The sequence below is a fragment of the Globicephala melas genome, chromosome 8 (assembly GCF_963455315.2).
Source record: "Globicephala melas chromosome 8, mGloMel1.2, whole genome shotgun sequence".
Classification (NCBI taxonomy): domain Eukaryota; kingdom Metazoa; phylum Chordata; class Mammalia; order Artiodactyla; family Delphinidae; genus Globicephala; species Globicephala melas.
The window spans coordinates 89,588,898-89,710,793 of NC_083321.1; the positions used below are offsets into that span (position 1 = coordinate 89,588,898).

Consider the following 121,896-nt stretch of genomic DNA (forward strand, 5'->3'; position numbering starts at 1 on the left):
AGATGCCCCACTTCTCTCTTCATTTGGGCCACATTGTCACACATTGTGTGGGGCTGAATTCAAACCAATCCATAATTATTGATTAAGTTTACTCTGTCCAAGAAAAGCATTCGACACCATTCCTACCCTCAAAAAGTTGCAATTTAGTTAGAGAACCACGTACATAATTAAACTCTAAATTGAGTGCACTGAGCTTGAAGCGCTAGACACTAGAGTTAACATGTTAACACAGATCATTCCTCTGTGCCAGGCCCTATGCTATGTGTTTTACATAAATTATGTCACAGAACTAAGTAAATGTGGACTTGGATATGAATCCCAGGTCTGTGTGACTCCACAGCCCACGCTGGCTCTTCACCCCCCAACCCTGCCTCCTCTGCCCTTCCTCTTATCCAAGTCTCGGTCGACCAGCTGGCTGCCACAAAGATCCTCCAAACAATCAGAGCTCTTCCTTCCCTTCCCTTTTCATCCCCACATACTCACCCATAGCTCCTACTACTCTTTTCCCAGAAAAGCAAAACAAAAAAGCAGAGAACCAAGATTAGGGGCTTCTCAGGAGCCCCTTTCTTATACTCTGAAGCAAACTCCAAGGGGAAATACACTTCAGTGCAAATCAAAAAAGGTTTTTACTGTTTTTGCTTCATGGAAGAATAACATTACTTTCTTAATGAGACCGTGACTTTATAAAAAATTAGTTGTCATATAGGTCTGCTTCTCCTCTAAATGAGCTACCCTTTGCTTCTTACTGATTTGCGGGCAGAAATTAACAAAAAACAAAACCAGAAAGATTTCATTGAGTTCTCAGGGAATCCCAAGTTCAATTCTCATAGGTTAATAAAGTGAATGCTAAACAACCAGGCACTTGGAGTAAAGAGAAACAGAAAATTAGAAATAATACTCCACGTGCACGCACCATGGCACCACCCAGCCAGATGGAAGAGGTGGCTGATAATTTTTTTTAATGAATAAGATGACACAGGGATATAGGGGATTTCAGCTTTCCATAAGTCTACTAGAGGTCCCACTCTGCTAAAAACCAGAATGTCCCATGAGTTTTTTAATTGCCTTGCTAATAATCGCTTTTCAGAAAGCCAAAGAAGCAAAGAGGGGAACTTTTTATCCAAAACATCAGTTAGAGAATGACTGCAAATTTCACAACAGGCGAGGAAGAAATGATTTGGCCTAGGCACAGGCCCTGGCTTTAGGAAAGCATATTTCAAAGAGCACCAAAAAATGCCAGAAATAATCTCACGGCCACAGACTCTAAAAGAAAGACATCATCTAGCACTTATATGTGGAATCTAAAAATATAATAAAATCAACTTATTTACAAAACAGAAACAAACTCACAGACATAGAAAACAAACATACGGTTACCAAAGAGGAAAAGGGAAGGGGAGGGATTAAATTAGGAGTATGGGATTAATAGATACACACCACTATATGTAAAACAGATAAACAACAGGGATTTACTGTATAGCACAGGGAACTAAATTAAATATCTTATAATAACCCATAATGGAAAAGAATCTGAAGCTGTACACCTGAAACAAACACAATATTGTATATCAACTAGAGCTTAATAAATAAAATAAAAATAAAAAGACATCATACTATACGGGCTTCCCTGGTGGCGTAGTGGTTGACAGTTCGCCTGCTGATGCAGGGGACACGGGTTCGTGCCCCGGTCCGGGAAGATCCCACATGCCGCAGAGCGGCTGGACCCGTGAGCCATGGCTGCTGAGCCTGCGCGTCCGGAGCCTGTGCTCCGCAACGGGAGAGGCCACAACAGTGAGAGGCCCGCGTACCGCAAAAAAAAAAAAAGACATCATACTATAAATGAAAGAGGAGGGGTGTATTTAAAAACTGAAAATCTGACTATATAATAAATATGACAACACAATTAAAAAAACAGGAGTGTGGCTGCAAATGAAAACAAGTGATGGGTTCAACAAAAACAGGCCCTTCATAAGCAAAAATATAAGAATGGCCTGGACATGAAAAAATAGTGTCAGAAAGATCAAAGCCCAGAATATGATGAAGTTTATGAAAAACATGATCTCAAGGAATTTAGGGGCACAGGGAAAGAGGATGGTCAGTGAAAGAAAAGGAACAAAAAGGATTTGGCTATACTCGAAGTTGACAATGTGATGTTAAAAAAAATGACACAAAGAGAACTGAACAACTCAAACACTATTTTGCTTCCCTGTTCCTATCAAGGAGAATTATCTTCCACCCGGAAAGGCTGGAACAAACATTTGAGAGGAAAATGAAAGCTAAGATAGGTGAAAAGATAGAAAAAGAAAACCTGGATTTTAAATGAGTTCACAGTTCTACACTCAGGGGAATTATATCTCATGGGACTTAGAAACTTCAGATGTAATCACAAATCCAAGTTACATAGTCCTTGAGATGAGCAAGTGTCCCAGTTTTCAAAAAGGGGGCAAAAGACCTACTGCTACTTCAGACCAATGTGATTAAAGTTAATATTACAAAAGAAAAGATTACTAAATAGATAGAGGGTGAACAAGAAGTCCTAATTTTTTAGTTTTGAATAATAATAATGTAGATATGGATATGGCAAACAAACTAGAGTATGCATTTAGGGACAGAACTTAGTACGGAAAGTAAGTGAAATTTATAACAAAGTTAACCTGACATACTTAATGCTATGCATAATTTTTATCATGCTGCATGGTAATCAAGCATAAATGGAGCCCTTCATGCACATGAAAATAATTAATATTCTTTTGAGGCAGCATTTCTAAAGTCAGAGAGTGGGGTTGGGAAACAGAAGCCAGCCAGCAGCTGCTCCACTCCCGACACCACTCCACCCAGACACCCCTTAGGGAAGGCGGTTGCTCTGCCTTAAACCAAGGCAGTCCCGGACTCCAGCCAACACCCAATAGCTGGCGCTGGGTCGCCATGTCTACTGGGATTCTCTGTGAGAGGAACCCAGGAGAATCTGATTCTAAGGGGGCAGGAGATATCCTTTCTGATGAAACAATCAGTAAGAGGAATCCTTTCCTGGGCAACTTTTTTTTTTTAAAGAAGATGTTGGGGGTAGTAGTTTAGTAATTTATTTATTTTTGCTGTGTTGGGTCTTCGTTTCTGTGTGAGGGCTTTCTCTAGTTGCAGCGAGCGGGGGCCACTCTTCATCGCGGTGCGCGGGCCTCTGACTATCGCAGCCTCTCTTGTTGCGGAGCACAGGCTCCAGACGCACAGGCTCAGTAGTTGTGGCTCACGGACCTAGTTGCTCTGCGGCATGTGGGATCCCCCCAGACCAGGGCTCGAACCCGTGTCCCCTGCATTGGCAGGCAGATTCTCAACCACTGCGCCACCAGGGAAGCCCCCTGGGCAACTGATGAACACCCAGAAACCATGGGATTGGGTTAGCTGGAGCAAGTGGCTGAGCAGAGGGAAGGAGGATGCAAAGGGGAAGTGGTAGTGAGTCAGTTGTCAACTGCATTTAAGATGTTTGTTATTTGATACCCAGTGTTCAGGGGATGGGAGTGGAGTGGATACAGGCTGAGCCTGAGTGGGGAACTGAGGTTGGGGAAAAAGGGAGGGAGGCGGGCAGCTAGAGGACAACTCCTGCCGGCAGAGGAGAGGGGGGATGATAGGAGCTGAAAGAGAGATGGAAAAAGAGAAAGCTTCGCAAGAAACAACATTCACACTTTTCACAGGAATGAGCCCTGGGTTTAAAATGATATGCTGTCTGGCATTTGCTTCAACAATTCAGTGTGTGTTTGCAGGAGCAATGGGGTGGGGGTGACCGGGGGGCACAGATGAAACAAGATTGGCTGTATGACCACAATTGCTGAAGATGGGTGGTGGGTACCTAGGGGTTCACCACGCTATTTTCTCTTCTTTTATACATTTCCTTTTTTTTTTTTTCTAAGCTACTAGTTTCCCATCTGACTCAGAGTAAAAAAGAAACCAAAATCCTTCTAATGGCCTACACAATCTTGCCCCCTCCTCTCCTGTTATATCTCTCACCACCTTTCCTCCTCCTCTCTCCCTCATTCTCTGCTATTCCTTCACCAGACACACTCCTCCCACCTTAGCGCTTTGCAAGGGCTGGTCTCTCTGCTCAGAGTTGTCTGCACCCAGACATCCACATGGCTTACCCACTGTCTCGAGGAGGTGTCCTCTGACCATCCCATTCAGAATGTCAGCTCACTCCCCTTTCCTCCAGCCCTGGAATTCCAGAGGAGTTCAGATTTATCACCCTATGTTTATTTTTTCCATACACGTAAAATCTTCAGACATACTATCTAATTTACTTACTTCATGTTTATTATCTGTCTTTAGCACCAGAATTTAAATCACCAGAGAAAAATAATTTTTGTGGGTTTTTTTTTTGGGGGGGGTGTTGAGTGACTGGAACAATGCCTGGCACCCAGTAAATGTAAGTAGAATAAACGTAGGAAGTTTTAGAACCACTTACAAAGCTGAGACAAGGGAGGGAGAAGGTGTCTTCGGCCCTGGTACTAGTGCCTACTTCAACAGCAGGAGTAGCTAAGACCCATCCACTCCCGCCTCGCTCTCTCGCACTACGCAAGAAATCTGGGGCACCCGATTGCTGAGGAGTGCAGAACTTATACATAGCTCCTCAGAATCATTGCCCTCCTCCCCAGACTTGAGGCAGGGATTTCATAACATGGTTTTGAGACATCTAAGCCTAGCTCCAGTTATGTCACGTGACATCCCAAACTTCTCAACCAAACTCCTCATGACAAGGAGAGGAATTTCTGTCTAAACCGTATAATTGAAAAACTTCTCAAAATTGGGGCTTTGTAACTTTCAGGAAACTTTAGGCTTTAGCTAAATGCCTATTTTTAGGAGGAAGTTATCACAAAACCAATGTTCAAAATCAGTTCCATGATTAGGAAGAACGTGGGCATCAAAACCCAATTTAAAAAGGCTACTTTGTGCCAAGACTTTTTATATGGGAGGCAATTTCCAAAAGCCTTATTCCTTCCTGAATTTACAGCTACCTCCTTCACTAAGAAGTCACTCCTATACATGCCTTCATTTCTCCGTGGCACAAACTAGCTGTGGAGCTTGGGCAAACTACTCCTTTGGGCCAGTTTTCTGATAACAAAAACACCCCCAGAGGATGTGTGTGTACCTCTCAGAACTTTCAGAAGATAGACACAATCTTCGGAAATCAAATAAACAACAGAATGAAACCCCACAAAAGGCTGGGAGTCGTTGCCTTAAGTGATAGCATGAGTATTTGCAGGCATGGGAAGAGGATTATCCGTATCCTTTTTCACAATGTTATTAATCAAAGAAAATACTGTTTGATCTATTCACAAGTGATTGTTCAGTGATATGTCACCGTTTATAATATAGATGCATGCAGAGCCTGGATGACCCTCCTGGGCTGATCAAGGCCAGAATGTAAGCCCAGGGTAAAATGGACAGGCTCCCTGCTTCCATTTCCACAGACTAGGCCTAGATGCCTTGTGCTGCTCCCAGGCCTGAGGAAAGATGCCATCTGGAGGATCCCCATTTCAGAGAGAAATCCAGTGCAAAACTGACCATGAATGGGTCTCCAACAATTCAGGATCCACAATGTAACAGCAGCCACTATTAAGTCACCTAAGGGATTTAGGTTCTTTTTAACAAAAACTTTCCTTTTTACTAATATCTTGGGGACCCTTTCTGGAATTTCATTTCCCAGTCATTTGTATAGTTCTGGGTGTTATTTGGGAAGAGGTTTCTTTCCGTTGGCCTACAGATCCACTGAATGAGTCAAGCCTCGTAAGTTTCCCTTACTCACATAATCCGCACGCTCTTTCTAGAGGAAGCAGGCTCCCCTCCCGGTCCATCTCAGGTTCCCTATCTGAATAGGTACCTTCAAGGTCCCTGTAAGAGCTGCCAGACCCAACTCCCATGTTGCTAAGCCAGATGGCTCGTCCCTAACCAGAACGAATATCCACTTAACCACCAGCTGTCAATTGCCTTGGCCAGGGAAGAGGATGGAGTCTGCCCACTCTGTGTGCCATGACATACAAACTATTCATCAGAGGAAGGAGTCCCGAGGGATGGAGTCTACAGGGCCTCAGAAGAACTATGATGCAGTTTTCTGTGCTAATGGGGGATGGAAGGGAAGGAGAGAGGAGTGCGCTTTCCAGTTACAAGAGATCCCACCCCCCAATTGCTCTACCTGTCAAGCAACAGGAATAGCTTCTATGAACAAAAGAAATACGCTATGTGTGCAACAGTCCTGCAAGGCATTTAGTTCAGTTCTGTTCTTAGTTCCCCATCCCCTCAATTGCTGAAAAAAGAATGCTAGCTGAAATGGTGTGGACTTTCCAAAACAGGTATTTTCTTCACCTGTGCAAATAGTCCCTTCCCCCTCTCAAGAAAGACAACTACTTTGTTCTCAAAAAACTAAAGTTGGTTCAGGCAAGTCTTTTTTCTGTGCGTTCTCATAGTAGGATATGCTGAGTATAGACAGATAGGTTGTCACTAACCACAGCTGAGTTCTCTTATAAAAAGAAACCAATCTTCTTTCTAATTCTTTCTTCTATGACCCCTAAATTGGTAAAAGAAAAACTAAGCAACCAGAATGTAGGGGCTGAGCTCAAACTAAGAACAAGAAGGTGAAGGCAGAATGTGTGCCAGGGATCAGGGGTTGAAGCCTAAGGAAGCAGGCCCACTGTACTGAAAACATCCTCCAGACAGCATCTCCTCCAAGGCACACAAAGATCGATCGCACTCTTTACCTCTTTTCACAAGCGGAATTCCACATTTCAGGGTGAAGAGAGACAATCCAGAGTCCTACTGAGAATAATTTTAATAGAATATAAACCTCCAATGGCTGCAAAGAGTTAAAAACACAGAAAGTTGAGCTGAAGGATTACCCACATCCACCAAATAAAAGATTAGGCTACCAAACCCAGAGTTAGCATCTCATGGCACATACATACCAAAGGAACACTGAAATTTTAAAGCTTTGCCATTTGATAAGGTACAGAAACAGTGGAATTTGAGAAGACAAAAAAAAAAAAAATCCAACCAATAAAATAGAATTTAGTCCGGGAATTCCCTGGCAGTCCAGTGGTTAGGACTCCTTGCTTTCACTGCTGAGGGCCCGGGTTCAATCCCTGGTAGGAGAACTAAGATCCTGCAAGCCACGTGGCTCAGCCAGAAAAAATATATAATTTAGTAGAAATAGCAAAAAGTGCCAAAACTTTATACTGAAAGAAATGTTAAATTATCAGATAGTGTCATGAAGAAAGACGGTAAGTCATTGAGTCCTCTGTGAGGATCATAAATGTTGATAAAAAGAATGGCATGAAAGATAGGAAAACTTGATGGTCTCTTTTGTCGAAGTTCCCATGTTATTAAAGACACTCACCCTTAACTCTGAAAAGCATTATTTATTGGAAAGAAATATTGAAGGAAGTCTTCTTAATTCCTGCAAGACCAATTTATGGTTCCCTTGCCCTCCAAAATATATCTCCCATCTCTCACAAATTCTTTATCCTGACTCTTGGAATGACCTGGATTCCTTGATCCAAGGCCAGGGCTTATATTTTCAATGGACACAGTTCCCAGAGGGCCCTGGAAGCAACATGAAACAATGTCACCCTACAGTTTCTTATTAAGGGAGGGTGGCTAAAAAGTCAACAAATTGAGGTGCTTCATTTGACATCTGATCCTAACAACCAGTTCTTCAACAAAGCCTCATACAGGCCAGGAGGTAAGGCGTTCTTAGGTGAAATCAAACTTCCATGATATATCAGTTCACCAAAACCAACGGGTGATTCCAAGAAGTCTTTAAAGACTAATTACGCCAAGAAAGGAATCCACCTGCTCAAGAAATGGCTTTCTCAGGAAGATGGAGCTATTTAATCTTGGCAAGGGCAGCTGCTCTTCTTTCTGTGTTCTGGAACAAGGCACGAATTAAAGCTTTTACTTCACTGGAAGAGAACGCAGCTGCCAAGGGCCCTTTTCCATCTGCCCACCTGCAAAATGAAAAACACAATTTCTATTTCCTATTAAGTATAAGCCAGATTTTTAAATTGCGTATTTGATCCCAAGAGTGTATTTGTTTAAAATGGAAATAAAACAAATTCTGGCATTCTTCCCCTTCTTTACGAATCTACCAGTCAGTATCTTTGACATCTTCTCCTTCTTGGCTGCATTTTGGTAACAGCATAGACAAAGAGACCAAGTTAGGAAGATAAAACTGTTCTCCCTCATTCTGTACTCACTAAGCCCGTTTGAACTTGACAATTATGACCACATCCTCACATGGTTATACAGAGTAATGGGATCTGTAACTACTTTAAAAAGTGAACCACAGGCAACACATTTTAACTGACAAAGGATAAGTACAAAAAATACATATGAAATCACAAACAACCCCGCAGAATAAAGGGTAAAAAATATGAATAGCTCAGAGCTACAGAGAACAAACCAGTGGTTACCAGTGGGGAGACGGAAGCGGGGAGGGGGAATTTAGAGGTAGGGAACTAAGAGGTACAAACTATTGTGTATAAAGTAAGCCTCAAGGCTATATTGTACAACAGGAAATATAGCCAACAATAACTATAAAGAGAGTATAACCTTTAAAAATTGTGAATCACTATATTGTATACCTGTAACTTAATAATACTGTGCATCAACTATACTTCAAAAAGAAAAACACACAGAGTCCCAATATAAAAAAATATAAACAGGCATTTTACAATAGAAGAAAAATGATCACTAAAAAGATGCTCAATGTCATTAGAATTTAGGGAAATACAAATTAAAATGACAACGAGCTACCATTTCATAGCAACTAGACTAGCAAAAATTTTAAAGTCTGATAATACCAAATACTGGTGAAAATGTGAAGCAACAGGATAAACCATGAAATATGCATCTATAAAATAAATAAGTCACAGGCAGGGATGTAACATACACATGAGGAATACAGTCAATAATACTGTAACAACTTTGGTGATGGATGGTAACTGATCTTACTGCTGTGATCTTTTCATAATGTATAAAAATATCAAATCACTATGTTGTACACCTGAAACTAATATAATATTGTATGTTAATTATAACTCAGTTTTTTAAAAAAACTATGAAATATTTATATAATGGAATATGATACAGCAGTGAAAATGAACTGCAGCTACAGATACCTTCACGAAAGAATTTTCTGAACAAAAGAAGCAAGTTATAGAAGACTCCATTTAGGGATATGTGCAAATGTGGTAAAACTATAAAGAAAAGCAAGGAGATAAATAACACAAAATTCAAGATAGTGGTTACCCCTCTGGCGAGGACGATTTGGAAAAGGGTACATAAGGGTCTTCAAAGGTAGTGCTAATATTTTTAAGCTGAGCAATAGGTACATGAACATTTATTTCACTCTTTCTTTAAACTGTGAATATATGTTATATATACTGTACTCTTTCACATGTATATTTTATAATTTTTAAATGTTTAAACTACAAAACTGGAGATAGCGTCCTTGGTAAAAAAATTTTTCTCAATTAGTTATTATCCTTATATTTACTGAAATCTCTAGGAGGAAAAAAATCTTCCTAGGCAGAAGAAAAGAAGCTGAGATATATCAGTATTGTACTTTTTCTCATAACGAAGAATTAACGATCATTCTTGGGTTGCAAGAGGGCCCTTTAACAGCCGAAAGAAAAATTCTTATCTGCTGCCCTCTGGAGTCTTACCTGAAGACATAACTCACTAAGGACTTGTAAATAACAAATGAATAAATCAAATTTTATACTAAATGTAGTTAGAGGTATTTTGATGTGATTTTTTTTTCAAGCAAAATATCTCATTTACCTTGTTTTAGAATGGATAGTATTTGCTGGGAACAACCCAGACACATCTAGGACAACTAGTCTAATGTAATTGGGCATCTATAATAAACCAAGCCAAAGTAGACAGACAAGTAGCTATAGGGATAGATATGGACCTTAATGCCTATTCAGTGAGTTCCCTATGCAAGGTATGCATGCTTGTTAAAAATATACCAAGACAATAATAAAAGCGTCCAAGGATGTATAACTAGCCCACATCTATCCAGTTTTTGCATAGTATTAATGACCTTCACACACTCAGTATGATACGACATAGCATACAATTACAGAGCACAGCAACATTAACTGATGGTATTGAGAGAAAACATCATCTACTATATTTAAGAAAAGATGAATCCTTTCTACGTGTGTGGTGCTGAATCTCTAAAACTACTTTACTCCCTGTAGAAAAACTGCTGGTCAATCAAACAATGGTTTGATGCTGAATATTCTTACAGATAAAAGTCACTTCTCTGTTAACATATCAAAGCCAATCTTCAAATGCATCCACTGTTGATTAAAATGGGCAAGAATTTCCATCCAGGTGCCAGATGGTTGTACTCCTTGTAAGTGCAAGAAGTACAAGATCATACGTACAGCATGACAAAACAACATGCTCAAGACCAAAATAATAGAAACAAGAAGTCTTTACGCTATCAAATATGAGAAAATGGTCATGAGATCCACACTATGATAGACCATGCAAAGGCCCCACCTACTGCTACTCAATATGAAACCTTCCTGAGTAATATTAAGAAACAGAGAGAAGCACTGCCCTCAATGGCACTAATACTCTTTTATAGCTGTGAAGAGATATATAAATCCTATAGAAGGATTTTACCCACCGATCCCCAATTTCTTGCAGGCTGGCTTGTAACATTATCATCAATTCTTTGAATGGCATCCATTTTGGCACGTAGACCGGAACCTCTTCTTGATATTTCTTGTTCTTGTTTTCTTCAGACAGAGGTGCAAATACTTGAGGTCCTTCATCCATCACTGTTTTGCATAAGGAATACAATCTATCACCATCTTCAGTAGAGATGTCCTGATTTTGCACAAAGGGAACACAACAGAACAGAATTGGGCCAGCTTAGCAGTAAGTAAAAAGCAGACCTTTGGTGTATACTATTCAGGGGGTCAGCCACAGCAAGATGTTTTCCAACCAATTTAGCACACCTTACTAGACACTAGATTTCATCAGTTCTGACAATACTCCTAAAGCTAGAATGACACAAAATATGTTTCAACAGATTGTCGGTAATTTAGTTTGCCTGCATGAAAAAATCCATTTCTCCAATAGAATGTGGTGCAGTTTGCTGCAAAGCAGGGAGCGTTATCACAGGGTTTAGCCAATCTATACTTTAGAGGTATCAGTTGGCAGAGTCCAGGCAACTTTCCTGTAGGATCACACATGTGTGTTGGTAAAGTGGTACCTGCACAAGGCTGCATTTCACTTTACTAAATTATTTAGTTCACGTACATGTTAAGTATATATGACTTCACACTTTACATTTTGGGAGCACTGCCCCATTTCCAACTTCCTCATTCATAATTTACACAGATGCTAGATGGAGAAGCAGCATAACCCTGCTTTCTTATACAGGTATGAAAGATAGAGATTAGCAAGTCTCCAGCAAAACAGAATTAAGAGAAAAGTGAAAAAAATAACAGTATAATGAGTTAGACATGACACATGAACAATTTCTTCTACCATCTGTGTTGACTAAAGATGAGACTTCAACATCACTCCCTTAGGAAAGTGACAATCTGGAACAAGAACTGCATCTCAAGTCTGGTGAGGCATCTAATGGCCCTTACCTCTAGCGCAGTGATTCTGCCAATGATCTCAGAAATTGTTGTACTGAGTAAAGTCCCCATAGCCTTGCAATATATGTTCACTGGCAGGACATCCTGCCACACAATTCCAAGTCTCTTTAGTTGGTGCAGTACCTGTCAGAAGAATACAGATATTTACATGGAAGAGAGATTGTTACAACTCACATTTTTCTAGATTTACATTTATTGTGTTTGTGTGTGTGTGTGAGAAGAAGTGTTATATGACGGTGAGGTAAAGTAATCAAGAACATGTGCTTCTTGAATATTTCACCCTAGTGATATCTCTGCTAGATGAAAAACTGACTTATTCTGAGGATGGGAAAACTAGTAAAAAGATAAGTCACTTAGGAGAGGGAGGCATTTTTCTAAGACGAAAGCTAGTATTTCAAATTTCCCAAACCTAAGTTCATGGGTTAAATACTTGCTATGACAGACTTATTATTCCCATCACTAGTGGCTTGATGGGAAGATAGCTTCCTGTTGACTTGGTGGGGTAGGGGAAGGGAAAGATCGTATACAAGACTGTAAAAGGTAGCCACATTTTCCAATGGGAGTTCTGGGGAATGAACTGAGCTACCTGTTACATACTCTTTGCTGCTTAAAAAACAAGGTGGGGGAGCATCTAAAGGAAGAGTACAAATTCCAGAGGGAACAACAGCCTCCCACCTGTCGGACTGCTTTACTTGCTGCAGAGTAATTGTCCTCATCGTCCATGTTTGAAAAGTTTCTAGCACTTGATAATCTTTCCAGAAGTTCTCCTTTCTGTGCCCGCATTTGGGCCAAAAAACACTCTGTCCCTATAATAAGAAAAGAGAATAAAGAATTCTAAAAGTTGTTCAATTACACAATGCAAAACCAGGGTGGAAGAGGAGAGACAAGCATGAACCAAATATCTGATTCTGCCTATTTGAAAACAACTGCTTGTTAGATAACATCATAAGGTTGCCCTAAGGTTACTAGAAACATCACTGCTAATACATTAGCCGGTCCCTCCAAGCCCACCCTCAGGATAGTAAGTCTTTTCCAACAGTTTGTCCAGAGTCAGATAAGAAAAACTGCTTGTACAGTAGAAGTAACTGCTTATTTTTCTGATATATCTACACCACCTAAGGGAAAAGTCAGGAATTGAAAAGCTAAGTAAATCATATAGATTCTCTGCTTTTCTTAGGCTATCACTATTGACTTACCCTATATTTCTTTTGATTTTTAATAATCAGAAGTAAAGCTAAAGGAGGTAGAAGAGAAGGGAGCTAGTTTGAGGTTTTGCAAAAGAATAAGCACTGTCATTAGTGAGCTCTTACCAACAATGCTAACAGAATGGTCACACTACATCTTAGTATGTGTCACTCTACTGACATAACTCTGATTTGGTGAATTCACTGCACACCAGAAATGCAGTCTGGAACACTAATGTACCATGAAATCACGTCATGAAAAAGTAATGCTTTCAAAAGACTGCATTCACTTTATAAAACTAAGTAACTGGGAACACCTGCAAATTAAACGCCCTCCCACTTTCCAATACAGCTCAGGACCACCACCTAATTTCTAACTGCTGCATTCATAAATTACAAAGATACTAGTCTGATAAGCTGCATTATCAATATGCTTCCTAAATTTAAAGTATCAGTTACCAAGTCTCCTGAAGCCAGGTACAAGATCCACAAAAGTAGTAGTGCCATCACACAGAATGGGGGCAAGACGCAATCTGAACTGATGCCCGAGGGTCAGCAAGTGGTGCGCAATATACATACAGTTGTTGAGGTGAATGGCAGCCAACTGGGGCAGTTTTTGAAGGTTCTCCCTGGGTCAGGAGGAAGCGTAGGAAAAGAAAGAAATCTCCTGTTATTGAAGTTGAGGTTGATGAAAAGTTACTCTTTTAATGTATTTCTAGGTGTTAACCATTGTCTACTGTATAAATGCTGTACATAACGAGGCATAACCTCAGCACGCCCACTCAGTCCCTGAGGTTGTTCTGCCTGCATGGGACCTTATCCTTTAAAACTATCCTAGTGATTAACAAAAAACAACAAGGGAATCAAGATGTTTACCTGTGTCAAGTCTTTATACTAGAAACCTGGCATAGCTGTACATAATAATTCCCTTGAAATCTAACACTGATAACTCTGTGGAAATACATGTTTGCTTCCCCTTTCACCAAATCCCCATTTCATTTGTACAATGAAGCACTCAACTATTTTCTAATTCACTAGTTTTCAAAGCTGGCTACAGATTAGGGTCACCTGAGAAATTTTAACATAGAGACGCTTAGACTTCACCCCAAACAAATTAAATCACAACCTCTGAGTGAAGCCAGGGCGTTTATATGTTTTAAAATCTTCCCATGTGATTTTAAATTTTCATAAAAGATTGAAAATCACTGCTCTAATTCTTCTGCACATATTAGTCTACCTACCCAGCTTGGGAAGAGATCTTGTCTTATACCTCTGCTACATATCCACTAGCAGTCATTCAATTAATACTTCCTAATTTGCTGATTCAATGTCAGGCTAGAATATATAAAATTGGAAACTAACAATCTTAAGACAGTTGTCCTCACTTTGGGCTACACATCAGAATCACTGTAGGGCTTTAAAAAACAGAGATATGTTTAATCTTAAACCATACCTATAAATCAAAATCTCTAGGGGTAGGGCCTAAGCATATATATTCTTCAAGGTCCATAAAAGAGTCTAAACTACTGCCAAAGCTGTGAACGCTAATCTAGAACGGTGGTTCTCAAAGTGTGGTCCCCTGACAAGCAACATCCGCATCACCTGGAAATCTGTTAAAAATTCTAGGCTTTACCCCAGCCCTACTGATCAGACACCTCAGGCATGGGACCCAGCAATCTGTAGTTTAACAAGGTATCCTGGTGATTCTGATACACACTGAAGTTTATAAACCACTGGTCTAGCATAAAGTTCCCAGATCACACAATGCGGAAAAAGAGGCAAATCTAACTCCACACCAGTGTGAAAAATGTTTCTAAGCATGAAAACCCCTAAGCCAACTGTCTCTGAATCCCCAAGGACGTGGCTATTAACTGACCCGAAGATGTTTTTTTTCCTTTACCTAAGTAGAAAGTGAAATAAAAGTTTTAAGCCACAGCAAAGAGAATACAAATAAAAATAATGTTTACAATAAATAAGCTGTCTTTTAGAATAAAAACAATAACTGGCCCTACTTAAAAACATCTCAATTGTTCAAAAATCTGAACTAAAAAATACTACAAACAACAAACTGATTTTTTTCTTTGAAACCAGAGTCCTTGACTAAGGAATAGCTTTGTTGACATATTTATTTAAAACATTTGTAAAAGGTATCCAAAACACTTAATTTGGATAACAGAGAGAACTCCTGGAGACTTAAAGTTATGAGTAACTTCTGAGATTAATATTAAGAGAAACCTTAAAGAACCAAGACATTAGGTAAATACAGCTTAAGATTGCTAAGAGCGGCTGATCGACAGTTAAATAGCAATCTCTTGTGGTATTCAGTCTGCAAAGCTATGAATGCCAAGGGAAAATGTGGGATGTTTACTGGATAGCAATATGGAGTGACGGATGACCTTTTGTTTTGTAACCAAATAAAGTGAGGCAGTTCTGCAAGCACCTACCATCAGTAACAGGGTAAAGTCCTTTTGAGTCTTTAAATCTGTGTCACCTACTATACTGCAAGATTATAGTACCCTTATTAATTTATTAATAAATGACCAATGTCCTTTAAACATGTAATGTAAATGTTTACTGCATTTTACTGTGAATTTTAGTAACCAATTATCTTTGGTGGGAATACAAAATTACTGGTTTTAACCGGACTCACAAACATTTTAGACCTACAATATTACACAGAAGTCAGACACAGTGGCACATACTTGTGATATGTTGGTACAACATCATGGAACAAATGGAAGATATTCCTCACTGAGTAGAAAAGTTGAACAGCACTAAAAGGAAAACACAGTTTCAACAGAAATGCAGAAGGATATATTGGCAATGAGAAAAAAAATTCAAACTCAGTGCACCTGAAGGGAGAGTCAGCAGCAAAAACTACAGCTGGAGAGAACAGATGCCTTGGTCACTGCTGAGAACACCATTCCTCTAGATGGCATAGATTCTCAGCAGTTATTCACTAACTAGACTACAGGTCTAAAAACCTGGACCCATTAATAATATTAAGAATAGCAGCATTCAACCCAAAGCCTCTTTTCCATTTGTCAGTTTGTGTTCTGCCAGTACCCAGAGTACCCCTTCAGTGACAAATGGAGCTAAGCCTCGAGCAAATGTCACCTCCTCACTGACACACTGTGCAAAGGGCAAGGTATCAATAAAGGCACTCACTGGTGCTGTCGGAACCAGCCTGCCTTTCAGCCTCCACCTTCCCTCCTTCTCACCCCAATGCAAGGAGATGAATCAACATTTCTAGGACAGAATCCAACCTCAAGTTTTCTTGCCCTTTAAATCTGGTCTTAGAACACCAAAGATCATTATTAAAAAGCACTTAGGAAGAGCAAATATAAGGTTTGTGTAGCTTACTTCTACATAAGAATATTTTAAATTATGTACCTTGAATACATCACAGGAATTCCACAAATAACTTTTAAAAATTAGTCATGAGCACTATACCCCGAAACACTGTTACAACTTGATTACTATGATACCTGACTAGATTATTTCATGTGTTGCTGTTTGAAGTTTGATAATAGGAAAAGTGAGTTGTTGTAATGTAGTTGTGTTTTTGTTTATCCTGTTGAAACTATTTTTTTGGTGGGAAGAATGTCCATAGACATTCAGTATACAAAAATATTGTTTGGTATTCTCTTAGGAAAAATTGCCTTGCATCCCTAACTTCTGGTCTGGTACGTTTCAGGTGAATGCCATGTAATGAAACAGTCACTCCTATATTATTCTGCCAAAGGAGTGCATAATTCCTTTTACATGTATTTTTCTTCCTACTTAGATTTAAAACTGGATGGACTTGTGAATATAATGATTCATTCAAGTCAAGGAAGTATCTTAGTGAACATGTTCTTTCTAGAGCAGAATGAAATAAAGGGGTTAGTTTGTACATGGAGATAAAAACTGAAACTCCAGAAGCCCATCGGAAGACACAATTTAAGTCAAGCCCTAACTGAAACTGTTTTCTATATGAGGATGAAAAGTAAAAATACTACTACACACAGACTCAAATTAAAGAGGCTTTTTAAAATCTGCTCTATAATCAATTTGAGCTACTGGCTACCATTTCCTCCTCAATTTATAAAGTTTAGGAGTATGGGAAGAGCCTACTAAACAAAAAGAGATTCAGTACAAATGTGCAAGTATATGGATTGAGTTTGGGTACCTTGAATACAATATTGATTAGGAGAAAGCTTCTTGAAAGGGAGAAATCAGAACTTTGGTGCATTCCATTCTTTTCCTTCTACCTTTGGCTACCCAATAAACTATTATTGCTTTAAAATTAACATTTAAAATGTAAATTAATTAGGGCCTAGATTTCAAAAGGTAAAATGGACGTTAAGCTAAAGGGCCAGAGCATGCTGAAACAGATGGTACAACTATCACTAAGACCACCACCACCAATACTGATAAACAGCTGAGCATCAATTCTTTCCCAGGCAGCATTCTAAGTTCTTCACAAGCACTTTCTCATGTAATATCACTGAAGTCAAATAAAGTTAAAAGTAAACAAAAATTAAAGGGCTTTTTGTTAAAAAGTGACTAACAATTTTTAATGTCAAACCCATTTGTCTATCCATACAATGCTTTTATTGCTCATACCTTGTTGTAAGATTGTATGTTATTGTAAATAAAAGTTAATTGTTAATACATACGTGTGTACTATACTTTTCTCAAGGGAAAAAAATATTAACTAATAAGATAAGAAAACCCAAAGAATTCCAGTTAATTTTCTTAATAAATATCTAGTTTAGATATACATTTAACCAAGTCATTGCCATTTCCAGAGGACTCAGAACTCGTACCATTGATCACTGCTAGTTGTTGCCTCCAGTAAAGTCTGATAGGCGAGTTCCATTAATTTCTTCACAGATTCACTGATGCGGCATGTGGGCAAAGAAAAGGAATGTTGGTCCAACGTATTTTCAGGCTCTAAATTCATCACTTCGTTGTACTGAGTTGTGGACACTTTCCGTACTTGTAGTTTGTCACCCTCAGCAGGACTAGGTAAATCTGGCACACTTATCTTAGAAGCAGGAGTAATCTAAGGGTCAAATACAGAAACAAAGAAAATGCACTGTCCTCAGAATAATCCAAATGCAAGCATACAGTGAGGAATAAGATACCAGTTGCTTCCATGATGATTAAGCTGTGGATCTACAGAATAATTAAAAGATTTGAGTAAACATGGCAGTACTTTAATGACTACTCAATCTTGGGTGAAAGCACGTCATAAGAAATAAGCAATCTCTTTACTGTGCCATTCTTCTAGTTCTTCTGTGCACTCTCACTCTTGGTGGAAACAGCAAAGCTGTGAAACTGGCCTAAGATTTTAGGTAAATGAAAGGACCTTCAAAAATCCTCTTTCTCAGATGAGACTATTAGATTAACACACACCAGTATGACTTGTGTTCCACTGTCATTAAACAAATTATTTCCCACCAGAAACACGTGTTGGCTTACTCAAAGAAACAACACATTCAGGCTAGCTTATACTGCTCTTAAAAACAAAATTCCAAACAAAAACCAAAAAAGCTTCCCTAACATTTATACAGAATGAAAATTCCCAGACTTGGTCAAGACTAAAGGAAAGAACACTAGGCTTCTAGTTTGGAAACATCAGTGATATTTTCTACCCTAACTTTTAACAAAGTCATTTAACCTCTCTTGAACTCAATTTTCTCATTGTAATATGAAGAAACTGCACTACAATAATGGTTTTCAAACCTTGCTTCTCGAAGATGCCTCAGGGACCAATAAAAGGAGAGATTAAGCAGGTGGAAGCAGCAGGTTCCTACTGCAAGAAGAGCAGCTCTGCTCTGCACATACTGGACCTCTATGGAAAATTTCTGACAGAAGAAGCTCCAATTCTAATAAAAATGTTTAAGTCATGAGACTTGCCATCTGTAAAATGGTATAATAATGTCTACTTCATAGGGCTGTTAATGACATTTAAATGAGAATACAAACATCACAACTGGGAGAGGTGCTACTGGCATCTAGTGGGTAGAGATTAGGGATGCTACTAAACATCCTACAGGACAGGCCCCCAGAGCAAAGAATTATCTGGCCGCAAATGTCAACAGTGGCACTGCTGAGAAACTCTGATCTAGAGGAAGCTACATCATTAGGATTTGGGTACTTGGGGGGAAAATACAGTCTTATAAAATGTCAGAACTAGTTGAATAGGGAGTTCAGAGATTATCTAGTTCAATTCTGTCATATTACAGAAGAGGAAAATGAGGTCCAACAAGGTTAAAAGATTTAGCCCAGAGCCACAAAGTGATCCAGTAACAATCCTATTTATAACAAGGAGTTATAACAGAGTTAATGGGATATATATTAATTCATTTACCAAATATTTACTAAGTACATAGTAGTATGCACCAGGTATTTTCTTGATGCTACAGATACAACAGTAAACCAAACAGTAAAGAACAAAACAAACAGGAAAAAGAAAAACCAACCCTGCCCTCATAGAGCTTATTTTCTAGAGGGGAAAAACAATAAATAATTCATATAGACTATTTAATGATAATAAGTGGTATGAAGAAAAATAAAGCAAGGAAAGAGTACAGGAGATAGCGGGAAGTCACAATCTTAAAAGAGTAGTCAGGAAAGGGAGCACATCGGTGGTAATATCCCAAGCAGAGGGAAAAAGAGGTTCAAAAGTCCTGCAGCCGAGTCGGCCTGGCAAATGAGCAGAGTGACTGAAGAGGAATGCAACAGGAGATGGAGTCAGAGGCAACAAGGGGACAGTTCACAGGAGGCCGTGCAGGCCACTGCAAGGCTACTGGGTCTTTCTCTGAATGAGACGGGAAGCCACTGGATTCTGTGCACAAGAGTGACATAAGTGATATTCATGTGAAAAACACCTGCAGCCCAGTTCCCGGTACTGAGTGCATTTCGGCTCCCTTAATCACCCAAGATTACATCAAAATGTGCTAAGATCTGTGCACCTCAAATGGCTAATTTAATATTTTACTGAAGTGGACACTATAACAGGGTATCTAGCCCCAGGAAAACGGGGGATGACAGAAAGGACAGAGGGAGGAAGAGCGCAGTCCTCTCAGCGATAACAGATAAATGGCTGAGGAATTTTCTATTAAGGGATTACTTTAGTGTATGTCTTCTTTTAATCTAAGTAACACCTTACATTTGTCAAATATTATTTTATATATGTAAGATGTTAAAAAAAATACACAGAATTATTTAAGGTCAAAGGAGTAAATTACCCTCAATGCAAATTAATTTGTCCACGGATTTTACAGGTAATTGTTTATACTATACAAAGATCACATCTTTTTGTTTGTTTTTATTAACTTCAAAACTAGCACCTCTATTAGCGTAAGCAATAAAGTCAACATTTCACAACAGGATATAATCTCTGGATATAACAATACCTGTCACGAAACTGTGTACTAAAAATTCAAGTGATAAAGTTGAGAAAACTCTATAGGTTGATATACTCTCTGATTTCAACAACAGTAATCTATTACATTCACGTAGACTTTTTAAATTTATACAATGCTTTTATGTGCATTATCTCATCTGGACCCCACAATACCCTGTAAAAGACGTAGGAATTAGGACCCCTTTAAAGATGAGAAAACTAATGTTTAAGAAGATTAATAACTCGCCTCAATGAGCTCAGCAACTGTCAGTGCTCTTCCACTCTATCATAATCATCTCAAAAATGAGCTGCTTCCTAATACAAGGTAACACCCTGTAACCCCCAATACCTTCACAGTGTTGTGAATTTCAGAGGTCATTAGGTTTCTAGCTGCCACAATCACATCCTGACACTTCTTGTTAGCAAAATGAGAATTGATGTTACGGGCATATTTCAGCAAGTCTGTAGTATTTCCTTTTAGAAACCTCATCTCCTTTAAGGCATTTTCAAATTCTTCAGTGGACTGTATGATCTGAGAAAGAAACGCAAGAGAAAAAAAAGTAAAAGAATCAAATACATATGTTCCTTTCCAATATTAAAATTTCAAATCCAATGTATAGGAAAGAACAAGGACCAGCTGGTCATTTAAGTTTTAGAAAAGACCATCAGTTACTAGGTATGAAAATATTATTCATTTTTTCTAGCCTTAAATTCATTAGGAAGAGCATCTTCATTAGAAGTTTTTGACTCTGCTTAGTAAAGGTGCAAACATTTTTAAATAAATAGACAGTAGGTCCCCCCTTATCCTCGGCTTCAGTTACCCACAGTCAACCATGGTCTGAAAATATTAAATGGAAAATTCTAGAAACAAACAATTCCTAAGTTTTAAACTGTGTGCTGTTCTGAGTAGCATGATGAAATATTGCGCCGTCCTGCTCTGTCTTGCCCAGGATAGGAATCATCCTTTTGTCCAGCATATCCATGCTATATACACTACCTGCCCATTAGTATAGGAAAAAACATAGGACATCTGTGGTTCAGTACTATCCACAGGTTCAGGCCTTCGCTGGGGGAACTGGAACGTAGCCCCAGAGATAAAGGGGGACTCCTGTGCTTACTGTAGTGTTTGAGGAAACACTAAAAAGAAGCCAAAAAGTAAAGCGTCACATAGTAGCTACTATAGCTGACACCAATAGAAAAACAATTGTTCTTCAAAAGTATCTTACTAAAGAAAACATACTTAATAACGAAACATACTTCCCCACCCAATCAAAAGGTAGGAAGCCTGAAGAGACATGAAGTCAGAGGGAATCTGCCTCCACACTTTATGAATAATTTTCTTAAAGATGTCACTAAAGAACAAAAGATCTCCAAGGTAAACAAGTGACGCCAACAGGAACCTACGGTCTCTTCAAACCCTCTGTGACACCTCTGCTCTTACCTCCTCATACTGCTGTAACTTGCTGCTATTTGTTGGGATAGAATAAACCAAACAATTTTTAATGAGGCACTCGGACAAGTCCTCCCAGATCATGTCACCAAGCATCTCAGCCAATACGATCTTGCATGTTTTCTCATTTTCTACATCAGCAACAAGAGGCAAATCTGAATTCAAAAGAAAAAGTTTTAAACAAGAAACTCTTCACAGTCTGGACATATTCTCAAATTCCCTAGTTTTCTAGAATTCTTTAATTTTAAGATGACAGGGAAGAAAACAGCACGAATAATTCTATAGCTATCTCAACAGACTACATGGGAAAAGCATGACACAATTATTATTTTATTTTCACTGCTCAAATGAATCATCTGCACTGTATGACTGCCTGTTCTCTGTAACAATAAGGTATTAAGCCACCTACATTATAATCATCTACAGATCTGATTATATGAAGCACTCAGAAGTTCTGCATACCACGTTGAAACTAGTTTAGAATAAAGTCCAAGTTCTCCAATACTAAATATATTTCTTTCATCTCTGCAAAGGATCTGAGTGTTTATCCTAAGTAAAATATCAATAAACACCTTACATTATAGCATAATATCTAGCCTACCAAACAGAATACTTCAGTGTCTCTTCCATGGTATATTTTAGGGTGGCTTTTTCTAACACATTTTGAGGGAGTTATATTTAGAACATACCATTAATTAACTAAACAATATATAAGAACCTTAAAAGAAAGTGACCATATTACCTCGGAGCCTTGAGATATCTTACAATATCTGAAGTCTAGGCCTACACTGTCCGATATGATAGGAACCAGCCACATTTTGCTACTGAGCACTTGAAATGGGGCTGGTGTGACTGACGAACTCAATTTTTTTTTAATTTTAAGCAATTTCAAATTAAGTTTAAAAATGGAAGCAAGGGTGTGTGGTTATAATGGGTGGCACAAGGGAGCCTTGTGGTGATAGAACAGTTCTGTATCTTGATTGTGGTGGTAGTTACATGAATCTACACATGTAACAAAATTGCACAGAACTATTCACACATACAAATGAGTGCAAGTAAAACTGGAGAAATCTGAATAAGCTCTGTGAATCATAACAAAGTCCATTTCCTGGTTCTGATACTATACTATGGTTACACAAGATGCTAACATTGGGGAAAACTGGGTGAAGAGTACATGGGACCTCTGTACGTTTTTTGAATTAAAATTTTAAACTAAAAAAAAAAAAGAGGAAGTAGCGTAAAATACTTTTCTGTTAAACACAGTTTTGTTGCTTTGAAAAGACTATGCCTCACTTTAACCATCACATCATATAAGCTATTATGTGTACTATAGTGCTCACATCAGGCATGTGTATCACTTCTAGTATTTCTTATAAACACACCTTCGATGTAGTCAGTGTAAACAGATTCATTCCACTGGAATGACTTTGTTTTCCTATGCACCAGTGTAACATTGTAATGCATTTATTTGGATATTTTTCACATACAGCACAGGTTACAGTGATACCTATAATAAACTGAAAACGGTAGTAAAATTGAAATGCTTATTATTTTCACTATGATATATTTTTCTAGCTTAAAAAAATGATTATAAACAAACTTTTAAATTTAAAACTAAGGCACACTATTGATGCAGAATCAAGTGAAGGTGCAGAAGCTAGAAGAACTGGCAGAACAGTAAAGGAAAATACAGACTGGAAGAAAATATGCCACAAATTTTACAATAAATGGCAGCTGCAGCTTGCTAAAACAGAGCAAAACAAAACTTTTCTTGCTGTGCAAAAAAATTTTTAAGATGATAAAGCAGACAATATTAAGAGAAATTTCAACAAATACATTAGGAATTTGTCAAGTTTCCTCTCAAAGAAGAATTGACAAAATTAGTCACCTGAAATCACAATTAAAAGTCCAACCCAAAATGTGATTTTAAGGGGATCTGAGCTTGTAAATTTAGCTAGCGATAAAATGACTTGATAAAATCATTCCATACATTTTGGTAGCAAATTTATGCTGGTTTTTAAAAAATTAATTAGGGCACTTATCCATCTTTTTCTATTGACCAAAAGAGCTTGATTATCAAAGGGATTATCTGTAATTTGAAGAGTACCTAGAATGTAGCCACAAACCGTACGTGCCTGATGGTGGCCTTTTTAGCGGAAAATCTTTAACCACCTTCCAAATTTCTTCTACAACTACTTGTATGTTCAGAGTCTCTATTTCTTGGTAAATTTTAGTAGTGTATACTTTCTAGAAAATCATTCATGGCAAAAGCAAAATATGCTTCTTGTGACAAAGCCAACACCACGGAAGTTTACAAAGAGAAAGCCTAATTTTCCCTCTCCATACCCACAAGCTTCTCTCTCTCTCTGTGTCCAAGTAACCAGAGTTAAGAGTTTGGTTTGTATTCTTCCTCCCTTACATTAATAATATACACACGCACACATGCATGCACGCACGCAGACACATGATATAGACTAAACTGTGTCCCCCACAATTCATATGTTGAAGCCCTAGTCTCCAGTGTGACTGTACTCGGAGACAGGGCTCGCCTTTAAATAGGTCATAACGGTGGAGCCCTAATCCACTATGACTAGTGTCCTTTTAAGAAAAGGAGAGACACCAGGGATAAGCAAGCAGAGAAGAAAGGCCATGTGAGGACAGTAAGAAGGCTGTCTGCAAGGCAAGGAGACAGGGCTCAGGAGAAACCAAACCTACTAACACCTTGATCTTGGACTTCCAGCCTCCAAAACTGTGAGAGAATAAATTTCTATTGTTTAAGCCACAGAGCCTGTGGAATTTTGTTATGGAAGCCCTAGCAAACTAATATAACATTCATATAAGGGGCTACTTCCTTTTTTATAAAATGGGTTTATGCTATAGATTTTACATGTAACTTTTTTATCCCTTAAAAATAGATTGTGGCCATCTCTGAGGTCACTATATCTAGCTCCAGTTCATTTCTTTTCAATAGCTGCACCATTCTTCAAATGATGCACATTCCAGTATGCAAGTATATACAGTACTCATACATGCAAACATACACACTGTTGATATCACATAGTAAGGAATTAAAAAGTGGGACACCTGGGTCAAAGCGATGTATATTTTAGCCTAACTATAGAGCTGCAGATTACTTTCTAAAAAACTCACTAAAGCGATGAAGGAGACTACCTTTGCATTTTCTTACCGAAAGTGTCTTACACAAATCTTTGAATTCTGTCAACCCTAGGGGTGAAAAGTTCTACTTTGATGGTGTGATTTCCATTCCACTATTAGGGAGATTAAGCAATACATATTTTTATGTTTATTAACAACTTGCACCTTTTCTTCCATAAACTGCCTATTCATATTTTTTACTCTTTTTCTGTTATTATGTTCTTTTTTTCTTTGTAAAAAAAATCTTTGTATTAGCTCCTTGTCTGCCAATGTACTGCAAATATTTTCTGCCAGTATAATATTATCTTTTGACTTTGTTTATGGCATTGTTTACCATACAGAATTTAACATTTATATGTAGTAAAATTTATCAATCATTTCCTTTATGCATTATGAGCTTCCTGAGAATATTTAAGTCTTCTTGTAAATTTTCTTCTAACATTTTTATTGTTTTACCTTTTGCATATAGGGATTTAATTTATCTGGAATGTATCTCTGTATGAAGTATGAAGCAGGAATCTAACTTTGTCTTATTCCATATAGCCAATTTTGCTAGCACCATTTTTTAATAAACTATCTGTCTCACTAAACTGAAATACAACTTTGATCAAATGGTAAATTCTCATTTATTCTTGGCTCTACTTCTGGACGCTTTTTCATTCCACTGATCTTCTTATGTCAAGAACATAGTTTTAATTATAAAATTCTCCAACTAGTGTTTTGCAAATCTTTATTAGCAAGTCTCATATTTTTTGATGTAAGCTCTAGAGTAATTAATTTGTCAAGTAGGAAAAATGTATAACAAGAATCTGATTGGGAATGTTTTAAATTTATGCATTATTTTGGAATGAGCTGACAATTTTTTGAGACTGTCTTCTAATCCACGATAGCCTCCCCTTACTTTACGCCCTCAATAAGTTTTATGCTTTCCCTTACATGTATTCTTCCCATTCTTATTAAATTTATCTTTTAAGAATTTCATAGATTTTATTGCCATTATAAATAAGATATCTTTATATTTTAATTTATAACTGACTGTTACTAGCTTGGAGAGAAACTGATTTCTATAGATTTATACTGTACCTAGACAACTTAGTAAATGTCTTACTAATTATTAAAGTTTTAGGAGCCTTTTGTTTTTTTAGGTATACAATTATATCATTTACAAGTAAAGATAAATACTTCTCCTTATTTTAATATTCATACTTATTTTCTCTTCTTTGCATCAGCCATAACCCCTAAAACAATGTTAACGAATATTAATAATAATGTGCATTCCTGACTTAAAACTGATTTTAATGGAAATAAAGTTTTTAATCCTTTAATAGATGCTTGTTGCTGGCTTTTTAGAAGCAATTAGCTTCAAAATTAATTACTTTAAAAAAAATCAATAAAGTATAACATAATTATGCAAAGTGGTCTATTATACAGCTGTATACTTTACTTCATCATTTCCCTATTCTTCAAGATTTCATGACTTTCCAGTATTTCAGTATTATAAGTAACATTATGATGAACATCCTTATACATAAATGGTTTTATATATTTAAGATTATTTCTTCAAGGAAGACTCCTAGAACTTGAAACCTTGGTTTAAAGGATATAAACATTTTAAGGCTTTTTATATATTTTGCCAAAGTATTTCCAAAAGAATTTTTTTTCTCCTCTTTTAAAAGCTCCTTTGCTGTTGGTACAATGATGCTTAGTAATACAGAAAACTTGGGAGAAAAAAATACATATTTAAAAGATGAAAAGAGCATAAAACCAAAGACAAACATAAGACGAAAGGTATAAATCTTTATGAAGTTTCAGAATAACTAAAATCCAAAGAAAGTAGAGGATTCCAAAAAGAACTAAGGCCACAAAATATGATCCTCAGGTTTTATTTAGGGCAAGAAGATGAAGGAAGGGAATACTGACTGAAAGATAGTAAAGAGATTAGAAGAGCACCTAGCAACAGTGAGTTGTCTTCTGCTCTGAATATCCTAGGTACTAAGAAAACTTACAAATAAATCACTAGGTTGAATACTTAAATGGACCAACGTCAAACTGGAAAGAGGTTTCTACTGGAATTCCCCAGAGCACCCTCTGATCTAGCCCTATCCTAGGTAATAGTACCATCACTGACTCAGATTAAACTGTAAGAAAACATGATTATCAATTATGCATTCGATATGAAGTAGAAAGGATATTGTAAAATTTTATCAAGTAAAATTTAACAAAGATTAATGTTAACGCCAAAAAATCAAGTACAAGATGGGAAAGCAGCAGTTTGCACTGAGTATGACATAGGATTTTCACTGACATCAAGCTCAATAAGTTAACTGTGTAAAAATAGCTATACTATATAGCTATACTAACAGAAGCATGAAACTGAGAATGAGGGTGTGAACAATCCCCCCATACTATTCTGAATTGGTTCGGACTATACTTAGAATACTTGGTTCTGTTTTGAACACCCTACTTTAATAAAAGGACTATGGAAGAAATGGAATATATTCACAGAAGATCAGCGAAGATAAGAGGAACTTAAAAAACTATTTCATTAAAAAATAAAACTAAAGATGTTTTATATTGGTGATAAGATGTAGGCAACATAGTAACAGCTACTATAAAGAATCTGAAAGTCCATCATGTGTAATAAGAATTAGATTTCTATATAGCTCCACATACTAGAAACAGCATCAGTAAAGCAGATATTACAGGGCATATATTTTGAACATAGTTTTTAAACAACTACCCTAAAGATTTAAGTTCCAAAATGGTCATTTGGGCAATAGCATTTAAGAAAGAAGATACAATTTTTTTTAAAAACCAACAAACAAAAACTTCATAGTACTCAGAGTTGTCCAGAGGTGGGATGGAATGCCTCAAGAGGAAGTGAGTTCCCTCTCACTAAAAGTGCTCAAGTTTGTTATATGACTAATTGATGGGAGTGTTACAGAGGAGAGTCGAGCATCAGAGATATCTGTATTGCATCACCTTTCTAGTTCCTTCCAATCCTTGGATACTCTGCTTACAACTCTTTTTTTATATCTAATAAAAATAAGGGTGTATTATCTCCCTAAGTAAAGGAATAAGAAGAAAACTACCTTGGATTTTTGTAATTTATGCAAGTCTTAGAATTTTTTATTCTCTGTTGTCAAAACTAGAAAGAATTCCTTGCTCTACATATAAATTATTTATATATAAATAAAGAATGCCTGTATGTGTATAACTGAGTCACTTTGCTATACAGCAGAGATTGGCAAAACATTGTAAATCAACTGTACTTCGATTTAAAAAAAATAAATTTATATATAAATAAATTATGTTGACTGCCAGGAAGGCATACAAACAATAGCAGCATCTCTTTTTCATTTTCTCCACAGCAAGAATGCTTAATTTGACTATTCAATAAGACAACTGAGAAAAGCAATAAGAAGGTAAGTCAAATAGACTAAAACCAACAGTATTATAACAAAACACCAGAAGAAATTTTACTTTTAGTAGTGTGACAGCCAAAAAATGATTCAAGCAACATAGAAACTATTTCAAGGGTGAATATATAAAGATCTAACCAGTAGGCTGAGATGGAATGAAATTCATTGCCTATGTTAAACCTATTTTGTTTATATCAACTAGGTTGAAGGGGATTTTCCCATCAAAAGATATAAAACAGCACTTAGTTCATTTCTGCTTCTCCTATAACTAAAGCAAGAGTCCCAAAATGTGATGTTCCTAGAAGTCCCATGAGGGAAATGCATCCCAAAATTCAACTAAATATTACAAACACAGACTCTAGGGCACCACTAAAGACCCTATTTGTCAACACAGGGCAGAGAAGGAATGCAAAATAGAGCAAGAAATAAAAAGGTAGCTATTTGGTTCCCATGACATAATTTACTCACGTCTGATCCGCCATTCACTCAGATTGCTGACATTTTTATCCACTTTAAAATAAATATCGACTTCTCTAAAATATAAAAGCGCTGCCTTGGGGATACATACCTAGAAGTTGTTTCTGGACCACTTCCAGTACCAGTCTGATCTTGGCAAAAACTTCAGATGGTGATGGATGTTCCAAGTCAGTCATCACAGATTCAAAACGAATGATAATGATGTTAGGTTGGCTTTCTATCACAGCAAAAAGGGATGGGCAAGATGCCAGAGGCCTAAGGATATACTTCAGCAGCATCTGACCTGAAAGTTTTATGAACACTCATAAAAAATAAATCACGTCAAAAAAAAAAAGATCTTCGAGCCTGACAACAAAAATACATATACCATGACGTTACACAACACCCATTACGCACTGCAGGTTTTCCCACTGAAGTTTCCCAGATTGTCTACAGATTTTTATTTAAATTATTCAAAAAATCAAATAAAATAAATACCTGCAGCTACTTTAAAAAAGAAAAAAGGAAAGGATCTAAGCCCTTAATGAAAAGTGTAATATTTATACAATTCCACTTGATAAATCATGAGGCCAAACCCTATGATCCATCATCAATATTATTCAGAGAATACTGATCATTTTTCTGTCATTCCTTTAACAATGGACCTTCTGAAATTTCATGTAAATGAAACAAAGTATTATGCCTTACCAAATGACTTAAGCTTGGTATGTAGCTCCCCAAGAAGAGAAAATGCCAAGAGGACACAACTGATGGGTGGCACGGGGGTCTTCTCTTCTTTCTGAGATGGTTCAGCGCATAAATGAAGTTCTGTTTGTAGGCAAGATTCCAAGTTGCTGGTATCTAAGAAAAAGGGGAAAAATATCAGCTGTCTCAGCAATACAAGATGTTCCCATTTCTATCCCTGAGAGCCCACCGTCTACTAAGAGTCCTAAGTATGCGGTTTTACTACAATACACTTCTAATGCAATCAAATATGAATTACTACATACACGTCCTTGGCATCGCTTTAAAACAGGAAATTACTTCCTTTGGTATGTTCAAAGAATCAAACTGAGTGCCAAAGTAAGATGATGTGCATACAATAACTGCTTACTAAATATGTGTTGAGAATGGATAAACAACAAGGTCCTACTGTATAGCATAGGGAACTATATTCAATATCCTGTGATAAACCATAATGGAAAAGGATATGAAAAAGAATGTATATATGTGTATAACTGAGTCACTTTGTTGTACAGCAGTAACTAACACAACGTTGTAAATCAACCATACTTCAATTTAAAAAAAGAATGTGCTGAATGACAGAATGAAGGCAAAGAATAAAAAGTGAGATCCTAGTTTCAATTAAGGCCTCCTATTCTATGTTCCCTCTTATGAAGTAAAGAGAACAGCCTGCCAAACAAGTTTAACAGGGTGTGTTACAACAAAGAATTAACACACCTGCCACCTCCTCTTAATTTTACAGTCTGCTTGGAAATAGAATCTAAAATTTTCTAGATGACTTCCTTGAAAATACCTAATACATACAGGGTGGGGTATGTGTGTGTGAGTGTGTGTATGTGTGTGTGCGCACGCATGCGTGTGTGTACACACATACATATACAATGTATTTGAAGGCCATAGTGGATATGGGAAAGGGAGCAAGGGGAGACTGTGAGGTTTCCCCTGAAACAGACTAAATTTCAAGATTAAATGCTGGAAAATATACCAGGTTTAATGGCATGTCCTTCCCATATACCCTCAGAGGTTTTACTTTGTGTAAACAAGATATCAAAGAGGGCTCACACCCAGAGGTGGGCAGAGGGGCTGAGAGCCAAGTAGTATAAATAAAAGCCAGGGCCAGAGTTATCCTATTTCTTCATCTTGCAAAGCATCCCCCATCTCATGATTTTGTCACCATTTTTCTCCAACGACTGAAAAAAACTGGGCCAAACTCCTATCCCTTTCCTTAGCAAGAGAGAAAGAATGGTTGAACAGCTTCTTTAAGCTTTCTAGAAAAGATAAACTGTTGGGATTAGAGCTTTGGGAACGGGCACATCTTACGATGCAGTGGAAACTGTGTGGTCTTAATGTGCTACCACCTCCTCTACCACAGCCGCGCCACCTGGACCCCTCCCAATCATCTTCTCTCTTCTCTGCTCCTTCCCAGTGAAAGGGACAGAAAGAGAAATGCACGGGAAGTAACAAGCATTTTGGTCCTAACAAGCATTCTGCTTAACATGAGAACTCAATATAGAATTGGGAGATTAATAAATGAAACCTTCCTCTCTCCCAACATAAAATATTTGGAATATATTCAGAGGCCAAACTGGTTCAGGCAGATTAAGCAAAGCAGTCCACCTGAGGTCAGCAGCACCTTTTGATGGTGGGAACTTCCATACAATCAGCTTCTGCCACTCTTCTCCAAGGTGATAAAGTATGTTCTGTTTCTGTATTGTAAGCTCCATGCTGAGAGATTTCAGTATTTTTAAATCAAAGCATTTTCTGGATTTTAATAACTTCAAGCATATCTGTGCCTGGTAGTGAAATGGAATCATTGTTAACATTTCATCTGGACTCTAGGCAATTAGAATATATTTGTATAATGATAAGGAATACATGCAACACAAAATTTACTTAAAACAAGAATAGTACTGGACTTCTCTGGTGGTACAGTGGTTAAGAATCCGCCTGCCAATGCAGGGTACATGGGTTCGAGCCCTGGTCCGGGAAGATGCCACATGCAGTGGAGCAACTAAGCCCGTGCGCTACAACTACTGAGCCTGTGCTCTAGAGCCCGCGTGCCACAACTACTGAAACCTGCGCACCTAGAGCCCGTGCTCCGCAGCGAGGGAAGCCACTGCAATGAAAAGTAGGCCCCGCTCGCCACAACTAGAGAAAGCCTGCGCGCAGCAACAAAGACCCAATACAGCCAATAAATAAATTAATTAATTTTTTAAAAAAAGTATAGTACTAATTGCTCATGCTTTAGAGAAAGTGTTTAATACCTCTTCTAGACGCTGAGCAGCAGTAACATACTTCTTCTCTGCCAATGCACAATTATATTCCTCAATAGCAGTAGAAAACTGAAAAGATAAGTATAGTTATCAGGTATTTTATTTTATACATCCTACTATTTCAAGTCTGTCTGCTTGTTTATTTTTAAACTATGAAAAAATACCACATAGGGGATACCCATTGAATGATAAGACAATTGGAAAAAAAAAATAACTTTCTCACCACCAAAACACTAAAGTTTGATTTGAGTACACTGACCTCGTGTAGCTGTCTAAGTAAACTTAGGACTACCGAGTCTCTTTCCAACTGTTGCTTCAAGTCTGTAAATTCAGCAGTTGATACGTGAAGATCCCGGCGGACCTAAGTCACACACCAAAGACAAGTACTTTTAAGCTATACTATACTTGAGAAATGAAACTTTTACTGTAATCAATAAGCTTTATTAGGTGAATATAATTCATGATGAAATTTAAATGCTGGTTAAGACTGGAATAAAAATCACAGAATGTAGTAGGAAGAGACTTTAAGTGATCCACTTAGCCCAAACGCTTATCCTATGCAGGAATACCCGTTCCCATCAACATAATATCCTCGTGTCACCATGTATTCTTAGTTTAAGCAGTTATCTTTCATCAAAGAACTCATCCACCTGGATTACTGGTATCCCCACTGCCAAGTGATAATTCATTCTTCAGCTGAATAGTTCTAACTAATAGAAAGATTTCTCTACATTGAGTGAGAATCCGCCTCCCATTCTGTCCCACCTTTTCAGGGACTTTGCACTATCAATTATTTCCTCTCTTCTCTATCTTTTACTTCTCCCTAAGTCATGCTCCATTCCAATTATGTGAATACCTATTAGAGCGTGGCTCCTCCCATCAGATTTAAATATGATTTAAAATCTCCCCCACTCTATGAAGAAGTATCCTCCACCTTAGCAACCACCCTATTTCTCGGTAGCTACTTGATTTCTCTCCTCCCTCTCACAAACAAGCTTCTTCACTCTTCACTCTTCTTGCAAGAGTGATCCATACTCGCTGTCTTTACTTTCTCACCTCTCATTCACTCTATAACTCACGTGATCTGGCTTCTACCCCCGCCATTCCACCAAAGCTGTTCCAAAGCAGTTGGTGCCAAAATACCAAGCAAATCCTTGCTGCTAAATCCAAAGCCTATGTCACCAGTATTACCTTGCATCAGTACACTGCTACTCACCTTCCCTTAGTTCTATGACACCCATATCTACTCATTTTCCTCCTGCTTCTTTGGCCATTCCTTTTCATCTTCTTTTGGGAGAGAAATTTCCCCTCTGATCACTTCACACACGCTGATATTCCTTTCTCCCTGGCCCTCTCATTACTCTGAACCAACAGTTCTCAAAAAATAAACGTTTTTTTTACCCCACCCTGATCCAGGGTCGTTTGGCAATGTCTAGAGACATCTGGCGTGCCACGATCGAGGGCGCTCTACTAGCACCTAGTGAGTAGAGGCCAGGGTTAGTACTGAACACCTTCCAGGGTACCGGATAGGCCCCCACAGCAAAGAACATCCGGCCCCAAATACCAGCTGTGCCTGTACTGAAAAGCCCTCCTCTCCACGCTCTCTCTGGGCAATCTCATTCATTCCCATAGCTTCAACTTCTAAGTGCAGCTACCTCATGACCACACCATTTTCCTAACATCCAAATATGTATATGGATGGCGTGACATGCAAACTATCCTCTAAAATCCATTCTCCCACTCTCCCACAGTAACAGCGCAAGGCTACGCAGCTAGACTATAGGTACTAGTGCCCTGCACAGTCAGGTGTGACCACGTGTCTAAGATCCCACCAATGCAATATAAGCAGAAGTGATGTGTACCATTTCCAAGTCTTAAGAAAACAGATGTGTCTCCTCTATTCCCTCTATTTGACCTTAACCTGCAGCTATAACTGGACATGGGGAGAGACCAACATCAACCATGCAAACAACAAAATCCTAGAGCAGTGTTTCTCAAACTATAACATACATACATACATATTGCTTGGTGAATCTTATTAAAGTGCAGATTCTGATTCAGTAGGTCTGGGATGGGGCCTGAGATCCTCCACATCTAACAAGCCACCAGGTGTTGCCAATTCCGCTGCCTACAGACCGTTGGAAGACAATTCTTTAGGAGTCTCTCACATTTCTGCACTATCTTGCAAGTGAAGCAATTGACTGTCTTTTGTTCTGGACTATCTTTTCAAAAATGTTTGTGTAGTAAACAGCTTGAAAAATAGAGATGGCGTTTTCCTCCGTAGCAAAAAGCCAGCATGCTCACTACCCGTTAGAAAAGGTTCAGGTTCCCTAAGCACAGAAATTCTCTTCCATCCATACAGTCCACTGCACACCGCCCTGTAGAAACTGGGGCTTGCAGCACTGTGCAAAAACGTTCATCCTCTGGCTACCGCTGTGAGTAATAAACTGTCCTTCACAGTTCTTGACACAGACTACACTACAGTAGCCAGGCCCTGGGTTGTAGAATCAGCCTGCTAGCCTAGACACTACGATTGAAAAATATGTATCTTGTTTAAGCCACTGCATTTCAAGTTCCCGCCCGGCCCCCATCTTTCTTTACAACAGTCTAGCCTCCATCTTCATACAATCCAACTGTGCAGCTCCATTTGTATACCCCACAGGCACCCCATATTTAAACTCAACAAAAACCTACTCCTCCTCTAGATTGTTTCAGTGAATGACACATCAATGACCTAGTTCCCCAGTTATCTTTGACTCCGTAGTCTTTCACCCCCCATATCAACAACTCCCAGAGATCCTATAGCTTTTCAAAGTCCCTAGGATTCGTCCACTTTTCTCCACCCCCACTGCCATTGACGATGGAGCACGTTGCATCCTGTCTTGCCCGATTACTTTAATTGCCTCCTAATGCTTTAAGTGCCTTCTCATTTCCCAGTCTCTTTTCCCTCAAGTCCTTTCTTCAGACTGCAAGCAGAATGGGATTCCTAAAACTCAAATCTGACATCACTCTCCTGCTTAAACTCTTCCATGGCTTCCACAGGGCAATCAAGATAACGTCCTTACTACTTAAACTGATACACACAGTCCTTGCTTACCTTTTTAATCTCATCTCATGTCTCCTCCCGCCATACTCTCTAAATATCTGTCATATGGAATACTTGCAGCTCTCCAAAAGTGACACCTCTCCACTACCTCCATGCCTCTACCATGCTGTCCCCTATGCCTGCCTAAACATTCCTCCTTCATCTTTTGCTTAATTACCTGCCACTTCAGATTCTGGTTTGGACACTACTTCCTACAGAAAGCCATCCTTAGCTATACCTGCTCTCTTTAACTGGATTATTCCAATTTTAGTGTATATCACACTATTTTATTCATCTATAACAGGCATAAGATTCACATTTTGAAATAAAACACTGTCTAGTTCACCAACTACCACAGTATCTGGCACCTTGCAGATGCTCAATAAATATATCAAATATATATATAAACAAATATATATATAAACTCAATAAACACCTTTATAATGTCCACCTATTGAATCTAATTCCCCTTCTCTAGCCATAAATTTGAATCTTTCTCCCATATGAAAATACTGGGCTGCAAATATTGGAAGTGTTTTTCATTGAAGCTAAACACCCTGAGTTTCGTCATTGTTCTTCAGATGGTACAGTGTTCAGGCCTGGACCCTCTCATCGAGACCAGTCACTTTCAAAACGTAACAACCAGAACTGAATAAATTTCACCAGCCATAATCTGGCCAGCAAAACGTACAAAGAGCCCATTACTCTCTGGTTCCAGACACTTCATTTCTAACAGCACAGTCTAAGATTGCACTGTTGACTCATTTGTCTGACAATACACTTCGAAAATACTATTTGAACTGCGCCAGAGTTGTAGAGTAATGGAATTATTTTTATTCAAACCTCTAACCAGAATGACTGGTAAACTCACTGTTAAATAGATTTTCTAGGTAGCTAGTGGTTTCCCCACTTGTGATAAGTTTTTATAGAGAATTTTTAAAAATACATCTGTTCTCTTTCCTTCTTTGGTAACTATCACATAGAGAAGAGACTTGGTGTCTTTCCTTTAGGACCTTGAGAATATCTCAACATCCTGATTTTGGATATCAATGCACCCTGACTGATAATTTAGAAATTGAAGTACAAGACACCTACTTTATTTAAATCTCTAATATCAGCTTGATTTTTTTCAACTGCTTTTTTTTTCCTAAAAGGAAACAGCAAGGGAAAAATCCTGGTGAGATAATATATGTGAAAAATATTTTTTAAATTATAAAATGGATATTCCTGTTTCCAGACAGGCTTACTTCTTTGCGATGACAGCGCTCTGGCAAACGTGATGAACATTCTTAAAACCTGCCAGACTTTCCATATGAAGTATAGCAAGCACTAGCCCCACAAAGTGACACAGTACAAGACGGGCAGGGATTTTCTGCATGTCCAGGGAAAGTGGCTTTTTGACAGGAAGTAGAGTGGTTTTGATTGGCGATCTGAGCCAATTTTCCAGAAGAAGGCCGGAAGAAAAGATTGTGCTGAAGCTTTAATATGCTGAGGCCAGCTGCAGATATAAGAGAATGCTGGCCATTAAGAGAGATAAGCATTTTAAAGTAGGAGATAAGGGAAAAGGCCAAATTATACACTTCTATGCTTCATCTGTTTTTGTTTTATTATGAAGACAATAAAATCCTGAGATTATTTTTTAATTTATAAAGTGCTATTAAAATGCAAGACATTATTATTATAGCTTAAAATGTTTTTTTACCATAAAAAAGAAATTGTTTAAAGTATAGTTTTGGAAAATATTTGTATTTTAAAACCGGACGTTACCCTAAAATCATCTAATTCAACTTCCATTTACCAATAAGGAAAGCGAGGTCTTTAAAAGTTGTATAAAACTGAATTGTCTTAGAAATCAGGAAGTTGAACTGCCTCCCTACAAACCTACACTATATAACAAACTATTCTTACCTCACTCTCTATCCTGGATTTCAGCAGGTCAATGTCATCAGATAGCTTATCCACTTGGGTAACCAGGTCCTGTGCACTTTGCATGCTAGGCAGGAATTCACTGTACTTCTTGCTGATCATACTGCATACCTCGCCCTATTATATAGGATGGAAAAATTACAATGAGATGAGTAGGGAACTCTGTTAAAATACATAGCTCATCTTCTATTAGGTATCTTCCAAGTTAGGGCCTTCTTGCCAGTTACCCACACCCATTCACTTTCCCTCCAAGCCAACGGGTTTCCTCAAAAAACACATTTCTCCCACCATTAAGAGTCCCATACACGACTAGGGTGCAAGAAGGCAATGATCACCAAATGCCAACAGTGCCCAAGAGTTGTACAAACACTGAAAAAGATAAACGAAGAGACAAAAATTCTCATTTTGAACTATTATCAGCTCAGACTATAGCCACTAATTTTAATCACACCTAATAGAAAAAAAAGTAAATGGATAAATTAAACCCATAATCTGTATACCTCAAGGGATTTATGAATTTCTATTCTCTTGCTTATAAAATTGTAAGGCCTAATCTTAAAACCCTAAATTTTCTTTTAAGATTTTTTTTTGATATGGACCATTTTAAAGTCTTTATTGAATTTGTTACAATACTCCTTCTGTTTTATATTTTGGTTTTTTGGCTGCGAGGCATGTGGGATCTTGGCTCCCCAACCAGGGATTGAACCTGCACCCTCTGCATTGGAAGGCGAAGTCTCAACCACTGGACCGCCAGGGAAGTCCCTTAAAACCCTAAACTGATTTGAGTTCCATTATCTCCTTTAATGCAAACAAATTATTGAATACTTTGCACTGAATTAGTCAATGCTTTGAAAGACACAGGAATAAATTATGCTTGCACACAAATAAATTCCTTTTAGGTAGGAAAGACAGTATGCACTTAAGTATTCAGAATACAGAATAGAGAAATGTAATATAGCAACAGAGTTAATGTCCTCCAGGAGCACAACTGGGAAACAGAGCACCTCTGCCTGAGGGAAAATGGGGATATTTTTCATGCAGAGAACTATATTTGAGATGGAACTTGAAAAATGAGTAGAAATACTAATAGGTTAAAGATGGAGAAACGGCAACATAAGTAAAATCTGGGAACTAGGAAAAAAGTGGGCCTGTTTGGAGTATAAAAAGTAATTCTCAACTGTCTGAAGATTCAAGTCAGGGAAAATAAACTAGTGAAAGGAAAGTTAGGTCCAGAACAGGGAGGAGCCTTGAGTGCCATGTTAAAGTAGCTTAATAGCCTGCCCTCTTTCCATCATATAAAAAGTGATGGGGCTTCCCTGGTGGCGCAGTGGTTGAGAGTCCGCCTGCCGATGCAGGGGACACGGGTTCGTGTCCCGGTCCGGGAAGATCCAACATGCCGCGGAGTGGCTGGGCCCGTGAGCCATGGCCGCTGGGCCTGCGCGTTCCGAGCCTGTGCTCCGCAACGGGAGAGGCCACAACAGTGAGAGGCCCGCGTACCGAAAAAATAAAAATAAAAAAGTGATGAAAAATTCTGAAGCCATATTACAGAAGAGATGCCAGTGACATGAATACTTAACATTTAGGAAATCATTTTGGTAAAATGAAAATATTTTTGTGCCTTTATGGTACAGTGCCAAAATGGCTTCCTTAAATCCAGACCTACACGGTACATATCTTTTTATTTTTATTTTATTTTTTTAACATCTTTATTGTAGTATAATTGCTTTACAATAACAAAGTGACTCAGTTATATATATACATATGTCCCCATATCTCTTCCCTCTTGTCTCTCCCTCCCTCCCACCCTCCCTATCCCACCCCTCTAGGTGGTCACAAAGCACTGAGCTGATCTCCCTGTGCTATTCGGCTGCTTCCCACTAGCTATCGATTTTACGTTTGGTAGTGTATATATGTCCATGCCACTCTCACTTTGTCCCAGCTAACCCTTCCCCCTCCCCGCGTCCTCAAGTCCATTCTCTACATCTGTGTCTATTCCTGTCCTGCCCCTAAGTTTGTGAGACCCATTTTTTTTTTTTAGACTCCATATATATGTGCACATCTTTTTAAATGAAAGTAACAAAGATGTGGGCAAATACAAATGTAGGGTAAAGATAGCAGTACAAAGTGGAACTGCGTGTGGTTTGTGCCTTTTGTTTTTGTATCAATCTCAAGACAGCAGGGTCCAAAGAAGTGCTATTCACGTGTTTTATAACATCGTAGTCTCAAGGGCCTGGAGGTGGAGAAGAGAGTTTAATAAAATATCGATAGGTTTTAATAACAAAAATTTCAGGGATGGAGGAGAACGGCACAATCCTCCCAAAGCCATTATATTCATCCACAAATCGGACAGAGGAGGAAATCACACACCGATGAGGGGTGGGCGGGACTGCCCTCATTTTTATCCCGCTCCTATTCTCCCTCCCTAGAAACCTCGTGCTTCCAGTCCCACTTCCCCTGCTCTGCTTGTCTCCTCGGCCTTCGCCCTCGACCCCCCAATCCCTCCCCAGCCTAACCCCACTCCCAACGCTGCCCCAGTCACCGCCTCTTCCTCTCCACTGTCCCGCCTCCTTTCCTCCGCAGTCCCCAACCCCGGTCTGGGCTTCCCTCTAAGCCCCCTCCTCGGCCCACACACCTCCCAGCCCTCCCACTCCTCATTCCTCCCACTCGGCTTCCACGCCTGACCGCTGGCATCCACTCTGGCTGCCATGGCTCTACTCCTCCCTCCGTCCCTTTATAGCCAGCCGCCAGCTGCCCCGGCTTCACCTTAATCTCCTCCACCCGCTGGGTCAGGCGGCTGATCCGAGTGCACAGATCCTCCTTTTCCAGCCTCCCCGAGTGTGCCAGGACTTCCGTCACGAACGAGGCCATCGCTACCACAAGAAGCAACCCGGGCAGAGTCACTCTCTTGTAGCCAGCGCGGCAGCTCCAGTCCCGCCGGAGGCCTTGGCGCGCGGCCTGCCGGGAAACGGAGTCTCGCGGGGCCCAGACCTCCGCACGAAAAGCGAGGCCCGTACTACAACTCCCAGTAGGCACCGCGGCTATCCTAGCGTGGACTTTTCACGGTGTCCCGTAGTTGGCAAACTGTGCGGAGACGCGTTTTCTCCTTGCTCATTTTCAAATAGCTTGCCTTTCCCCGCCGGGTTTTCACTAGAAGAAAAATGTTTTTATTTAATAACCAGTCACAACTGAATTTTTCTCAGCTTCTAAACGTTTACCTGTGAAATTTATCTACCCTGAAGACCTAACGAGCCCATCTTGATCTTTTTTCGTTAAATATTCATTCTCATGGGCCTCAGTGGCCGTCAGAGTTTATGTGAATGGTGCCCTCTGCAGTTGTGCAAGGAAGTGGAATCACCTCATTATAAATAAAAGTATGCTCATAATTGCACTCCTTTTATATATAGTATATATATATACATATATAACATCTATTAAATATATTATAAGTTTATATTATTTATATTACCTAGGTATAAATAACATTAGTACTGTATGGACTGGAACATGATACTTAGCACTTTCTATCAGCGATTACAAATCAATTTTATCAAAACTTTAAAAAAATTGTTTCATTATTTAAATGTGTTACATACATACTATAAGATATATGTATGTATGTATACATATATGCATATAAATGCGTTACATACTAAAAGATTTTCACAATATACTATGTACAGTATTAAAAAATAGATAGATATAGATACATATATAGAGGTAAAGGTAAAGGAAGTACACCAATTTAACTCTCTTAGTGGTGAATTTATGGTATTTATTCTCTTCTTTTCCCTGTTTTTTTCTATTTTTCTACAATAAACATGTACTGCCTTGATTAAAATGCTTTTTAAAATTTTTTTAAAGGTACCTTGTGACGGTGGACCCCCAAGTAGATGCTGACACTAAGGTTCCTGTCAATTTTAAGTGCCTGTGGAACAATCTGCTTATCCTAGTGACGCAGGGGCAGCTTCCTGTGACATGAGCAAAGGGGGTTGAGACGGGAAGCCATAACATCTTGGGAATCGCCTCTCCCTAGAAAACCAACCAAACTTCTGTTTGGTAGACCTGTCAGCCTCTCTTTGAATTCTAAATGCTACTAATAATAAATGCCCAGTGAGAAAGAAGGACATGCAAATGAAATTCCTGAAAATTTGTATCACATATTTATTGAGCAACTATTATATGATGGACACTGTGCTAGGCTGGGAATCCAAAATATGTGAATAAATAATCTCAGGAAAATATGATCATTACTATCTTTGAGGTAGATGAGGGATTGATCCAGATGTGGTAGGGCCTAAATTTTATACACTTGCCAGGAGGCGGAGGACTCTTTAAGGAGAAGAATATAAAATAACAAATACAAAATTAAGTGCAGGCCTTGGAAGGAGTCTGTGCAAGTAACAGGCCTGGAAGCTTAATCCACCTCTAAGGAGGTACAAAGGGCAGAGGAAATATTGGGGGAGGAGCACCCAGTCACTGATTGAATCAGGGAGGTTCCACAGTAATAAGTAATCTGAACTAAGAATGGAAGGAGGTGTCAGGTTGAGGTTCTGGAATCTTCCTCCAGGAAATTAAGCCATGAATACCCACAAACACAACTGCAGAAGCTCCACCTCTCCCTGAGCACTGGATAAGCTAAGGACTATCCCTCAAGTTTCCAGGAAGAGACAGGGGAGAGCCAGACTTAGGAAGGAGAAAAAAGAGCATAGGGAATGGAGTAGGATTGCTACACACAGACAGACAATGCATGCAGGCATGAATGAACACTTGAGTAAATAAAAAGAAATTAAAAGCTCTTGGATTAGAAGAATTAATATTGTTAAAATGGCCATACTATCCAAAGCAATCTACAGATTTAATGAGATCACTATCCAATTACCCACAAAATTTTTCACAGAACTAGAACAAATAATGCTAAAGTTTATATGGAACCACAAAAGGCCCAGAATTGCCAAAGCAATCCTGAGGAAAAAGAACAAAGCTGGAGGCCCAACCCTCCCAGACTTCAGACAATACTACAAAGCTACAGTAATCAAAACAGCATGGTACTGGCACAGAAAGAGACATATGGATCAATGGAACAGAATAGAGAGCCTAGAAATAAACCCACTCACCTATACGGTCAACTAATCTTTTACAAAGAAGGCAGGAATATACAATGGAGAAAAAAAGTCTCTTCAGCGAGTGGTATTGGGAAAGCTGGACAGCCACATGTAAATCAATGCAGTGAGAACACTCCCTCATACCATACAAAAAATAAACTCAAAATGGCTTAAAGACTTAAATATGAGACATGATGCTATAAAACTCACAGAAGGGAACATAGGCAAAACATTCTCTGACATAAATCATAGCAATATTTTCTTAGGTCAGTCTCCCAAGGCAGCAGAAATAAAAGCAAAAAGAAACAAATGGGACCTAATCAAACTTACAAGTTTTTGCACAGCAAAGTAAACCGTAAACAAAATGAAAAGACAACCTACAGACTCAGAGAAAGTATTTGCAAACAATGCAACCAACAAGGGCTTAATTTCCAAAGTACACAAAGAGCTCATACAACTCAACAACAAAAACAAAAAAACCCAATCAAAAAATGGGCAGAAGACCTAAATAGACATTTCTCCAAAGAAGACATACAGATGGCCAAAAAGCACATCAAAAGATGTTCAGCAGTGGGATTGCTGGGTCATATGGTAGTTCTATTTGTAGTTTTTTAAGGAACCTCCATACTGTTCTCCATAGTGGCTGAACCAATTCACATTCCCACCAGCAGTGGAAGAGTGTTCCCTTTTCTCCACACCCTCTCCAGCATTTATTGTTTCTAGATTTTTTGATGATGGCCATTCTGACTGGTGTGAGATGATATCTCATTGTAGTTTTGATTTGCATTTCTCTAATGATTAATGATGTTGAGCATTCTTTCATGTGTTTGTTGGCAGTCTGTATATCTTCTTTGGAGAAATGTCTATTTAGGTCTTCTGCCCATTTTTGGATTGGGTTGTTTGTTTTCTTGTTATTGAGCTGCATGAGCTGCTTGTAAATTTTGGAGATTAATCCTTTGTCGGTTGCTTCATTTGCAAATATTTTCTCCCATTCTGAGGGTTGTCTTTTGGTCTTGTTTACGGTTTCCTTTGCTGTGCAAAAGCTTTGAAGGCATATACCCTGAGAAAACCAAAATTCAAAAAGAGTCATGTACCAAAATGTTCATTGCAGCTCTATTTACAATAGCCCAGAGATGGAAACAACCTAAGTGCCCGTCATCGGATGAATGGATAAAGAAGATGTGGCACATATATACAATGGAATATTACTCAGCCATAAAAAGAAACGAAATTGAGCTATTTGTAATGAGGTGGATAGACCTAGAGTCTGTCATACAGAGTGAAGTAAGTCAGAAAGAAAAAGACAAATACCGTATGCTAACACATATATATGGAATTTAAGAAAAAAATGTCATGAAGAACCTAGGGGTAAAGCAGGAATAAAGACGCAGACCTCTTAGAGAACGGACTTGAGGTTATGGGGAGGGGGAAGGGTGAGCTGTGACAGGGCGAGAGAGAGTCATGGGCATATACACACTAACAAACGCAGTAAGGTAGATAGCTAGTGGGAAGCAGCCGCATGGCACAGGGATATTGGCTCGGTGCTTTGTGACAGCCTGGAGGGGTGGGATGGGGAGGGTGGGAGGGAGGGAGACGCAACAGGGAAGACATATGGGAACATATGTTTATGTATGACTGATTCACTTTGTTATAAAGCAGAAACTAACACACCATTGTAAAGCAATTATACCCCAATAAAGATGTAAAAAAAAAAAAAAAAAGATTTTCAGCAACGCTAATTATTAGAGAAATGCAAATCAAAACTACAATGAGGTGTCACCTCACACTGGTCAGAATGACCATCAACAAAAAGTCTACAAATAACAAATGTTGGAGAGGATGTGGAGAAAAGGGAACCCTCCTTTACATTGGTGGGAATGTAAATTGGTGCAGCCACTATGGAGAACAGTATGGAGGTTCCTTAAAAAACTAAAACTAGAGTTACCATATGATCCAGCAATCCCACTCCTAGGCATATATCTGGAGAAAACACTAATATACGAAAAGATATATGCACTCCAATGTTCGCAGCAGCACTATTTACAATAGTCAAGACATAGAAGCAACCTAAATGCCCACTGACAGATGAACGGATAAAGAAGATGTGATATATATATATATATATATATATATATATATATATATATATATATATATACATACACACACACACCCAGTGGGATAAAAAGCCATAAAAAGGAATGAAATAATGCCTTTTGCAGCAACATGGATGGACCTAGAGATTATCATACTGAGTGAAGTAAGTCAGACAAAGACAAATATCATATGATATCAATTATATGTGGAATCTAAAAAAATGTTACAAATGAACTTATTTACAAGAGAGAAACAAACTCACAGAGATAGAAAACAAACTTATGGTTACCAAAGGGGAAAGCTATGGAGGGAAAAATTAGGAGTTTGGGTTTAGCAGATACAAACTGTGTATAAAACTGATAAACAACAAGCACCTACTGTATAGCACAGGGAACTATATTCAATATCTTGTAATAAACTATAATGGAAAAGAATTTATATATATATATAGGTAGATATAAACCTGAATCACTTTGCTGTACACCAGAAACTAACACAACATTGTAAATCAAGTATACTTCAATAAAAAATAAATTAAAATTTAAAAAAGAAATTAACAAATGAATGGGTTCTGTTTTCCCTCACTAATCTGACCTCCTTCATATTCCACGCTTATTGTGGTTTGTATCTCTCCTGACTCACAGATTTTCATAAATTACCAAGAAAGGGCTCTGAAGAAAAGCCGAAGAAATAAGGAACAATGTCTGAAAGGATTCCTCCTGACCAATCATGTCTCACACACATGTGGCATGCCTGGATTCAGGAAGCTAAGTAACAGACACAAATCTGGATGGATATAGTACAAGCAGACACTTTCCAGAGATGCATAATATTTTGCCATCGTTTTGATTAGAACATGCGCTTGTTATAAAAGCAGCAGAAGGAGCCTACAATTTAAAAGAGCATCCCATTTGCTTCAAGATAGGATTAAGGGAGGGAGGGGGAGTGGTGGATGCAGGTATGGGTGAAAACAGATTGGTATGAGTGGATAATTTCTGAAGCTGGGTGATAGTACATCAGATTTCTTTATACCATTTGCTCTACTTTCGTATGTGTTTGAAATTTTCTATAATAAAACATGAAAGAAAAAAGGCATTCCAGAAGTTTCTGCTCACCTCCTTCCACCCCTACAAGACTGATAAGCTAATCAGGCCGCTTAGTTGTTGAGACGTCATTTGGGTAAAGTCAAGATACTGCTTTTTCAGACGCTTCCTCCTTGCTGACTATCCCATGTCCCTTTTTCACATCGTAGTGTACCACAGGGCAATCAGTAGGTTAAAATATGTACAGGAGAATACATCGGTCAACATCAATGTCTTCAATATAATAAATCCCAATTTTCTTCCATATTTTGCCATAAAGAGGAGCCCATGCCTGCATGCTGTGTCACCAGTGGGCAGGCGCAGCGCAGGAGGCATCTCTGTTCTGGTGCTGGAGACAAGAATAGGAAACGTCACAGTCCGAGCCTCCTGGCTCAGGAGTTGGATCTGTTGCTTGCCAGCTGGTGCACCTTGGCAAGTTACCTGACATGTATCTCACAGCGGTGGTGTGAAAATTAAATAAGGATAAAGAATCTAGCCAATTTACATTCCCACCAACAGTGCAAGAGTGTTCCCTTTTCTCCACACCCTCTCCAGCATTTATTGTTTCTATATTTTTTGATGATGGCCATTCTGACCGGTGTGAGATGATATCTCATTGTAGTTTTGATTTGCATTTCTCTAATGATTAATGATGTTGAGCATTCTTTCATGTGTTTGTTGGAAGTCTGTATATCTTCTTTGGAGAAATGTCTGTTTAGGTCTTCTGCCCATTTTTGGATTGGGTTGTTTGTTTTTTTGCTATTGAGCTGCATGAGCTGCTTATAAATGGAGAACAGTATGGAGGTTCCTTAAAAAACTGAAAATAGAATTACCATACAACCCAGCAATCCCACTACTGGGCATATACCCTGAGAAAACCATAATTCAAAAAGAGTCATTACAACAATGTTCACTGCAGCTCTATTTACAATAGCCAGGACATGGAAGCAACCTAAGTGTCCATCAACAGGTGAATGGATAAAGAAGATGTGGCACGTATATACAATGGAATATTACTCAACCATAAAAAGAAACGAAATTGAGTTATTTGTAGTGAGGTGGACGGACCTAGAGTCTGTCATACAGAGTGAAGTAAGTCAGAAAGAGAAAAACAAATACAGTATGCTAACACATATATATGGAATCTAAGAAAAAAAAAAAGGTCATGAAGAACCTAGGGGTAAGATGGAAATAAAGACATAGACCTACTAGAGAATGGACTTGAGGATATGGGGAGGGGGAAGGATAAGCTGTGACAAAGTGAGAGAGTGGCATGGACATATGTACACTACCAAACGTAAAATAGATAGCTAGTGGGAAGCAGCCGCATAGCACAGGGAGAGCAGCTCGGTGCTTTGTGACCACCTAGAGGGGTGGGATAGGGAGGGTGGGAGGGAGGGAGACGCAAGAGGGAAGAGATATGGGAACATATGTATATGTATAACTGATTCACTTTGTTATAAAGCAGAAACTAACACACCATTGTAAGGCAATTATACTCCAATAAAGATGTTAAAAAAAAAAAAAGAATCTGGCCAAAAGTCTGGTATTTAGCCTCACTCAGTAAATGCAAATTATTGCCTTTCCTGTCGGAACCTGCCTCTTGGCAGCAGCAACAAATAGGAATGGAAGCTGGTGTGACTACCATCTATTTATAGCTGTTGTCCCAGCAGCAGCAGGGGACTGGGGAGGAAGGGCTTTTCCTCCTGGTATATTCTGGGTATGGATAGGTTCCTTGGATTTGGGAATTTTTTTCTTCTGTTTACAAAAATACTAAATGATAAATTTGTAAAAATGTATAAAATACATAGACAAGCACAAGACAAAAACAAAAGAAAATAAGAACTATCCATAATCCTTCCAGTAAAATAACCATGGTTAACATTTTGTGGTATATACACATATAGATACACACACATAGATACAGATATATGCGCTTTTTTGTGAAAGTGAAACTGCATTCTATATACTCTATATACTGTTTGGTCACTGCTTTTCTCACTTAACAACGTATCAAAAGCATTTTTTTTTTTTTTTGCCATACGTGGGCCTCTCACTGCCGTGGCCTCTCCTGTTGCAGAGCACAGGCTCTGGACGCGCAGGCTCAGCGGCCATGGCTCACGGGCCCAGCCGCTCTGTGGCATGTGGGATCTTCCCGGACCGGGGCACGAACCCGTTTCCCCTGCATCGGCAGGCGGACTCTCAACCACTGCGCCACCAGGGAAGCCTCAAAAGCATTTTTCATGTCATTAAAATTTCTTCTACATCAATTTAAAACAGCTGCCTAAATTGTACATAATAATATATAATTATTAACACTAGTTCAGTGGATATTTTCATAAATATTGGTATATATTCACAGTAAATTAAGGTAAGTTCTTGGACGTAGGGTGCTGGGTCAAAGTATGCAGATATTTAAAAGTGTAAAACATGAAGCCACGTTACCCTCCAGAAAGATTACATCAATGTATATTCCCAGAACACCATTCTCGTCTTCTCGGAACTGGGGAGTGATTTAAGCGTATGAATTCACTCATCAAATATGTATTGATGGCTTACTGTCTGGCTTTTTTGCCTCTCATGGGACCCTCCCCCAGAATCCACACCCACATCCAATCTTGGGTACACCCTCTAAACCCAAAGTTTGCCAAGTTCCTGGCACCTGCCTCAGTTGCTGAGTGGACTCCACTCAGCTCCCCAGAAGTCCTGCCTGCTGACCAGTCACCAAGCCGCCTGTCCTCCTTTCCTTTCTGCCTTTCCTTTGTGGTGGGAGCAACCATGGCCTGGAGTTTCCGTGGGAAAGCCCAGCTTGGGGGACTGCTCCTCTCTCTGCTTGGCTGGGTCTGTTCATGTGTCACCACCGTCCTGCCCCAATGGAAAACTCTCAGTCTGGAGCTGAACGAAATGGAGACCTGGATCATAGGACTTTGGGAGGTCTGCGTAGATCAAGAGGAAGTTACCACTGTGTGTAAGGCCTTTGAGTCCTTCTCGTCTCTGCCCCTGGAGCTCCAGGCATCCCGCATCCTCATGGTAGCCTCCCATGGGCTGGGACTACTGGGGCTTCTGCTCTCTGGTTTTGGGGCCCAATGCTTCCGGTTTCAAGGATCAGATGGGTATTCCAGAGGTGGCTTTGCCTCCTGGGAGGGACTTTGGAGGCATCAGCTTTGGCCACTCCCCTCTTTCCAGTCTCCTGGGTGGCCTGCGCCACAATCCAAGACTTCTGGGATGACAGCATCCCTGAGATTGTGCCTTGGTGGGAGTTTGGAGATGCCCTCTAGCTGGGCTGGGCTGCTGGTGTTTTCCTGGCCCTTGGTGGGTTACTCCTTATCTCCTCGGCCTGCCTGGGAAAAGAAGATGTGCCCTCTGTCCAGATGGCTGTCCCTACAGCAGCCCCACCATCCTGTGCTCCAGCGGAGAAGTTCGATCGCTTGTTCCACCTAATGCCAAGACCTAGGATGCTGTTCATCTAGGACAAGCTTTGCCAAGAAATCTATGGAACAGAGGAATGTCAGGAGAATCCTCTCTCTTCCTTATCCTCCATCACTCTATATTTGCTTGCCTCATTTTAGAGGTGGTAGACACTGTCTCATTTGTTCAAGAATTTGACTATCTTGGTGATATGGCGATCCTAATTTCAGAATGAAAAATCAAGGCACAGTTTCTAAAGACATGTTTATCTGATTTAGATTTTATTTACATAAAATACTTTTAAACTCATAACATTAATTATATACTTGATTCTTTTATTACTAGGGAAAACATATTACAAAATAGCGTTCAACCTAGAAAACCTAGTCTACTGGATATGAAGACAGAAAAGCTAAAGATATGCCTTTGCAAATGAAAATGAATTATTGGTGATATTATATCACCTCAGGACAGGGACCCTCCTTGGGTTCATTTTCAGTCTCGGGTGCATGATTTGAAAGGGAGCTTCACAATATATCAGTCCTTGTGGCTGTACCCAAGGACTGCCCAATGTGGGCGTACATGTGGAGAGAATTATCAGCTACTCGGAAATGTCTTTTACCATATGCAAAATCACATTATAAATCCCTTAAATTTTAACCTAAATGTCAGCAGAACTACCTAGGCTGTGGCAACCAGTAAAGTCCCTTTCACAACAATGACCCAAGTTCCTTTGCTTCCTGACCGCCTGGGCCAGGTCTTCCTCAGGCATTTCTGCAAGTCCTCAAGGAGGAGCCTCCCGCTTGCTCAAAAACCTGCTCATCAGCTGAAACTACCCTGCGTGTCCACCCTGATCCTCTGGCTACCATCTGCCTCCCACTGCCTTAATCAGTTGAGAGTCACCACTGACCCCGCTGACAATTCCCACAGGAGAACAACTAAGGGTGATGGTTCCCAGTGTCCCCAGATATGTCCCTTTTCCAAGTTCAGAGGCACCTTTTGCTCACAGGACTGAGGAGCTCCCTCCCTCCACACGCTGGTACTGTGCTTTGCCTTGAGGCTGTACTGCTTGTGCTCAGATGCCTCTCCTTCTCAATTAAACAACATTGGCATAGCCCTGGCATCTTGAGGTAGCCACCACAGAATGTGCACGCACCAACACAAGAATAAACAAGTTTGCCGGCACAGCCCAGACCAGTTCCCTTCTTTTTTTTTCCTGAGGAAATGAGTCTCCACAGGTGCAACTTCGTCTTCAGCACCTGACTCAGTTACCTTCTCACCCAGAATAGCATCCTCTAGGAGTCACAGTTTCTCCAGAAAGCTCCTTTCCCAGTATGTCCTTTTGTATATGTCCACTTGACATACACAAATCCAAATGACTCTTAGGTAAATAAATTTTTGAGTATAAAAGAGCAGTTTGCATCAAATTTGTATTCCAGCCTTCTCTGGTTCCAACGCCCATTTTATCAACTACCCCTTCTTGATTATGTTTCAAGGATCTTTAGGCCAAGTTTCATTCAGGGGTGAAGCTCAAATATCCAAGAGTGATCCTTGGATCCCATAGGATCTACAAGAAGGACTCATTTTGTTATTCATCCATCTGGCCGTTTATTCACTCTTTGAACAAATATTTATTGAGCACCTACCATGTGCTAGGCATTGTGCTAGCAACCAGGAATAAAACGGTAGGACAAAATGTATCCCTGTCCCTCATATAGGCAATTAGGGGAGACAAATATTAATGGGAAATCACATCAATGCTAATTGTAGTTGTAACAAACTTTACAAATCCTGAAAGGTACATGGTTCTATAAGATCATGCAATAGGAACAATTTAACCTAGTCAGGTTAAATGAGCGGGTACCCTAAGGGAATGATAACTGCCTACAAGCTAAATGATGGATAGCAATTCTAGACAGAGAGAGAAAAAAGTAAAAGACAAGGCTGGTGAAGTAGGAAGGAGCATGTTGTCTCTGTTCTCAGAACCAAGGGAAGCCAAGCATGAGGCCAGGAACAGGAGGTCAGCTGACCGAAACAGTAGCCTGCTCCACCTTTCCTAACACCTTGTCCCTGGGCCATATCCCTACCACACAGTTGTGTAGGGTTTAAGAGATGACAACGCACTTTCACCTATCTTGTGTTTTATTTACTGTTATATTGAGGGTTTTTTTTTTTGAGATTGGGAGAACAGATGTTATTTGTTTTGCTAATGAGAAAATGAAGAATTTAGGCAACATGCCCACGGTGAGTAATTAGCTGGATGAGACTTGAATCCAAGGCTTGGATGCCATGGCAGGCTTTTGTCACCCACCCCATCCTGTTGCTTCATGGGGATGGGTGACTGAGACAATCTACCAGACCAAAGGAAAAACTAGCACCCAAGCAGAAGAAAAAACCAAAGACCTAAAAGAAAAATCTTGTGCTCCGTGCGTTTGTTGAGGTCTAAACAGGATCTTTGTTGCCAGGTGGCTCACCTGGTCCTGCTGGTGACCTGCAGCCCTCATCCTAATCCCATGTGTGCAGGTGCTGATGGCATTTTTCATCAGCATGTGATTATGGCTTCCTCTGCAAGGAAACTGGACACAAACTAAAGGTTTATTAAGAAAAAAAATAGCCTGTTTTCCTAACTCTCCTTTATAACGGACACAAAGGCATTGAAAAAAATTTTTTAAAGGTCTGCATTTTTTTTTTTTTTTTTTTGCATTACGCGGGCCTCTCACTGCTGTGGCTTCTCCCGTTGTGGAGCACAGGCTCCGAACGCGCAGGCTCACCGGCCATGGCTCACGGGCCCAGCCGCTCCGTGGCATGTGGGATCTTCCCGGACTGGGGCACGAACCCGTGTCCCCTGCATCGGCAGGCGGACTCTCAACCATTGCGCCACCAGGGAAGCCCCCCAAGGTCTGCATTTTTTTAATATTTACTTATTATTTTGGCTGTGGCAGGTCTTACTTGTGGCACGCAGGATCTTTTAGTTGCAGCATGTGGACTACTTAGTTTCAGCATGCATGTGGGATCTAGTTCCTGGACCAGGGATCGAACCCGGGCCCCCTGCATTGGGAGCTCGGAGTCTTACCCACAGGACCGCCAAGGAAGTCCCCAAAGGCATTTTTTAAAACGATAGGAGTGGGGCAGGGACTGTTGATTGATTCCCAAGCAGTCAATAGCATGTCATCCCCTGAAGGAAAGGTGATCTGCATTCTGGCCAGAAGCTACTTTTATAGAAAGAGTCTGAGGAATAAGATGCTTTTCACCAAAAACTGCCACTGTTTTTATCTACCTGCGTTGTAGGGAAAATAATGAGAAATAAAAATAGAACTAATTAAATCTTAGCTTCAGTTCAGCCTTTTCTCATGCATTTGTGGCAAATTAACATCAAAAACATTTCTTTATTGTGGTTACACATGGAGAGGTGTGTTGTCATATGTATTAGGAACAGAAAGGGACATCAATCAATCGATGTTTCAAGGCAAAAGCTTTTATTATGTGCAAAGCATTGGAAGAAAATAACCCGGGGTCTCGCCAAATGTGATGCAGTTAGAATTTGATATGTTCGGTGCTGTCTTCTCCACCGGCCTTCCTTTGGGTCTGAACATTTCATCATTAGCAGAGAAGGCATTCCAGAAGGTCCGTATCAAAACATTCATCTGTTACCCTTCTGAGCCTCTGAGACTAGCTCTAAGGGAAAAGTCCCAAGGGTTAGACACATTTTGGGATGGGAGGAAAGTAAGAAATAGTTTTATGGGCTTCTGGACAGGAGACGTGTGTCTTAGCAGCCAGCGAGGGTTAGGATAATACAAAACTCAGAGTTAGGGAAATGTTTGCAGCCACTGGCCTCTGATATGGAACTGAAAGAAGCTGGGATCACATTCTACTCTACTAACTGATGGATTTATTTTTTTAAGCCAGTTGTTCTTGCTACCTTGCCACATTTATAGTAATGTGTACAGACTGTTTTGTTGTTGCCCAGAATTTTGAATAGTGCCTCAAAGCCAAATCCCATGGGTGATACATGCCCTGGATTCTAAAGACAGGGGCTCACCCCACTGCTGCTAAGAAGTAACCAAACTGGTGGTCAGCCTTCACACCCAACACCTACATGAGAGAAACACCCAGACTCATTAGGGAGGCTTCCCGGAAGGGAGTTCGTAACAGTTGGGAGGACTTTGGTGTCTCTACCCTTCCCTGTGAGGAGTGGGGTGGAGATGGACCTCAGAAGAACCACTCACAGATAGAGCAGTTCCCAGCAGGGAAGATGGGTATCTGAAACACACCCATCACACCTGTGCTGAGCTGCAGAAACTCCTGGGCTATGGAGGCACAGAGGAGGGTGCCTGACCACCACCGGAGCAGCCTGCAGCAGGGGGCTGGCTCGAGTGGGGCAGAGTGGCAGCACCGCCCTTCTGCCTTTTACTGGGGCAAGGATGGTAAGCTTTCTGTAGCCCAGATGGCTGCTGGGGCAGGCAGTCTGGGTGACACTGTCCTAGAGCGCTGCTGGACGGTGTGAATGACTAGAGCAGGAGCTGAGAGGGACTGGAAGAGGCCAGCCAGGAAGTCCAAAAGCCATATCAGGGAATGATCTGGAAGTTTTCTACAGAGCTCTCTGAAGAACCCATAAAATACCCCACCCAAGAGCTAGTAACTGGATTCTTGCCATAACAAAGAACAAGAGTGTATTAGAAACAAAGCTATTTCTTTAAAAAGTAAACACTGGGGCTTCCCTGGTGGCGCAGTGGTTGAGAGTCCACCTGCCGATGCAGGGGGACACGGGTTCGTGCCCGGGTCCGGGAAGATCCCACATGCCACGGAGCGGCTGGGCCCATGAGCCATGGCCGTTGAGCCTGCGTGTCCGGAGCATGTGCTCCGCAACGGGAGAGGCCACAGCAGTGAGAAGCCCGCGTACCGCAAAAAAAAAACAACAACAAAAAAACCCAACCAACCAACCAAACAAAAAAGTAAACACTGTCCTTTGCCTTCTTCTGCTATAAACTCTCCTCCCCCAGGCTCTAGGGCTGCCAGAGCTGGGGGTTAGGAGGGGAACGGAGCAGGGGAGTAGAAAAACATCCCACGGCTCCTTCCTTACTGCTAAACCCCGAACTTCAGGCTGAGGCCTGGACTAAGATGAGGGGAGAAGCACTGAAGCAAATGGATGAGAGTGAACTTTTGATCTAGACTGGTCCAGACGCTGTAATACATGAAAATTATTCTTTTCATACTCAAACGGGACAATAAAGTTCTCAGGGAAAGGACAGCCAAAGGATCATACTGGAAGGTAGCCATGGAAACAAAAAGAAAGCTATTGACTCACTGTTCCCTATCAAGTTTAGGCCATTCAATAAAATGATTAAAGAAAAAATATACCCAAAGCAAGAAAAGAACCCGACAGGAGATACTGTAATTTTTCTATCCAGCATAGGCCCGGATCCCTTCAGCATCTCTCTTCCAGTCAGACTGGCTAAAATATGATCACATCCGCTTGCCAGAGACCTACAGCACCCTGGATGTCTACATTACGTCCCAGTTATTTAGCATCCACCTGTGAGCCCTACATAGGCCAAGGAGAAGCCTTAAAGACCTTGCCCCACAAGACATTTCCACACGAGACCTGCAGCTAACAATACTTTACACCAAGTCATTGCTGCATCTATTGTTTCTTTTAACCCTTAGAACATAACAGCAAGGTTAAGGATTTTTTGGTTTTATAGACCAGGAAAGTAGGTTGAGCCAGTATTGGAACTCAGTTGTTAGCTAACGATGCCAATATTCTTTCCATGAACTACATCTTCATGAGACACACTGATTCAGCAGTGGTTTATAAATCAGGAAAGCTGTAAAACTGCTCACCTCATGAGTGAGGTCTGGTTATTCCCTAAGTAGAGACAGTCAAGATGACTTAGTGAATGATGGTGCTACTCCTGGGTCATCGTTGGGGGTTCCATCCTTACTGTTAAAATCTAAATGCTCATTTGGGAAGACCATCTTTGGCATGAGGGATACCTCTAGCCCACGGTTAGGGCTCTAGATAGAAAACTGGTCATACCTCCATGAACATGATTAATACAAGGACCAGCACACACTCTTGGCAATCCCTCAGTACTTAGGTAACAGCTTATCAATTCCAAGTGACCTAAATTCTTTTTTTTTGTTTTGTCTTTGTCTGCACTGGGTCTTCGCTGCTGTGTGCGGGCTTTCTCTAGTTGTGTCGAGTGGGGGCTGCTCTTCGTCGCCCAAGTCACCTAAATTCTTTAGGTTTCTGTCCCCTTCTCCTACTCAAAGTTAATATTCCTGCTTCATTGCTTAATATCACAATTTCTTGTCTTCCTCATAGCAGGAACAATCCAGGCTTATCTTATCTGAGAAGGGAGGAGACCAGGTCTCTACCTTATAAGACCCATTCACTTGTCTGTAAATGGCCAATCAGTTACACACAACAGGGAGGTTGTGGAATCAGGTAACTAGCCAGCAGCCTACTGGGCAATGCAGCAAACAAGAGGGCTGAAAGGAGGAGGACATGAAAGTGCCCTGAAAATCTCTTAAGGCAGTTCCACTCTGATTTGTAGTAGATTACTATGTCAATTTAGTGTTTAATAGCCTAAGAGAATGTGGATAATTGTTTTAAAGGTTCAGGGAAAAGCAGTGTAATGACTGAATAGCTGAGAAGCTGAGCCTGTGAGCGAACTTTAAGGAACTGATGTGTTTATGGTAATTAAAAGAAAGGTTAATTACACAGAAAAAAATATATTTTTCTATATCTCCATCAGAGTTGAGCTTCACAACATGAGGAATACACCAAAGTTATAATACATTAATTCAGAAAGCATAAAAGCCGGTAAACTATCATTGCAGAAGATTCTACAGACTTTATGAAACCACAGAACTCAGTGTGTTGAGGACAATGTAAAAGCCACCTTACTAATAGGCATGGAAGTTCTATGAAGAAGTAGTTCTAAGCTGTGACTGTATGTTTATCAGAATCACCTGTGATGCTTTCCAAGCATAAAAGCATCTGGGGTCCAGGAAAGTCTAATTAGTCCTTATCTGCAGGGTTGAGGCCTTGGCAACCGGGATTTTTAAAGTGACAGCTGATTCTGGATTGGTGACCAGGGTTAGGCATCACTGCTGAAGAGCTCTGAATTAAAAAGGTAGGAAAGGGAATTCCCTGGAGGTCCAGTGGTTACACTCTGTGCTTCCACTACAGGGGGCACGGGTTCGATCCCTGGTCGGGGAACTAAGATCCCACAAGCCTCATGGCATGGCCAAAAATAAATAAATAAAAAGGCAGGAAAAAACTTACACAAGAGAAAAATAAATGAAAACAAAATAAAGTTGTTTGAAAAGACCAATAAACCTCTGGAAATACTAACCAAAAAGAAAAGAAGATACGTGTCACCCAGTATCAGTAATGAAAAGGGAGACATTACTAAGATCCTGGAGCCATTAACACACACACACACACACACACACACACACACACACACACACGGCATTATTATAAACGTTTTGCCAAGTATATTTTAAATTTTAGACAAAATGGACATATTTCTCTTCTTTTGGACGAATTTCTAATAATTTTCCAAAACTGACACAAGGAGTAACCAAAAGTCTGAAAACCCTAAATGTATAAAAGAAGCTGAATCTATAATTAAAAGCATCTTTTCAAAACACACAAAAAAACAACGCTGGGATCAGATGGCTTCAACAATGAATTCTGCCAGAAATTAAGGAAGAAATAATCCTATCTTATACAAACTCTTTCAGAGCATAGAAAATGAGAGAACATCCCAACTCATGCAATAAAGCCAGAATAATCTACACCAAAACTTTGATAAGAACATTACAAGAAAAGAAAATTAAAGGCCAATCTCTCTCATGAATATACATGCAAAAGTCCTAAACAGAATATGAAAAAATTCCATATGCATATAAAAAATATATCACGATCAAATTCAGTTTCTTCTGGCAACATGGTTGGTTTAAAATTACTAAATTAATTCACACATGAACAGAGTAAAGGAAAAGACCCATGTAATCATTTCAATAGATAAAGAAAAAGCATTTGATAAATTTCAACACCCATTCATAATTTTAAAAAAACTCAAACTCGGAATAAAAGGAATCTTTCTTTATCTAATAAACGGAATTTATAAAAAGCCTACAGTATGGTGAAATACTGAAAACATTCTCCCTGATATGGGGGGGGGATAATGACACCCACTATCACCACTTCTATTCAGCATTATACCAGAGGTCCTAGTGTGACCAGTCAAGAAAAAGAAACGTTGTAAGGACTTGAAATAAAAGTCACCATTCACAGATAACATAGTGTATACAGAAGATCTAAAAAAAACCTGATAAACTATTGGAATTAATAAGTAATTCTTACAGGTTTGATATAAAAACATCCATTTGTTTCCAGATGTCAGCAACAAACAATTAAAAATGGAATTTAAAAAAATCACAGCATCTACAATAGGTTGAAAAACATCAAAGATCCAGGAATAAATCTTATGAAAGAGGTGGAAGACCTTTATACAGAAACTGAGGAAAATCTAAATAAAAAGTATACACAATGTTCATAGATCAGATGTCAGTTCTCTTCAAATTATCTATAGTCACTATAAACCACATCAAAATCCCTGGAGATTTGTGTATGCATGTGTGAAATTGACAAACTGATTCTAAAGTTTATATGGAAATATAAAAAAATCAAGAATAGCCAAGATGATATTGAAGATGTCCCAAACTGGACAATTTATTGTACCAGATATCAAGACTTATAAAGCTACACTAATTAGGACAATGTGATATTGGTACAAGCAGACCAACAAGCCGATAGAAGAGACAAAAGAGCCCAGAAGCAGAACCCTACATAGACACCTCATGACAAAGGCATAGCACTGGGAAACACAAAATGTTTTCAATAAATGGTGAGGGTCAGTCCACTAAATGTGAAGGGTAAAACAGTGAAACTTCTGGAAGATAACACAGAATATCTTTATGACCTTGGAAATAATTTCCTTAATAGGGCACAGTAGCACTAACCATGAAGGAAAAGACTGATAAACTAGACAACCTTAACATTAAAAACTTGTTTTCACCCAAAGACATCAAATGAAAGGCCAGAGTGGGAGAAGATATAGGCAATGCATATAACCAAAAAAGCTTCCATAACTGGACTATATTTTCAAAAAACTCCTATAAATCACTAAGGAAAAGAAAAAAAAAAAGTGGGCAAAAGACTTAAATACGTATTTCAAAAACCAGAATAGCCAAAGGCCAATAAGTATATTAAGAGATGCTGGACATCCTTAGGACACAGATGTGGACAAAGGAATGTTGCCTGCCATCCCAGGAAAAAAAGGAATGTTGCCTACCATCAAGCCATCAGCCACTGCAGCCAGCCCTGATGGTGCACCCTGAGGGGAATTCAGGACAGAGAAAAACAGGATACTGGCCCTAGATAGTTAAGGTACATATCTAAGGAATCATTTCAATGAGGCTCGCATCTTCTCATAGGTAGAAAAGCACTAAAATCATTAAGTTGAAATGTCTGGTGTTTTTGAGATTAGTAGCAGTCTTTTAACGTTCAACTACATGTTTTTCCCTCCCTTACCTCTTTGGAACAGCTCCTCAGAGCTATCTGAGAGGATGCCTCCAGGGCCACAGTCCTCAGTAAGGTCCCTAAATAAAACATAACTTGCAACTTGTAGGTTGTGCATTTTTCTTCAGCTGACACAGGGAAGTGCAAATCAAAATGATATCATCACATGTCTACCAGAATGGCTATATTAAAAATACTGACAAAATCAAATCTTGACAAGGATATGGGGCAACTGGAACTCTTATAAACTGCTGGCAGGAGTTTAAATTGGTATAACTGCTTCGGAAAACTGTTTGGTAGAACCTAATAAAGATACATCTACCTATTCCTATGACCCATATATTCTAATGATCCAGTACTTCCACTCAGAATTACATACCAACAGAAACGCATTCTTGGGCGCATCAAAAGACATGTACATGAACGTTCCTGGTAGCATTATGCGTAGCAACCAAAAACTGGAAACACTCAAATGACAATTAGCATAATAAACTGTAAGGCATATTCATTCAATGAAATATAATAAACCGAGCAAGGAAAATGAGTAAACTACAGCTGCAGTTAATTCTCCCTTCTATCCTATCCCTGCTACATCCCAGCCCTTCAGCCTCTTCTTCATTCATTATTTAAATTGTTCTATGTATCCACTTCATACCTCTTTCTTGAAGTGGGTAGGATAACAATGAGTTTATATGCTCCATACTTCTTGAAAGAGCTAATTAACAAATCCAAATGGAAAAGGATTGCAATTCCAGTAAACCAGGGAAAGGCTAAACCCAGTCTCCAGGGAATTTATGCTGAGGTCAAGTACCCTGCCCAAACTCTTGAAATCATTTCTGGTTAAGGGTCACACTGGTTCTTTCTCCCACCCCACCCCCAACATCCCTTCCCCTCATCCTTCTTTTTCACAACCCTTTAAATAAGTAAAGCCACTCTTAGCTTGAGACAGTTCGCTGACCCTGAAAGAAACTAAGCTGTACCTAAGGCAGCACCAGTACCCGCCATGGTGGTCTGAGTGGATCCAACACTACAGATGTACAGCTGTTCCTTTCTTCACCAACTGCAGGTTTTCAAAAGCTCATCAGGAAATAACTAATGTGGAAAGGTACAAAGCAAAAGATTTTACAAGACTTCCAAGGGCAGTCAAGCAGTTGTTAATACAGCACAGGCTATGAAGTGAGACACACCAAGGGTTAGTGTCCTGGCTCCACTACTTAGGACACCTATGACCTTGGGCAAACCATAGTCCCCATTTTCATCCCAGGGTTGTTATATAACTGTGCACAGTAATCAGTAATGACAGGTATTTAAAAGCAGAAGGCAAATGGTGCTACTGCCTAGAATTTTAAATAGTAAAAGGTAATCAATGGGTAAGAAAAGTGATTAATTTCCCATGAAACAGATCTTTGCAGTGAGCTTTAAAACACAAAAGCACCTCTGAATATCTGTAAAAGACGGCCTAACCATTAATTTAACCAAAATATAAGAATTTGGTTTCAAGAAAATAATTTTTTTGCCTTCTAAATCAGAAAAATTACAAAGTGGATACACTTACATGCAATGCAACTAGCAAATGAGATGAAAAGAGATCAGTCACCACTAGGTGCTGCTCAAGAAGTGACCACTGCCTTTCATTCCCATCAAGCTTCTCAACGCTCTAATCTGCCTTTCTCTTTTCAAGAAGAAAAACTGAAACGTGAGAAACGCTTATTGAGTCCATCCATTTCCAAAACAGAAAATATATATTTAAATAAAGGCCATACTGCATACCAAAGGTAAAACAAATACTTTTATTGCACATTTATAAAATCTGCATTGTTGTAGTGAGTGTTTTTCCCTCCCACGATTCCCTCATTAATCTTAAAATTTGGATACCCAATTTGGAGCCTTTTAAAAATTATCAAGACGGGATATTTCTCTCTCTACATATACATATATATATAGATTTTTTTTTTCTTTTTACAAACCCACATCCCTTATTTTTTAGAAGCAAAAAAGGGGAGGGGCATCAAAATGTTCTTCTGGGCCAGCAGCAGCCTTAGACATGGGTTTTGACAATTTTCAGACACTAGAAATTTTTACCTAAATGGTTAACTATGAAAACGTGATCTTTAGTCAAGTTTCACAATGTTGTTACTCCGTCTGAAGTCCTTAATGCCTTCCTTCCTTTCACTCAGGACTGAGTATGAGGTTTTCTGGTTTATTTAAAAATATAAAGTAAAAGAGAGAGAAGAAAGAAAGGAGAGGCAGCTTTCTTTTGACTTCTGAACATCTTACCGCCACATGCATGACCTTATGTTCTACCCACGTGTGAAAGGGTAGTGGTTCATCAACAACCTATCTTGTCATCTCCTGTCAAGAGCCAGGCAAGGTGTATGCTTCTCCTCTCTTGCAGTTAAGAATTTTTTAATGTCATCTGTATTTGATAAAATAACTAGTAGCTGTTCATATGGTTCAGGTTCTGATGAATCACCCTTCTACTCTGCTGTCAAAAACACTTATGCCTGAAGGATAATTTTAAAAGTGTCAAGAGGCTTAGAAAAGCCCAAGCACGCCTGTAGGTACAAGAGGCATTTCAGGTCTTCTGCCATAAATCAATACCTTAATACACTGGTTCCTGCCTTTTTTAGTGAAATCGCTTTTATGATTCTGTACCTAAAAAGTGCAATTTTATTTTCAATCCTTCTTTACATACACAGTATGGTTGGGGTCTGGATCTGAATCTTACTTTTCCACCTAATCCCCTTCCCAAGGTAAACACTGTGACAACAGACTTCTGTGCAACAGGCAGTCAACCAAAGACCAGGATGGGACTTGAACACGTGGGGGCTTATTTCACTGTCACAGTTGACACCCCTTGAATTGACTCCATGACAGCTGCAAACCTGCTACAAAGGTCATAGGGCGAATTGGGTCGAATAGTCGGAGGCTCCTTTAAGACAATGATTTCTGCAGAAGGATCTAGAAGTCTGGGTAGAAACTCCCCTAAGCACAGCTGCAGATTTTCTGTGGAGGAAAAATGGATGGTTACTATACAGCTAAATAAATCTCTGAGTAAAAACTAAGTCTGCAATGATAGGAGAAGGTCTTTCATATAGCCATCACCCAACCTGAAAGGTTAAAGCGTTGTTCTGGTCAGCTAATGACAAATGATGATTCCTTCAGGCCAAACCAGTAGCAAAGACCTATTTGCCAAATATACCAAAGTTTTAGGTCACTGTTTTAAGCCATGTGACGTGTGGCAGAATAACACTATATATTCACTTCATTACGGACACGTCTTCCAATCAATCATCCTTTAAAATTTGAGAAAGTACCATAAATATAATGTACCGTAAATATACTATTGCCATAAATAAAATGCTGCTCTTTTCCTTCAAGTAATTAAAATATACCAGTGTGTACACGGCATTATGTAAAGCCATATATCACACATGGTCTAAATAAAAACTGAAGACACTAAAACAAAATTCATAGCTACTAATTATTATAGAATTTTTCAATAAATATTATAAACTTGAACACTTTAACAAGTCAATGGAATATCTCTACATCAGTGAGACGCTAACAAAGAGGATTCGTATTAGGATACGTAGCAACTTTCTAAATCTATCAAACTCACCTAAAAATACCTAGCTTTAGGCTCCCTCTCCAAAATGCTTTGGACATGCACAGACGTTCCATTTACTAATTTGTTAACCTTGAAGGCATCATAGTTAATAATATGTTTATGTCTTGCAACTTAAGTCACAGGAAAATTTGATTACGGCACCAACAGGTAATCAAGCTGCATAAATAGATTTTTATTTTTAAACTATAAAATTAAAGTTCAGATTTCGGCAGATGAAAAAGTAAGAGCAGTCTGACATTCCTGGAGAGCAGTGATTTACTTCAAAAAGAGCTGGCTGGCTGGCTGTGGAGGTGATTCAGCAGCCACAGAGGAGGTAAGGGGAGGCTAAGAAGGACAGGGGTGCAGGCTCCCATTCCTTGTTTCAATAGAGTAGATGTACTTTTGACTCTTGTATATTCTAGGGGATTCCAGTGCCTTAAAATGGTTTGACAACCGGTACTACAAACTGAGTCCACTGCAACTTCTAGAATTCTCAAGGGCCTTAGAAATTACTGGAAGTGGCAACAACAGCACACCTGCAATATCTTGCCCGAGGTAAGAGCACCAGTGGTTTCTCATGATCTCAATGGCATCCAAGTCATCCTTGGAGATGTCGTTATTAATGATAAGGTGAATGCAGGGAATGATCAACTCATTCATCACATTAATACCCTCTGTTACAGAGTGCTCATCATTTGTTTCAAAGAGAGAAGCCGCCTTGGCATTCAGCTCCTATAGATAAAAAACAGAGTAAACAAAAATAAAAGTCTGAAAGAGAAGATAAATACCTATTTTAGAAGAGCCTAAGCAAGTACTTCCCAAACTTCACTGTACACTGGAAATGCCTGGGGATCTTTAAAAACCACCGATGCCCCAACCCAAGCAAGCTGACTGACTGGTATTTGGGTGACCTGGGCGCTGGGATTTTTTTTTTTTAATGCTCCCAAGGTGATCCGAATGCAGCAAAGTCTCTGACCCAGTGGCCTAAACTTACAAGTCAAGGTCATATTTAACACCCGCTTCTATCAAAAGGCCTATTCAATGGTTCTCAGTCTTCACTGAACATCAGAATCACCTGCAGAAGGCAAGCTGGTGCCCAGGCGCCTCCCTAGGAGACTGGTTTAACTGTCTGGGGAGACGCCTGGGTCCCAACCTTCTGAAAGCTCCTTAGGCGATTCTGACGCACACTGGAGGTTGAGAGCCAGAGGTGGAAAGACTCTAAATCCCTAGTACTGTCTCCCTGGGGCAGCTGAGTGGGATGTTCAAAATGTAATCTGTATTTGGTGATTTAAAAAATAAAATCATGTCTTTACTAAAATTTAGGTCCATCAAATCTACAAGGCCCTTTTTTCAGCTTCAAAGTGCCCTGCCATACCTATAACTGATGCAGGAACCCAAGTCTAATCAGAAAATGAAGCTTCTGAGATAAATACATGTCATGACTTAATCTCCTCCACTTGGTATTAACAGAAGCAGTGGGAGAAATGCTGGCCTGACTCCTCCCGTGAAGGGTGATCCTGCCGGGTGTCAGAGAGGCTAAAGGCAAGCACGTGGGTCTGGGAAAGCCGCCTCTGTAGTTTCTGAAGGACAAGCACCTGCAGGAACCCCTGGGGAGGCAGAGGGGACATGGGTCTCCTTCCCACGTGGCGGCCAAATGCAAAATAGGTCAGGAGAGATCTCCAGTGGTGTATGACGAGGATATTAACAGAATGGCAGGACCGATCCTGATGGTTCATACCTTTTAAAAAAAACTGGAATCTCTTTAGAAGTCACGAAAATGCTCATCTACTAGCTTAGCAGGGAACACAGGAAAAACACACATTTCTTACATGTTTACTCTGGGCCAGACACCAAGAAAACAGCTGAATAAGAAGAGGATCTGTGCTCAGGAACTCACAATCTAGTAGACAGGCCATGTGATAAAAGCTATAATGCAGTACATAGAAAGGGCACCGAAATGGGGATAAGTGATTCTCACCTAACTTCTATCAGGGGTGGAAGAAGAACGACATTCACTGAAGTAACTTAAAATAATTTGTTTCCATGTAAAACTACTCTTCAGAGTTTGGAAAAATCTAAAACCTGTTGGAGATTTTTTTTAAGTTGTATTTCTTCATGGCTTCAAGGAGCAGAGGTAAACACAATAGATAATTAAAAAGTTGTAAGGCTTTACAATCAGTACAAACCAGAAGGCATTTTCTTCGGTATAAAGCGATCACCGACTCTTTCACGCCCCGCCGGGGCCCCTTCATCAGCAGAGCGGCATTGCTCTGGTAGGCGTACACCAGGTAGGACAGCGCCTCTTGGTACCTTAGAAAGTGGTAGATGAAAAACAGCTCAGTGCTCCTTCCCCGAATCCAGGGCTTAGTCCCCACTGTTCCCTAATACAAGAATGCAACTGGCTGAAATGATGGAAAAGTCTTAATGATGGAGGCAGCATGGAGCACTGGGAAAAGCCTGAGGGCCAAAGACCACAGCCAGTCTCAGCTCCTCTGCAAACTGGCCGAGAAACCCAAGGCAAATCATGGAACTTCCCCGGGCTTCTGTTTCTCCCAACTCTAAAACAAAGAAGTGGACGAGAGGCTCACTAAGGTCCACACCTACTCTTAAAATTCACTTTCTGAGTTCATTTTCATTTATCACAAAGAAAACCTGGCCATTATATCTCTCAACGAAGAAATCTATCATTATGTAAAGGATGAAAAAACATGTGTGATGTTCAGAGCAAAAGTGAAGTGAAACACTGGAAAAAGGTAGAGGCACAGGGTACATGTGAGAAGGGGGGTGAAGGTGCTGTGATCTTCTGAATTCCTGGTAGGCATCAATAAATAAGTGTCCTGACCAGTAATCTCAGTGACATAAGAGGCCAACTTACTTTCCTTTCTGATAGAGTTCCAGGCCTGTCAGGAGATACACAGACACCTTTCGAAACAAACTGTAATCTTCATGCCACTTCTGAAAAGGAATGACAGCCATTCATGATTATGACCACCACTACTTCTACCCTTTCCGCCACAGTAAACTTCAAACTCAGTACAAATACTCATTGAGCACATGTGGCCAGGCACAAAAACAGGAGACACAAAGGCTTTCAGATAATAAAGTATTCGACATTTAGAATTAACGTCTACCGCCGACCTTAATTTTCCATGTCTTGCTCCTCCCACCAAGGAACAGAAATACTCATTTCATATGAGCTTTAGAATTTAGGATCTTAATTTCCAACACCCACGTCAAAGTCATTCAGTTCTGGTATAAATGAATGGCCTCCCGAGTCCTGACAAAACCATCCAGATGACAGAAGACGGAGGGACACGGCCATTCCAACCTCACAGAACAACACTAAGCTCAGTGGGGGTGGTGACATACTTTAGGTGGCACAGGACAGTGTCTTTCCTACAACACGATGCCTTTTTTGAAAATCTGTAGTCATGCATGCATTTTAATGTGTAAAAATCTAATTTCAGATATAGAAATGTTAGAGAACTAAATTATTTAAAGCAAACCAAAGCCATGAATTCAAGAATTTTATTGCCCAGAACAGGGCTAAAGTGGGTATTTAAGAGAAATGAAGTGCTGATTCAGTCTAACAGAACAATGGAATAAAGAAACTGGCCATTCTAAGGGTAAGAAAAGATCATTCATTCATTCTCACCCAGCTTTCTTTGGGGGGTGGGCGGCGGGTGGTCAGTCTGTGATAATATAAAATTGTTGGTTTGGCCTTAATGTGTTTGCTTTGTAGACGTAAAGAGAAGATCTCACCTTGTACTCCTCCATATTCATGTCATCTGGACCAATCTCCTTCAATTTCGCTTGAGCCACCTTCATAATACTGATTGACCTGTGGACGAAGTTCAGAAAGCAATGAAAGCTCCCCCTTCAGAGGAGTTAGTCAAGCCAGACCCAGAAGGAAGGGTGGTTCACCGAAGTAGCCCCTCCTCACCTTTCATCATAGCTAAGATTTTTGTCTGCAAATTGTTCCAGAAGGGTCCGCTCTACTACCCTTTTCGGCGCTTCATTCTGGAAGAAGTAGACAAGCACATGCTGAAGTCGAGGATCACTGTGAGAGGTGGGGGTCTCTTTGGCGAGCTGATAGAGCCTGGAGTACTCTTCATGGAATGCCTGTTGAAGACAGAACTGGTGGTTAGAAAAGTGCACACTGTGACCTTCTACACACAGAAACTGACGCCTAAGCGCGACAGAGGTTTTCATCACTCTAAGAAGACTTTTGAGAAGTCCTTACTGAGACATGACAGAGGCAACTATGGAATCTGAAAGTTTCTTTCATTTCATAAGGATAAAACTCCTCTGGCACCACAGACATACTCACAAGAAACTCATCTTCCTCATCAAGTTCTCAGAAAAACAAATATTTAGTTATAATTGTTTCAGGCATATCCTTGAGTACCAAGGACCTGAAATTTAAAAACCGACATGAATGCAATTTCTTCAAGTACCTTAAATTTTATTCAAGTACCTTAAAAAGCATGGCCTTCATTCTTATATTATGGCCCCCAAATTACAAAGGCAAGGTCCCATTCACAGCTTTATGAACAGATGGCTCCTAAGAACAACAAGAAGCCCTCCAGGCCAGGTGTAACACAGAACACCAAAGCCGCGTCAGTGCCAAGAGAGGAGAAGCCATCAGTGCTGTGAGATGGCTGGGTCGTTAGCTGGGCAGGAAAGGAAGTTCTATGTTTTACTTCGATGAAAACCTTTTAATCCCATTTTTTAGCATCTAAGGAAATTACTGCCCCGTGTTATGATACCTGTGGCATAAGGATGAGAATTCAAAAAACAGAGATACCTTAATAAGCCCTGCTTCAGACCCATCTCGGTCAAAGGTCTGACGGGCTTTAGCTATGGCCAGGATGACCCCTTGCATGGCAGGGCTCAGCATCACCTACCACAAGAGGGCACAAAACAGAGAGAAAAAGGAGAGAAGAAAGGTTCAAAAGAAGACTGTATGAAGGAAAGGTGAACAGACAGCTGCAGGGAAGCATGGCAGCGTGCTCCGTGGCTGGAACCCACTGCGAGGCAAGGCTCACACACCGGGTCCTACACACATTCACAGCCCTGGCCCTCTGCACAATGTCAAGACTTTGCCCAAGACAAGCTATTCCTACATATTCTAATTTAGCCAATGGATAAAGATGTATGTCTAAAAATACCTGCGCTGTGGCGCTGCTACAGAATCGAGTTAAATTACAACTCTCCGAGGGGAAGCGTCTGAGGCGAGAGTTCCAACTGAGTTCTAGAGTTTGGGTGTATATCCTAAATACACCAGTATTTTGGAGTTTTACTAGGATGAAGAGCACATTTTAAACAGTCTGGAAACTAGGGGATACACAAATAACACTTTACACAGTGAAACTCTTACAATGATTAAAAAAATGCCCCACAGGAAAAAACAGAAACCTGAGGACAGGACTCCCATCAGTTAGTGTGTGGTGACAACTGTACAGGCGGCAGACAATGAACAACCTGGGATTCTACAGCTTCTCCCTAAAGCTTCAGAATTAAAAACACCTTCAAGCCACATCTGTTTTTTTGCTCACTGGACAACTGAAAACTTTATATTTGGAGGAGACACAATGGACTAACACGACCAAAGACAAAGACTCCTAAAGGCAATTTCTTTGCTCATAATACCAAACAAAAAACTAAATTCTGCCTTTCTGAGCCATCTGGACTCTGCAGCGGCCCTCATAAGGACAGGTCTGGGTAGATATATACTGGCAGCAGTGTACAGTGGTAACTGAGATAGGCCCTCTCGCCCATTATTTGCGTCAATGAGAAAACAGTAACTATTGCCAAACACCTCACACAACTATATTCAGTCACATGAGAAGGAAATACAAGACTGACGACAGACAGCTAAACCCTGACTCATCTCTGTACCTCCTCATCATATCCATCTGCATCAGATCTAACCAGAATCCTTCCCACACTGGGAATCTCGACTTCAGAGACCTCAGCATTAGGCTGGGCAGCAGACTCTGCGTCATGAGCCTGTGCGGGCTGCTCGGGCTGCTCTGCAAGGTCTGTTTCCGGGGACATGGGCTTCTGGGGTTCAGCTTCCTTAAGCTGTGGCAGCAGAATGGAGAGAAAGAGTAAGAAAAAAACAGAAGAAATAAAGAGGGATTGGTTAAATGCAGCAGGCACAGGATAACAGAAATGCGAGAAACTGTGGTTGTTATTGCCAAGAGCCCACCCCTCTTGCACTTGGGCTTCTAAGCCATTCTCACCTCACTCAACGCTGCTTCCACACCACTCTTCTCGTAGGCGCGTGCCGTGTTTGCAATAGCCTGGGCGGTCTGCTCCTTCACGATCACGGCATGCTCGGAGGACAAGCAGCGAGCCCCGTGGGAAGAGGAGACTGAAGACTCTGATAAAGAACCACACAAAGGAATTAGCATCTGATGAGAAGTAACCTCTAGAACACTCTGTAAACGGCAAGCAGGATTGATACAAAGTTTCATGTGCAAACCTTCTAACAAACCTTTTTTAAAAAACCTATGCAAATTTCCCCTAGAAACTAGTGACTAAAAGAAATGGCTATTTTAGCAAGAAGCCACTGATGATGCTGTAAAGTTTAATGTGCTCCTGATGCTGTCATATTTCTTTATGCCAAGAAGCCTTCCTACAAACAACCATCTGTTAGGAAGATCACCTGTGGAGAATAGTTTTCATAAAATCTACCTATTAATCCTACGTAGTTTCTCCTGCAACCTGGGAAATAAGCAAAAAACTAAACAGAGTGAAAGTACAGGCAGCTAGTCTTTCTGCTCTTACTTCTGCTCAGCAGAAATGACAGTCTAGAGCCACAGGCTAGGCCGTCAGGTTGTGCAACACCAACTCTATCTGAACTCCAGTGGGCAGACCGTGGCACGGCTCACTCAGATGAAGTGCACGGGACTGGCTACTGGAGTGCAGCATGAATCTCACCAGATCACCGGCAAAGATGCCCTTCTCAGGTACCTTGCGATGAAGAGAAATCCTGTGATGCTGAGCTGGTGGAAGACTCCATTTGAGGGATTTTGCAAGACTGCTCTTCTTCCCACTCCTCTACTTCCTGCTCAAACCTCCAGTTATCTTCCTGAATGTAATGCTTCAGTTCAACAGAGAGGGCTTCCACTTCTCCTGACATCTGATCTAATTCATTCGGGGCCGCCTCTGAGGAAGAACAAAGACGGAGTTTAAACGAAGTTCCACCAAGCAAAAGGTCTCAAGGAATCCAAAGGTCCTTTCTAGAAAGAAAGAAAATAAGACACTTTGTCTTTTTTTCTTACTCCTAATGAAAAATACATACACACGTACATAATCCATCTGAAGTACTGACAATATCAGGCCAACAGTCACAGCACCCCAGTAACAGTGCCTGGCATATTAGTAGGCAGGCACACTGAATATTTGTTAAACGAATCAATCGACGATCATGACTAAGGATTTGGAATAGAGGCCAATCAGTGACAAAGTAGCAAGAACAAACCAAACATTTCTTGGAAATTGAGAAAATCATTAGATCCAATGGATATTTCAAGGTAGATAGTGTTATCAGTGTAACCAATGCTCCTATTACTGATAAGAATATCCATCTCAAGACGGTTAGAGATGAATTCCAAGACATTTATACCTCCTTAAGTTTCACACAATCAAGTGCTGTAAGAAAGCAAACTGATACAAAGGTTAGATGGTCAGTAATACCTGGTTCACTAAAGGCTATGGTGAAAAATGGCAAGGATAGCAAGGACATATTAAATCTCATCTCTAACCCTGTGACCAAAACAAAACATAAAAACCTACAGCAGAATAGCACATCCATGTACTGGTTGCTATTAACTAGTCTTTTCACTAAGCAAATGACAGTTTCCACTTTTTGTCTGTTTCTGTAATATAAAAATGAGCCATACGTGTAACAACAAGGCTCCTAGATACCACCAACAGCCAGCACAATTATTTGTACAGTAACTCCCACGAGCAGCTGTTCCTGCTTTCACACTGCAAACATGCAATTACGAAGATCAGTTACCATTAAGTGATCATTCTCTCCATCGCTTTTCCCTCAAGCACACGCTAACAAATCAGAAAGATCATTTGCTGCCCGGACAAAATGCCTTATGTGTTTTCTTACTTATGCAACACAGTGAAGTTTGAACACTAAAAGAAGATGCCTTCCATGATCTCAGATGTGAAAGGAAGAAAGAAAGAGAGAGTAATATAAATGGAAAACAGCACAGAACCTGGAATCAGAATATTTCCTGGCTATAAGACTCCAGACAAGTGCAGAACCTCAGCTGGAAAATGTGGGTGATAAGAATTCCTGCCCTGCCTACCTCCCTTTTAGAGTTATAAGTTATTAGAGAAATAAAGTTTGAAAGTGTGCAATAAGGAGTAAAGTACCAACATAAATGATAATTATGATTGCTCTTAGCATTAACAGTAGTATTATGAGAAGTATGAAACTGTTCAGGCAAATCCACCTGTAACATCTAGCTATTCTCCAAAGGGTGTAAAAATATGTGTGCAAGAATGTCACTAAAAGAAAAAAAAACTAGAGGCAACTTAAAAGTCTGTCAATGGGAGGCTGGTCTAACAGATTATATACATATTCCATGCAATGGAATTATTATGCAGTTGTTAAAAAGAATAAGTTGGTTCTATTTATAAAAATATACAGATCACTAAGAAAAACAATTAATGAAAAAGAGGCAGAACAGAATGGAAAAATATCCCCTTTGGGGGGAAAAATTGGGTGTGGGAGAGATACCGATAAATAAAATCTAGCCTCTGCATAGAACACTTCTTGAAGACTACACATGAAACCTAAGAATGGATACTCGTTGGGCTCGAGGACGGAAGTAGGAGAGCAAATATATTTTTCCTTTTTAGTCTCCTTTATACTATTTGTATTTTTTAAATACATTATTACTTTATAATAAATCTGAGTTAAAATTTTTATTTTAAACGACAAGATTGTTCCCTTCCCTGAGCAGTACAGATTTTCCCCACCCCTGGCTTCTGTTAAGGTGTTTTTACCTGCACTGAAGTGGGGTAGCTTGTCATTAATGTACATCAGGCAGTAAGCACTAACATTTCTCAGGCCCCCATAGGAATCTCTTTCAAGTTCTTCCCAGGAAGACTCGGTAACAGAGATGTCGTTGTACTTGAGCCAGACTTGTCGGGGCTGATTATAGATATAGGCCCAGTAGTGTCCTGCATTTGCTTGTCCTTCATGAACAAGAACTGCATGCAAACGATAAGGCACCTGCAAATCACAAAGCATCAGGTTAAGCAAAATAATCTGACAAGACTTAGATGACTAAAATTCAAAAGTATACGCAACCATCAGACATCAGAAAACTGCCTGTTTATACATGTGTTTGATGTTAGGTTCACATCAAAACATCTTGCTGATTCAAGATGAACTAACAAAAACACAGCCTTGGAATCTCCTAATTACGTCTTGGTTCCTGAACCTTTAAAATCAGACAATTGAACCAGATGACCTCGTTGAGGCCTCTTTCAACTCTAAACTCCTATGATTATACATCTAAAACGAAAGATAACTGAGACCTATTTATCCCCTGAGTTCCAAACTCAGTTTATCTAAAAACAGAATCACCGTGACTACTCATGTTGAGAAGATGTTTACCACACTTGGTACCTACAACAAGTTTAGCAGCTATCTTGTTCTATGCCTATTTTATTTGTTAACAAAATCTAAGTTAGCATATTTCATTATTAGTCGGTCTCGTGGTCTCTATATTTCTTCTTGCAAGTTATCATCCACTTATCTGGGGGTGAAGACCCTTTTAATGACATACTTGTTTGTTTCAACATGTGAAAAGCCTTTTTTTCCCCCAATATGGGGAAAATAGAGCAATGCTTAAGTGCCAAGTAAGTACTGGTGAAAGAAAGTCAGCCATCGAACCAAAGTGAACTTACATTTAATCAGTACCTTGACATGTTTTTACTGGTGGTGAAATTTTTTAAATAATAGAAGAGAGAAAATGGGGATCAGCCAAGATTTACATGATGCATTCCTGCTGTGCAACACAACTGTGCCTCCACGCGACCCTAGAAACAGAGCTCTCCTCCCGCGGCCTATCGTTCACACAGAAGCCAGTGGAGGGCGTGCCCCTAACTGGGGCCTCTTTCCCCTCTCTGCCCAGAATGTTACTCTAAACAAAAACATATGTGGAAACTAAAATTTCTGCCCTGCCTACCTCCCTTTTGGAACTACTAGAGATATAAAGCTTGAAAGCACGCTGCTAAACAAAGGATCACTAAGGACCATGGTACTTTGGAAAGGATGGGGAACCAGTCCCTGGTCAGGTTTCCCCCACTGCACTACTTAAATTAACCATTTTATGAGAAGTTTTTATTAATATTTAATGACAAACTTTTCAAATACATGAAAAAAATACCATGTGGCAGAATCAAAACAAATACATTTTAGGTTCTGTTGGTGACAGAAGATACATTGCTTTTTTTTAGCCTAAAATATAGAATAATAGCTATTTCTTTCCTAAAGTTATTTTTATATCTCAGGGAAGTTTCCATTCAGTTTCAAAGAAAACCATCAACTTTTCTTTTTGTATCTACCATTAGCACCATTAGAACATGCCTTGACTACCTTCCCATCAATTTTCATTCTACCTGACGGAGGAGAGGATCACAGTACATCTGCTCAATAGTCTGGGTAGTGCTTGCAATACAGTTCTTTAAATCTGTTAAGAAAAAGAATACTTAGTTAAAATGGTTTCATTACACGTCACCCAGGCAGCTTTAGCTCTGCAAAGAGTACTGCTGCTCTGCACCTGGGGTTCTGACCAGTTCAACTTCACTCTATGAACCACGAAGAAGGACGCAGTTTTAAAGTAGGTGGAGCTTTAGGTTACAAAGGCTTTTAGTTTAATATAACTACATTAAGATTTTTAAAAATCACCTCTTATAATTCATACCAGAATTTCTTAGAGAGAAAACAGTTTCTAGAAAAAGAGCTTAATGGGGCACTTGGGTGTAAAATATATGTCCCAGGGACAGGACGTGAAAGGAGAAGGCACAACAAAAGGCAGGGCCAGGTTTCTATGAATAAGAACCTGGGAGGAATCTAGATTTGTATTATTTATTTACTGCTCCCTAGATAACAGGAGAAAGAAGGGGAGGAGGGGAAGTCTGAGCAACAAGACAGCGAGGCCACAGGATTTTCGGAACAGAATCTGAGCAATACGATTTTACACTGCGTGCATTACTCACGTATTCTTTGCTTCATTAACCTTCAATAAAGCATACTTCATGTGGAAAAGACTTTAAAAGTGGTAATTCAGGAAAACAAAATTCTAAGTTTGGGTCAACTGAAGCCAGAGTTCAGATAAACTATGGGAAAAGAGAATCAGCAGACGCAGAAAATTCTCAGCTAAAGCTAAGTGTCATGAGTGTCCAGGCTACCCAGGACTCCCCAGAAATTCTGAGGAGGGAATCCAGGGGGGGAATCTTTCCATGGTTGTAAAACAGACGTGTGTGACCCAATCTCACAGGGAAGAAAAAGTACCAAAGAGGTCACAATCCCCAAAATTCAACAGTATACATGGCAATGGCAGGACATGTACCCAAGGTACCTAACTTCCACATATTCAAACAAACAGAAAAGGCAAAGAGTAACTGGGAAGTATTGAAAGAGCCAACCTTGTATATCTTGTTCAATCTCGCTCCTCCACCTCTGAAGGCAGGTCTTAACAAAGTTTATCTCCTCATCTGTGACCGTTCGAGGAGCTGGGTGTGAGGGCATTTCCATGGAAGATCGGGAAGGTGTAAGTGGCTGATTCGCCACCTTAGACTTGTGTAGAGAACCTTCAGAAGAAAAGGTACTTTCATCATCTTGAGACGTGCTCTCTTTACTTGTACTGAAGGAAGATAAAAAACATGCTCAGATGATGATTTCCAAAATACGCCTTGGCCTAAATTAATGCACTTTCTAAAGCAAGCTGCTACGTGGAGAAGTACACCTATAACTTAGTGAGTGTTTACTCTGCAGTTACTGAGCCAAACCTTTCCTTTACATGCATCATCTCATTTAACACAACTTGCTCATGAGGCAGGTACTATGACCATCCCTATTTTACCAACTACAAACCTAAGATTTAGAGAAATAAAGCAACGTATCCAAGTTCACCCAGCTAGTAAATGACAGAGAGGGATTTACACCCAGATCCGCCTGGGTTTAAGAGTCTATGCCTCCTGCTCTCTAACCACTTGCCTTTTCATGAAGAAAGGATGAGAAGGAACATGGAGAAGAGAAGATTGGGACTGGAATAATCAAGGAATCAACTATAGTGTTTCCAAGATGCAACTGACTAAAGTGAGATGGATAGACAGATGCAGGAACAAAATACACAGAAGAAAAATAGTATCAGCTCAACATCCAACTCACAGGAATGCAAATAGGTGGCCCCCTGGGAGAGCACAGGGTACAGGACTCAAAGGCAGACAATCTCAGCTCTACCGCGCCTTAGCCAAATACCCAAGGCAAAGTTAGTAGCCTCAGGCAAGTGATCTAATACCTCAGCTATGAAATGTGGGATGTTAACTTCTTTACATCGTTGTTGTAAACCAAGAATAAAGTATGTAAAGTAAATGTTAATTTATCTACTAATTAACTAATGCCAAACAAACTGCACATAGACAAACCAGCAGGAATATAAACTAAGCCTGTGACTGTACTTAGGTTTCTGTTTCACACCAAAACTGAAGAATATAAACTTCCTACCTCTGACTTAAAAGCAACCCTCTCTCCCTTTCCCACCTGCCTTTCTCCCATACACAGAGTAATGGAGAAAACCTCTTTTCCCTAAGGACCCATACAGATGGAAAAATAAGCCCAACATAAGCAAACGAGCAGACATCTCAATCTCAGAAAAGATCACACACACACAGAGCACTTTAAAATCTAATATAGGCAGTCCTATTTTATGTTATTAAACAGATTAAACCACTTTTAAAAAATTAAAACCGTTTATATTTTACAAAGGACATAAAAACATTCTACAAAAGCCCAAAGAAATACGCATAGGTAGAGAATAAAAGTAAAAGAACCCCCCACCCCTTGCCTCATGCCGTCCCCTGGAGATAATCACTCCTACCATTTGGTATGTTCTATCCACATAGGCACTTCTGCACACACATCAATGAATGAATATTAATACGTGTGTGTGCGGCGGGGGGAGCTGGAAGAATGATTATTTTGTTTTGTTTTTTTAACATCAGAGTCTAACCTTTTCTATAGGTTCTAGTGTTTTTGTTATCCAGGACCCACACATCAAATTTGATCCGCGCTGGCCCCAGTGGCTCCTCCAGGCCACAGAGGGTGCTGTACACGGCTGAGCCGCAAGAGAATCAAGGGCTCACGTGACGCGGCCTCCCTGTCTCTTTACTGGATAAACCCCTCTAGGCTGTCCTCTTCGATTTCCAGCCAGTTCTTGTCCATATCTTAATTTTCTATTTGTGAGTAAGTTCCCCTTCCCTTGATGTTTACTTAGTCATGCACACTTCTTCAGCAAACGAGAAAATGAGATGTTTTAGAAGTTCAGGGGCTGAGGTTTCCTCTGAGGAAGGCCTTTTGTGGCACCTAGCTTATAGCAAGCTCAAAGCAAGCTGGGCCTGCTGGAGAATGAACACTATTCCAAACAGCTCAAAACGCCTCTGAAATAATCCCAACTATCGTGTGGGCAAGACGAAGGCACCGGTGGGAATTATGAAAAATTCACCCAAGTGACAGTTGGCAAAATCCTTCCCTTTAAGACAAAGCGCTCACGGCCTTTGAGCTCTTACGGGGTGAGTGTTAATCAGGTGGAAAGATGGTGCACAGTTCAAATTAAACCAAAAAACCCATTACATACTATTTTTAAAACTTGTTTGCATTACCTTTCCTTGGATATCAGGTCAGAAGCCGGGCAGTGCTCAGAAGAAAGTGGTAACGTCATGCGTGCATCACTTTGAGATGCGGAGTTTTCTGAGGCAGGTTTTGTACTAGCAAATTCAATAACATATTTCAACATGTCCGGGAGTGGGAACCGAGCCGGGCCCGAGCCGTACTTCACATACCTAGGAGGCAGAGACAATGGTACTCTACTGCCAAGGCTGCCTTGTATTTCCAGGCTCGCTGACAAAAGATCTGTTATTTTCTGAAGAGTCAATGGAAAGGCTTATTCCTAAATGCCATACAATATTTAATACGTTAATCTATAGAGCAAAAAGTTCTCTAACTACAACAGTGAAAACTGACAATAACCTAAATTTTTACACCTGGCAAAAAGCATTTAAAATGGGCTCTAGTCAAAGCCACCCCAGTGACGCTTCCTCTTGATTCATATCACATTTAGGCTCTTGTCATAAAAGTAAATTGTTTCTTAAAGCAAAAGGGATACGTTATCATTACTCAAATCTGAAAATAATGCTGGTGAACTAGTATCCAACGGTTTCTTCTCTGCTGCCCTTTAGATCAAGTACTCTGCAATTAGGAAAAATGAGAGAGAGAAATCTGGAAATGGGAAGCAGGTATTGACAAAGGTCAGAGATAAGAAAACGCAAATCTTTCTTCTGCCTGAGTCCTACGTACCCTATTATTCACATACTCATTCAACAGGCCAGGCCAGGAATAAATTATTGAAGATTTCTTTGGGATTAGTAAATAATAAATGCCTTCAATATGTAACCAAAACAACTAATTAATTATTTTAATAATACCCAATGTTCTGCCATTACTAGCACATGCTACACTCAGTAAAGAGATTTACTTCAGTGAATTCTACAGCTCACTGCAGAAGACAGTCTAAATGGTACATAATTAAGCTGACTCATTGGTACAGATAAACTATAATCCTGGGATTCCATTTATAAAAGGATAGAGTCACTTCACATTTCTCTAAAGAAAGTGAAAAAAGAAACAGGCATAAAACTAGGAAGAAGGAAAATTGTCTGTTTCTATATCAAAAAGGACATTATGAAATAAAAAAAAATATAATGCGACTCAAAATCAACCACGTTAGAGGGTATGCAGCAAAGACACTTCAGCTACTCTAATTGAAAGGAGAATTAGAATGATTTCTCCTGTGGACCTGCCTGCCACAGAGAGTTACAGCTTTCACTGAAAAGGATATTAAATATGTAAAACTAGAAGAACTTTGAAGAACTGTTCCATTCCTTACATTCCTATTTCCTTGGCTTAATTGCAGCTATCAGTTTACCTAAACTCAGCTGGTCTTTCAAGATATACTTTCTCCATGAAGTCTCCCCTCCATATGCCATGCCCCCAAATGCCAAAGGAAGATCTCCCCTCTCTGAACTCCTACAGTACGTGAACTAAACCTCTTGTCTATCCCATAGACATGGTTAACATGTCTTCTTAAGCTTTCAGTGTTTGTTGAAAGAAGTTATTAATACAGCACTGGCTTGGACCAAAAGAAACATCTTCTTACTGGCACTGCAGCATTGATAATCTCATAAGATTTTAAGTCATTCTTTTACATCTGTAACTCTTCTCAGGTTTGCTGCATTTCAACGTGATACTTCTACAAAATTTCAGGAAAAAATTTTCTCTAAGAAACTTATCTTCAATTTTATGACAATCATTTTTCTGTTCTTCTTCTGAATTCCTTTAGACCAACTACTTCATAAAAGGCAGCACTTGTATTAATTTAGTAGAATCAGAGCAAAAGTAGTTTCAAAGAAGATGTCTACACTGTACACAAGAAATCTCATTTTTAATATTAGAGTACCTTATAGAAGAAATGGTGAACATTTTTATTTTTTTAAATAGTAAAAGTCATGCATGCACCTGGTAAGAAAACAATTACAAAAATGTGTAAAACAAACCACAAAAGCCATCCACCCCCATCTCACTTCTACCACCTAATGGTATCCATTAATAGTGTCTTGTATAGATTCCCAGGATTATGTCACACACAGACAAGCAATTTTTTAAAAAATTACCCAAGTAAAATTATCTGAGATTTTAAAAGTCACTTTATTTTAAAAAGAAAGTAGTATCATACTATAGAAAATGCTCCTGTACACTATTTTAAAATCTAAATAAGCCAGAATGCCTTGCTGGTTACTGGAAAATTGAGCATTGTCGAGCTATAATGCATCACGTATCTCTGGTTGTATAAACACAGAACTTTCCAATCTTACAAAGTATCACTAAAATCTTAAAAGTAAAATATTGCCACAGGTATAAAGTCCCATAAGTCACTTCCAGGAGTATGTGAGGAATCAATCCCCAGCTTAAGTCTGTATTTAGACAACTAGATGATGGATCATAATACCTCTTGGATAAGTTCTTCCTACGTGAGAGAGAGGGAGCTGGAGAGGGGCACCTATAGGTACAGGGTCTTTCTCGGGCTGGTATGGAAGGTTCTGCCCGTCAGGGAAATTACTGAGCTAGCAATGAAGTGGGTAGAGGTGGGGTGGTAGCAGCAAAAATGCTAAGTAGATAAAGGGGGAAAAGCCACTGACAGTGTACTTATGATTTCCTTCCTGCACATTAAATCAATGGGCTCTCTTCTAGAGAGAAATGACAATGACTCCTCCTTAGGAAGTCACGTGGCGAGTCCACAGAAACAGTCCTTGCAGAACAGAAGAACAAAAAGGGAAAGATCCCTCCACAGGAGAAAGGACTTGGTATGTGTCACAAATACAAGCCTTCAGTTTGAGTCAGCACCACTCTAGAGAGAACACCATTGTTTTACCTTCCCCAGGCACCTCAAAACTGCTTTCCCAAGACAAAGCGATTAGAGTTTTGTGGCAGTCACCTCTCCTGTGTTTGTGAAAAAGATGGCAAGGAGAGCAGAAAAAGTAAAGAGCTGTGAAATCAGAATTGGGTGCCCTTCAGTACGCTGCCAATTGTGTGACTTGGGACACTAATGTTCCCTGGGACTACTACTGCACATCTTAAAGACAGTTTCACACGTAGAAACACATTTTTCTTATCTATTTTATAAAATAACACTAGTTAATACTTAAAACTCTGAATTTTTAGATAAAAGCAAATTATCCGATTTGAATATCCTACTCTATCTTTCACATTTCTAAGTACAAAGCTGTCTATGACTTACCTTTCCAGTTTTTGCTGCAGAACTTTTATTTCCTCTTTCAACTTTCGAATACACTCTCTTTTACTTCGAACAAGCTCTTTGCTCCTGTACATGTACCTAAGCAAATAATAATCCCACAAACACAATTTACATTTAAAAACATTAATGACACAAAGTTTCAGCAAACTTGGGATACAAGGAAACTGTCTTAATCAGACAAAGGATATCTATGAAAACACAGAGCTAACATCATATTTAATGGTGAAAGACTGAAAGCTTTCCCCTAGTATCAGGAACAATCCAAGAATGCCCACTCTTGCCTCTTCTATTCAATGTTTTACTGGAGGCATAGCCAGTGCAGTAAGGTAAAAAAAAGAAGTAAAAGTCATACAGATAGAAAAGGAAGAAGTAAAGCTGCCTTTAGTTGCAGATAACATGATCATCTACATAGGAAAAGTCAAGGAATCTACGAAAATGCATCAGAACTAATAAGTGAATTTCTTAGTAAGGTCAAAAGATGCAAAGTCAATTTAAAAAGAAAGGGGAAAAAAATCTATTGCATTTCTGTATACTTGTAAAGAGCAAACAAAAAGTAAAGTTTTTTAAAAAGTCTTATAATAACATCAAAAGCAATAATTATTTAGGGATAAACAATCGGATATGTTCAAGAACTGTACACAAAAAATTATAAATCACTGTTGAGAGAAATTAGCAAAGACTCAAGTAAATGGAGCTATACCATATTCATAGATTGAAGGACTAAAAATTGTTAAGATGTCAATTTCCCCAAATTGATCTATAGGTTCAACACAGTCCCAATCAAAATCCTAATAGCTATTAGGGGTTTTGACAAGCTGCTTCTAATATTTAGATAGAAATGGATCAGAATAGCCCAAACAATTTTTTAAAAAGAATAGCAAAGTGGGAGGTTTACACCCACCCAATCTCTGATGTCAAGATTTACAATAAAATCACAGTAGTCAGGTGGTTTGTGACCACCTAGAAGGGTGGGATAGGGAGGGTGGGAGAGAGGGAGACGCAAGAGGGAAGAGATATGGGAACATATGTATATGTATAACTGATTCACTTTGTTATAAAGCAGAAACTAACACACCATTGTAAAGCAATTATATTCCAATAAAGATGTTAAAAAAAATCACAGTAGTCAAGACAATGTAGCACTGGCATAAGATTATACAATAGACAGAATAAAACCTCCAGAAAAAGGCCTACAAATACAAGTTCAACTAATTTTTGAAAAAAGTACCAAGGTAATTCAATGGGGGAAAAGAGTCTTTTCAGCAAATGATGCTGGAATAATTGGACATCCGCATGCCGCCTTACGCACCCTGCAAAAAAAATCCCCTTACCTCATACCATATATGAAAATGAACTCTAAATGGGTCATAGACATAAACATAAGAGTTAAAATTACAAAATTTCTGGAAAAATATCGAAGAAAACCTTTGTGACCTTGGGTTGGCAGATTTCTTAATTAGAACACAAAACCCCACAAACTATAAAAGGGCACTTGATACATTAGACTTCATCAAAACCAAAAACCCCTACTCTTCTAAAAATACCAGTAAAGAAATGGAAGAGACAAGTAGAGTTAGAAAATATTTGGATTTGTATCTAAAATATATAAAGAACTCTTACAACTCAGTATGAACACAACCAACCAAATTAAAAAGTGGACAAAAGATATGAACAGACACTTCACCTAAGAAAAATACACAAATGACCATTAATTAAGCACATGAAAATATGGTCAACATTGTTAGTTATCAGGGAACTATAAATCAAAAGAAAAATAAAATCCTACAAACCCAAGAGAATGGCTAAAACTTAAAAGACCGATAATTCCAAGTATTGTTGAGGATTTGGAGCAAATGTTAACTCTCATACACTGCTGATAGGAACGCAAAACTGTACAGCCACTTTAGAAAAGTTTGGTAATTTCTTATAAAGTTAAAAATATACTTTTCATACAACAGCAATCTCACTCCCAGGTATTTTACCCAGAAGCACTAAAAACCACACCAAGACTTCTATGTGAAAGTTCACAGCAGCTTTATTCATAATAGCCTAAAACTGGATACATCTGAAATGTCCATCAACTAGTTGATGGAAAAAATATTGTGGTACCTCCATACAATGTAATACTACTCAATAACATTAAGAAAGAAATCACTGATATATGCAACAACATGGATGAATTCCAAATACATTATTCTAAGTGAAAGATGACGGCCACAAGAGGGCTCATACTGAATATTAATGTCCCTAATTATGACATTCTAAAAATGACAAAAGTACAGGGCCAGAAAACAAGTGGTTGCCTGAAGGTGGAGGGAAGGGACTGACTGCAAAGGGGCACGAGGGAACCTCCTGGGCGATGGAAATGTTCTATATCTATATCACCTTCCGGGTGATGGTGGTATTACTTGGCTGTATACATTCGTTGAAATTCATCAGCTGTACACCTAAGAATGGTAACATTTCTTTGTATGTGAACTATATGTCAATAAAACAGACTTTAAGAAGATTAAAATTCTATAATGTAAGTCTGTCTAGGATTTTTTTCTTTTTTCAGGAATACAAACAGTATTAAATGAGAAAGAAATACACAGCAGCTACTCCAGATACTGTCCACCAGACAGCAGGGCTTTCACCTGAAGCCTAGCCACTCAAATTGTGGTCCAGAGATCAGAAGCATCAAACAGCATTGCCCTGAGAGCTTCTTAGAAATGCAAACTCTTAGGTCGCAACCTAGATCCACTGAATCCAAATATGTATATTATCAAGAGCTGCAGGTGAGTCCTATGTACAATACACTTAGTATATGCTCACTGCTACTGCTACAACACATTAAGAAGACAATCAACCACAGAACTCACCTGTCCATATAAATGATCTGAGGAAATTCCAGTTTGTTGTGAATTTTCTCTGGCTGACCAAGGGACTGATTGAACTCAAATCTTGAGAGTTCAAAGGTCAACACTGGAGGTAGTTTTGTAAACCAACGCTATGTCAGGCGTAGAAATGCGGGAGAGAAAAGTTAATTTTAGGAAATAGCAACAGCCAGATTTAAACTATCCCTCACCAGACTTTCTTCCTTTGGTAATCAAACTCATACTAGAGTTCTTTTTTTTTTACTCCAAACAGTAAAATGACCACTTAGAATCATGCCTTCTTAGAGAATATGGTTAAACACTTCTCAAGACTCCAAATTTACAAGCCAGTGAACAACATTTCAACTCAACTATCATCCTCAGATATGACAACCCTTAAATATGTGAACTTCACCAAGAATCTACACATCATTCACTGCACCATCAGTATTCAAGAGGTTTAAAACCTGGAGAAAATGGCTAGCCTAACCAAAGAATTAGAAATTGTCCAGAAAGATTAATATGTGTACATATATTATATACTATTTATTTACAGTCTATTAACCATAATTTGAATCCCCTTTATTTCTAAAAAGGAAACTTGAAATAGCTTCATGATTATGAGTTCTGAAGTTTCTGAGAAAATCTCTGGATTCCAAGAATTTACAGATCTCACAAAGGACTTAGTCAAATCAACCTATAATGTTGCCTTGAGTTTCAAGAACAGAAAGCACTAAAATATAAAGAAGATCTCAACTGTCACTGATAATAGATGAGGAAGAAGCTAAACCCGGAAAGGCATTTCTGTTCAATTCACCTGTATGCCAGAGGTCTGTATGAACAGCTTTAAAATGTTCCCTTTACCAAAGATGCAAATAGCTATATTCCCTCCACATACCCTTGTCAGCATGAGGAGAATCCAGACAGCCTGTCTGGCCACCTCAGAGCTATACCTAAATATGCACCATTTTCTTTTTTTTTTTTTTAATAGAGAGGTCCCATTCTTGAATAGAGGTCTCCAGAGGTCTAAGTCGCTAATGAACACTCCTTGCCTTTTGTAAGAGCAAGCATCAGCTCTGCACAGATGGCACAGATGATATGCCTCCCAATCAGGAATTAATACTTTCCTTGGAAAGCTAGGGAGGCAGTAGCTCTCTCCCAGTTCCAACACTGCTCTACAGCTAATACACTTTTAACAAGGCTCAAGTCAGGCTCCCTATTTAATTCAAGAAAGATTTTCTTTCTCTTATAAGTAATTACTGAGTTGGACTCATATAAGGCACAATTCTGTTCAAAATGTATGATGAAACGAGAATAATGCAAGCTGTGTGGTGTTGGCAATTATGCTACAATGTAACTAATTCTTAACGGGAACTTTGAGATATTAATTACCCTTGCTTGTAATTCCCCCTTTCTTTCCAACCCACAAAAATAAATAAATGAATCTTACATTTAAAAAATTTTAAAGCAAAGGCAGAATTTACAACTGAGAAAAGTAAACACTATAATAGGGAAAATATTCTAAATGGCATACCATAGGAGTTAATCACTGTACTTTTACCCTCCGAAAATATGGAGGCAGTGGTTCTCCCTACTCAGGTACAGGTAGGCTTCAACAGAAAGAGAGAAACTTGATCATACTTAAAACGTCAGAAGCAGCATACAACCTTTATACGATTAACTCAAATTCATACAAGAATTTATTCATCAAACACTAAGACTCACTAACTCTTATCAACTCATGAGAGACTTCAGACTAGTTCAAGTCCTGTTAGTGTAAAGTTATTTAATATGTGATGTGAAAACAGTTTGCCCAAAAGCTCAGTCCTATTTAACTGGCTTTGTCTTGGCAAAGCAAATAAAAATATCCAACTCACCTCTTGTCCATATTTCACTGAATGATCGGAAGGAAGCAGCTCAATGTCACCCTCCACCATGGCCCCTTCCAAACATTCGTCTAAGTTGCGATAACCATTTACCTGAAGGGGATACTGGCCGAAGGTCTCATTGTTACAAAAGGGCTTCCCTAGGCAAAGAAACAGATTGCTTTTTAAAAGACATCACTACTGCTATCGAAAGCTTTTTTCCTGGCACCACACAGACAGTATCTTCTTAATTCAGCAACTTGCTGAGAACTGGTTACAAGTATACTTAGCCGGGATGGCTACCTCTAATGAACCAGCGGATCCAGGCATAGATCATTAACAACTGCTAACATCACAAAAAGAAAGACAACCAACTATGCCTCCTAGTCAAAGACTGTCCCACCACCTGTGAGTTAGTCTTGACTAATTAAAAAGCCTTACCTGAATCTGGTCAAACTCTAGATCCAACTATCAAGTTACAAAAAGAGGAGCAAAGAGGAACATGTTAAACTATATCACAGATACGCAAGCAGCAAAATTTTAGACTGTAGAGAATATAAGAGAACAAACAACCTAATTTCTTACAAAATGTATTTCAAGGAAGAAAGAATGGACGGAAGGGACAGTCTGCAGATTTTGAAAAGAACTTAAAAGACCAATCATAAATGAACCACATTTGCATCCTGATTAAAACAAACTGTAAAAAAGTATACATATGGGGAAGTGTATTTATTTTTACATATGTAAAATTATATATTTATATACACATGAAATTGTAAAACGAATTGGGCGTTTGAACACTTGACTAGTTATATGATATCAAGAAATGCTGTTTTTTGGGAGTGACGGTGGATTGGATTTTTTTTTTTTTGGCCACACGGCATGGCATGCAGAATCTTAGTTCCCTGACCAGGGATTGAACCGATGCCCCCTGCAGTGGAAGCACAGAGTCTTAACCTCTGGACCACCAGGGAAGTCCCTGGATTAGACTGTTTTACAAAGCCTATCAGAGGGGTAAAAGAAGACAGGTGTTAGATGGAGAATGACTGGCCATGTGTCCAACATGCAGCTTAGATAAGCCCCTAGAGTAGACACACTTCTGGCAGCCTGACTCAATGAAACCTTGAGATTAGATAAAACAACAGAGAAAACTGATTAACATCAGTGTGTGTCTGACATTAATACCAGATTTAGGCTGTGCAAATATTACACAATTCAATATAGCAACTCTGAGACGAACACTGTGCCCGCTTTACAGATGAAGAGACTGAGGATCCAGGATCTCATGTAATTTGTCCACGATCACACACATACTAAGAGGCAGAACCAGTATTCAGACCTGCATTTGTCTGACTCTCAAGCCATTTCACAGTAATACAGATGTGGTCACAAGTCTAGAATTAACATTTAGAGCAGAGAATTTACCTTCATGAATCCCTTCAGTGAGGAAAGTACCGTAGAATAGCTGCACCATTGGATTTTCAGATTTGTTCCTGGGATTGCTGCTTTTAAAACAAGGAAACAATTCTGTATCATTTGGATCAGATAAGCAATACATTAAGCCAAACCAGCATTCAAAAGCAAAAATAATACATTTTCATCAACCCTCAAAGATCTAAGTATGCTCTAAAATAAGTAACGGATTAGTTCAGTTCAAGAACTCATTGAATAGCCAGGGCATGGAAGCAACCTAAGTTTCCATCGACAGATGAATGGATAAAGAAGATGTGACACATATATAGAATGGAATATTACTCACCCATAAAAAGAAATGAAATTGAGTTATTTGTAGTGAGGTGGATGGACCTAGAGTCTGTCATACAGTGAAGCAAGTCAGAAAGAGAAAAACAAATACCATATGGTAACACATTATATATGGAATCTAAAGAAAAAAATAAAATGGTTCTGAAGAACCGAGGGGCAGGACAGGAATAAAGATGCAGATGTAGGGAATGGACTTGAGGACACGGGGAGGGGGAAGGGTAAGATGGGACGAAGTGACAGAGTGGCATGGACTTATATATACTACCAAAATAGATAGCTAGTGGGAAGCAGCCGCATAGCACAGGGAGATCAGCTCGGTGCTTTGCGACCACCTAGAGGGGTGGGATAGGGAAGGTGGGAGGGAGACGCAAGAGGGAGGCGATATGGGGATATATGTATATGTATAGCTGATTCACTTTGTTATAAAGCAGAAACTAACACACCATTGTAAAGCCATTATACTCCAATAAAGATGTTAAAGAAAATTAAAAAACAAAAAAACCCCTCATTAAACAAGTATATACCCAGCACTGTACCAAATTCTGGAGACACAAAGGCAATACAGGCATGATCCCTGGCCTTACAGAACTGCAAGTCTAACAGGGGAGTCATACATGCAAATACATGTGTGTGTGTACATTCAATATATACATCTATATCCAGTGACAGAAATATATAAGGTATAGAAGTCATATAAAGGTAAGAATGAACCCTCTTGTTCAGTTTTCCAAATGAATATGAAAATGTTTTCCTGGTGGCACAATAGAGATGGAATGAAAACAGCCTATTTCTATAAGCCTATCTTAAATTAACTATGTAAGATGCTATTTGGAAAGCTGTTTTATGAGTTTAAAAAAAAAACTTAGGAAGCAAGTATCTCTGCATCTGTATTTGGCAAGGGCTATTTATATTCTTTGCTTTGAATTTTACTTCTGTCAGTGACTGAAATAATTAAATTCAATGTATTCATATTATACCTCCATTCTCACATCAAGGATTGATTTCTATCTTTCAATACTTTTACAGCACAGGTGATGACTTTTAAAAAGTTAACAGTTATGACCCTTTTAGAAAAAAAGTTACAGATTAATATGATTATCTATAGGGGGAAAACCAAGGGCAAGGGGGATAAACAATGACAAATATGAGTGGTTACCCCACAGGGTTTGGTAAAAATCAGCAATTTCTACTTGAGAAGAATAATTTCCCCCCAAATCATAATTCTCACTGGCCCGCTGTGAGTAGGAAGGATGTACAAACAAATCCTCAACACTCACTTAACATTAACAGCTAGCTGGAATGCGTCCTCTAGCCAATCCAGGAGCTTGTGTGTGAATTCACTCACATCTTGCTGTAACAGACACACAAATTGCATGAGTTAGACCCAACAGTATACTTAGGGAAATGAAAATATGCCCTTATCCCACCAATGATTAAGATTCTATTACTACAAAGGACTTCTTTTTCAGGTCCAAATATCGTGAAGATACAAGGAACATTGGAACCCAGCTGCTGCAGACAACACACAAGACCCATTGGGCGATTTCTGATTAGAAGGAAATGGGAACACTACCCCTTCCAGCCACATCTATTTGTAACAAACTAACAAAATCTTCCAGTTAGGCCTTGAAAAAAAGGTCCAAAGAACAGACTGAAGTTCTCTAGAACAATATGAGATCTGAATGGAGAAAGGAAACCTTTATGAAATGTTTTGAGAATTTTGTAGAACTGCAGGACCTTTAGACAAATAGATAAAAAATGTAATTTTATGAAGAAGAAGCTGCTCTAATAGTGATAGCTTTGATCTGAATAAGAGGTAGGGAAAGGAACGTACTAGAGTCTAGAAGAGAAAGACTGCTCAGAAAAGCTACTGAACTCAGGTTTAGATCGTTTTAAAAATAGGATTTCTATTTGGGCCATCCCAAGACAAAGGTGCAGACAAAGGACAGACTTTCCTTTTCTCGGTGACCCTCTGCCATGATTTACTGAGATATTTTCCAATCTCCTCCTTTCTACTTCAACAGCCCCTGGAAAATTCTATTCTCTCTACTATTTTTTCTTCTTTCCTTTAAAACAGCCAGCCTCCCCCACACAACACGTACATGCACACACTTTTTTTTACTTGTTCCTTAGGCATTACAAAGGGCAAAAGCAGGCACCCGGAGTCCTGCATAGTCACGTTCGTAGCTTATTACACAGCTGAAACAAGGCAACATCACAGTAGTAGTAACAAGGCATCATTGCAAACTCCAGAGTCGAGGGAAAGAACGAGGACTATGGGCTTCCTGTACCTGCTGCTCCTCAGGCGATCGGAATGCTCCCTTTAAGAGGTCCAGGGCTGCTGAAGGGTCTACAAACTTGCGATTTGATCCCATCATCAGAGCAAACAAATACTGAAGCTCCTGCATAAACACGATATTTCTCTTTTCCTGCAGGAAAGATAGCGATGTGTACTCTTATAACCTCATATTTGGAAAATTTGAACACATAAAGAAAAAAGTGGTCAACAATCTCTAATTTATATTTACAAAGTTCTAGATTGGAATCAGGTCTCAAACTGTTATAGGTACTCTGATAAAGTCTGTGTAGGGGACTGCCCTAAACTCGAGAATATCTATGTAGAAGCCAGAGAGAGAATAATGTCAGAAAGCAAAAGTGTTTATTTTCTAAAACCGCTGCCATCCCTCCTTTTGGGAAAGGCATCACCAAGGGAAATCCTGGGAAGGGTTAGATCTCAGCAGGAGGCTATATCCTTTGGCAAGAATGGACTAAAGACTTCTAAGAAGGCCCAGGCCTCCCGGCATGATGTCATCCACTCTGCATCCCTCAGCGCAAGCGACTAAGGGAGCCTGAAGAAGGCGCAGACAGACAGGGATTTCTAAATCTCCCACCCAGAGGCAGAAAAGCTGAGGCCATCAGGGTGACCTGCCCCTTTCTTAGAACTGTTTTCCTAATTTTATTCCTGCTTAACTTTACATTATTTCTTGTCACAAAGAAAGAAAAAGAGCCATTTGGAAATGAAAACAAATGTTGCACAAGCCAAAGAGCATCACAGGAACCAGCTTTAACCAAAATTAAAAGGCCTTTGGGAAGAATGGGACTAAACAACAGTGAAGATTCCTTGACACCAATTTACCGTGTGACTTGGACAATTTTCAAGTACGTTCTGCGGTAGGCTATAGCTGAGGACAAGTCTTCGGAATTCAGGCAATTGAAACAGAGACTGAAATAAAGAAATGGATTAATAGCCTTTCTTTCAAAATAACTGCAGCAAAAAAATATTTTTTACCTTAAAAGTATGTATAACTGTCAACCTAGTAATTCTACTATGTCTAAGGAAATAATAATGGCTACACATAAAAATTTCGCCAAAAGAATGTTAATCCTTTTTAGGAAAAAACTAGAAAAAACCTAATGGCTAGCAGGAAAAGATTAAATAAACTATAGTACATCTGTATAACGGATTATTATATAGTCATTAAAATAATACCGTAGAAACAATGTTTTCATAAAAGGACAATTACACAGTAAAAATGAGTGATCAAGAGCTACATGTATCAACACAGATGTATCTCAGAAATATTCTGTGTGAGAAAAAGGTGTAGAAAGATAGAGTATTACATTGTTCATAAGAAGTTTAATCATATAAAACAACATGATACACTGTTTAGGGTTACATACACCTGTGGTTGTATCTGTGTGAAGGGGGTGGTATGACGGGCGATGGGTACAATGGGGACTTAATAGTACAGGGATTTGAAACATTTCTTTCTAAAGCTTTACTATTCTCCACTCTTTGCCTTAAATACTGTATTTTAAGAAATTTTAACAGATATCTCTGGCTGGCAGGATCAGGGAAAGGAATTCCCTTTTACTGTTTGTAAATCATACATTTTTCCAACTACGAATATCTTTTGCAAGTTAATGTTTTAAAAAATCTCTTGTATGGGCTTCCCTGGTGGCGCAGTGGTTGGGAGTCCCCCTGCCGATGCAGGGGACACGGGTTTGTGCCCCGGTCCGGGAAGATCCCACATGACGCAGAGCAGCTGGGCCCGTGAGCCATGGCTGCTGAGCCTGCGCGTCCGGAGCCTGTGCTCCGCAACGGGAGAGGCCACAACGGTGAGAGGCCCGCGTACAGCAAATAAAAAAAAAAAAACCTCTTGCATGAATATAACTCCTCATCCCAACATAATCCTCAGATGAAAAGCCCTCCAGCCCACAGACTGGAACTCTTGAAGCAGCATCCTGGGTGGACTATAAGCCTCCGACTTCCCCCACTCCACGACAAGCTCTACCGGGATTCAGCCAATAGGAGTGTACACCTGGACTGGGAACTTAAGTCGGGTTAGGATGTGATACCAAAGTTCTATCTGCAGCCGGGGCTGGGATGCTCAGCTCTACAAGCAGCCCCATCTCTTCTCTTCCCACCTCCCATGTCTACCTAGCGCATCTCCATTCCTCCTGGTTTCATCCCTACTCGGCTGACTATCCCGTAACATGTTCCAGCACTTCTGTTCTACCTTGAGAAAAATGGCCTTACGTTCTCAAGTTCCTTCACTCCACTTCCTCACCTTCACCAAAATCTGGCTTTTCCCAAAGATGCTATTATTCTTAAAAACTACAACAGTGTGAGCTGATGTTACTCATTTCCCAAACCAATATCAACTTGATCCTCCAACATCTGCTTCTTCTCCTGTAGTCTCTGTATCACTAATTACATCCTCCTCCTCCAGGCATCAAAGTTTAGAACTTCAGAATAATCGTTGACTCCTTTCCCTTTATCAACCATTTACATCCAGTAAGACGTCCCTTGCACTCTGCCTCTGGGGCGCTATTTTATTCATAACCACCTCCTCTCTATCAGTCCCTATCACCTGCTCTAATCAAACTCCCATCACGGCTCACCTGGATCACGGCACATCGTCTCCCTGGCTCTAGAACCTCCTCTGTATCAGCCCACTCTCCACACAGCTCCTTCTAACTATCTTTCTAATGTAACCAAAATAAAGCACCTGATTCGCTGAAGACTGTCATATGGTGAGAGCTCTGCCATCCCAAGTCTGCCATCCTTACTCGGTGACTTTGGTCAGTACCCAACCCACAGGACATCCTGTCAGCTCTGCCTTGGGAATAAATCAAGATTCCAACCTCTTCTCTATTTCCACAGCTACCAGCCTGGTCCAGGGCAGCACGGCCTCTCAGTGATGACCGCAGCGGCCCCCTTCATAGGTCTCTCCACTTGTATCCGCGCCCCCTCCATTCTGCTCTCCTCACAGTGGCCCGAGGGAGCCTTTTAAAACTCGAGTCAGAGTCCATTACTCCTCTGCTCAGAACCCTCATGACTCCCCATCTCACTCAGAGCAAAAGACAAGTTACCTCTCCAACCCCACCTCCAGTGATCCTTGCCTCCGCTCCTAGCATTCCTGCCACTCGGGACTCTGATGTCCTGTGAACACGCCAAGCTCACTCCCACCTTGTGGCCATTGTTTGGTGCTTCCCCTTCTACGTGGAATGCTCTCACCCGACAGTTGCCTGGCTCACTCCCTCGCCTGCTGCGTCCAGGGCAACTGCTCCAATCTCATCCCCTCACACAGCCTAACCTAACATCGTAGTTTATGTTGGAACCTGCTCCCGTCCCTCCTGCGGCAATTCCAATCTCCCATACCCTGCTCTCTTTTCTATCACACTGACCAGAGTTTAACATACTATATAAACATCTATGAAGTTAACTAGTTAGTTTTTCAACTATTTATTGATTCCTATTTCAACTATTTATTTTCTATTTATTGTTCCTTGTCTGCCTTGCCTCACAAGAATCTAAATCCCTAAGGGCAAGTCTCTGTCTTGGTTTGGTTCACTCCTATATCTCAAGGGCTTAGAACAGTGCTAGGCACACAGCAGGAGTCCAATTCACATTTTCTGAGGGAACACAGGTACTTTTGTTCAGCCGAGGGACCCCCCAGCTCCCATGAGCATCTTACGTCTCATGACCTATTCCTCCACTCCATCTCTACATACCCAGGATATGTCAATACCAGAAACACTGCCGCTTCTCAGATCACAAATTCAGAAAAACCTCCTCTTGAACCATAACCTGTCTTCTGGCTCATTTGTTCAATGACCCACAAGACACCTGTGCTTTGACGTCATCAGGAACCCAAGCAAACAGACCTCTTTCCTGTCCTCCCTTCCTGTCTTCATTTTTCCCTCTCCCCAGCTTTGATTCCGTGGTCTCTACCCATCTTTCATTAAATTCTCAAACTGCTCTTTTTTTTTTGAAACAATCTCTTAGTTTTTATTTATTTATGTATTTATTTATTTGGTTGCACTAGGTCTTAGTTGCAGCATGCAGGCTCCTTAGCTATAGTATGCGAACTCCTAGTTGCAGCATGCATGTAGGATCTAGTTCCCCAGACCAGGGATTGAACCCGGACCCCCTGCTTTGGGAGCGCGGAGTCTCATCCACTGCGCTGTGCCACCAGGGAAGTCCCTCAAACTGCTCTTTTGTCCTTTCACCATACCCAGCAAATCCTCCAACTTAAATGAATTTAATTTTCCACTTAAGCGTTTTGGAGAACTGCTAAGAGAAGAAGTCCCGATCAAACAGGACATGTGGGTACCACTATACATTTAAGGTCTACAACCTCAAGTAGACCTTCACATTTTCAGAAATCCTACCACTGTATTCTGGCGCCAACTGGTTTCCCGCTGTTTACAACAACCATTTAAACTTTCACTCCCTTTAAAACCTGATTCTGTCACTCTTGCACTCTGCCTCAAAAAATGGCTGCTTATTTCAGAGGAAAAAACGACTACTAGGAACTATTTCCACTTTAACTGGCAGTCATCATTTCCTCCTTGTCCTCTCCCCTGTTACCCTCTTGCCCTCTTGCTGTCGGAGGCCAAGCCCTCCCCACACGCCCTGCTCTCTGTCCTGTCCTCCCATGCTTTCTCAGAAGCCTTTCTCAGTCATCCCCTCCATAGGCTCGCTCCTTTCACCATCTCTCACAGGAGGGAAGTGAATCCAGGGAAGGGTCTCGGTCTCAATCTCAATCTCTCCCTCTCTCTCAAAAGGAAAGAACTGACTCATGTCCCTCATTCCCCAAGACCTTCCTACATCCTATTCTTAATGCAGAGGCCAGTGAGCCTCTTAAAATGGAAGTAGGATCGCAGCACTTGTCTGCTCCAAACCTTCCAATACTTTCCCACCTCATGTGATTCCTGAACCCTCATCGTGACTCCACGCTCCCCCTCCCCCGCCCCGCCTCCACCACCTCCCTGCACTCACAGCTGTCTGTTCCCCCTCCTCGGTCACTCAATTCCAGCCTTCTCCCTATTTCTCAGCTCCTGACCTGAGTCTCTGAACTTGCTGTTCCCTGTCTGCAGTGTCCTCTATATAATTATATGAAACATTCTTCATGGAACTACATGGCTCATTCCCTCGCCTAAGTCAGGCCTCTACTCAGATGCCCGCCTTAGCAGAAAGGCCATATGTAACCCCCCTATATAAACAGCACCCCTTCCCTCTCTAGCTGAACCCGTTCTAGCCCCTCCTGCCCCCATTCATTCATCTTTATAGCACTTACTGCCATCTGATATATATTTTGTTTCCTGTCGGTCCCACTCTTTTCCAAGTAAACTCCATGGGAGTTAGGGCTTTGTTTTATCCACTGCTGTTTCCCCAGTGTTAAAACTGTCCAGGCACAGAGTAAGCTGAAGGAACCCATGGATTTTATGTGTGTAAACGGAGGGTTCCATTTTTGGCTAAGCAGCTGGGTCGGTGTCAAGTACTGTGAAGGAGAAGCCGGCAGGGCAGGATCAAGTGCTACACTGCAGCCACGTTAAGTTTAAGAGGCAACACGCTCCCCAGGGGAATTCATCCTCTAGCTTGGGTTTATCACCATCTACATGCTACTGATTCCCAGAACTATATCTGCAGCCCAGATCTTTTTACTGAACAACAGATTCACATAGATAACTGCCTACACGGTATCTCCACGTGGACCCTCAAACTCAGCATGTATAAAACGAACTGAAATCCCGCGTTTAACACTCACGCAAATTATTCCTCCTCCAGTGTTAAATGGCACTATCGTCCACCTGGTACCTCAAGCTAGAAACCTTGCAGTCTTTCTCAGCCCCTCCTGCACATATCCCTACCCGGTTGTTTATCAAATCCTATAGATCTGATCTCCTAAATACCTCATGAATGCTTTGACTCCTCCCTTCCATGGCTTATGCCACTTCTCTGTTCCAGGCCACCATCATTTCCTTCCTGCCTGGTCATTTATGAGAGCCTCCCAAAGACTGATTTCTCCTTATTAGCTCTTGCTCTGCTGTAATACAGCATTCACCAAAACACCTCCTCAACCTATTTATAACCACAGAAGATTCTGTTTTCAGTACTGACCAAGTTAGACACAAGAGCATCTCGGTCGAAAACACAAGAAAGCAACCAAAACACAATAATGCCATGGGGAAAACCCTCCAGTTTTATTTATCTGTTTCCTTTTTTTTAAAGCTATGTTTCTCACATTTCAGTTTAATAAATTACAAAATCGTTTCCAGAAGACACAGTTGTCTCTTAATACCATACCTGAATAACAGCACTAAACCAACATGTATTGCCAACATTTTTCAGCCCAACAGGCCAACCATCAACTCGCCTCCAGTCATTGGGATTGGGATTTTCTCCCCAGACTTCACAGCGTTTTCTCTTTGAGCGTTTAGTTTCTGCAGAGGTTGCCTCGTGCATCCTATATTGTGCCAACATATCACACATCAAAAAAGAAAAGAGTTAAACAACAATCTACTATATGGAGGATGTAGGTAAGCTTTCACAGGTAACTCAAAATGCCAGATACACTATTTACTGGGTAACCACTGGCTATATAATAACTATAAGGTTGCAACATAAGTGAAAAGGTTTAAACATCGAGTTGTTAATCCTGCCATAACAGAGATTATTACTAACAAGGGCCCTGATGGAACTGAGTTGAGACTCAAGACTATTTATGGCTACCATATTAAAAGTTTTACATTTCAACAATAGTGCCTTATCTCAGACCTTGCCATTGAAAGAGGCAAGAGAGACACTCTGCTAAAGATAAGAGCCTCGAAATTGCTTGGCACACAAACCATGGCCCTATGTTTCCCTGAAAGAAACAACCTGGCAGTATGAGGGGATAAACGTGTCTGGAAACTGATTGGGCACCAATGGAACTGGATATCTGTGAACAATACCAGACAAGCACCAAATCAGTACCAATTCAAAACATATATCCTCCTAGTCCTAGGGGAGCTGAGCGATAACTTTCATTTTCAATAGCCAACAACAAAACATTCAAAGTTTACAAAGGCTCAAAGTTAATAAAGAGAATACATATTTATCGGATATTTGCCCTAGGCAGTTTTTTCCCACGAGCAAATGTGAACTACAAAACCTTGCAGGCTTCTACTCAAAGACCACAGGCTGCAATAAGACCCTTATCATATTTAGCTTCTTCAAAAGTGAACCAAAGAGTAAGTAAGCGAATGTGAATTTAAATTTTCTCATAAAAGAAATTTCATTTAGGTGCAATTAAAGAAGCTTGGCAGAACTGTTTCACAGAGATACTGCCTTTGACCTACACACTAATGTGCAGAGCAAAGACTATAAATTAAATCAATAACCTGTTAAGATCTCTTCCATCAACTTGAATTTTGGGGGACTCCAGCAGACTCAAAGCAATGGCGGCCTGAAGATCATCTTTGTTATCATGAGTAAGGTCTATTACTTCTGTAAGATAAATAGAAATTTAATTAGTCTACATGCAGGAAACATTGCCTTTCTGTTTGTATTGTAGGAAAAAAGGTAAAAGCATTCACAAAATTAGATACACTCCCTAACTCTCAATACAATGGCTCTTCTGTGTAAAAACAACTTTATTACTCTATGCTAGAATCAAATGAATAACTTACAGCTACACTGTAACCTTATGATTAGCTAACAGTACAGTAATAACAAACTGCTAAAATGCAATGAGTCAAATACCCCCTTTTGCAGCCTTACTTCACAGAGTCAGAAATATATCCCGTACCTGTAGGTTAAACAGTCTCTTTACTTACCATTGTAAACTATCAGCTAAAAGTTGAACATTCAAAGAATGGGTACTTTCAATCTCACACAAACTATTCTAGAGAACAGAGGATATACTCCTCAACTCATTTTACGAAGTCAGCATAACACCTTGGTATATCACAAACCAATCAAGAACAGTAAGAGAGAGGAAAAATGACAAACTCACGCATGATCACAGATGCAAAGAGCCTGAACAAAAGCAAATAGAATCCTGCTAACACACCAAAAAAGATTATATATTAAGACCAAGCTGAGTTCACTGTAGGACGGAAATACTGAGTTAATGTTAGAAAATAGACCAGTAAAATCCACTATCTTAACAGTTAAAGGAAAAAATGATCATCTCAATAGATACAGAAAAAGTGTTTTATAACATTCAACCTCCATTAAGGAATAAAAACTCCAAGCCAAGTAGAAAGAGAAAAGAGTATTTTTAGACTGAGAAAGAATATCCATGGAAAGCCCACAGCAAACTTTACACTTAATCGTGAAATGTTACATGCATTTCCTTTAAAACCAAGACTAAGACAAAGATGTCTGTTGTTGAGGGCTTTTATTCACCATGGTTCTGAAAGTTCCAGGCAGTGTGATAACAAAATAAAATAAATTTTTAAAAATAATAAAGATTGCAAAATAAGAAACAAATCTGTCATAATTCACAGATAATGATCACCTACAAGGGAAACCCAAAATAATCTATAGAAAACAGTTATAATTAATAAGAGATGGTTAATACCATTGTAAAGCAATTATACTCCAATAAAGATGTTAAAAAAAAAATAAGAGATGGTTAGATAAAAGATCAATGAACAAAAGTTGAATGAATTTCTATATATGAGCAATGAAATACTTAATTTATAAAGGAAAAAAACCACAAAGAACACAAAACAAAAAATCAAGACCTTGTGCTACTGGCATAAGAACTAACATATGGATCGATGGAACAGAATGAGTGGGACTGAACTGACAGTCCAGGAATAAACCTCACAGTTATAGTCAACTGATTTTCAACACAGGTACCAAGACAATTCAATAGGGCAAGAGTGGCTTTTAACCCCTCCTTCCCATCATTTACAAAAAGGAACTCAAAAGTGGATCAAGCCCTCAAGATAAGAGCTAAAACTACAAAACTCTTAGAAGTAAACAGGTATAACTTCATGACCTTGGATTAGACAATGGCATCTTCGAGATGACAATCAAAGCACAAGCAGTGAAAGAAAAGATTGGTAAATCTGACATCGTCAAATAAAAATCTTTGGGCTTCAAAGGACACCATCAGGATAGTGAAAAGACAGCCCACAGAATGAAAGAAAAATTTTGCAAACCATGTATCTAGTAAGGAACCTATATACAGACTACATAAACTCCTGCAACTGAATAATAAAAAGACAAACAGCCCAACTTTAAAAACAGGAAAAGAATTTCATTAGACATTTCACCAAAGAAGATACACAAATGGCCAATCAGCACATGAAAAGATGCTCCACATCATTAGCCATTAAGGAAATGCAAATCAAAGCCACAATGAGATTATCATTTCACACCCACTTGGATGGCTAACTAACAAATGTTGGTGAAGACGTAGAGAAGTTAGAACCCTGTGTAGTGCTGGTGGGAATGTAAAATGGCGCAGCTGTTGTGGAAGTTAGAAGAATGGAGGCTGGCAGTTCTTCAAAAAGTTAAACATAAAAAGTTTCATGACATTGATTTCTTGGATATGACATCAAAAGCACCAACAAACAAAAACAAAAATCAACAAATGGGACTAAATCAAACTTAAAAACTTTAAAGCATGAAAGGACACAATCAACAGAGTCAAAAGGCAACCTACGGAATAGGAGAAAATAATTGCCAATCATGTATCTGATAAAGGGTTAATATCCAGAGTATATAAACAACAACAAAAAATCAACTAATCTGATTTTAAAATGGGCACAAGGCTTGAAGAGACATTTCTCCAAAGACGATATAATATGGATAACAGACATATGAAAACATGCTCAATGTCACTAATCATCAGAGAAAATGCAAATTAAAACCACTATGTGATAATGCCTCACATCCATTAGAATGGCTATCAAAAAACAAAAACCAGAAAATAACAAGTATTGGCGAGGATGTGGAGAAATTGGAACCCTTTTGCACTGTTGGCAGGATTATAAAATAGTGCAAATGCTACGGGAAACAGTGTGGAGGTTCCCACACTTTTTAAAAAATTAAAAGTGGAACTACCATATCATCGAGCAATCTCACTTCAGGGGATATATCCAAAATGAAAAACCAGGGTCTCAAAGAGCTTTTTGCACATCCACGTTCAAATGGCACTATTCACAAAAGCCAAGAGGTGGAAGCAACCCAAATATCCATTGATGGATAAATGGATAAACAAAATTTGGTATATACATACGATGGAATATTATTCAACCTTAAATAGGAAGGAAATTCTAACGTGCTACAATCTGAATGAACTTTGAAGACATTATGCTAAGTGAAATAAGCCAGCTACTAAAGAACAAATACTGTATGATTCCACTTACATAAGGTACTTAGAGTAGTCAAAATCATAGAAAACAGAAAGTAGAACGGTGGTTGCTAGGAGCGGGGGACGGGGTAATGGGGAGTTACTGTTTAATGGGTCGAGAGTTTCAGTCCTGCAAGACAAAAAAAGAGTTCTGGAGATGAATGGTGGTGATGGTTGCACAATGACATGAATGTACATAATACCACTGAACTTAAAGATGGTTATGACAGTAACTTTTATGTGATGTGTATTTTACCATAATTTAAAAAATTGAAAAGAAAAAAAAAAGGAAATCCTGTCACATGCCATTGCATGGATGAATATTGAGGACATTATGTTAGGTGAAATAAGCTAGTCACAAAAAAATAAATCCTGTATGATTCCACTTATATGAGGTCCCTAAGGTAGTCAGATTCACAGAAACAGAAAGTAGAAGGCTGTTACTGGGGGCGGGGAGGGAGAAAAGGGTTGTTTAATGGGAATAAAGTTTCAGATTTATAAGATGAAAAAGTTCTAGAGATCTTTTATACAATAATGTGAATATACTTAACACTACTGAACTGTACACTTAAAAATGGTTAAAATGTGGGACTTCCCTAGTGGTCCAGTGGTTAAGACTCTGCTTCCACTGAAGCGGGCAGGGTTCAATCCCTGCTCAGGGAACTAAGACCCAGCATGACACGTGGTGTGGCCAATAAATTAATTAATTAATTAATTAAAATTGATGCCCCCCCCAAAATATCCATGATGAAAAAATTTTTTTAAAGATTAAAATGTAAATTTTATGTTAATGTGTTTTTTAACTACAATTAAAAAAAAGAATTCCAACTAATAAATTATTAAGTAATAGATAGATAAAATAGATAGATAAAATACTACTACTACTATTTTGAAATCTCCAGTAAAATAAAGAATCTAAGCAATAATCACCAATGGTGGCTGGAAATACTAGGTGGGGAATTTTATGATAAATTAATCAAACTAACAATCTGAACACACTAACAATTTTAACAACACAAAAAGACGGGGACCAGACATTATTTACTTCTTGATACAACAAAATAGAAGAAATACACACAACACTACCTATGACTTTATCATGCCAGATAAGCATCTAAATTAATAGGAAACACAGAGGACATAAAAATCCACTAAAGGATACCACAGGAATGCAATCATGTGGTATCATGCAAATCCTGTCAAATAAAATCCTGAAACAAAGGACTTTATTTCTTCAAACATTAAACTGCAAGAAAAAAAGAGAGGGGGACTATATAGATAAAAGGGATCTTAAAAAACCATTTCAAACATACTTTAATGTTTTCATTTTATGTGGATCATTATTCTCACAAACCAATTACAAACATATTGTTAGTGAGACAATCAGGGAAATTTCTACACTGGTATTTGATGAGATTAAGAAATTGTTATTAATTTTTAGGTGTGATAATATTGTTGCAGTTATGAAAAAGGAGTCCTGTTTTAGAATTTTTTTTTTAAGTTAAACACAGAATTGTTATATGACCTAGCAATTCCACTCCTAGGTATATATCCCAAAGAATTAAAAACAGATACTCAATGAAATAGAATGGAAAATATGAAAATCTGATATAACACAGAGCTAATACTGTAAATCAGTGGGTAAGTATAGCCTTTTCAATAAAAGGTCCTGAACCAACTGAATAGCTGGAGGAAGTGAGGGGGTGGATCGAACTATGTTTCTATCTTATGGCTTACCAAGATAATCCATTTCAGATGAATTAAAGATTTAAATGTGAAAAGCAAAACATTACAATTTTAGAAGAAAATATAACAGAATATCCTATAACTTCACAGTGTAGGAGTTCTTAAACAAAAAACACAAACCATAGCAGAAGATTAATAAATGAAAGCTATTTGTTAGTTCGTCACCATAGTGTAAAAACACAAGTCATCAATAAGGAGACGATATCTGCAACACCCAAGTCCAGAAAAATGGGTTAATATCAAGAATATAAAGTCATTATCAATAAGAATATCAAGAATCAATAAAAAGAGGCAAACAAACAGACAAACCGGCAGAAGACATGAAAAGAAACTTCACATGAGGAAACATGAATAGTCAAAAGGGAAAAGATGTTCAATCTCATTATTTAATTTTTAAAAATTCTAATTAAAAACAAGATTATCATTTCATATCAAAAAGACAGGCAACAATTTTACAATCTAACAAATTTGAGAGCAAGAGTTACTCTCAAACCCTGTTAGTGGGAGTATAAATATGTAAAAAAATCACTTTGGGGACTTCCCTGGTGGCACAGTGGCTAAGGCTCCGCACTCCCAATGCAGGGGGCCCAGGTTCGATCCCCGGCCAGGGAAACAGATCCCACATGCATGCCGCAACTAAGAGGTTGTGTGCCACAACTAAGGAGCCCGCCTGCCGCAACTAAAGGAGCCCACGGGCTGCAACTAAGGAGCCTACATGCCGCGACTGAGACACGGCACAACCAAATAAATATTTTTTTAAAAAATCACTTTGGAAAATAATGTCACTAATAATAGCTACTAAGTTGAAGATGAGCACATCTTAATACTCACCAATTACACTGCTAGGCATATACACTAAACAAACTCTTGCATACATGCACAAGAAACATAAATCAAAAAAGCTCACAGCAGCCTTGTTTAAAACAGCAAAAAAAATTCAAAACAGCCCCAAAGTCAATCAACAAATATATCAATTCTGTTGTATATTCTGACCAAGAAATACTACACATCAGTCAAAAGAAATAACTACAGGTACAACCAACATGGATGCGTCTAGAAAAGAAAAATGTGGATTGAAAAAGTCACTACGTGCACCGAAAGACATACACAAGAATATTCACAGCAGCATTATTCAGAATAGTTCAAAATTGCCAACAGCTCAAATATCCATTAACACCACCTTGCGCAGCTGATAGATCCCTCCTCCTGGAAGCCTCTTTGGCCTCCATAGCACCACTCTCCTGGTCTTCCTCCTACTCCCCTGCCCCCCGCCCAGACATCTCAACACTGGAAGATCTACTGCTGAGTCACTGAACCTTTCCTGTTTTCTATACCCACTCCCTTGGAGAGCTCATCCCTTCTCATAACTTTAAGTACCATTTACAGGTTTATGATTCCAGGTTTTATCCACCTCCAGCCCAGATCTCTCCCTTGAACTGCACAATTGGACCTCCACTGCCTTTTTGATATTCCACCTGGATGTCTAACAGGCATCTCAAACTTAATATTGCCAAAACCGATCTCCTCATTTTCCACCCCAAATCTGCTCCATCTGCAATTATTCCCACGTCAGTTAAGTGCAGCTCCATCCTTTCAGCTCCTTAGGAAACAAACCTGGAGTCATCTTTAACCCCTCTCTCTTTCACAACTCTCAGATCCTTTGTAAGCGAATCATGTAGAGCAAGCACTTGTCACCCTTCCACTACTGCATCCTGGCCCACACCGCCTTCATCTGCAATAGCTTCCTGAGTCGTCCTGGGCTCCCTGCTCTGTCCCACGCTCGCTATTCCCTCCCACACATTCTGTTCTCAACAGAGCAGCCAGAATGATCTTTAGCCAAAGGAAACCCGTTTACAGCATTCCTCTGCACCAAACTCTCCAATGGCTAGTCCTCTTAAGTCAGAGTAAATGCCAAGCAGCTATGAAGGCTCTGCAAGATCTGCCTCCCATTTGTTCCCTCAATGGGCTCATCTCTCACAGGGCAGCAATTCCTGTTTCTTTTGTTCATCTCCAGTGCCTAAAAGAGTGCTTGGCACATAATAGGGGTTCATTAAGTAAGTGCTGAATGAATGGAACCATTTAAGCGCTGAGAATTGTGCCTGGCGCCCAGTAATGGCTCAGTAATTAGTCATTATTACTACTATTTCCGAAGGGTTGATGCGATGGAAAGGACACTCACGTAAACTCATCTCTTACTCTCCGCTAGTTCAGAGCGGGACCAAGCCAGGATATACCTACTTGCTAATTCTTCTTTGTTGGCAGCACTGCCCGCTACTTCAGATGGTTCTGTAGCAGCAGTCTCCTGGCTGGGCTCTTTAACTCTTTCATCAGTGAGAAGGCTGACTGCCTGGGTGATGTCACCATTACTGGCCTGAGGGGAGGAAAAAAATAGAAATTTCAAAAGTAAAGCATCACAGCATTTAAAATAAGCAGCAAGTTAGTCTGGGGGTTATAACTCTTACTACCCTGGTGACATACTGAATAAGTCTAGGCATAATTCTAGGGTATAAAGGAGGAAACAGAGTACAGTGGAGGATAGTAGGTCTATTATGCTTAAAGCACTGCCATTAAACTCCTAGTTACAGGAAGGGAGTTGCCATGCTCTGATTTCCCACAACATGCAAACGAGAATGAAATCTCACTGCTTTGGATACTGTGCCGCCTGATTTCACAGAATTACGGCATGATGTATCAAGAAGGGGGCTGGCGATTAACACAGAGATTCTAAGTGAAGTCAGCCCCTACGGTAAAGGTGCCAAACAGTTATCATATTCTATAGTGATGAAGTGATGACCACACTTCTATTTCATCTTAACTTTTTAAACTTCTCTTAGGAAAAAATTCTAACATACACAACAGGAGAGGGAATGTATAATTGAACCCCATGTGCCCATCACTCAGCTTCGATAATTACCAAGCCCTGGTCAGTCTTATTTTACCTATTCTGCCTCTCCTCCCCCAGATACTCTGAAGCAAACTCTAAGTGTCTTATCATCTCATCAGTCAACATTTCAGAATGTATCTTTTTAATATATTTTAAAATATAACCCATAATGCTATCCTCACACAAATAACCAGTTCAAATTTCCCTGACTCAAATACTTTTTAGTTCGAATCAGGATCCAAAAAAGGTCCATACAGTGCAGTTAGTTGACAGGTACCTTAAATCTCTGTAGGTTTCCCCCCGCACTATGAGTCTCTCCCCTCCTCAACTTTTTCCTGCTCTTATAATTTACATGTTGAAGATACTGGGTCATTTGACCTTTAGAACTTCCGTCCTATACGTATGCACATTCATCTTGGCATAAATATAGCTTGAACTGACATAACTATGATATGAACAACAGCTTTAAAACCTGCTGAATAGAGGCCTTGAGACTAACCTTCAGAGCTTCGTGAAGAAAAGAAGGGTCCTGAATGCCTGTGATCTCCCTCAGCTGATTTAACAGCATTTGGCAGCTCTGTATTTGAGAAACAGAAAGAACACACACACGTGTCAATCGGAAAGTAAACCTGGACACGTTTAAAGAATAGACACCAGCATCTTGGGTAAACAGGCTTGAGACTTGCATTCTTTACTTTAAAAAACCAACAAGCTCCAAGGAACAAGGTACTTGACTGTCAGACACATTCTGAAATGCCAAATGTATTGCTCTTTTAAAAGCTTAATCATGGAAAATGCTTTTGGCATTTGTGGACGAAACATGAGTAAATAGCAAAACTACAAATACATAAAACATTTAAATGTAATATTCCAGCTTTAATGGATGCTTCAAGTGCCTCAGGTTTCTCTCTGTGAGCAGTACGTAAGTAGGTCATTATGAGGAGTCCAGGGAATTTGCATGGATGTGAAGATGTGCTATTTTAAGCTTCACTGCACATGCCATTTGTGTGTGTCATTTTTCACTGACATTAAGTTTCCAATCATGTAATTAACAAACGATACCACCAATGTTACATTTGAAACTTTAGGTTTGATTGCTTAAAAAAATGTATAGATAAAGCTAGAATTTTCTGAATTATAAATACAATTGCAGAGGGAATAAAGTATGGAATGTTTTCTCTTCATTAATCTGAATCATGGAAAAACCTTTCTTATTAACTTCCAGCTACAAGATCAGTTTATAACCCTTTTCAGCCTTAAAGTCTTCAACTGACAAGTTAACACAGACAAGTTAACACAAAACACCTATTTACAAGTAAGCTTTTCAACAATTTAAACAATTGGCTGGCCCAAGTGAAGACACAGTGATCTTACAGATGAATACTGAAAACGAAATAGCTCAAATTTAATCCAGCGAGAAGAAATCTAATTTATTCTTAACATTGTAGTAGAATGAAGCCCCAATTCAATACTTGATGCTTGACTGTCTTTCAGTTAGTACTATGTCTCCAAGAGGCAGTAGGCAGTCTAGTTCACTGCCAGCTGTAACAGAAACAGTATCCTCTGTTCTTCAACAGCTGAGGGCCCAATGCAACACTCAAGCAGCACACCACTAGAAATAACGAACTGAAACACCCCTGTACAGTCCTTGGAAAAGCATCAACAGTCTTTCTGTTCTAGTCACAGGTCATCGTCATAGGCTAGAAATGGAACCCTACCCTGCTGAGCCCAGCAGCCCTGGAGGCTGTGAGTCTGTCAAAGGCAGTCACCGCCTGGGCACTGCTAGAGTGACTCTCACACTAAGAGGTATCCAGATTTAACCTTGGAAAACACTGAAAACACAGCATATGATTTTTAGAAAAATAAAGTATTAAAAAGTTTGTTTCCAAACAAATTCTAATTCCACTGATCGTATTGTGTAAGTGTGTGAATCTATATAGGTCAATCATAACCAATTTTCTAAAAAATCCAAATCAATGTACCCAAAAAAGGGTGGAATAAAAGGAAGAGGAAATGGGTAGCATATCAGCCCTGCACTGGAACCAAGAAGGTAAGAGTGGGATAGACAATCACATCTTCACCTCAAATTACTCTGTGTACCAACTGATGCAGGAGTCACAGAAGACAATCCCGGTTAAAATAATAGCTCACACCCACTGCTTACTTTTAGCCAGGTGTTGTTCAAAACACTTCATATGTATTAACTCATTTAACCCTCATAACAAACCTGTGAGATAGACACTGCGCCCATTTGACAGAAAACTGAGGCATAGAGATGTTAAGTAACTTACACAAAGTTATTGCTAGTAAGGGGTGGAGCTGGGATTTGACCCCAGGCTGCCTGACTCCAGAGTCTGCACTCTAACCTCTATGCCATGCTGTATCTGAGAAAACAAAGAAAACAGGCAAGAATACCTATTTAATGCAAAACAATGCAAACATTTTATTCTTATATTTTGACCTTGATCTCTGCATCTTAACATGTTTCCTATTTTAGCTGCCCTTATATAATCACAATTTTGATTACTTAGTAGTACAATCAGTTCCAAATAAGCTACCATCAGGAAGTAGAGAGGTAAACACTATAATGGACAGAATCTAAGGTGCCATCAGTTATAAAAAGCACCATTATTTTATGCACCACCAAAGACAAAAACGGCTGCCACTTAAATGCCTTCATGACAGTGAAGTGTGACGAAGTCCTTCATGACAGTCCTAGGAGACACATGAACTGGTCACATCAGCTTCTTGTAGCTCCAAAATGTCTCATTTATGTTGAGAAATAGAGCAATTCACCCTACTTCCAGGTGCACTGCCTGGCATGCAATAGATAATTCTTTGGCATATTTCTCAGCAAAAACAAAAAAAAGCTTAAAACACCTATAGTATCTTCCTTTCTGAGGTCCCATAATGCACTTGATTGTAGCTTTGCAAGAAAATTTGAAACTGCAATCATTCCTCCAATGACAAATATTTTACTTCACATGAAATCAAATCTGTACCCTGCTGTTCTATTTCTATGCCTTTCTTCATAGTTTTTTCGATCTTTTTAAAGCCCTTTTAAATGGCAAGTAAACTAACCCCGCGGTACCAAGAGTGCATATAACCCGACTGCCATGACGGCAGGATTAGCTATGACTAAGCCCACACATGTGCAGACTATGGTAACTACACCACATGTGCTGCTTGGGTGATAGTAAATGTAAGGACCATCTCAATTTCAGAGATCTCAGAATGCCAAGTAAATGCTAATCAATGAAATACGGTATGGAAATGATAAATAATTTACTAACCATTACATTTGGCTGTGGGTTAAAGTCCTACTCCTCTGTCTCCACTTTGTAACAGGTAGCAGTGGACATTAACACATCTAGAATAATACACTCAGGAAAGGAAAATAAACTCTTCGTTTCCCTTTTTTAAAAGCTATTGGGCAGAGATGACAGCTACATAAAATCATTTTGTACAGTGTCAAGAACGACATTATATTCATCTTACCTCCTTCAAGAACTCTGGTCCCTCACTATCCTCTCCCCCTCCCATGTTGAGGGAACGAATGAGCCTGCAAAGGAATAGGACTTACTGGCTTTATCTGGAAACCATGTGGTTTCCTAACTGTTTTAAGTGAAATTTCTGCCTCTGTAAAGGCAAGAATCACACAACACACTAGCTGATTTGAATTAGCCATAGGACAGTGCTATTAACAACTGTGACTAACACTTACTGAACGCCTTTCTGTCAGGAACCTTAGATGCCTCACACACACATGAAATCCTTGGAACAACCCTAAAAAAGTTAAGAATCATTATCTTCATTGTGCAAATTAGAAAACTAAGGTTTACAAAACCTATTTTGTCATCAAGTGTCTTGAATTAAAAGATTAATCAAAAATAACTTAAGAGTCTGAATAACAAGTTTCACAAGGATTAAGCTATGCTAGTGATACACATGAACAACTGCTATGACATGACTCAGTCTTATAAATATTCAGGTAAACCTAAATTCTCACACAGACAACGCAATCAGTACTATATATGACATGTTAATTTTACCACAACAGACAAGCTAAGCTCATTAGGATCCTACGGTATTACTAACTCACAGTTTCTTCTGGAACTTTACAGGAAGCTGATTTAAATATTAACTTCACCCTAACTATGTTGCTACACATAAAGTACACACCCAACATGAGACAAGACAAAGCCTGTGCTCCAGTCATAATGAGGTCAAATAACTGGCAAGAGCCAACATGTTTGCACTTCCCTATAGCTAAATACACATTATTTTCATAAAACAAAGAGTACTCTCTTTTCTTGCCCAGAGGCAGTGAAAAAAGACAGGCACACAGAAATCTCTAGAAAGAAGGAACTCAAGCTTTCCGACCTCAACTACTCCGTGGTTTTGGTGCAAAACTTCTCAGGACTGAGGTTTTCTTAAAGCAAAGACAATAACTCACCTTCTAGTAAGCAATAAACAGGATTAGTCACCCAGTGAAACATTAAACTATGAAGTTTTATAGTCCTAATCCTACTGCAACTAAACTAAAACTCTTTGATCAGCAAATTAGTGAGATTACTAATCTCACAATCTTCAAATACCCAGTTTAGCACTGTGATGCTATAGTTATTTCTTATTATAATTTCTAGATTATTCCATTCCTTCAAACAGGGATGCTATTTTCATCATTCTCATGCACACATTTCCTGATCTCAACTGTCTCTTTTTACAAAGCCATTTCTAAATTTAAAACTAAGTACATAATTGATAAATGTTACTTTACTCCAAAGAACTACCAAGGTGTGCCTAATAAAATTCCCTCCAAAGTTAAAGATCTGGTTTTCTAATTTTAAAATAAAACTTAAATACCCAAGGAAAGCAAAGGAATAACTTTAGGAGTCAAAGAAAATATACAGCAGCAACTCCAGAAACCCAACTTATACAACAGGGTCTTAACAACAGTCTGAGACTGTCACTAACCTTTCCAACTTCCACGAAACAAGGAACAAGTCCACAAAAGCCCTGGTATTTTTTCAGTTTTTCTCCCAGCAACAACTCCATGTTGGTCCAATTTACTCATAACGTAGAAATCTAAAGTGCCTTATGACTCTACAATTGACAAATAGCATTTCTTTAGTGGATGAAACTAAATCTCCCAAGATGGGCTACTTGATAACTTATTTTAATGGTGCAAAAAATTAGGTACATGATGAAAATCACTGTTTCAGTTCATCAACTGGCTTAAAGTTTTTAAAAAGCATTAAAAGTTTTTAAAAGTTAGCTAATTCTAAATGGTATAGTGGGGTTTAAACTAAAATTAAAAGCAAGAAAAAAAAGAACTGATCATTATTTACTCAAATTTTTTCATCTTTTTTTTTTTCACATTCACTGAGTAGGAAATTCTAACAGCACAAAAAGATATAAAATGAAAGGGAAATTTCCCTCTTCCTCCCATCCAGTCCCATTTCCCAGGAGTAATCACTATTAACAGTTTCTGACATATCTTTCCAGAAATGGTCTATGCACACAAATATATTCTTTCATACTATATATCATGTCTTGCACCTTGTTTTTTTCTTACTTTTGAATACATTAAGACAATATTTTTTTCACTTCTTTAAATACATATGTGCCCCAACTAAATACAAGAAACAAGGCCAGGAAACTGTTACAATAAGGTCTTATGAAATGTATCTTCAAAAATTAAAGAAAATGTCATTCAGCAATCTACAGCTAAGGTTTATTGAGAAACTAAGAAAATATGGGAAAAGATATAAGAAATCAAGTTTACATGGTTATAATTTTAGAAATCTAACAGTAAAATTTTAAGTTATTATTAGATGGGCCTCAGTGTGTAGTTTCCATTTAAGGTAAATAACAGGGACCAGAGAGGTGATGTGGGATTGGATTATGAAGGGTTCTAAATGTCAGGATGAGTTTAGACTTGATCTAATGAACAATAAAAAATTATTACAGGTTCCTCAGCAGGGAAGAAATATGAGGGGTAAAAAAGGTACTTTAAGGGGATTCATCTAGCACATGTCAACAACTAGTTTAAAGTGGGATGAGACTAGGGAAAGAAAGCTTAACCATGAGTTATAGGGGTACTGAATAAACCAAGTGTGATGACAGAGGTAGGAAGCTGGCAGGAGAAATGGAAAGGTTGAGTATACTCTGCACATCTCAAAGAATGAAGAGATAAAGTTTAGCCAAATATTTGAAAATGGATGCCTAAGAAAACATGACTGATGAAGACATGAAAGGAAACACGTAAAAACCAACCAATGTAATATGCCACACTAACAGAATGAAGGGGATAAAAACACAGTTATCTTGGTCGATGCAGAAAAAATCCAACACCCTTTGATGATAAAAACAATCAGGAAACTAGGAAGAGAAGGTCATTTCCTCAACGTGATAAAGAGCCTTTATTTAAAAAAACTCGCAGTTAACATCATTCACAATGGTGAAAGACTGAAAGAGTTCCCCCTAAAATCAGTATGAATACAAAGAAGCCCACTTTCACCAATGTTATTCAACATTATACTAGAGGTTCTAGCCAGAGCAATTAGGCAAGAAAAATAAATAAAAGACACCCATACTGGAAAGGAGAAAGTAAAACTATCTCTATTCACAGATGACATGATATGTAAAATTCCAGAGAATCCACAAAAAAGTCACTAGAGCTAATAAATAAATTCAGCAAAGTTGCAGAGTACAGGATCAACAGGCAAAAATCAGTTGTGTTTCTATACAGCAGCAATGAACAATCTGAAAAGGAAATTTAGAAAACAATTACACTTACAATAATATCCAAAAGTATAAAATACCCAGGAATAAATTTAACCAAGAAGGTGAAAGACTTGTACACTAAAAACTACATAACACTGAGAAAGAACTTAAAGGAAACCTTAATAAATGGAAAAACATCCAAGTTCATGGATTGGAAGACTGTATCAGTCAGAGTTCTCCAGAAAAACAGAACCAATAGGGCACATGTGTGTGCAAGCACATGAAGAGACCCTGTATTCCTAGTTTCCTGTGCGTATGAATTAAGAAATTTATTATTAGAAATTGGCTCTAGGGATTATGGAAGCTGAGAAGTCCCAAGATCTGCAGTTGGCAAGTTGGAGAACCAGCCAAGGGTGTCATTCCAGTCAGATCTGGAAAGCCTGAAAACCAGGAGAGCTGATGATATAAGTTCCAGTCTGAGGGCAGGAGAAGACCTGCACCCAGTCAGGTGGGTAAAGTTTCCTCTTACTCAGCCTTTTTGTTCTATTCAGGTTTTCAACTGAAGGGGTAAGGCCCACAGACACTAGGGAGGGCAATCAGCTTTACTCAGCCTACCAATTCAAACGCTGATGTCATCCAGAAGCACCCTCGAAGACATACCCAGAACAATGTTTGACTAAATGTCTGGGCACCTTCTGGTCTAGTCAAGCTGACACATAAAACGAATCATTACAAAGATTTAATACTGTTAAGGTATCAATACTACCCAAAGTGATCTACAAATTCAGTGTAATCCCTATCAAAATTCCAATGACCTTTTTTGCAGAAATGGAAAAGCTGATCCTCAAATTCATATGGAATTTCAATGGACCCTGAAGAGCCAAAACAATACTGAAAAAGAACAAAGTTAGAGGACTCACACTTTAAGATTTCAAAACCTACTACAAAACTACAGTAATCGTGACAGTGTAGTACTGGCATAAGGACAGGCATATGGACAAATGAATAAGAAGTGGGAGTCCAGAAAAAAACTATACATCTATGGTCAACTGATTCTTGACAAGGGTGTCAAAACCATTTGATGGGGAAAAAATATTCTCTTCAAAAAATGGTACTGGGGGTGCTGTAGGGATAAGATTGATGGTGTTTAAGAGTACAAACTTGTAACAAGTACTAAAATAGTCACAGATTTAATGTACAGTTTATTGAATGTAGACAATAATATTGCACTATAAGTATATTATATGATAAATATCATTACAGGAGCAAACATATGATAATATACAAATTTTCCAAAGTAACATGATGTACACCTTAAATTTACACACACCACAAACAAAAATGGTGCTAGGACAACTAGATATCCATTTCCAAAAGAGTAAAGTTTGACCCCTACTTCACACAATATTCAAAAACTTACTCAAAATGGATTAACAACCTAAATATAAGAGCTAAAACTATAAAACTCTTAGAAGAAAGTTAAAGGTAAATCTTCATTATCTTGAATTTGGCAATGGATTCTTTTTATATTATACCAAAAGCACAAGCAACAGAAGAAAAAATAGGTAAGTGGCACTTCATCAAAATTAAAAACTTTTGTGCATCCAAGGACGTTATCAAGAAAGTGAAATGACAACCTACAGGATAGGAGAAAATATTTTCGAATCATAAATCTGATAAGGGTCTAGCATCCAGATTATATTAAAATTCTTACAATTCAAACGACCAAAGACAAACAAACCCAATTCAAAAAGGAGCAGAGGACCTGAACAGCCATTTCTCCAAAGAAGAGATACAAATGGCCAATAAGCATAAGAAAAGATGCTTAACAACATTAGCCATTGGGAAAATGCAAATCAAAACTAAATGAGGAAGTGAGAGAGTGGCATGGACTTATATATACTACCAAATGTAAAACAGATAGCTAGTGGGAAGCAGCCACATAGCACAGGGAGATCAGCTCAGTGCTTTGTGACCACCTAGAGGGGTGGGGGAAGGGAGGGTGGGAGGGAGACACAAGAGGGAGGAGATATGGGGATATATGTATATGTACAGAGCTGATTCACTTTGTTATAAAGCAGAAGCTAACACACCATTGTAAAGCAATTATACTCCAATAAAGATGTTAAAAAAAAAAAGCAAAAATGTACAATAACAAGTGTTTGGGGAGGATGTGGAGAAACTGGAACCCTTGTGCATTGCTGGTGGGAATGTAAAACGGTACAGCTGCTGTGGAAAAGTGTGGCAGTTCCTCAAAATATTAAACATAGAATTACCCTATAATCCAGCAATTCTACTTTTAGGTATATATCCAAAATAATTGGAAGCAGGTACTCAAAATATTCGTACGTGAACGTTCACAGAAGGACTATTCATAAAAAACAAAAGGTAGGAACAACTCAAATGTCCACCAATGGGAAAACAGACAAGATGTAATAGATACATAGAGTTGAATATTAGCCATTATTGAAAGGAATGAAGTACTGATACATGCTATAACTTGGATGAACCTCGAAAACATTAAACTAAATCAAAGAAGCCAGACACAAAAGGTCACGTACTATACAATTCCATTTACATGAAACATCCAGAACAGGTAAATGCAGAGACAGAAAGCAGACTGGTGTTGCCAGGGGGAGCGGGAATACGGAGTGACAGCTTAGTGGGTTTTCTTTTGGGGTGTTAAAAATATTTTGGAACTAGACAGAAGTGGTGGTTGTGCAATACTGTGAATATACTAAATGTACACTTTAAAATAGTTTTATATGAATTTATTCAACTGAATAAAAAGGGAAAGCTTTGCACAATCGCGCGCACGCACGTACACACACACACACACACACACACACACACAAGAAGAAAAAAGACAGCAGGAAAGTACTAACCTGGGCTGGAATACTGAAAAAGGACATATTTGTTTAGGGCATCTCAAGTCTAACCTGACTAGCAACCATCACGCAGCAGCTGCCAGCACCTATTCCCGCAGATCTTAAATTTGCCTTTGAATGTCTGGTATTTTGACCTCCCTTTTTATTATAAAGCCTTGATGGTAGAAATAGCACTAAGTAGCCCAGATTCTTAGCACACATTAGCCTCTAGGCAAATTTCAACTTTCTTGAGCATCAATTTCCACACCTGGAAACTAAAGTATACCATAAGCCTTGACAGCACTGGTGTGACTATGAAGTGAAGTAATGCATACAGTAATTGTTACTAAAATGAAAAAATGATTTTTAAATGTAAACTATTGTGACCTGCCCATCTAACAAAACTCATCTAGAGGTTGTAGTAAAAATACTGATATCCTAGGAGAAAACTGCCTGTGCCAGGGTTTTGGTTTTAGCACTTACTAGCTGTGTCACTTTGCAAATTCTACTTCCTAGTCGCACTAAGTTTTACTTCATAGGGTTGCTACATGGAGTCAATGAGAATAAATGTTAAAGTGCTTCATAAACTGTCAAAAAAGTCTGGAAGCAGGACAAGTACAAGGTGGCTACAGCACACCCAAAATTTCTACATTTCTAACAAACTCCTAGGTGATGTGGATGCTGCTGGTCCATGGACCATGTTCTGAGTCGCAAGGGAGCAGAAGTCAGTGAAGGTGCCTGGGGGTTAGGTTCGGATAAGGAAGATGTAAGAAAACTTAGGCATGTGAGGAGAGACATCTAAATCAGGGTTTCTTAAGCTCAAAATTATTGACATTTTGGGCCAGACAGCTTTTTGTTTAGGGGGGACACTCCTGTACACTGCAGGATGTTTAGCAGCATCCCGGGCTTCTACTGGAGCATTCTCCCCCAGTAGTCACAGTCAAAAAGGTCTCTAGACACCAGTGATTTAGATTCATCTCTAAGAAATGAAGGGAGAAGGGAAGGGTATCTCTTCCACTGAGAGAAAAAGGGATGCTGAAGAGGGGGGAAAAAAAACCCAAATATGAGACAGAGAGCTCTTAAGGTATCAGCAAGCTCAGTTAAGTAGAAAGGAAGGTTATCTATTTAGAAAGAGTGCAGGGAGGACTGAAAGTTTAAAACATCAGGAAGAGAGTTCTAGAGAGTAATAGAAAGGATCTGACCCAAAACAATGCGTCCACTGACTAAGAAGTAGGATCAGGGATTTCCTGGGCTCCGTGGAGTCAGAAGTGCCTGGGTTCAATCCTGGCTGTACCATTGACTAGCTTGGTGACCTTCGGCAAATTATTTAACAAGAAAATTTCCTGGAGTTGTCATAAGTACTAAGATAATATATGTTAAATTCGTAGCACAGAGTGTGGCATACAGTACATGATCAATTAATGTTATCTACTACTATTATCAGCGTCATTATTTTCCTTGAAAAATGTTTCACTTGGCTATTGCTTTAAATTTCTTGGATGAAACAAAATACATGGAAGATCTTGCCTGGTGAGGTGTTACTTGTCAATGTGTTTTATAAATTTACTAAAAGTACTGTGTGAATAGAAACTGTTTGTAGCTGGAGGCATGAGAGTTGTGGAAGCCAACCAAGCACTGACTTACTGATGTTCCAAAAATCACAATTAATGAGACAAGGTAAAAGAGGGTGTAAAGGGCTTCCCTGGTGGCGCAGTGGTTGAGAGTCGGCCTGCCGACACAAGGGACACGGGTTCGTGCCCCGGTCCGGGTGGATCCCACATGCCGCGGAGCGGCTGGGCCCGTGAGCCACGGCCGCTGAGCCTGCGCGTCCAGAGCCTGTGCTCCGCAACGGGAGAGGCCACAACAGTGAGAGGCCCGCGTACCGCAAAAAAAAAAAAGAGGGTGTAAAGCCAAAAAATCAAAAGAAAGCATTAAATTTTCACGGAAACTGACAGGTTTTCACAGGGCTTCAGTTAGCAGAACGTGTGATGAGCCCTAGTTTAGCTGCCAAGGACCACAGGTTTCTAAGAGCCAACCTGACCTCAAGTTGTAAACTACAAAAACAGTAAACATTGCTGCTGGCTTTCATCTAAGTCAAGAATTGATTGAAATAGTACCCTCTTTTAGACTCGAGTACGTACTGAGAACATATTTCAAGAGTACTACGTTTTTCTTGCACTCGAATCTTGGACGGCTATAATGGGTTCTGCCTGTTCCATGTACAAATGACCAATAATGGAAGGGAAGCATTCTAGGTTTTAAATAGATTTAGTGTCAGGGGAGGAGAGCTCCCCTCAATTACAGCAATGAAAGATCCTTTAAGGGCAATGTAGAATGCTTCAGAGAATTCAAAATAGAGTCCACTCTAACATGAAATTTATGAAGATTAGGAAGAAGATATTAAAATCTTTCCTCTGAGATGTGAAAGGTAATTTCCTCATATAAGACTCCTTCAGCCTAGCCTGCTAACTTCAAGCATTTTACATTAGCAAAAACAAAAAGGGCAAACATTATCAAGCATTCCAAGCTTATCATCTGTCTGTATGGGGCGAATCACTGAGAAGAACAGTAAATGTCATCACTCTACAGGTTGCCAGGAATCAGGGTCCTCCAGCTAGCCACAGCCACTGGAGTTCCAAATCTTTCCAAAAATAGCTATGACTTATATACAAGTGTTCATCAAACACCTCACATACGAACTCTTAAACAGAGAGTGCTGAGACAATGGTCACCTATCAAACTGCGGCAGAGGTAAATGCAGTTGCTGCTCACCAAAAGGCACATGGTGTCAACCAACGAATTTAAATGACTTGCTCTCCCTTAAAATAGTCTCTTCTCCAAATCAACATGACTGTCTCAAAGCTAAGATTTTCCCATCTGTTTTTAACTCACTGTCCTAAAAACAAATAGAACTGATCTCTGAAACCAAAGAAAATCCTGACTCAGGTTCCAACAGGCATTGGTAAACACCTAACAATTTTTCTATTACAAATCAGCACATGAAACACCATCTGCCTACTTTCATTTTTGAGTCCACGACCCAGAGGTATCTTTTACTACAGGAGTTTAAAAAGTAAGTGCGGTCACTTTACACACTATTGGTCTCCCGAGTGCCTGAAGAGGAAAAACAAAAAGGCATAAAAGGTTTCTCACGTGGAAGTATCTGACAGCTCTGTACTGTAAATATTTTATGAAATTCCCCACTTCCAAACTCGCATTTAAATACGTGGTACAGGATTCCAATTCTGTCTTGAAACAGCTTAACACTTGATGGGTGACGGGTAGTCTTAAGTTATAACATTCCAAAGTAACATTAGAAGACTTTCTCAAATTGCCCACTTCCCAAGTTTTTTTTCGCACAGACATTAGCCGTTTGACTTTCTCTCAAACCAGTATTCTTTTACTCTCACCACCTTAGCCCAGAAATCCTCGTATTGATTTCAATCTTCTTAGATAATAGAAAAGGGAAAGCATTATCAGCATACCTTGTATTCATCGCGCTGTTCTGTTCCTCCCCCTTCCTTAAAAATCTAGAGTGATGAATGCAGTAATTGGGAAGGCTGCTTTCTGCTTAAAAAAATAGGGGTGTGTGTGGAAGGCATGAAGTGGTAACAAGGACCCCTGGTCTTTCACACGGTGTAGATAAATCCTGGCTTTAACTTAGGTAACTTCGGTCTGCTTTAGACTCTTAGAACAGCACTGCCCTAAAACGGATTCGAAAACAAAAACAAAAAACAAAAACCACCAAAGCTGCCCCTTTCGGAAGTTTCTCACCCTTGGTCGGGCGCCAGGAGCGCTCTTCTTAGAGATCCCTGATGCAGACAGCCCACGTCCAGCCCTTTATATTTGATTTTCCAAATTAGCTAATCTCCCTCGAACTTCAGCCCGTCCCCGAACCCGAAGAGAGTCCTCAATCTCTGCGACCGAGCCTTGCAGAGACTTCACCCTCCTCCTCGAGCCCCGGGGCTCACCCCGGCCGGCGCGCCGCCCTCTCCCCAGCCGGGCCCGGGAGCCCTCCGCAGCCCCCTCCCGCCTGGCCCCGCGCCGGAGCCCCGCAGGCCCGCCCGCCCGCGCCCCGCGCCCCGCGCCGCTCCCGCCCCGGCCCCGCACCCCCTACTCCCGCGGGACCCGGAGCCAGCCCCCCCGGCTCCCGCCCGCCGCCGCGGGGCCCACCGAGCCGTGGCGGTCGGCTGCTCCGGCCGCGTCGTCCTGCTGCAGCTCCGCAGTCATGGCCGAGGCGCCCCGCCGCAGGTCACCCGCCTCCCGCCGCCGCGGCCAGCCCAGCCTCGCCGGAGGAGGAGGAGTAGGAGGAGGAAGAGAAGAAGGAGGAGGAGGTAGAGAAGAAGGAGGAGGAGGTGGAGGAAGTGCTCCTGCCTCCGCCCTCCACCCCGCTAGGGCCCCGCCTCCACCCCGCCGCGCGCCGGCGGCTCAGCCCACACGCTCCGCCCCCGGCCTGCGCGCGCACGCCAAGCGCGCGGCCGAGGGCCGAGCCGCTCTTTACGTGCTCCCGCATACGCCGGCATATGACCCGGCGCCGGTCACGTGACCCAGGCCCCGCCCGCGCCTAACGGTCAGCGTCTGCCCCCGAGCGGTGTGTTCTGGGCGGTTGACGCCCAGGAAATAGTGGTGTGGGTTGTGGACACTGTTTTCGCAAGTCTCCTTCTCTGCCGTCGTCCCTCAAACCTGCTCATTTCTAGGACTCACCACCGGCTCAAGACTCCTCACAGACGAGTTCAGGCTGCTCCCCATTTGGGGAACCTGTCTAGGGACCGCGTAATAGAGGGTTTTCCACCTGGCGGTGGAGCCATTTCCAAGTCCAGTGACACGAAAAATTTATCATCCTTGAGAAAAGGAAAGGCAGAGGCTGAATGGAGTGGTCTGACGGGTAAAGCTAACCAAACGGACCAGAGCCTGGATTCACTGGTGCTCAGGGAAGTGCCCTAACACCGACCTGGGCATGGGGAGCAAGAATTGCCCAGTTTTCCCATTTTAGATTTTATGGCGTTCAAACTAAAATTTTATAGGGTTTTAAGTTTGAGCCAGATGCTTATGATGGCACATTAAGAGCTAAGGTGTCCTCAATTGGGTCGTGTTTTCAACAATTTGATGGAAATTGTAACTGCTAAACCCTGTCTCACGTTTATTCACATGTATCGCAATGACGATCCACTTGGCACACTTTGGTCCAAATCTGTGTGGAGGCTGGGTAGGGAAGGGCCTCTTTTAGAGGGTAGTGCTTATCTGGTTGCCCTGGTCTAGCCCTTGGGCAGCACCTTCAGTGTGAATTTTATGTGGATGCTGGTCTTTCCTGTGCTCATGTGATTGTGATGTTTCACCTGCAGGCGTTTCTAGTCTGCATGGAAGCACAGCTTGAGGCATAAGGAAACAGGTACAGAGCAGGTGCAGCTCCCATGGGAGACCTGATTATTCTCAGGAGTCTAGACCACGACTGCTGCTACTTCCTTCACCTGGAGATTCAGGGGGTCTCTTTTCCCTGGCAGGTAAACTGGCAGCGTGATCATAATCTTCCAGGTTCAGCAGGCTATGTGTTTATGTCTGATGGTTGTAGGACTCTTTATGCTTGTGGCTTTGACTTTTTTTTTTTTTTTTCTCTCCTGGGCAATCAAAACGTGTGTTCCTGGCCTCAACCTGGGGGTCATAGCAAAATAAGTTGATTTCTCAGTCCACTTTCTTTGCAGCATTGCATACTTCTACATTGCCAGAAAGCTCTATTTCCGTGTGTCTTTACCATGTCTCTGGAGCAACTCGTTTGCCTTTGCACATTCATTTTAGGAAATTGCTTATTTAATGTGTTTAAATGCGGTGGAAACCTATAACTCTTGTTTATGAAAATTTCCTTAAAAGACCTCCAGAGACCTTCTACACCCGTATATCTGAAAGAGGTATGCATAGCCATTTTGTAAATACAGGCCCCTGAGTTTTGATTAAGTGTCTTTCTGCTATATGGTTCTAAACAGGGCTCCAGATCTAATAAATTTGTTATAATCTGAGAGCCGTAGATCTGGTAAATCCTCTTAGCCCCCTTGGGTTTAACTACCACTTGGTCCTGGATGTGGTCATCAGCTAGAGACCCCCTGTCCAACCAGAGTATTTAAGGAATACTCTATGTCATTGCTTGGCCATCAGTTGGCAATCTTCATGGTGATCAAATATAAAAAGTAGCTATCATGGAATGTCACTACAGAAAACCCCTTCTCATTTGTCCTTAAAACCATACTTGAAGGCTCCAGAATAATTGCGTTGTTAGTTGATAATCATTTGAAGACTATTCAGGAAAAAAAGAAAGAATAACAAGCAGTAGCAAATAATTGACTTGTTTAAAAAAGGAATCGTTTCCAGAGTATTTTCCCAAAGAGAAAATTTCCTCTCCTGGAAATCTTCTTGTCCCAATGCTAAATTATCTTCTGAGTCAATGAATTTATATTTCTACCTCTGATTTACCTCAATTCCAAAGTATAGTTTGTTTTAATGAAATGATCCCATTTCAATGTTATTGAATACTGGTGTGGAGCTTGTGTGGGCTAAATGACAATGAAGGGGAAATGTTAGGAAAGGAAAAAAGGGAAAAGAAAGCAATGTGTACTTATATTTCTTCTCTGCTTCACTCCGTAAATAGTTTTGCCACTGGCTTCAGAGCAACTGGATTTGAAAGCTGATGGCTGAGGCTGACTAACAGGTGTGACTGTTGTTTGAGCTATGGATTCCTTTCCAGGAATGATCTAGGCAGGAATGTCCTTAGAGCCAGCTTCTCAGCAGTTAGGAAAATGGCCTTTCTTACTATGGAGGAAAGAATATGGGTATTTCTGTTATAACCCATAGATGAAAAAGTTAGATGATGTGTAAGGTTAAATATAGGTGTTAAAAAGGTTTCAGAAAAGGCTCTCTTTTGCTGGTTGAAAAACAAATGTGTTTCCAACCTTTCTGAAATGTGTGCTATAGGCAATGTATTTTGTGGAGAATTGAAACAACTTTCAGTAAAGTTAATGAGTTCATTTTAATTTGAGAAGTATTGGGCACTGGTATTCAAAATAACATCAGGTTTCCTTCCTTTTGTTTCTCTGGAAAATATAGAGAAACACTAAAAAAACAAAAAAACCTACTGAAATCTGTTTTCATGAAATACATGAAAACCTTAAACTCTTGGGATTCAATTTTCCTTTTATAAAAAAGTGAAAACAACCTTAGCCTCCAGATGGAAAGGTAAAAATAGACAATTAGAAATAAGTCCATTTTTGTAAACTTGATTTTTGACAACATTGTAACCCAGTGGGGATAAGATGGACTTTTAATAAACGGTCCTCAGTTCTTCATATAAAAATTAGTTTAAAATTAGTATAAAATTAGTATAAAAATTAGTTCATTACAAATGTAATGAAAGGCTTAAATGTAAAAAAGCAAGATTTAAAACTTTTGAGACACTTCATTGGGGCGTCTCCTTAGGGCAGAGGGGAGCTTTCTTAAATCAGACAAAAGCACAGTCCATAAAAGAAAAGGTTGGTAACTTAAATTACATTAAAATTAAGAATTTCTCTTCATCAAAAGGTACTACAGGAAAAATGAAAATATTAACAGAGAGAAAATATTTACAATACATATAACTGGTAACAAATTAGTATCTAGGACAAACTTCCGGTTTCATTTGGCATGATTAACATATTGGGCCCAATAATTCTTTGTTGTAGAGGCTCAACTTATTAGATGCCAGTAGCTCTCCCCTGCCAAGTTGTAGGACCATTAAAAATGTCTCCAGACATTGTCAAATGTTTCCTAAGGAGGAAACTCTCCTCCAGCTGAGAATCACATATCTAAACTAAGTGAAAAGTGAAATAAGTCAGACAAAGACAGATACTGTACGTCAGGGGTCCCCAACCGGTCGCGGCCTGTTAGGAACCCGGCTACAGCAGGAGGTGAGTGGCGGGCAAGCGAGCGAAGCTTCATCTGCCGCTCCCCATCGCGCCCCATCGCTCGCATTACCGCCTGAACCAGCCCCACCCCCATCTGTGGAAAAATTGTCTTCCATGAAACTGGTCCCCAGTGCCAAAAAGGTTGGGGACCAGTGCTCTACATTATCACTTATATGTGGAATCTAAAAAATAAAACAAATGAATATAACAAAACAGAAACAGATTCAGATATAGAGAACAAACTAGTGGTTACTAGTGGGGAGAGTGAAGAGAAGAGGGGCAAAAAAGGGGATTAAGAGATACAAACTACTATGTATAAAATAAATAAGCAACAAGGATATATTGTACAGCACAGGGAAACATAGCCATTATTTAGTAATAACTTTAAATGGAGTACAATCCATTGAATCACTATGTTGTAAACCTAAAACTAACACAGCATTGTAAATCAACTCTACTTTAGTTAAAAATAAAGACATCTCAAGATGATTTTAGTCCTTTTCTAGGTATGGAAAGATGCAAGTCTGGGCTCACTGAAATTATTCCTCTGATATGCATCTTAACTATCTAGGGCCAGTACCCTGTTTTCCTCCATCCTGAATTCCCCTGAGGGCACACCAGCGGGGGCTACAGTGGCTGATGGCTTTATGGCTGCAACATCCTTTGTTTACTGAAATGGCAGGTGGGGCCTTCTTTTCCACATGTGTCAAAGTTGGGGCCTTGCTACAGAAACCAAAGACATGACTTAGGATAAAAACCAGAAAGCCACCCAGGAAAAGCAAATAGAAACTTGTATAATGTAGCAAATACTGGGACATAAATTGGGACTCCAGGTGACTTAATTTTTTTTTCACTCAGGACCACCACTGAAGGAAAATATCCTCCTCAAAATATTAGGATTTGAAAGAATAGATGAGGCAAAAGTAACTTATACAATTTTGCCTTTAGAAATGCAAATTTTTTAGTGATCTGATACTTGACTCTGGTAGGAAAAAAAAATATTTTTAGAGGAAGTGATAGCTAACAGTACTGAGCACTTACAGCCTAGGTGGTGTTCTGAGTGCTTTGCATATATGAACTCATTTTATCCTCGCAAGTAAGTACTATTATTATTTACTACCTGCTTCACAGATAAGAAAACCACCACAGAAAGGTTAATTTGCCCAAAGTCTATCTACTAATAAAGGTAGAGCCAGGATTCTAAGCGAAAGCAATCTAGCTCTCTTTCTGTAGCCTGGGTAAAAGTTAAGAAGATTCTGGCTTAGAGAAACCCAGTCTGGGAAAGATGAATAATTAGAGAAGAAACAGCCTCTAAAGACTTCTCTGAGGAGGTGCTATTTGAATTGAGAAAGACAGGGAAGGCTGCGAGAAAGACAATGGGAGTTCAGGCACTCAGAAGACCAGTTATAGTTGGGGTAAGCACAGGTCCCAGTTTGCCTGGTGCAATTCTGATTTACCCCTATTTTCCCCACATGATTATTAGTAGCTCCACCCTCCTCAAACTTCCAGGTTTGGATGATAAATTACGTGTTCACCCTCCTTATGGAGCATTTTATCCTGAACTTAATTTAAGCAGTGATCCTAGAGAATTTTACCATAGTTATTTCCCAAAGTGTTTCAAACTAGCTAAGTCTGATAAGCATGCCTCATTCACAAGAATTTGTTTCATTTCTAAAGAACACAGCCAGAGGGAATGGAGGGTACCCTAGAGTGAGTGAATTCCCCGCCTTGAGTCCCATGCCCTTAAGGGACTGTAGCTTTTTCACTTTTGTAAGCCAACCTCTACTGGCACTTAAGGCCTAGGTGCCTCAAGGCCATCCCCAA

The 121,896-nt window shown here is 39.7% G+C and overlaps 3 protein-coding genes across 14 annotated transcripts; 1 reads left to right on the forward strand and 2 right to left on the reverse strand.

Moving 5' to 3' along the window:
* Positions 1–6,807: 6,807 nt before the first annotated feature.
* Positions 6,808–39,876, reverse strand: ZW10 (zw10 kinetochore protein). 2 transcript variants are annotated; one of them, XM_030837307.3, is made up of 16 exons: positions 39,528–39,875; positions 36,747–36,881; positions 32,013–32,114; positions 31,745–31,822; positions 31,114–31,273; positions 29,445–29,597; positions 28,849–29,040; positions 21,694–21,857; positions 20,602–20,784; positions 17,665–17,903; positions 15,556–15,627; positions 13,313–13,482; positions 12,345–12,475; positions 11,661–11,792; positions 10,685–10,887; positions 6,809–7,985 (listed from the first exon to the last, which is right to left on the reverse strand). In XM_030837307.3, exons 1-16 carry the CDS (start codon positions 39,630–39,632, stop codon positions 7,865–7,867), a joined length of 2,340 nt encoding a protein of 779 aa, XP_030693167.1. In that variant the 5' UTR covers positions 39,633–39,875; the 3' UTR covers positions 6,809–7,864. The 2 variants fall into 2 exon arrangements, with proteins under 2 accessions (XP_069902298.1, XP_030693167.1); XM_070046197.1 differs by lacking the exon at positions 15,556–15,627 and having other exon boundaries at positions 6,808–7,985; positions 39,528–39,876.
* Positions 39,877–47,823: 7,947 nt separating this feature from the next.
* Positions 47,824–48,515, forward strand: CLDN25 (claudin 25). Its single transcript, XM_030835148.1, is given in 2 exon segments — positions 47,824–48,142; positions 48,145–48,515. Coding segments are annotated over 2 exon segments (690 nt in total).
* Positions 48,516–59,821: 11,306 nt separating this feature from the next.
* On the reverse strand, positions 59,822–116,561 carry USP28 (ubiquitin specific peptidase 28). Of its 11 annotated transcripts, XM_060304064.2 has the most exons (28): positions 106,276–106,317; positions 106,050–106,113; positions 104,843–104,935; positions 103,051–103,128; positions 101,906–102,038; positions 94,953–95,058; positions 93,877–94,036; positions 88,417–88,503; positions 87,572–87,709; positions 86,558–86,631; positions 84,942–85,021; positions 83,529–83,677; positions 81,658–81,785; positions 78,779–78,874; positions 75,588–75,767; positions 73,353–73,570; positions 72,324–72,394; positions 70,701–70,929; positions 68,643–68,837; positions 67,910–68,049; positions 67,563–67,748; positions 66,469–66,564; positions 65,605–65,783; positions 65,424–65,502; positions 64,537–64,616; positions 63,848–63,971; positions 62,198–62,393; positions 59,822–61,057 (listed from the first exon to the last, which is right to left on the reverse strand). In XM_060304064.2, exons 4-28 carry the CDS (start codon positions 103,117–103,119, stop codon positions 60,882–60,884), a joined length of 3,369 nt encoding a protein of 1,122 aa, XP_060160047.1. In that variant the 5' UTR covers positions 103,120–103,128; positions 104,843–104,935; positions 106,050–106,113; positions 106,276–106,317; the 3' UTR covers positions 59,822–60,881. The 11 variants fall into 11 exon arrangements, with proteins under 11 accessions (XP_060160047.1, XP_060160046.1, XP_030693242.2 ...); XM_060304063.2 differs by lacking the exons at positions 106,050–106,113; positions 106,276–106,317 and adding an exon at positions 116,321–116,554; XM_030837382.3 differs by lacking the exons at positions 104,843–104,935; positions 106,050–106,113; positions 106,276–106,317 and adding an exon at positions 116,321–116,554 and having other exon boundaries at positions 84,942–85,018.
* Between the last annotated feature and the right edge of the window lie 5,335 nt (positions 116,562–121,896).

Excerpts from the sequence above, each read along its gene's own strand:
- ZW10 (XM_030837307.3), bottom strand. The coding sequence starts at position 39,632 with ATGGCCTCGTTCGTGACGGAAGTCCTGGCACACTCGGGGAGGCTGGAA. Across the intron at positions 17,904-20,601 it reads AAATTCACAACACTGTGAAG|ATTACTCCTGCTTCTAAGAT; the intron begins GTATTGGGGGTT and ends TTTGACCCTTAG. Across the intron at positions 7,986-10,684 it reads CTGCAAGAAATTGGGGATCG|GTGGGCAGATGGAAAAGGGC; the intron begins GTGGGTAAAATC and ends TTCATTTTGCAG.
- USP28 (XM_030837390.3), bottom strand. The coding sequence starts at position 116,377 with ATGACTGCGGAGCTGCAGCAGGACGACGCGGCCGGAGCAGCCGACCGC. Across the intron at positions 95,059-101,905 it reads CAACAAAGAAGAATTAGCAA|AAGTAATAGACCTTACTCAT; the intron begins GTAGGTATATCC and ends TTTATCTTACAG. Across the intron at positions 87,710-88,416 it reads AAAATTGTCCAAGTCACACG|GAAAAGAGAAATATCGTGTT; the intron begins GTAAATTGGTGT and ends TCTTTCCTGCAG.